This window comes from Genypterus blacodes, unplaced genomic scaffold, assembly GCF_046128005.1.
Source record: "Genypterus blacodes isolate CSIRO-AG114 ecotype Tasmania unplaced genomic scaffold, CSIRO-AGI_Gbla_v1 ptg000003l_1, whole genome shotgun sequence".
In the NCBI taxonomy this organism is placed as follows: Eukaryota; Metazoa; Chordata; class Actinopteri; order Ophidiiformes; family Ophidiidae; genus Genypterus; species Genypterus blacodes.
The window spans coordinates 9,765,001-9,895,000 of NW_027466817.1; the positions used below are offsets into that span (position 1 = coordinate 9,765,001).

The window sequence follows — 130,000 nt, forward strand, 5'->3', positions numbered from 1 at the left end:
GAGAATGAGTCAACAGTTTTTTCTGTTTCTTTTGTCCTGTGTCCTTTCCAGCAAGTGTGTGTGTGCTAGTGTGTGTGTAGGTGAGTTTGGTGTCATATTCGACTTATTACTTCACTTCTTTACTGCTTTGCTGTGACAAACAATCACACACTTGCGCGCGCGCACACACACACACACACACACACACACACACACACACACACACACACACACACACACACACACACACACACACACACACACACACACACACACACACACACACACACACACACACACACACACAGCAGTGCAGTCTGCCGACCCAGCAGCCTCCCCTCCCCTGCAGTGAGCTCACACTGACGCTGTGTTTATCCACTCAGCTGCCTCATTGATTGATTACTTGCTAACTGACTTCAACCACAGCTCAACACACACTTAAGTCACTATCTGAGTGTGTTGTGTTGTTGTGTGTGTGTGTGTTGGGTTGCACTCCAGGGCGACGTGTTTGGCTGAGGCGGCGGCTGTGGCGATGGCGGTGTCTTTTTCACCAGCGCTTATAAATGTTTCCATTTTTAGTGCTTAATTGCGGAAGCCATTACTGCCATAGACACAGACACAGCAGCTCTAACCACAACTCAACTACCCACTGTGACCCTGTGACCCCAGCCCCCAGCAAGCTTTGAAACCTGAGAAAGCACCCCTGACCTCTGACCTCCAGCCTCCCACCTCCCATGGTAAAAAGAGCCCCCCCCCCTTATTCTCTTTTGGACAGGATGTGACCTATAAGGAAAGCTGTGTAGGGGGGCCTTGACCCCAGACACTGTCCAGACTAACAGTCTGCACGGAGCTGATCTGAGACAGGCAAGGTGACGGTTTACATGTTAAAAGAATCATCAGTCACGCTGCTTAAGGCCGCGTTAAAACATCGATTATACTGCGATTAAGGCCATACATCGATTTTCTTTCAAGCCAATCAGTCAGTTTGTTTACATGCAAGTTAAAAGTTCAGATTCTACTCCAATTGAGGCAATAAGAGATATTTTCGATCTTTTTGTAAACACCATAATGCAATTCAAATGTGCATTAATCAGGATATGTTTAATTTGTGTTACAGAACAAGATATGCAATAGTAAATGCATTAATTCAGGCATGTAAACATTGTAATCACACTGCGGCACTTTTACATTTTCCATACAGGAAACGTCCTCCGACCACATGTTTCCTTTATAACTGCAGCATTCTACTCACATTTTTATGGTAAATACATACTCATGGTTATGTTTTAACAGATGATGATGTTTTAGATCATTGAATAGAAAAAAAGGCAGTTTCCCTTTTTAAATCTTTTTTATGAAACAATGTGAGATGAGACAATATGACAAACACAAAAACCTGTGCAAATAAATGCAAGCTTAGAAAGATTGTTAATAGTCTGAAAGACAGTGGCTTACTCAGGTAAACAAACCAGTGTGTGTTATCAGTCTGTCATGACGCAGCTGAAAATGATTGATCTGAAAACACCAGGCTGTACAATCAGGGAGCGATAACGTATCTGTGTATGTCAGATACGGCGTCTCGGTATCAGTGTCTCTGCTGAAGATGTGTGGAGGTGTCTCACTTTGATTCTCAGTTAATTGATTTATTATCGCGTCATCTCTGGCCTAATTGATTGGCTATCAGAGATATGGATCAATGTTATTACTTCTTCAAAAGCACAAACAGAAGTTATGCAATCCACTTTCAAAGATAAACGGAACATAAACAGAACTTCTTCTTCTACTACTATTTGTCCTTATGACTTTCTTTCAGCTACTCGAGGTTATGGGGCGACATCGTACCAGCTTCTGATTGATGTCAGAAGGCACCTGGAAGTTCCTATAAGATAGAGATCCATGAAAACAGACGGAGGGTTCAGGGTCAAAGGTCATAGGAGAACATATTAGTGAGTAGCAAAGTGTATGACTTCACGTAGAGAAGCAGTCTGTGACCTGGTTTGGACATGTATGATGTGGATGTTCAGTCTGCTGCATGGTGATGTTTCTCCTGGCGTTTGACCTTTGAGCCAATTTCTTCCCTTCCCCTGTCTTCGTGTGTTGTTGCCTTCACTCGCAGCCTCCCGTTCTTCCTTCCAGTGCGGCGCTCTGCTGGTCCGCCCGCTGCTCACCCTCCCTCCCTCCCTCCCGTCCTCCACTTCAAGTTATGAATGTATCCACTCACTGCCAGTAAAGCTCAAAGAAAACAAACCGGCAGAATCCACACAGTCCATTTGCTGTTCGCCTCTGTGTCTAAGCTTTTCTCTGACTGTGCGGATGAAAGGTCGTCAGGTCAGAGAGTGGCACCGATGCATTGGAAGAGGCGTAATTTCTTTCAGGAAGAGTTGAGTTGTTGTCTACGGGGAGAGAGGGTCAGACGTGTTGTTGAAGGGGTCATGACGACGGGTGAATGGTCAGCGGCAAAGCAGCTTTCAACGCCACAGGAAGGAGAACAAAGCCGCTTTGGGATTTCAGGAAAAAAATATTGGTTTAGAAGTTTGTTTTGGTCCGATCAGAGCCCCTTTAAAGTGGACTCTGTACAGTAAATCTCCTGGTTTCTGTCCTTTGCCGCTCCGTCACCTGTCGTGCACGCGCGCGGCCCGACAAGGAGGAATGGGAGTGAACCGCAGAGAGACGGGAAGGGAGGGAGAGGAGGAGAGACAGAGATGGAGAAGGCCTGGGAATGGAAAGTGGGAGGGAGAGACAGGAACGCCACACGGTTCTCCCCGGCTGTGGGAAAAAGAGTCGTGTGACTGGAGGAGAAGCTGTTTTCGTTGTCTTAAAGGGTTTCGCGGATCATTTCCGAGGACAAAGTGAGGCATTATGGGTGGTGGGATTTGACAGCGATGGAGGCAGAGCGAGATTGAATGCCTCCTCGCGGCAGCCTCCTAATTGCTCCCATTACTCTGTAACTTCCTGGTGAATGCAGGCCGCCCTGACCTTGGCCTTTGAAATACAGAACCGTGGCGTCTGAGGGCTGCCAGTCGAGGGAGGACCGGAGGAACAACCGCCCTCTCTGTCAACCAGGACATGTCTGAGTGTGTGTGTGAAAGAGAGAGTGCGTGTATGTGTGTGTATGTGAGAGTTAGTGGGTTGGTGCTGACCCGTCTGATGTAAATCTGATACACTGACACAGAGACGGCTGAATGGGATCACCGTGCTGAGCCTGCGGTCGGCATAAATCCCTGAGCATACTTCCAATAACTCCGACACGCTTCTCCACAAAATATGTTGTGGATTCGTCGCTTGCAGACACGGAATCAAAAAATGGCGGGAGCTCAGGCGCCGCAGGGTTAAAGCCAGAGCTCCTCCTTCTTTCTGCAGCAGTAACTCATCCTCTGACTAGCAATTAAAGCAGAAAATACAAACACACAAGTGAATTTAAAGGACTCAGCCATTCAGTCAGTATGTTTACATGCATGTTAAGACTTCAGTTTTACTAGGATTAAAGCACTAAATCTATTTTTTTGTAAACACCATAACTTCTATTTTACTCTAGGGTACAGAAATGTGTTATAAATTGATTTAATCAGCCCTGGGAATGTCGTGGTCAAAGTATGCCTGTGATTGGACCACAATGGTTTGTTTACTTGGTCGAGTGCATCAGTCACATGACCCGCGTCTGTTACTCGGATTAAACCAACATTGATTCCCGCTGATTTCAGTCTGATTATGCTTCTGTTTAGCGAGCGTGTAAACGTCCTGATTGTCTACTGTTTCTCCTCTTCGCTTCTCTTTCTTTACATTCTATTCATCCCGGCTCTGTTGTGGTCGACCAGCTCTCTGTCATTTGTGCCCACTCACATTTGCACGCTGCCTTTGTGTTTGTTTATTTATTCCCTTTGTTCCTTCTTCTACTCAGATTCCATAGTTAGTGATTTGCATGCAGGGGAAACTCGGGTACGGACTTCTCTGTTTGCCTTAACGGCTCAACGTTGGGTTTTACGTCTTTACATGTTCCCTTTCATTCAACGTCTTTCTCTTCTCTTTCATTTGGACCTCGTTTCACCTTCTCAGTTTAAATCGATTCAGCTTTATTTATTTGTTGCAATTGTTCAGTTGTTGTACAGCTGGAAGGTTCTGGCTTTGAATCTGCCTGCAGCCTTTCTATGTTCAGTTGTGTTCTGCGTGTTCAGTCTCCTCTAAGTTTTCCGTAACGTACTGTCCGGACTGTTCCCTGCCTCTTGCCAAACAAACTGGGCTGGGATAAGGTGCATTCCAAAGCTCTTAAATTGTTTCCGCGTTACCTCACTTCGATCTCTTCCATTGCGTCTTAGCCACACCCCCTCCCTTTAACATGCAGGTAAGAGGAGGAATCGAGGAATGAAAGCCTTGTCCGTCCTCCAGCCTCAGAGCAGTAGAAAGTGCTTTGGAGTGCATTGATGGATTATCAGGTCATGAGCTTCAGAATGCGGCAAAAGTCTTTAGAATGATAGAAGCCAGGAGCAAGCAGCTAGAGATCAAAGGTTTTGAAGGGATGAAGGTGGGATGAAGCTTTCTAATTACAGGGCGGACGGTTCCTGGATGGACATTTTGTCTTGTTCGATTCGGGGGGTTACAGGATGAGATGCAGGGAGTGAGCCGCCGGCTGTGGAGTGTCACGCAGTGTATCTACATCTGTCAAAGAGCCTTATTGATGAGCCGGAGAGCGAAGCCACAGATAAAAAACAAGGCCGCATTCTCTCATCCCGACATGTTACAGCACGGAGAGGCGGCGCGCTGTATGTCCGCCCTTATGCCTACATTACGCTGTCCTTCCACCACCCTTCGTTACATAACCCGCCCCAAAACACAGCAATGTACTATTCATTCACTCACACACACACACAGGCGAACAAAGGGCTGAGTGATAAGCAGGCATGCACGCATACACAGATTTATTGCCCACAGAAGCCAACCTACTGTACTCCTGCGCTCTGAACAGCGTTTGCATATAATTTACAGTGACTGCGTGCTCTGCGTTTTATGGTCCAACTTCCCCACGCCGCTAAACCACCGGCCACGCCCACTTCACGCAGCTACAAACTGTTCAAACTTTGCCGTTAGTTCGAGCTACGTTTATTTATTTGTCTTTGTCTGTTCCTATAGTGGCATAAATAGTATTTCCTGTGCGATTCACGATATCGTCATCCTCCCTTATGTCAGTGTAACAGTGTAACATTACAGATACGTCGTCCTAAGGCCAATGAAAGACCAGAACGTGAATGAGCTGCTGCATATGTAAGATATTTTGTGCTTTATGATTCCCCCCGCCTCGTCTGTGTCTACGCTCCACAACAACAAATGTTATCTTTACATACAGAGCATTTAAAGGAGCCCAACATTCCCCCATGAGCAAGGACTCTGCAACAGCAGCAAGGAAAAAATTCTCTTCAACGGGAAGAAACCTCAGGCAGAACCGGGCTCTTGGTGGGCGGCCATCTGCCTTGACAGGTTGTGTTTAGAGAGAAAGAGAGAGAAAGATGAGGAGAGAGAGAGAGACATCAAGCAGCTTTTGGAATTTATGTGCCATTTTACTCATTGATATGATTAATCACGTTGAGATTACCAAAACAACACACACACACACACACACACTCATACACACACACACACCGCCCTCTCCCACCTGACACCTCACCTTCCTGTGTGGGCATTGGGAATAGGTTCAAACCCGTTTACCTCCTCACTGGCTCTTGATCAGGCGTCCTGCTCCCGCCACACAGACTTGGCTCAGGTTTTGACCCAATAACACCGTCGGCCTCTGACCCCACGGGCTGAGCGCGGTGGATCAGAGACACTCAGCAACATAAACATCGTAAGATAAACAAACCCCACACGCTGGAGGACGAGGCGGGCGTTATATAAAACTCAGACACAGAGATTAATGCAAATGCTGTCTCATCTTTTCACCCACAATTAGAAACAAAGCCTCCACAACTCACTACCAGGGAAAATATAGAAACAGGGTTATCAAAACAAGAAAGCAAGCCGTGTGTGTGTGTATCTGTCTATCTGTAGCTGTGGGGTGATGGAAAATAGGCGGGGCTGGATGAGTGCAGTTTTATGACCCGCTGACTGATAAGACGCCCCAGGCTGTAGACAGAGGGTATGACATAACTACAGGATGTAGAGCAACTGAGTGATGGGCACGACTCCCAACGGTGCAGGAGATAGAGGAGGACACAGGGGGTTTGGGGAGGGGAGGGCAGGGGAGCAGATGAGATGGGGCAGGGGGGAGTGTAGGAGATAAAGAGGTGGGAGGTGAGGCAGAGAGAGAAAACAGTGCGGTGAGCTGAGGAAAAATGGAGCATTGTCGTAAATCTTTCAAGCGAAACGGCTCCGGGCCGTAAAAACAAACGTCCCCGGAATAAATCGCTCTGAGATACACACTTGTGTCCCAGAAACACTCGCTGGCTGACGTCAACGAAGAGAGAGAGTAAGAGAGAGAGAGAGAGAGAGAGAGAGAGAGAGACGGAGGAGAACAGTAAATGTCAGAGTGCTTTTTGAGGATTACGCCTAACAAAGTACACCTGCTTACCGTAGCTGCCAGGGGAGAAAACTGTCAGGCTGTTTAAACACACACACTCACACACACACACACACACACACACACACACACACACACACACACATAGGCACTTTGAGGGGGTGTTATGGTGAATGTGGTGGTCTTTGTTCTTCTGAGGCACAGAGGGAGTAAAGATAAGAACACAGAGGTCTGTGTCGTCACTCAGGACGTTTACATGCACTTTGAAGCTTTGATTTCCCTGCCACTAAGCAACCAAAGCTTTTTTGCGAACGTCATGTAAACACAATAATGTGGTTGAAATTGGCACAAATCGACATGTGTTTACTCAGAGAAGCAGGATGAGATTATGCGACTGTAAATCCATTTATTCCTGCTTGAAACTTGTGCAACCCGTCATGCACACGTGGAGAACAGCAGCTTTCTGTTACTTCCGTGCATTTATGCAGCCTCATTGAGTTTTTGTATTGACTGTGTGTCACAGTATTGTTCTTCTGTTCTTCCTCCGTAGGTTTTTTTTGGCACTCAACTAGTTCAGCTTACTTCAACCTACAGACACCGTTCAAACATCAAATTGTTCAGAATATTCAGCACATTATTGCTATGATGCTTTTGGAGATCTTTCATATGAAAATAATTCATTCAATACAAAGAATTCTTACTTTCATGCAGATAAACCATTCAAGCTTTTTTCTTTCAGTCACCAATTGTGCAGTGTAGTTTTTGCTCTTTCTGCCTGAAAGCGAAAACTGGTCCTTAACTTTTTTCAGTTAAGAAAAATCTGTTATATCTTTATCAACTCACATGTTCATTATATTCTGGCCTTTTTGGACCATAATACATTCCTACCTTCAAGTAGTTCTCCTGCTTCTCACAGTGCAACCTGTTTTTAGATAGCAGTTACAGTTTTTGTGTGACAGCCAGTTTTTTACTGCCTTCATACTGAATCTTCTGTTCTGTCTCTGCTTAATCGCGGCACCTGTTGTTTATAAACAATAAGCAGATTCAAAGTTAAAGCGCTTGAAACGTCTTCATTCTTTCTGGTACAGAAACTACGCACTAATTCAGGCACTACCATGAAACCATGTGTGTGTGTGTGTGTGTGTGTGTGTGTGTGTGTGTGTGTGTGTGTGTGTGTGTGTGTGTGTGTGTGTGTGTGCGCGCATGTGGCTTCCTCCACAGTAGTCTGGATACTTTTTAAAACTTATGGTGTGAAAACAATCTTTGTCCCAGCTCGCTTGAGATGCTAGACAACACTAGGTAAACAAACAATGGTCCGCCCTGGTTTAAATTTAAACCGTGCCTTTGCTAAATTTAACGGCAAACGTGATCAAAATAGGCAGTAAACATCCGGCCACTGTGCCGCTTTGTGACAGCCAGAGTGTGAATCACATGACGGCGTGACGGCAGCATGTACCAAACGCTGTGGCTTCCTTGTCCACACTGAAGCCATCAGCCGATGCCTGAGCATGTACGCATGTGTCACGGTGTCAAGAGTATCTGCCAGAGTGACACCTCCATGAAGGCGTGAGGTGACCTATAAAACACACACACACACACACACACACAAACATTTAAAGGACTTTGCTCTTTCACATTTGTCCCTTGGGGGCTGTGGGTGAGGGAGATTATTCCCCCCTGCTGTGGGCCAATGGGGGCAAATAAGTGCTGCGTCAGCCTCCCTCTCTGCCGGGAGCGGAGCCCCTTTAAGCCCGATCACACAGTTTGAACCACAGCTCGGGGATTCAAACACATATGAGACAGAAACTCTGAAAATCCCCGACGAGCAGCCAGACAACTTTAGATGTTTTGGCTGCGTGCTCTTATCGCTTTGTAGTCCAAGTTCTCTTATCATCTCCATGCAAAGTGATATGAGATACAAGTGGGAACAGGCAGGACTTTCCATGTTTCTATTTAACCCTAATACTATTACACACTGTACGTAGATTGTTGCAAAAATAAGTTAACAGAAAGATGTTTTTATTGAATTTTGAACAGTAATTTGTAACAGCCAGACAACAAAACCATTCCAATGACCAGAATAGTGTCAAATAAATTCAAACAAGACAATTATAATGAAATGTAACAAAATAAAATGAAACAAGGCAACAACGCGCATTTTCACTTAACCCACTGCACATTGACGCATTTAGGAATTACATTTTAATACAGTTTACACCGCTGTAGTTGTTCCATTTTGTGAGTGTTTACTTCACTGCACTGATGATATAAATGATCACAGCTGCAGTTTGGCTAATTTTAAAACACTAATCGGGATCAGCTGCTGCTCACTTTAAAGCCTGGAGAACGCCTGAAAGCAACCGAGCACACAAGTGTCTTCTTACAATGCCAACATCCATTTGATTGAAGAAATGTAATTTAAATATTAATCTGGACAGATCGATACAATACTTACTATACTAATACTATAAATACTGGAATTCTGAGAGACCTTCGACCTTCACCAGGAACGTGACCCACACACACACACACACACACACACACACACACACACACACACACACACACTCACTGACACACACACAGATGCACATGTTGATGCGTCATGCCCACACATACACACACACACACGCACACACACACACGCAAGCATTGTTTGATGTTTATTACCACAACATAGCATGAATCAGCATTGTTGTGGTTGTGGTTGGGTGAATCCAGACCACCTACCCTCGCTGTTATGTAAGATGTGTCAACTTTTCACGCCGCTCTCTACATCATCTGCATCATTGACCATAATCATCGTCAAATTCCTGACATTGTATGCATGCTAGCGAGGAGACAGATGCAGATTGCTTAATCATTTGTGAGATGCGATGAGTTACTCGCACGGAAATCTAACACAAAGGTCAGCAAACACTAAAGCCGCCGTCCATCATCCTCACAGATTTAGCGTGGGAATCCCCCGACAACTGGCTATCTCTGCGTCAGGCATCTGTCCCACTCACTATCGTATGTCATGCATGTATGTAACACACATAACACGCGCACATGTATGGAAACACACACAGAGGCACACACTCCTGTGGGTCACTTGTTTTTGTCACCCTGGCTCACGTCCTCTGTCGCTTTGGGAGGAAAGCTGCCTCGTCTCAGGTTACGCTCAAACATCTGCCATGTCCAACACACACACACGCAGCTCTCACTCGCTCACACACACACACACACACACACACAGTACTTTAACTACATGATACTTGTAGAGTATTTGTCTTTAATACAATTAAAAATAAAAATGTGATGAAGCCGTACACCAAGTTCAGGTGATGTAAGTTTACTTTGATGTCAGAATTCAGTTGCACAAAGGCTTTTACGTGACGTTTGATTGACCTTAATTATTGTCTGATCAAAGACATAAATCTGCCACATTCCTTGATTATGCAACTGTTAATGTACTCCGGCATGCAGCAGAGGTGAGTTCTCCTCCGCAGGTTCCTCAGGAGAGGGTGAGGAGCTTTGAGCAGAACCTAGAAACATCATGGGAGGTCCTGGAGAACGTGGCCGGGGACAGGAACATCTCTGGCTCAAGCAGTGGAAAACGTTCACCTGTAAGTAAAGTCACCTCCACATGCATGACCTCACCTGTCTGTCCTCATACTGTCTCACACAAGACATCATCTGTTTTAGAGAGGAATATATAGAGAAAATATATTAGAAACTCAATCACTTTCTGTTGTTGTTCTGTTCGCCGAAATCCCCTTCGTTTCGCCGAGAAATTCCCCATTTTGTTGATGCCCTCAGCCCCCCCTCTCCCTAATTTGCAGACACTGAACGTTTGGCTCGGGGGGGATTCTGTAGACTGGCGTGATGGGAGCCATGACACCTCCTGAGCATCATTACCTGCATGTCTGATGTTTTCGCTGGATGTTTGGGCCTTGTTTTGGCTGTAAAGGCCCCTCACAGCACATCCCTACACATACTTTTCTCTGTACACGTGCCAGAAAATGCGCTCATCTCGTCTTCCATGCGGTGTAATTAAAGCGTTTGGCGAGCTGCTCGTTTGAAAGAATTTCAGCGTGGAGGATATTCGATTTGCAGATTTTTTTCCCCCCCGGCGTGTAGTTTCTTTTAGATTTCCTCTTCCCCTTATCTTTGCATCGATTAATCAACAGCTCGCCTCTGTTGGGCACAAACGCACAAGCTTTCACACACTCACACACACACACACACATTCCACGGCTGCAGATATGAATAGCAGGCATTGATGCGTCTCTCTTTGAGGTCTGCTCACAGCCTGAATGTTGTGCTGAGCAGGTAAGTGGCGTTGGGTAAGCCGATCTGCCTCTGGCCCTGACACCACCCCCAAACACACACACACACACACCTACACACACACACACACACACACACCGTAACCATTGTTCCCCCCCTACAATGTTTTCCCATGTCTCTCTGCTTCCTTGGCCCCCATGCTACCTGCCGGCACATTCCTGCTCGGCCCTGTCAGATCTCTTTGTGTCGGCGCTCTTTGTCGCTCTGTTTCCACCGTTGCTCTGGCTTTATTGCTCTGTTTCGTCTCTTCCTGTCATCCTTCCTGTCCAGTCTGACCAAGGCCACAGTGCCATCAGTCACTACACTTAGCTGCAGGCTGTATCCTTGTCCTCACCGCTATCAAACGTGTTCATCTGAAAGGTGAGAGACTTCAGTTTCTTTGTTTCAGTGCCGCATTTGAAGCTTTATTGCCTGATGATGTGCCGGTGCGGCCTGGCAGCTTTATTGGTTTGCCTTCCTGCCTGGCAGAAGCCCTGGGATCATTATTTACTGGGTGAGAAAGAAAAGATTTAAAGCTTCACTCCATCAATCATACACACTCCAGCGCTCATGTTATCGCCTCATTCCCTGACTGCGATGGATACAATTGATTTCACGTTCTTCTGAGTGCACAAATCAATTCAGACATCAATGATCCAGTATCTAAACAACACTATTAGTCTGACAAAGATCTGATCTGAAGTTTAATTCATCTGAAAGAGGAGATCCAGGTCCATATGCGAGCATTCAGGCTGAAAATTGACACATAAACACAAAAATGTCTTCATCGCGCACAGTCTGTAGCATCATTATCCAACACTTTTTTGATAGCAGACGTCGTAGCCGCAGCTAAACTGGTCCCACACCAGAAAAGTCTAATTTTCCGCTGCTGTTCGACTCCGCCCACTTTTACTCCATGGGCTGTGCTTTTGCAGGAAACGGACGCTGGTAAATTTCCGTTGAGAAACCTGTGTGTGTGAATGAGGCTTAGGTGAAATCCCCCTGCACTCGGCAGGTTGAAGCTCGCTCCACCCCTCCACCCCTCCACCCCTCCTCCACTCCTCCTTCCCATCCTCAGCTCCACTCCAGATTAGCCCACCACCTCAACAAACATGTCTCTGATCGTCCCCCGTCGCCTTCCCTCGGCCATTAGAATTGTTGTTCCACTCCCATCCCCAGGGGTCCCCCTAAGAGCCCAACTGGGTGGTCCCCCTCCCCCAGCTAAATCCAACACCCCTCTTTAGGGTCAGAGGTCAGAGGTGAACCCCGACAGTGTGTGGGAAACGTGCAGCGCTGCACGTCGTACAGAGGCAGGCCAGGAAGTGAGGAAGGAATGGAGGCTGCCCCGTTTCCTCTCCGGACCCCACTCGTGCTGGTTAATGGGGCTTCTGGGGTCAGCGGGACAGAGGCGGGCAGGCGGGCGCGGGGCTGGTGTCACTTACAGTTTTGATTTATCGAAGTAATTTCTTCTCCAAACCTAAATTTGTTTGGGTTGAGAGGGAGGCAGAGCAGACTGAGGGGATCAACGAAGACGCCGCGCAGGACGATGGAGAGGCGCGCGCGCGTGTGTGTGTATGTGTGTGTGTGTGTCTGTGCACTTGTGACTGATGTGTGTGGTAAACTGGATGCCTTTGCTGAGTGCAAATGGGAGCTAACGTGAAGTATTTATGAGGGAGTTCTGAGTCAAAGGCAGCTTAACCTGATTTATGTGATTGGTGAGTAGAACGGGTTGTTTTGTAAATGATGGACTCGTTTCTGTCCAGCTGAGACTAACAAGCAGGTTGAGAAAGAAACTGGGAAGTCTGCTGTGATAAAGAGCCACGGAATGCCGACCGTGATGCTCGGTGAAAACAAATCTGAACTGCAGGGCCGCTTACAGGAGCTCATACCTCCACCAAGGCTGAGCAAAGATGCATTTTGTCTTTTCACAACGAATAAAGAGCAATAAACAGTAACAGTACAGTTTAATCTACAGGAAAAAAGTTCTATTCTTCAAAATATGTTTTCTTAGGGGATTTGTTGAGTTGATTAGCATATTTTGTTTGAAGTTACTCCTGTACGGTTTGTGTTTACATTCCCGTGCTGTGTCACAATAAGTACTCCAGCGGAAAGTATACACACGTCATCAGGTATGTTCAGGTTGTTTCAGTCAGATTGAATCTTTGTGACTTGATGGTTCACATTCGTGTTTGTCGTACCACTCATGAACCAAACTAACAACCATGGACGTCATGAAAGAAAATTAGTTTCTCTCAGTTTCTCGCTGAATTTGAAACTGTATCCTTTGTCTGTCAGTGCAGGTGCAAACACACACATGCACACACCTTACACACACGCACACACAACTAAGTATGCCTATAAACATGGCATTATCATTGCAAAACACATTCCTGTTACCTGAAATCCATACGTGTTGATAGATTTGTGTGAGACTCTCATATATGAGGGAGCGTTTACGGCCCACCTGGAGGCTCGGCTACACGCTGTGTTTACTGTACCTGACCTTTCAAATGTAAAGCACTCAGTATGTTTACCAGCAGGCTCAAACATTCTCCAAGTGAGGCAATCATTTGTATTTGTGAGTCGGTTGAAATCAGCATGAATGAATGTTCACTGTGTTCATTCTGTTCACGTATTCGTCTTCATGACTTCATTGCAGATAAGGAAATGTATGGATTTTCCAAGAAATATGCAGTTAATCTTCAATAAATTGTCGGTCAGATGGATGAAGATCACAGCCCTCATGTGTGTTTGTAGGTTCAAAGCAGGAGGAAGAACGTTTGAGCGGAGCTTTGATTTATGTGGGAATGAGGTGTGTGTGTGTGTCTCCGTGTGTAAATGTGTCCCTCTCCTCCTGTGTGTGAGTGTGTCTGTGTCTCAGTGTGTTAATGTGTACCCCTCCCTGTGTGTGTGTGTGTGTGTGTGTGTGTGTGTGTGTGTGTGTGTGTGTGTGTGTGTGTGTGTGTGTCACTGTGTTTGTGTCTGTCTCAGAGTGTGTATGTGTGTCTATGGGCTTGTGTCTCAGTCTGCGTGCGTGTGTGTGTATGTGTATGTGTGTTGTCAGGATTCTGAGAAGGGAAGTGACATCATGGAAAGTGTTTGCTGTGCAAACAGGGTGAGCAGCCCCCAGGTGGGCTCTATGATTAAGAGATTACTGAGGAAATGAACACACACATACACACACACACACACACACACACACACACACACACACACACATTGTAATACACACATAACTCAAGTGTGACTGTGTGTACATGTCTCGAAAGTTTTGTGTGTGTCTAGAAGGACGTTAGGTCACCCGGTTGCCTGTAGCTCTGTTTCATGAATGGAAGGAGCTGATTCAGCATAGCTACAGGCGATCAAAGGCAAACACACACACACACACACACACAAACACACACACACACACACACACACACACACACACACACATGCACACACACAACAGAACATGTCGCTCTTGACAGGTAAATTTCAGCAGACATTTTCCAGATGAAGAGTTTCTTCCATTGTACGATTGATTAATCACCTGTGTGTTCTTTTGTGTGTTGTTTACTCTGTTGCTATTGGTAACATCACGGGAGGAGTTTTCACTTCGGGGGGATATTTTTGTTGGCATCTAATCAATACCACATTTACACAAGAAAGTAATTGTGCATTCATTAAAAGGTTTACACATGAGGCGATGCAGGCATCTTGTGAGGTGCTCGCTCACACACATGTGGTCCATATGTTATCGCTGTGGTTACTGTAAGCAAAAGTCGCCCTTTGAGCCGACGCACACACACACACACACACACACACACACACACACACACACCAAAAAGTTGTTGTGAGTCTTTCACGTAGGCCATAAGCTGCTGGACACGGGAACCTGATGGGCCGCTCGACACCGCCGAAGCCTCCTGCAGAGAGCTGTTTGTTTGTGTCCGGAGGAGGGGGGGTGGGCGTGGCCCTGGTGACAGATCCCTGAGGAGAAACTGCCTGACCTTTAATACTGCTTTTGTCTCACAGGTTGAAGAGTTTGGGTCGGACATCTGAGGTATGAAAATGGGTAAAATCTGTGTGAGAATGGAGTGAGGAGTGTCAAAAAGAAAAATGGGCAGGATTAAGAAGTGATGCTTGTTTAGACCTGTGTTTGTGTGTGAGTGGTGGAAGGGTGTTACAGTGAGACATTGTTGTCATAGTAACGAGGGAAGGGTTTAGCTAAATTGCCACTTTCCCATACGAGCATGAAAGGAGTCCTGACCTCCGCCTCTAAACTTGTCACTTCCACAATAGCTAATCCTCCTTCTCCATTGTGTCCTGCAGGCCAGTCACTCTGAGCGGCCTGGTCAGCTAATCTAACCCCAGGCTTCTAAAGGGCCCACTGTTCACTTCATTAAACAAGAGTCCTTTAAGGCGACGCATCAGTCAAGCAGAGCCTCTCATCACGAGAACCCTAAGGAGGGTATTCAGCAGGGGGCGGAGCCAAGGCAGTGATTTACAGGTCATATGTGAGTTACAAGCCTGTCAGTCTTGACATGTGACCTGGCTGTCTTGATTTGGGACTTCTGACTTCCTTGTCTTAAATGGGACTTGACTTTAACTTGTCTGTCTTGAGAGGTGACTTAAGTGTCTTTCATCAGGACTTGACTTGCCTGTCGTGACTTGACAGTTGACTTGGGAATTGCTTGACTTAAATTGGAACTTGATTGGTATCTTGCTTGTTAAATTGGAACTCGATTTCTGTCTTGTCTGTCTTAAATTGTGACTTGACTTGTGACTTGCCTGTCTTGGCCTGGGACTCATTGAGACTTGCTGCTGAACTGAAAAACAATGACTCTGCTCCAGTCTCACACAGGGGGTGGGAAGCGTGGGCGTCGGGGGAAGTTGAGCCTTTTTAATGAAAGCAGGCTGACGATTCTGTGGCCTGAGTTTGCAGAGAGAGTTAATGAAACTGTGGTCACACTCCTCAGACGCACGCAGTCGTTTACACCGAACACAACAGTTTGTTTAAAGGGACAACAACTGCAAGTGAGAGGACAGAATGGAGTTTATCATTTCCAACACAGCAGAGTGAAGCATTTGATTCTTTACTGTCTTTCTACTTATTGGGCCAGGATTTTACAGCATTGTTCAGTCACATTATGTCGTAAGTCACATTATGTCTCTGTTGATGAGAAACATAAAGCCACAGTGAGGTGCGACCATATAACCTCTCATATATCCTCTCAAAGCTGCTTTATTTACATTTTTTAATTCAGTAATTAGTGATGGTTTGCACATTTTATTGACCACATTCAAGGGTTTGTCTCATTAAATGGTTTGCATAAGACTGTCGAGCATGCAAGATTTCCTTCCATACTAAAAGGGTGTGTGTGGATGGTGTGTGTGTGTGTGGGGGGGGCGAGGGGGGGGCTGGAGAGGTGACAGAATTCCTGTTTTGTTAGGAATTCTATATCTTCTGTATGCTTTTGTAAACAAGGATATGAACGGGAATGACAGCGAACACTTATTATATTTACACAGTAATGTTAGATTACGCAATAGTAAATGGATGTAGTAAAGTAAAGCATGCAGCCGTCTCAGTGGGAGTAAGACGCCTCTACGGGGTTTCCTCCATGTACACATCGCAGTACGGACGAAAACATACTGCATGCATGAGTGCAAGTACACTTAGTGGCAAATACAAAAACACATTCATCAGTGTGTGTAAAGAAAGGGCGAATTTAGAATTTGTGGGGGGTGTGGGTGGAGATTGTGTACTGAGCTTTAGAAGGGGGAATGTAGGATGACAACACAATAAGAGGAGCTTTAAGGAAGGAAAAGAGGGTCGACAGAGGTCGCTCACCTGCTGGAGCGGCTCTACTAAAGCACAGGTGTAACACACCTGGACCTTTGGGTGTCTCCATTAGCCTCATATTGACCTGCGTCTCTGAGGTCAATGACCCTCTCTCCTGTTACAAACACAGGGGGGGTTGAAGTGAGGAGGATTTAAGACACATTACCACGCTGAGCCTTTAGTCCACGCCTCTTTAAGTATACACACGCATGTTTATTACACGCTTAATGATGGCAACATTATAATGAATGTTTCATATTTGACACTGTGAAACTGCTACATGACGTGTGTGTGAGATCATAACATCAAAACCTCCCAGGTGGATAAGATGAAGCAGCCGAGTGTGCTGACCAATCACATTTTTTAATCACTAACACATGGGATCCAATTTGTTCCATGACGCTGCGGGTTATGAAAAGCTTAACCAAGATGCAAATAAGAACATCCAGTGCTGTTATTTATGAATCCGCCTCGTAGTTTGTTGTTGTTTTATCCATTCAAATGTGAAGATATAACGGTAGCCAGTAAGAGGAATTCACCAGCCAGAGTTTGAATATTGTTATTCGTAGTTTGAAGGAAGATAATTAATAGGGGAAGAAGTTGGGAAACGTAGGTAGAATTAGGCTATAATTATGTTGAGCCAGTTTAAGTGACACACAGTTCGATGTCTGCGTTCTTTGTCTCAACGCCGTTAAGATTGAACCGTACGCAAACACCAAAGTGTAATTAGTAAGTTGGAACGAGCCGACGCCGCCTGAGTAATGTTCACTGGCATCGTGCCACGTCTTTGAGCCAAGGCGGATATCTGCGGACGTCTCTTAGATTTGAGGACGTGTGGGTGTCTCAGTCAGTGATGTCATGCGTCAGGGCCTCTGACATCATTCCGAGTGCGACACTGACTATCCTCACTGACACGACCTACAGACCAAGAGGCAAGAGCCAACGTGCACCGACACCTCAACACCTTAACATGCAAAGCAGCTCCTGATTGCATAAACGCTTGAGGGTTTAATAACAGGCGAGTTCCACTGACCTAAATAGTGCCTAAAGTGCTTACGTTAAGCATTTTTCTATAAGCTTCTAGAAACTTTCTTTCATTTGCTGCTCAGTAATCATTAAAGAATTCAGATGATAATTATCCCTCCAGGCAGGGATTTAACTCGAACCTTCATACGTACTCCATACAGGGATGGAAATGAATAACAGGAGGGTAAAAAAGGTTAAACACGTCGTCTTTACATAAACGCGTCGAAAGAATGAAATAATGACGGGATTAGATTTAGATCTGTGTGGAGGAGGTGGATTCTCAAGCAGGTGTGAGAAGACAGAGGAGGAAGGAGGCTTTAGGTTTGAATCTGTGCCTGAGGGAGGCAATACGAGACGCTGAGAACGTGAGGGATAACCTATGAGATACGAGCGTCAGCCGCACACAGAGCGGCCCAGGGGAGGAAAAGATAACATCAAAGACAGATTTACTCACTAATAATTAAACTGCAGGTTTGTTTTAACTCTACAAACAGATTATGTACATGCGCGTACGCGGCAGAGACCGGACGGAGGGGTTGTTTTGCGTGTAAAGCTGGGCTCATACTTGTGAAAGGTACAAGTGAAGCTTCAAGTTCCATCTTCCAGCTCCACGCAGGACGTCAACCTATCGCAGTGGCTGCAGGGGACAGGCCGTCCTCTATAGTGGTTTCTGATGTTTGCTTTTGCCTCTCAATCAGTCTTTATCCTCTGTGGCTTTGCTCCTTGTGTGGAACCTTTGTGCGTCCACATCCCCATGCAGGAGTCGGAGGTAAAGAGGCTCTGTGGACAAACACACACACACACAGTAGATAAGAAAGGGCCTTTTCTCATGGTTCCTCCTGAGTGAAAACCACCTTTTGTGCGTGTGCAGCCTGCCGTGTTGGTCTGCTCAGTAAGTGTGCGCTGAAAGACGACCTGACAGTCACACTGGCAAAATGAAGATATATGACTTTGCCAGGTTTGCTGTGACGGAGTGGAGAGGAGAAGAAGCGATGCCTGAACACGAAGCGGTGGCCTTGAGGAGAGACGTGTGGGGCCCCTGGCTACCCTCCCTTTCACTCTCTACCCCGGGGATCCCACCAGACGATCATCACGGCGAATCCACCCCACCACGAATTCCACAAGTTGTGAATGACCTCATGCAGAGATTCCTTAACAAGTTGCGTCCAGCAGGCAGCAGCAGATAAGACGTTCCATGTGTCCATATGTGTCAGGAGATGTTTCATAAGAGGGTGATTGATGATTGTAATGGAACCAAGAGAAAACAGCAACACATCCAGACACGTTGCTAATGAAAATGTCCTGCTAATGCATTTCCAATTATGATTAAAGAAATACACTTAATTCTACCTGATGCAACATGTGGGAATTAGAGCTTAAGTGATTCAACACCTCGTAAAAAGCTCATTTCGTCAGTGTGTGTTTGCGTTGCCAGTGGTGTGTTAGGACAAAATGTACCGAGGTAATCATGTTTCATCACCGTCCTAATGTGTCATATTTAGTGATTTGTGCGGATCAAATCTTGCGTTATAAGATGGGGTTGTGTTCTAATGGAGCTTCCTGTTGCTCAGCACGTCATCAACTTCCTCTGCTTTCTTCTTGCTCCATCTTCCACTCCTCTTCTACCACTGTTTCTTTGTTTTGCTGTTCTAATTCTTAATTCTTCATTCAGTTGAGGAAAGAATTTAGAGAAGAATTACACAATATTGAGAAGATATTAACTAAATATTTGAATCCAGTTGCTATAACATGAAAAAAAAAACTTCTTTTGAAATTCATTTAAATTTTTTGTGATTAAGTTTGAGTTTCTCAATTCATTTCTTGTTAAATATTAGTTTTACTTACTTCTTAGAATATTGTATTATTTTATGCATAGTAATATTTTTGATTTTGTTTATTGTTGGTTGTCTTTTTAATTTATGATTGACCTCTTCTTCCTCCTTCTCCTCTTCCTCCTCCTGCTCCTCTTCCTCCTCTCTTCTCCAGGCTGTCACCAGGTGAAAAGCAGAGGGATAGCAGCACTGCAGGAGTGGAGGTGAAGAAAGGTGAGCTCGTGCACTGACAGCAGCAGATGTATGGACAATGCCGCTGGGCTTTAGATTGCGATCGGCCTCCGGAAAGGTCAGCAGGATTTTTCCACCAAAACAGCACGTCCTATCCACGCTCTTAACCTTTGACCTCTCCGTCAACCACATCTGTACGCCGGCCGCGCTCCCTCTCTCCCCTTTCCCTTTCTTGCTGTTTTGCCATGGAGGATGTGGGACAGGTAACTTATGTCTGGGCTGGTGGACAGGAATGGATGCAGCAACACCAACAGCTTGAAAAGTTGCATTGTCCTTGTGACATACGACAAAAGGCAGAAGGCTTCTCGGACTATGATGGACGGAGCATGATGTGGCCTTGAGGCACCAGGGTCACTGAGGGTCACTGAAGGTCACTGAAGGTCACTGAAGGTCTCACTAGAAGCCGTCAGAGTGTCTGCTGCTGACCGGTTTGACCACACGTCAACATCTTGTGTGCGTCATGTGTCATGTGACCTCTATTTTAGAACCAATATGACTGTGTGTGTGTGTGTCATGTGTGTGTGAGTGCACGTGCGCGTGCGTGTGTGTGTGAACAGATACATTATGGCCACTTGCACCTGCGTCATATTAAGTTAGGCGCTGTGATGAGGCCTTGGCTGTCTGAGTACAGTAATGTGGACTCCAAACAAACAGTTACACTGCTGTGTGACACACACACACACAAACACACACCCCCTCAGTGTGAATCAGAGCTCACTCTGTTCTCTCTGCACTCCTACACAGACACACACAGTTTCTGTCTGAGCGCCTCATTGAGCCTCCATCAGAGCTCTTGTGTTGCAGCGCCACTAAATGCATCTTGGTGATTTATTCAGTTTATGCTTTATGTTTACATTTTAACATTAATCGTTTTTTCCTAAGCATCTAAAGTGCATCATAGTGTTTAATATGATCTAGCAGCAGCTGTTTTCGCTCATAAATTGTTATTTTTGTGTGCCGTCCTAATCTGCTTTCATCTTCATCTTCATTAATGAAGTAACAGGTGGTTTGTTATCTGGAGAGCTTTTATGTGTTGATGGTATATAATGTGTAGATCGACTCCACAGCTCTTGATGCCACCCGTGAAGCAGAGACAGAGACCAGCGGTGAGTTAAACGCCTCCGGCTGCACTCTGACTTCATTCAGCCGCTTTGTTTCTGTACATAAAGCAGCAGGGATCCCTCTGCTTCACCGACTGGGCCGTGACTCAACGCCTTTAAGTCTGCCAACTGCAGCCGCTCACCTGTCTCCACCGGGTGATTCACCCTAATTATTCTGTGGAAAATGACTCATTGTTTGTTGTAAACATAGTGAATGCTGACAGGCCTTGATGTTTTCGGGATTCCCCCTGTAAGCCGCACGAACGCGTCGTCTCAGATCCCCATTTGAAGCTGAGGAACAGAGAACATGAAAGGGTCTCATCTCTGCGTCCGTGCCTCCCTCCCTGTACATTGATTCACTACTGGCATGTGTTTGATTAACGTTTCTTTACATTTGCTCACAGTTAACCAGTTCCCAACAGTTCATCTCGCCTCCAAAATGAACTGAAATCACCAAAACACTTCATATGTGTCTTAAAATGAATTCATTCCTTTCCATTCATTCTTAAAAACACTTTTTAAAAGATTTACACTGAGTCAACAGCAGGCACAGTCTGAAAAGCTCGATCACCACAAAGTTTCAGACTGGTGTGTTGGACACTTGATAGACCCTGATTAGTGCCTGACTCATGGTGTAGGGGTGAAAAAGGTTGAAGCAGTAAATGACCTCTCAGAGTTACTGGAAGCGACTTTAATCCTCCTTGACGCTGATGTTGCAACTGTGAGACGTCAGTTTGGTGAAATGCTTGTTGGCAATTGAAACTAAAACAACAGTAAATGTCTGAGCCGTTCACGAGGAGAAGCCAAGGTCAAAACCAAACAACCCTTAAGCACACACACACGCACGCACACGCAAGCACGCGCAAGCACGCGCAAAAACACACACACACACACACACACACACACACACACACACACATGCACACGACCAACTGGTACACGTCCGGTGGTCCAAACAAAAGGCTCTTCTGATGATGACACCTGCAATGAACAAAACAAGAAGAAACACAAGTGAAACAACAAGACACTCACAAAGGTAAACGGAAGTCAAACCCACCTTCCTTTCATTCAGCCTCCCGCACACCTTTCAGGCCGGCCTTTCTTGTCGCCCACCTTAGGAAAACATCCGTGCGCCCCCACACGACGCTGAGCCTCTGCGTTTCCTCTCGCCTTTAATCTTAGTGAAAAGAGCTTTTAACAGTGCTGGGGGAGGATGAGGGGGATCTGCCCCAGCAGAACAAAGACAGAGAGGAACCACGGGGAGATAGTAGGAGCGTGGAAGGATCTGTTATTTATCACCTGTTGCCCTTGGGCGGCCCTGGACTCTACGCCCCAGGCAATGTGTGTGTGGGGGTGGGTGGGTTTGTGTGTTTAATAACAATAACACCAAAGCTTGAAATAAACAATCAATGTAACATGAGAAAAACGGATCATTCAAAATTAAATGATACAACTACGAACGCTACTGTCCTTTGGTTTGCTCCGCCCAAGACCAAAGAGTTTGAGGATACTGGGTAGAGTGTGTGCTTCTGTTCCATGGTTCAATAAATAATAATAATGAATGATACACTGAACTAAACTAATATAATGCAAAACCAACTACAAGAAACATGATATTGTGTCATGCCAAAGATAACCATATTCATAAAAGGAAAGAATGTGGATACTGAACATGTATATACACATATTTATAGGTAGTGATACATAAAATAAAGAATAGATGAAATATTCAACCCATCAAAGAAATCAAAGGCGTTGTAAAAAAATTCACAGTATGTGGTAGCTAGTTATCGTCGCCTGACACCTTGTGGCTGATTGTTGCAACTACATACATGTCGAATGAAAGACATCGAATTGAAATTATTACAAATTTTCACTGATTATTAAGAGGAAGAAAAAATGAATGTAGATTATAAATTTATCAAAGAATGTAAGCTTGATTGTCGAGGTTGTTATTGGTGAAAATAGAAGTTGGATATAAATATCAGCATGGAGCTGCTGCCTGAGAGATTTAAATGACGTTCTTGCGCTGCATTCCAGTGCCCTCCGTGAGCTCGGATTTCTAAAAACTAAAATCTTTGTGGAGGTTAATTTATATAAAACTAAAGGCAAACTAGAACAACTTCAAGCATTTATTTCTTTATGTATAATTAAAATTGCACGTAAAAAGTCTTACTTACTTACCTTTACTAAGACATTATTTAATTTGTTCCTACAATAAAGCGTGTGTGAAACATCAGACAGGATGTTATCCTGCACCGAATAACAACTGAACTGAAAACGTCACTCAAGGTTATAGAGGACCAGCCTCGCAGAATACGAGACTATGGAATGTTAATCTAAACGCACCTTGGCGTAGTAGAAGTCTATAACCGTAACCCATATTTCAGACATCACGTGAAGGCTACACCGACAGCGGCAGTGACGCAGCTGCCGTCTGCGCTTGTGTCAGAGCGGAGGAAGCAAAGCTCGGCTGGTATCAAACCTCCAGCATCGCAGATAAACACCCAGAAGAGGTGTGAACCCGGCGAGACCTGCCCTCACGGCGCCCAAAGAAACCCCTGACCGACTCCACCACGCAGCGGTGGCCGACATGTCCGAGACATACGGTACGTTCGCCGGTTCTCCCGCCTGCTAGCTTATCCATAACACTTGTTTATGATGGGGCTGCCTCCTGCTAGCTAGCACCAGCTAGCCTAGTTAGCCGCTGGTTAACGACTCGCCACGTATCTCTGTTTTTAACGTTAATAATTAAATCAGTTGCTTATTTGATGAACCCGTAGCAGTGTTGCAGTGTGGTTTTGCGTAAGTGAAGTGACACCTCTGTCCTGTGAGGCACTGGGGTGTATCGCTTCCTCATTGATCAGTGATGGAGCAAACAGATGGTGACACATTTGCAGGTAAAGTTAGAGCAACTTTACCTCAAGAGTTGCGGTAACATGCGGGCTGTGTGTGTTAACCAGTGCGGGCTAAAGTGAAGCACACATATTCATTGACTTTGACCGAGTGTTTGTCGTCTCATTCCGGATAGTTAGTGAGTTCTGTTCACGGGTGTCGAGAGGCTGCTCGGCCCTGGAGGAGGAAGTCGTGGTTCCTGTGGTTGATCCGCTCTCAGATACCTGAAAGAAGCTGCAGCTGACCCGATGTTCAAGTCACAATAACACCACGTAGTCATGTAGTGCACCATCAGCACCTGACGTGTTGATCCCATAATATGTTTGGATTCCTGTTAGGTAACGATACACGCACCCACACACTCACACACTGAAGAATGTGATTGTTCTCCCCCTCATAACATGTCATTTAAAGATGATGTAACATGTGTATGCAGGTATAACAGGGCTTCATCCATTGTTAGATGCTGAACCAGAGCCAGAACTACAGTAATACCCCTGACCTCACAGTCCCACTCCACTTACCCTCCAATAACAATGACAAAGGTGACAGCGCTGGTCTAACACGCAGAGCCACCGTCCCCCCCATGTCTCCCCTCTGTCCAACATGGTGCTCACCTCAGCTTGGAAAGTTGTTGTACCACAAAAGGACAGAGAACACTCAGAAACTCTCTGACCAAATAAAACAGAAAGAAGAAAGAGAGTCCAGCAAGTGGCCATTAAAGGTGTGGACCACTGTTTATTTGTTCAAACTCAAATTTAGTGTATTTGTCTCTGGGAGCACAAATTAAAATCAAACCCAAGTCCTTCCTGAAATACAATTCAGTCTATAGTGTGTGAATTTTTAAAACACTTTGTAGAAGTTACAGAATCAGGATGTAAACATGCTGATCATCTGTGGGAGGAGATGTGTAATTTATACACAACAACAACAAAACAACTAAATATGGTTAATAAGGATTCATAAGACATTTGCCATTAATAGTTTGCACATGTCTACATTATAGCTACTGACACACCACTGATCTACTCATTTTATCTTCAGATCAGACTGTCATACTGAACAACGTGTAACTATCTAATCTTGTTCTAATCTAGTAATCTTGTTCGGTACAATTTGAATGCGCTTCGTACTCGCTATTACAAACGATTCTCTCTGCCACGCCCCCTACCGGCCCTCCAGGAAGAGAAGGCCGACAGGGGAAGACGTAAAGAAATCAATATAAGACGGTAACGGCAAACCATTAGTGCTGCCACTTCCCCGTAAATACCTACTGCTGGGGTCGAGTTTCATAGGAGGAAATAGTGAGCGAGTGCAACAGGAGAGGAGGACGGTGTGCAACTGCCACAGAGCTCGGAACATGGAAAACAGAATTCCGATAGATCAGGAAGTACTCTACGTCTTTTTAGGTTGAAGTAGACTTGGGTGGGTTCTGTCAACATCAGAACAGCTGCTAGCCTCGGTAATGTCGCTCACTCCATTTACGCACATATTTTGTTCACACTGCAATTAATGGGACGGAATTAATGGGATTCCACGGCTGGGCGAATATGCACAACATCTCACCAGGGTAGGAAATAACAGATAGAGATTTAATTTGCCAAATGGTAACAGTAACAGATTTTACGAATTAGTAGTTATGATCCGCGCCCCAGGTTCACACGGATAGACGAGGATGTAATGATTATTAATTCCTAGAGAGCAACAAGTCCAGCTTAAGTCTCCACGTTTGCCGCGTCTGTGTTTACCGCGGGTCGGAACAGCTTATTGTAGCGTTTTAGTTCAGTTTGAAGGCGTTTTCTTCACTGGGTCCGAGTTCATTGTGAGCCTCAAGTGTCCACTCTCTAGTGTCTACTGTTCCTCACTCCCTTGTCGCCCATTGCATTGTCGCCATAGAAGACACAGATGCAAATACGACTAGGTAAATGTGTGTGCAGTCGTGTGCGAAGGTCTGGTGCGTAGCCAGCAGGTTCTGTGGCCTCCATTGGATTTGGCCGAGCGTAAACCTTCCAGTGGATCCAGGCCTGAGATAAGTGTTGTCATAGTGTAAGTGAATGAAGATAACAGTGTCTCATCCCGCTGGGTTCTTTAATATCGATGCGTGAAGAGCACAATAGGCGGGATGTGCTGCGGCGCTGCGTTCCTCGCTCCCCCGTTGGTTTGACATATTGACAGCTTGATTGTTGTATGCAGATCTCAGCTGGGAATAGGTGATGTCTGGGAAGAAGCTGAAAGGCTGAGGGAAGCTTTGAAGACGCCACTGTTAGCCGTTTGATTCTGTCAGATCTGCTGTCCCGTTGGTTGACAGGCACTGCTCCAGCTGTAATGCTGGCTGCCGTTTCAAAAGGAAACTCCTAAGTGCTTGTTGGCAACCCCGGCTCGGCTTTAACGCTTCTGTTTGCACGGATTTGACCTCCAGGTTGTGTTGCTTGGCAAAAAACAGCAGCTCGGACAAACACACACTGCAAACAGAAGTGTTGAAGGTGGCTCCAAGAGCACGGGAATAATGTGGTTAAATGTCTCACGGGAATCAAATCTGAATTTCATTTCCCTTCCTGAAAGTGAAAGTGTCTACCTGACGTTTACCTGGCTGCTAATCTCAACTGCCATCACTAAATAATCATCTGGCAGCCTGAACCAGACTGCACAGCATTCCATCTTAGGCCCTCTACTCATCCAGCACTTCATTACTAATTTGTTGCTTTGGAGTACAATATTACCATTCTTGTGTAGAGCAAGCGATAGAGAGACAATTTAAATCTAAATTGTATAAGGCTTAAAGTGATCAAGCTGTGTAACTACCTACAGTCAAAACGTATGTTCTGCTTTCTAAAGCCACGTCAGAACAGAACACAGATACCATCGCCACATCATGACCTCACACGGTTTACAATCGTTTCCTGAAGAAAGTTTGGTTGCAGCTATTTGAATTGGGCAAACACACACACACACACACACACACACACACACACACACACACACACACACACACACACACACACACACACACACACACCAATACAGGCGCAGGGACGGAAAACAAGTCCGTACGTCACATGAGTGGGCGGGTTAGATGGTAACATTGATTTCCCTTCAGTGTTTGGGCCTGTGTGTGGTTTTGGTGAAAACCTACTTCCTTGTTTGAATGTTTTTAACAAGCGTCCAGATGAGTTAAGCTTCAGCTGAACCTTCTCACTGCTCATGTTTCTGCTTCATTGCTGTGACTCACAGGTATTGTTCTTCCATTTTCTTCCCTAGGTTTTTAGTTTTAGTTAACTACTTCTGCATACTTAAACTTACAGACTTACAGACAGAAGTCAAACTTGCAAACAAATGCTTCTTGTTGTTTGCGTCTTTCTGCCTTTAAGTGACGATTGGTCTTAAATTCCCCCCCAATGGCCTAATGTAACTTCTTCATTCATTCAGGTACAGAAACCATTCAGACATTTTCCAGGCATTCAGCCTTCAATCTTTCAGGCACTTGTTCAGCATTCGGCAAAAATCTTCAGGAAATGCATTTCTAGTTGCCTGTGTTGCCACTAGGCGCTGACACGCCACTTTCCTCCTGCTCGTTATGAAAAATGCAGTGACTATGACTTAGAGTTATGTCTTATGTAATGTAGCAGTTTTGGCAACCGAAATGCTGAAGTTCCTGTTTGCAAACAAAAACCCAGCAAATGGTCGAATCCCTCCAGCAACACTCTGCTCTCTCAGGAGGTTAGGTGTGGTCTGGACTCATCATTTGCTCTGACAGTTATGAACACATCATCTCACTGTTTTCCTCTTCCTGCTTTTGGTCTTTTCTCCTGCCATTAGCACTCACTCCCCTTATAATTATGTATTTCTCACACACACACACACACACACACACACACTCTCCCACATGTCCCTTTCCATCTGCTCAATCATCATATTGTTCCATATCTTGTGCTGCCAGTCGGAACCGCGGTGCCGCCCACGCATGCAAATGTCCCCTCCTGCACACAAAGCCCGGCTTCACCCTTCCAGTGGCCTTGCATGTCAGGGGCACCCCGGCGAGTCGTTTCGGCTGAGCATCAATCTGCGTGGGAAGGGTTGTACTCTCCAGAGCGGAGAGGGGGGGGGGCACTGTCAGAACACCACGACAACAACATCTGCACAACAAGCAGCCGGCCATGCTCAGTCTGTCAGGGGTTATCAACAAATGAAAGCATTTTCTTCTGTAAGAGCCTTTCCTTGATGTCTCTGCTGCTCTATTCCTCATCTTTCTGCCTTTTAGTTTAATGATGATGATTATTCTGATCAGCTAAGATGTTCATTTGGATGTTAAGCCCCCTTCAAATGGTTTAAACGCCCCAATTTTGGCCACCGTGAGGAAAAATTCCCTCTTTTAATTAAATGATGGATGATTTTCTTATTTCCTGATAATAATCCACTCTCCAGCAAGTCTTCGTGACTAATTTAATTAGAATGGTACTGTAAACAGCACGTCACGCCAGTCACACTCAAGACTCTGTGATTAGTCGGCTAATTTGGGGTCGTTGGACACTGAAAGTAAGAGCTCAAGTGGGATTAAAAGGAAAATCTTCGGATTGTCTGCAAGGATGGAAGTGCAAAGAGCGTCAGATTGAGGTTTTCCCCCAGGCGGCGTGGTGCCGCATACTGATCTCTACCCTCTTCTCCCTCTGCTTCCAGACTTCCTCTTTAAGTTCCTGGTGATTGGCAGTGCGGGAGCGGGGAAGTCATGCCTCCTGCACCAGTTCATTGAGAACAAATGTAAGTCTCTCCTCACATCACACAGACCTGCCTGTCCTCTCTGCATGTCTGACCTCATCCACCTCATGTGGAGCAGTTCCACTGTTTTAGCACGCATTAGTAAACGTTGAAACTTTCCCACGTTCTCCCCAAAGCAGAACACCTTGAAGCGCAACTTAAGCAACTTTAAGAGATACACGCTACACTCCTATGTGTTTAAAATAAGCTATAGCAAACATTTCCATTTCCCCAGAAATTCGTAGAGCTGTGCGTGGATAGAGCTCTCTGTCATAAAGCACTTAAAGCATAAACCTCTGACTTTACTGCAGTTTTCTCCGTGACTGTAGCTGCCCTGATTGCTCAGCCACGTCAGGCATCAGACTCCTGACTTATGTGACCAAAGTTCACACATGAGGCATCGGACGCAACATAAATCTGCACCGAATCAAATCTGCTTCGCTGTTTTTCAACCAACCAACGAGTCTGAGCCAGAGACAGTTTGGGTTTTTCATCTATAGACCTGTAAAGAGGCGTGGAAGTAGTAGAAGTAGACCCGGTAACATGCGGGAACCAAAATAGATGCCGGCAGCGGTGCCTTCACTGACTTGCGGGGGGGGGAGGGACTTCATGTAGCCCACAGTATAACAACATTTATGGAGGTTAATGGTGACGCTTCCAGAGGAGGATTTAATGTCATTTGTTTACAAATTTCATCTCACTTTGGTGGAAGATTCAAAAGGACCACATTTTCTGTAGAACAATCCTGACTCATGAAGGTTACCACAGTATTGCAGCAGAATAAGCAGAGTAACGGACTAACTGCTGAGCCACTGCAGTACCGAAGGAAAAGTTAACTTTTTGACTTCACTTTTAAGCTGTGCGAGTATCACATTAAAACACACAAAGGCTAACGCACACCTACACACCTATTTAATTTGATTAAAGACATTTTGGGTCCCAGTGCTGTCAGTGCAGTGTGAGTGCGAGGCAGTTTGGCAGCGTTAATCTCCCCAGGACTCCCTCCAGTCTCTCTGATGTGGATATGAGGCGTTTGAAGATAATCGCTCGCATCTTTTCAACAAGCCCGACGCACCGGCATGGTATAGATCAGATCTAAGACTCTGGGAATGGAGTTGAAAGCGGTGTCTTTGTCATGGCGCAGCACATCGGTAGTGGTAAATGGGAAAGATTTCACCTTTTTCGCCCCTAAAAACACAACCGAGCCGAGGTCAGTTCACAGGAAAGACACTGTAGGGTTTATACCGCGTCCCTGAGAGTCGGAACGTTCCAGAAATCAGCTTTCCAGAGGTCAATTCAGGGACGTCTGCCTCCAAACAACATTTATCACCATCTAATCTTCTGGGCAACGCTCACTAGTGAGGTGTGAGAGTTAGGTAGGGCTAAACTGCCAAACAATTAATTGCCTTCACCTGGTATTTCAAGTTGCTCTCGGCAGGCTGCGAAATTAATTACACACTGGATCGGGGCTCATGCAGGGCCGAGCTGGAGACTCGCACAAAACACACACAATCCCTGTGAAATCTGTGCCATCATCCCCCATTAACATGATGAATCGCTTTAAGATGCACACGCGCACAGAAACCCTCCAAACTCTCGTCTCGCTTCTCCGCTCTTTCCTCAGTCAAGCAGGACTCCAACCACACCATCGGCGTAGAGTTTGGCTCCAGGGTGGTGAACGTCGGCGGAAAGACGGTCAAGCTGCAGATCTGGGACACGGCCGGTCAGGAGCGATTCCGGTAAACATGAACGCTCTCATTTGGCCAATGTTGGTTTACATTGACGGGAGATCCCCAGAGTAACGACAGAGAGACAGACGGGCATGAAAAGGGCACCTTGATGAGGATTGTTGAGGGGAAATGAGATGCCCATTATCTCTCAGATGTTTATTTGGAGTCTTATTAACAAAGCTTTCTGTGTTCCCCTCTCAGTTCTGTGACGCGCAGCTACTACAGAGGAGCGGCCGGAGCGCTGCTCGTCTATGACATCACCAGGTAACGCAATCGCCGCAGTCAATCTCAACATCGAGCCGTTTGTGTTAAAGACGGTGAACATTTTCTAATCATCTCTGCGTCGTTGGGTGTGTACACCTTGAAGCCGGGAGACGTACAACGCACTCACCAACTGGCTGACGGACGCCCGGACCTTGGCGAGCCCCAACATCGTCATCATCCTGTGCGGCAACAAGAAGGACCTGGACGCTGACAGGGAGGTGACCTTCCTGGAGGCGTCACGCTTCGCTCAGGAGAACGGTAACTGACAGCTCGCCGTGCTTTACTATCGTCTACCAGCTTTAACATTTATAAGTTACAGATGGGAAAGCGTTTTAGATGTTGTACTACATCAAACCCACACAATCCGAATGGTCTTATACTTCAATCCTGCCTCTAGTCTTTCACGTCTCTTCATCTCATCTTTTTCTTCTCTGCCTTGTACCACCTGCAGAGCTGATGTTCCTGGAGACCAGCGCCCTGACAGGGGAGAACGTAGAGGAGGGCTTCCTGAAGTGCGCCAGGACCATCCTCAACAAGATAGAATCAGGTACACCGCCTCATTTGTTTGTCAAGAAGGTGTGTGTGTGTGTTTGTGTGACAAGCAGACCTGTCTGTGTCTTGACTATATGTTTACTGTGTGTGTGTGTGTGTGTGTGTGGGGTGTGAAGCTCAAACATGTCCCATTTCTGTTTGCTCTGAAGGTGAACTGGACCCAGAGAGGATGGGCTCAGGTATCCAGTACGGCGACGCTTCCCTGAGGCAGCTGAGGCAGCCGAGAAGCAACGCCACACAGAATAAACAGCAGTGTAACTGCTAGGGGTCGGGTCCCCCCCCTTCCTCACTCCACAGGCCAACGCAGACAGGACACCCCCTACTGGTCAGTGCAGTGTATGGCAGAATCACCCGGAACCTCGTAGAAGAGATCCAGGGATGAACTTAATGTTTTCAGTCCAGTGCTAAAATGAGATCCAGCTTAGCCCTGGGAAATGTGCAGTCAAGTTATTTTCTCAAATAAATCGCAGCCATCACTAACTCCTACCAAATTCTCTCTCTCTCTCTCTCTCTCTCTCTCTCTCTCGCTCTCTATGTCAGCTCCAGGTGTTTTTGGGTGTGTGAGACCGGTTCCTCCAGCATCGCACACACCTCGGATCACCTGGATTAGTAGTCACGGACACTGCAGCCCCTGACCTCTGGTAAGACTTTTACCACTTGCCGGAGGGGGGTCAGCTCTGCTCTGGACGGGCGTGTGAATGAAACGTTGGGAAGAGGAACGCTTTTCTCGGTCGCTCGCTGGACGCACACAGATGAGTGGAGGGTTGTGTGTACGGGCTGCCCCCCCCCCCCCCCCCTCCTTGCTGTTTTTATTCTCTGTCTTTCTGCCTCATACTCGCTTTTTACAATCACATGTCTTCTGTAACCGATTATCATTAAGGTATTTATCATTTATCAGATATTTCAGTTTTGTCTTTGCTTATTGGTCGCCAGCAACGACTCGCATTGAGCCATGGAGTCGTTGCTGTTGACAGAATGATGCACAGCCTGAAAGCATTCAGAAGCTGAACCTGTTTTTCTTTACAAATCACTCAGTACGTTTAGATGTAAAACAGCATAGCCACATTTTGGACTAACCAGAATTTCTGCCATTTAAATTTTTTTTTTCATTTCCTGGAATGTCCAAATCCAGAGGAAAGCGCCATTTTCATTTTGTTTTTGTTTTTTACATTTATTGGCATTTTGCTGTAATTGACTGCCAGCCTTTGTGTGGCTCATTCTTCAAAAAGTGCTGTATCTCTTGATTGAATCTCTGCTGTAACCAAACTCTGGAATTGAACATCAATTGACCTGAAGGTGGCGCTTTAACGACAAATTTTGGAGGATCCTTTGGTAAAGTAATTAACCGTAGTTTGTCAGCACAGCGCTTCATATATACTTAGCAAGTATACAGCTTCATCACATTTTTTCCTAATATTGCAGGGAGCACAAATACTCTTTAAGTATTGAGAGCATGTAAACGTACTGATTATAGATTATAGAATCAAAAGCTGCAGCTCAGATTGATCTGTTTGTCACTGCTTATTTCAGGTCTTTTCAGTCAGACAGACATTGTACTCCCTGCTCAGACGGTTGGATCTGTGTTGAAAATGCACTAAGAGGTGGAGGATCAGTCATCGATATTGAGACTGAATATATGATTCCCTGTCACACCACGTTTCCAAAGCACGTGTGGCGACTCTGAGGGAACACACTCCACATTTTACTTTTACACACACGATAAAAGCACAAAAACGAGAGAATTTATGCTCCTTATTTTAGCTGGGAAGCTCCAAAAGTCAAACGTTTTGCGTGAGATTCCTTGCAGCTCCAGCATGCGTTTCCTTCCCCGCCTCTCTGCTGCTATAGTGGAGTAATGCTGTTTCCACATGATGAGCAGTGAGCTGAGATTGGAGTTCCGGTATTGAGGGACTCCCAAACCTGTGATGACGGCGCCTTGTATGACACACACTCGCTGTACTCAAGAAGTCAACCATGTTGGACTTTGTCCTGTCTGCTGATGACCTTTCAAGCGTTCAACCAATGAGAGAATAGTTTTGTCTTTGTAAGCAGAAGCCGCTCCAATTTGGTATCATGTGCCACCAAAATCTAGTACTACAAATGTGGATATATAGCTATAGAATTCAGGCTACATAACTAAGTCTTCTTCACTCCCGGTATGTACTGTAGGTACGTACGTAGCTCTTCCATACGGCCTGCAACTTTTTGAACAGTTCGCAAAAAACCAAGACACGTCGTCGGGAGTAAAGGGAGTGAGGTGAACAATACGCGGAAATACTGCTTATCGTGTGAAAGCAGCTGTTATCAATCTCTGCCAAACTGAGTGTCTCGGCATGACCTCTGTTTGATCCACAATTTTATTCACGTACGTGGGAGGGACGCACTTTCACTCCGCCCACACACTTGACAGTCACAGGGGAGTTTGTGAAGATTCAGTTTTACCCTCCCGAATACTTGTTACTCCTCATGGAACGCAGAAGTTGTGGTCGGCTCTGCTGCGTCACTCACGGGCCCGTAAAGAAAGAAAGAAAGAAAGAAAGAAAAATGCTTTTAAAAACATCCCACAGTCCACCTAGTTGAGCTGTATGGGAAAAAGATGGGAAATACGTTTTGTTTTCAGAAAATATCGGCTTTGTGCGATTGTTTTGTCTCCTTCTGCAAGTGCACTTTTACTTTAGGAGTTTCATTTTTGTCTTGTTTATACGCTGTAACTATAGAAGTGTACATTTTATCTTACTTGAACTGTAATAAAGATTTTAATTGTAGATGTGATCATTTCTTACTAAATAACAACTGAGGTGTTTGTTTTGATGGTTTATTTGTCGTAGCTTTCAGACGGCAGCATTGCGAGGGCGTTGACCTCCAAACGCTCATATTCACTCAGTCCGGCCTCTTCGTTGAAATGGTACAACGTTGCATTTGTGTGTGTGTGTAATTAATATATTGTACAGTTAAGATTAAGCACTCGTCAGATTGATCATGATTGACTCAATGTTCTGATTTCATCCAGTCCTTCTCAGTTGTTGCTTAGTAATTAATGTTATATAACCGACCTAAATACTACTGAACATCTTTAAAGTGATGCTCCGGCCTGTCTGCAGAATATCACGATTTCCTGGTTGTATATGTCCAAACTGGGTCAGTGGCAGTTTTGTTTTGTAGGTTGTACCATTATGAGGATACTGTTCACTTACATGGTCCATAGGCCTTTGAATGGACCCTCGTGGATCCTTGTTACGGGGTCAAAGGTGATAGGAAAAACCTCTGTGAAGCAACATTCGTATGGGTCAGTTCAAAGGTCAACACATCTGCTAAGTGAACACCAGGTATCTCCAGAATGTTCCAACTTACTTCATCCGCAAGTGACCCGGAAATGGTGATATTTTGTAAAAATGCCCACAGTTTAAGTCATTTTAAGTAACCTATGCTGTAAATAAGATTTCTCTATTGTCTATTGAGGGTGAGTGAGTACTGCTCAGTGATTGTAATGATTATGCAATTCCCAGTAAACTGCTTGTTTTTTAAGTTAATGTGTTTCAGCTGTCTGTTGGACGTCCTCTCTGACAGCCCCGTCTGTCTCACACCCTGGGGGGAGTTACATCACTTCCTGAGCGTCGCTAAATGACGCTGCTCCCTCCCTGAGAGCGTGTGAGTAATCGCACAATGAAATGACAGTCCATTATGTAGCTCAAGAATATGATGAGAGAGCTTAAATCTCCACATCCATCTGCAGTCCATTCTTGTCAAAGGCATAAGCGATCGTTGGGGTTGTGATATCAGAGGATTGTAGCGATGCAGAGCGAGTGCCTCTGTGCCGTGGATTTATGTTCATGTAAGTGAGGGAGTATGAGTAACGGCTGTAAAGGGTTTAATGTTGCGGAAGGGGATATATATTGACTGACTTATTGATCCAAGACGAGCGTTAGGATGACCTCATAATGCTCGCTGTTAGAGCCGTTTGTATGTTTGGCCACTAGATGGTGATCAAAGACAGAAAACAAATCCAAGGTTGCCGTATTTAAGACTCTTTAGGTTATTTTCACATTTATTTACTGTCTTGTGATGCTTTTAGACGATCCAGGGCTATTAAGGAAGAACATCTCCTTAAACTGGTCATTTGTTTTATTATGTTGCTCTAATGTTTATCGCCGTGGGAATGTGTGGATTTGATGTCGTTACAGGAAATTAATGACTATTTTAAAACATCTTAGGCAATTAAGTATGTGGGGGTAAATGTCCCTTTTAATGATCAGTTTAAAGGAATCCCCCCCCCACTCCTCAATAGCAAAATAACCAGAGGCAGAGCATTGTTTCTATAGTACTTCATTTATTTATTATATACACAGAATGGAATATATTGACGTGGGTGGATGAATAGGAGACAGTGAAACATACAAACATCTTCCATCAACAAACACACGGGAGGGAACGAGAAGGGAAGCAGTACGCGTTTCTTCATTGGCTAATCATACAAAAATACAAAACAAAGAAAATCAACAGTAACATGAAACCACCTTCAGGTGTGGTTACAATGAGATTCACGGCGAGGAAAAGGGGCGGCCGTCGATTTGTTAATGCTTGTTAGAGGGATTTGAGTTCGTGGGAGAATTTTAGCGAAAGCCGTTTGAGATTAAAACAAATCCTGGAATGATAGTTTCATACTATTCAACACGTAAGATACACTGTATGTACACACACCATACAAAGCAAACTTCACATTACTGCTTTACGTAAAATAGACTTTTATATTCCCACTGAAAACATTTATTTTCCATTGTATATTTTTTTTATAGGTCTTCAGTCTCGAGTGCATTCGTGTTTCAAATGGGACCAATGAGCACCGTTTTATGTCCATCTGTAGATCGTTTTGAAATGCGGCTGAAGCTATGAGAGCGCGGCGCGGCACAGGTTAACATAACGCGCCGTCGGGTCGGCTCTCGCGCTGAGTGCACTCCATTCAATTACAGGTCGATTGCTTTGAAGGGCTTTCGAGGTGTAGTTTGCTTGGACTGCACAATCCAGATATGAAACGCTCTGCGGCCACAAGGTCTAAACTCTCCAACATGAGCCAGGTCTTTGAAAGGGATCTGAACCCCTGCTTTGTGCCAGCAGGCGTTCCCATCCTGTTGTGGGGTTAATTGGTATCACAGGTGTTTGCATCTCTAAGACGTTCCCAACCGACATTCAACAACGAAAACTTCCCCTAACCTTTACCTTAAAAATGGAAAATGCAGGTTGAGAATGTCCTTAGAGACTCTCCTGCTTGCTTTCACCTGAAGTACTTGGCAGGACACAAAACCTGCCGAATTGGGGCTCACACAGGACCGGACTAGAGGCCAGCGTGGGACCACCGCTGCATCAACATGTTCACGAGTGGTGGCTTCTCCAAATATACGGTGCTTGTTAAAGTAGTGCCATTAACTGATAGGAAAGGGGTGGGGGTCATTTGTCAACTCTCTACCTCAACTGTCAGTCGTGCCTCATCTTCTCAGTGGGAAGGATGAAGTTGACTGTGGCTGGACCTGTAGCTAAAGATGAAATGTCAGGGGCCGTAAAAATGTGCAGCGTGATGAAATGCCCAGCGTTTACAGTGACCAACGGTTACTGAATAATGCAACATTAACGTAATTCTAATTACTGTGACAAACCGATGACCTAGTAAACAAATCCAGATAAACTAAATTGTGTGTTCGTATCTCTGACGCGGGGTTCGGGTTCTGGGGCGGAGCGGGGTGGGATGGATGGACAGGTTGGTGTCTGGTCTCTACTCAAGGGACTGGAGCATGAGGAGCTGCTTGAGGACCTTCGTCTGACTGGTCTCCCTGATCTCTCCGGCGAGGAACATCTCGTCCACCACTGTGTAAACCTTGGAGGCAGAGACGGGCGGAGCGTTAAGACCACAGCAAAAACACTTAAGGTAAAAAACACAGATCGTTTTACATCGGCAGGAGAAATGAAATGATTCAATCTCAACCACTGGAGAAGCTGCAGGTTTGGAGCTTCATCGTCTAGCATCTTTAAGCAGTTCTAAGCGTTTTTAGGGGTCAGACATGTCACCCATATCTCATCAATTCTGTCATTAAAGACTCGAACTCGTTGGATCCAACTTGAACAGACAAGACGATGATCACACTTGCTGACGTGATCTTTGTTCATCAATGCGGGTAAGAGCAGAGTTAAGCTTGTGAAAGTGTGTAGGAGCTCTGCTTCAGAAAACGGAGGCGTGTACTTTTTCCCCGCGTCTCCTTAATCACAACACATCGTGGCACGGAGGTGATGAATGTGGGCGGCGTTTTCATTAAGTTAAGCGTGCAGGTGAAGATTCAAAAACACTAGCAGCAGTTTCCATGGAGTTCAGTGTTAATTGCTTTAATGTTTCTTCTTCATAAGTGATATCTCTGACGTGTCAAAATAACGTCAATGAATCTCGCTAAATCTGCGCTGCAACTGGTAATTACCCAAAGCACGTTGCCATGGCAGCAAGACATTTTTCTTGTTTTGGTCTGATATGGGCTTTTGTAATCTAAGTAACGCCATACATTTATTGTATTCTCGACAAAAGTAATCTCCATTCTGTTCTTACCTTGTAGAAGTTGAACACGAGGTCCAGCTCGCACACGTTGTGGAAATACTCATTCAGCACCTAACAGAAAAAAAGAGAGTAACTCCAGCTTTTAATTTGATCAGATAGCGGCCACACATTCTCCTTAGAGGGCTGATTAAGATCTGCTGTGACTGAACGGCTTCATGCAGGAATCCGGTCGAAACGTAGGAACGGAACCCATTTAACCAAATCAAAGGCTGCTTCACACCACAAGGACGTCCACAGAAAACAGACGAGCGTGAACCTCATGCTGGACTCGTTTGCTCAATAGATGATGACATTTCAGCCGCGTAACCAGAGTAAAAATGTTCAAATGAAACAAGACTCCATTTGAACGTTACCCTAGGCTGTAATGGTTTGCACAACACATCGTCATAGTGATCTGACCGGCCAGACCACATATTGATTATTAAATGACCTCTGGACGCACTCTGAGCCAGAAAGGAGGAGGAGCTTCTCTACTTTATTGACTCCATAGACTTTGCCTTATGATATTTAGAGCTTAGAGTCGTTTTGGAAAATTTTCAGGAAAAATCAATAATAATCGTAATTGTGCTGGAAGCTGAGAAGTGAAAACAAGGAAGATATTTATATTTCCTGCATATTTGCTCGTGTCCTCTTAGTAAACTTGATGGTGGCGGTTGCTTGGAGACGTCGTCTTGTGATTCCCTGTTCCTACACCAGCGCCAGTTTTGCCAACGTTTGTCAGATTCAAGCTGGTGGTAGCAAGTCGTGTTTTATCACAACGCAGACAAATGCAGTTTTATTAAATACTGATTATCTGCAGGAAAACATTGAAGACACAGGACGTGCTGGGCGTTTGTTGTAGTTTATGATACCATAACACTTGACATGGTTGCAGGGAATATTTGGGGGATTTAATTGTCGATTAAGTGCAGAAATCCCAACAATTTTCTGCCTAAATTCGATTTTCTTGGCCACCTGTTACCACAGCAGCGAGCATCCTGCAGTCACTGAGTCATTTCAGTGTTTGCCTCCATACAGCTGGTTACCATTACATCATCAGCTGACCTCATAGTGCCTGACTGACCATGATGTAGTCATAACCTCACCTTCAAAAGAACTAATTGACTTTAATCTTGCAGTATATTCCAGTGTGTGGGAGGGATTTATAAGGAAGTAAGATTCTGGTCAAGTCAGACTTTTTTTGTCTATGTTGTGATGTCATCACACTATTGTAGCTGGACGTTATGCCGACGTGGCTCTTGGTGTAAAGCAAAACGCACAACTGACTTCCTTCCCTAAATGTTATCAGACTTGCACAGATTTTTCCACTGGAGTTCAAGTTTGATAATAAAGAGTCTAGACACAATTAACAAGGAGGAAATCAATGCCAGAACTTCCGAAACATATACATAGTTCAGGTTACTGCCTTGGTGTGTGTGTGTTACCTCTACAAAGTTGTGGATTCCCTCCAGGTAAGCCAAGTTGTTGTCGGTCACATCCACACAGATGCAGAAGTAGAGACCAGCATAACGTCTGTAAATGATCTTGAAGTTCCTGAACTGTGAAAACATAACGGAAGCCGGACGGTAAATTTCTCCACAATCCTACAAACGGAAATAACTTCATTTATAATGCACACATAGTATATTAAGCTTACCTTTGTGAAGCTTGGAGTGTTTTTGTTTTGTCAGAAAGGTTTTTAGGCTTTATTTAGTGTTGTACTGGTCTGCATCAGATTTAGATGCATAATAACAAATCTACTAGTTCATAATTTATACATACAGAATATATAACAATAATATTACGGTTGCTGTAGGAAAATAAAGTTGTAATACTATAGAATAGAGTAATTACAAATAAAATTCGTTCGGTTCGGTTTGACAGCATAAAGGATCCGAGTTTACTCTACTTCATTTGTAATCATTCTGCAGTTCAGTTCAATGACATTCTGATGAGTGAAGATGTTAAATTCCCCATAATTTCGGTCAGCGAGGGCCACATTTGCCCCATAAGAACACATCATTACCCTGAAACCAAACCGCACCACCGTACCTCCACAAAGTTGGTGTGCTTGGCATCCCGGACAGTGACTACAGCGTGCACCTCCTCGATCAGCTTCTGCTTCTCGTCGTCATCGAACTGCATGTACCACTTGGCCAGGCGGGTCTTCCCTGCTCGGTTCTGGATCAGGATGAAGCGGATCTGAACGACAAAAAAAAAACGGGACAAGAGGAAACACCAGATGAAGATGAACCTGTCTTCAAGGTTAGCGGGGTGTTAGCTGAACCACACCCTTCTGTTCTCCCCCAAAGCACGATCACCACAGAAGAGAAGACTTAAACCCGACTGACTATGACTTTCTACACAAACATCACAGATTCAATTCTCTTTACTAAGCACTAGTTGACATTTGCTACCGATTGAATGAAGAGGGCACCTACGGCTACCCACTAATGCTAACGTGCTAGCCGCTCTACGCGACTACGAGAGGCAAATTAAGAGTTAGTTTGGTTTGTAACATATTTACCATTGTCGTCTCCTAAGCGCGGACTTTAGAGACTTCGGAATCAAACGTTCCCGGATCTTATGCTTCGCGTTTACACAAATACATAAGGGATTTGTTCCGACCGCTCTGCCACTATCTTCGCCAAGCTAACCGGAATAGCAAAGAGAAGCTCGGGAGCGTTGCACCATGGGAAACGACGTTTCATACGTCACGTTTACAACAAATCGGATTTATGTAGCAACTACAAAACCCAGAGTTCCCCCCTGATCGTTTCTGGTTGAGCTGTGACGCCAATCACATGATTCTTTTTGTTTATTCATGAATCTATCTTTTTCTTTTATACTACTTAGTATAAATAATCTCACATTTTACTTAGTTACGTTTCGTCTTATGACATGTTTATTTCCGTGTGTATTTAATCTTAGTTATTCAAATTCACAGTAGTAGTAACCTCAACATAACAACTAAGAGCTCAGATTTGCTGAATCGCTATTTTGCTGATCAAACCTTGGTGAGATTTGACTCGGATAGAATTAAATGATAGAAAAAACTATTTTACAATTTGTTTTTTATTTGAATTTTTTCCTAAATTGAATGCCTTGAAAGCATTTAACAGCCACGCCATCAATACTGCTACTGCTACTAATAATAATGATATGTCATCTTTAATACTGAAAGTCTTTTGTCTTAACACACAAATATAGAGTCTTTAAAACTCTATATTTGTGTGTGTGTGTGTGTGGTGTGCCACAAAAATATTTGTGGAATGGAAGCGAAGAAACCCAACTCAAATTTTACAACATGTCAGAGTGGATTTTCATGCACAGTAGGAAAAATGTACTCCCCTTTACCACTGCATAAAAGCTGCAAAATGTATTTATAAATATCAGTCTTTTTGAGGTTACATCACTTAGTGTGTTTCTGCCGAGTCAGGGCCCAGAGTTTGTTTACTGGTTTGGTTGGGCAGTCAGTTCACCGCAGAACATTGCCCAGACAGTTTGGACAGAGAGTTTCTCTGAACTGGGTGTTTAGGGAGTCTGAAGGGGGATGGGGGGAGCTGTGATTGTCAGGGATTGCACAACTGTGAGTGGGAGGAATGTGCTCACCCTTGGGACCCAGAAATATTTCAGCTGCAAAGACAAAGTTGAGGGTTGAGGTGGGATCGGAGGAAAAAAGAAGAAGAGGAAAATGAAAATTAAAGGGAAATCAACCAGTGAGTGAATGGGTGAAAAGTGGATGTTTTCTCCCCAGTTGGCAGCTCTGCTTTGATATGAGGGCTTCCAGAGTTAGAAAAACAGTAAATGTGACAACCTTAAGATAACAAACAGCATGAGTAGAAACATAAGTTAATTACTTTATTGAACTTTTAAATTGAATTGTAGGGAAAGGGAAAATGGATGCGAAACAGAAGCACAACCTTTGACCCCTGCTAATCTTGCTCTGTGTGATTGAGGTCATGCAAATATTGCTGAGAACGCAGTGACCAACCTGATTGGACCGAAGCTTGTAGACAAACAGAGGGCATCGCACCTTGAACCCTGCCTGACTGTGTGTGTACAGGGTCGCATTACAAGCTGCCAGGGCACACAAGTGTACTTTGTACTTAGTACATAGTTATGTACAAAAACAGAATGTGTACCATCACAAAATACAGAATTCCTTATGTTCCAGTTCTGCCATATGTTGTCCTACCTCCAGGAGACTTATGTCGCAACTAGGTCACTGACAATGTTTTTTTGTAAGTTGGAGCATTTTGGACATATTTAGCATTCACTTACCTGGTCTAGCCTTTGAACTGTGCTATTTCTTCAACAGCACTAAAAAAAGGGATTCACCCCACAATAAAAGCTAAATGTATCTCGTGGATTCCCAAATAGAAATGTGTTATACTATAATGATGCTAAAATCAACTTTCTTTGGCTGCTATTTTTCCTTTCAACATGCTGCATGTATTGTATCTCTACAACAGCAAATGTTATGAGAATGCACCTAGAAGTAATTATAGGATAGAGATGCATGAAAACACAGATTTCAGGGTCAAAGGTTATAGGAAAACCCTTTCTGAGGCAGCGGAGAACATATGTATCTAACTAAACTTATAACTTCATGTTGAGGAGCTTTTAGAGGCTTTAACACAAGTTAATGCCTCCACTAGGGCACGTCTATGTACTACTAACCTGGGAAGTGAATGACAAATATCTACAGAATGACACAACTTACAAAACAACCATCTCAGTAATGTAGCTCAGACAGAACTTTCCTGAAAAATAAAATAGAAATTCTATGACATTTTGTAAAATATCTTGGTGCAAATCACTTTGCGCAACATTCACTGTATGAAAGGTACAATACAAATAAAATTAATTATCTTCTGCAGATTTCTAGCCATGCCACACTCTTACAGACTGCTGCTTTAATGATAAATTGTACAATTAAGTTTTTTTTTATTCCCGCTGTAGCTTTATATTCAAAAAACAATAATTATTTTAATGTAATAATTTTCATCCTCCTTTAGTGTATCGCAGTTTACATATTAAAGTGCAGCAATCATATCCATAAACACTGCGAGTGTGTTGTAATTGTGTTCATGAACCACTGGGCGAGCCTCTCTCTCTCTCACTCAAACACACACTCTCTCTCTCTTTCTCTCTCTGAATAGGAGGGGAGATGCTGGATTCGGGAGAAGGTCCGCCATTATTGGGAAGCACGGGGGGAAAAACCACACAGGCTCTCCCGCACGGTCTCCCGCTTCTCCCGCACGGCTTTTAACGGGGAGCAAAGGGGAAACAAAAACCAGCCGCTGTGAAAAGGGTCGTGAACGCGTCACGGCGCAACGTTAACGGAGCCGGACGCGCGCGGACGTTCTCACCCGAGGACTATTTTAAAAAAGAAAAAAGAATTCTGACACAACAAAGGAAATAATAATTGGTCAAAACAACGTGGTGGTGAGGCAAGAAGGGCAAACACAGGCGAGCAGCGTCCCGGCGCCTCCCCTCCCTCTCCCTCCCTCCTTCTCTCTCTCCCTCCCTCCCGCTCCGCTTCCTGAGACGCTTCCAGGCGCGGAGAGCAGAAGCAGGAGAGTTCTCTCTACCCTCACCCCCCAAGCGAGGAGGAGAAAGCTGTTGTTTTTGTCTCCAGACCGGGAGAAACGGAGATAAATTGAGTCCGGTTTGCGAAAACTTCACACGGGCGAGAGAACGCGGGGAGAAGCCGCGGACAGATAGATACACACTCTCGCACACACAAAGCGAAAACAAGCGAGAATTAATCGATGCGAGTGCGAGCGGGGAGTGTTTTTTTTGTCTGTTTTTAAAGTGTTTGACCGGCTGTGAATCGCAGAGGAGGAAAGAAAGGAGTGGACGACACGCAGGGAGGAATGCTATGGTATGTACACACATAGCACACACACACTCACACACTGCACACACACACACTACTCCTCTAACGCAGGGGCAGACTTGTTTTATCCAACAGTAACAACAAAAAGGCTAATTCGACCGCTTTCTCCGGGTTCAGATTGAGTGCAAGAAACTGGGAGTGAACCCGCGTCCCCAAATGAGGACACACGGATCTTCCCGGTTTAAAGCGTGTTATAATAATAATAATCGTTAATCGTTATGTCGATGGATGCGTGCAGGAATTACGGGCATCCTGTTGTGACTCGCTGTATGTTTAATTGGGAAGTTTAGAGAGGAGAAAGGGGGTCGTAAACTGGGTCTTATCCAAACACCACAGTTGTGTTTGTACAGCGAGACATGTAATGCTCTCACTGGTATGATCAGGCCTGTGGAGGAGATCGAATATCTATTGATTTGGAATGAGAAATGGACCGATTTTGACAGTTACAGGCAATTGTACAACAGGAATGTGGGTTAACTTTGCTGTTTGTGTCTCAAGTTTGCTAGACAACACTACAAATATGAAACAATCTCTGGGTTTTATCTGTCAATCATGAACATCGTGGCTGTTTTATGGCCCAGTTTGGCGTTTTTGGTGGCTGAACCACTTGTTTTATGTCAGACGCAGGCCACATTTTAGTAGCTGCTAAATTTCCCAGATGAGTAATTATCCTCGCCCCCTTATTAATTTCCCTAAGTTTCCAAAATGACCTCATCAAAGCTGCATGCACAGGGTTTCCTGGTGGCACAGTATGTGTGTGTGTGGGTTTTTGTGTGTGTGTGTGTCCGCCTTGCTGGCACGGCAACTCAGCCCAGTTCCTTGTTTCATTTACCTGTCACACAAACAAACGCACATGAATCAGATCCTTTCAAATGTTACGTAAAGGTCTAGGCGTGTTTTGTCTTTTTTCCACCGGCGGTTTATGGGTTGAAGGTTGAATATTTCAGGTGTGTCCCCAAAATGTTAACGGAGTGTTGAGTTAACAGAATAACCTGATTTACCACTTGTGTCAGCGTGTTGTTGTGTTTGAGCAGTCGCCTCGCCGGTGTGTAAGAGCTTAGTCACACCACCACTGCAAACTGGTCATTGCCCTGCCAGCCACTCCCTTTCTGCCAGAGTCCGTCCACTGCACTCGTGCACTTTGGTGTTTTCCTTTCAAGTGAGATCCTTCCTCCTGCCCGTGGAGTATTGATTTTGGATTGGCTGTCAAAGATTTCGCAGTGTGAGATAACCGAGTGAACCTTGCCAGGCTTTTTGCGATCCGCTTTGGATCTCAGAGGTGAGAGAGTGAGCCGGCCGGGGCTCTGCTCTGCTCTGCTGTGTCACTGTCAGATAAAGCAAATGATGTTTTTTTTTAAAGCAAAGGGACATTTCTCCTTTTAAAAGGAAGTGAATCCCTTGAGAATGATGCTACATGTGACATTCTAGCGTCGATCACATCCTTGTAACCTTGATGCTCTGCCTCAGCTTTGATAGAACGCTTTTTGATGAGTTTCTGCCTCTTTGATCTTAATCAACCTTATTGGGAAGACCTTGCTTGGCAGGAAGTAAACACACACACATACACACAAACACACATCCTTGGCATGGCAGTGTCTTTGCTCTCAGGTAAATGCATTAGCAGCTGTCAGCACTTCTGTTCTTTGGCTGATTGGGCCCTTTGCAGTGCAGTCACACCTCTCCAGGAAGCCTCTTCTCCCCCTTAATTGCCGTGCCATTTGCCCAGGCAGCAGCGCAATAGTGACGCACCCCCTCACCCCTGCCCGTCCCCGGGCTGCGGATTGTGCCACGAGTCCCCGGACTAGAGCATGTTCCTGGGATTAGAGCAGGGCCGGCCTTTATAGTCGGGATGTAGGCCAGGGAGGTGGATAATTCCCATGACGTGTACACTGATTTCTCTCTGTCAGATGGCGGCGAGAGGCTGTCGGTCTCAATGGTTTCAAACAGGAACAGACTAGATGGGAAGGCTTCTGCCATGTCCAGTTCCAAAGTTGTTGACCAGAGTTAACTAATCCGGTCCATTGATGTTTCATTTGTTGCATAAGTGTTGAGGTCACATGTCCAACATGTCTGGTTACAGTAGACTGATTCATTCATGAGATACAGCAGAAGACTGAGCCACGCCCATTCAACTGTGGCAGCCCATTATAGCAAAGCTGAAAACATTCTGTAAGTCAGAAATTGTGACTGAAATTGTAGGAGGGGATTCAAAATAACAAAATGGTGGCGAATCAGCCAAGATCAACCAAGGAATCCAGCAAAGAAAAAATAAGTTTTGATTCTATGACCTACGTTTCAAAAGTCATAGGCCACAAGTGGTGATTAATGGGTTCTTTCCTGGATTGTGTCAAACCTGCCCACGGAATCTCATTGAAAACATCTTGCGATAGCCTGCTAACACACACACACACACACACACACACACACACACACACACACACACACACACACACACACACACACACACACACACACACACACACACACACACACACACACACACACACACACACACACACACACACACACACAGTACTCCTCATGTTGGGTCTAATAGTCCTGACTCCACTTCTCAGCTCTGGACTTGTAATCAAATGAGATCGGTAATTGAAAAGTCCTTGACCCTTTTTAGTGTCAAACGCGCCCTGATTTGGTAAACCCCGGCAGCGAGCTTGCTATTTTAATAAGGAAGGATGTGTTTGTGGCTTGTAACACCCCTTAATCTCAAAACTCGCCGGCACCGCATCATTTCCATGTCAATGCAGGCGTTTATTTCCACAAGGCGTAGATTCGCTGAATGAATTGACGGCCCTCTCGCCGGCTCACTTGCAGATTTGCACGGCGAGCTCACCTGCCGAGGCACCGCGATTCCATTAAGCCGAGGACGGAAATTCTCCAGCCTCGTCTGAAACTTGGCTTTGGCTCGCTGCTGGTTTGCTTCTGTGACAGTGTGAGCAGCGTGTTTGATGGAGAAAGGGGCTAATTATAGCGGGCAGCTTTGGAGTTTGGCGGACCAGATTACAGTCGCTCTCCTCTCAATGGCCGCCTTGTTCTAGAGGCCGATTATTAGGCAGAGAGAAGTGCATTCTGGGATGATTGTATCTGAATTTCCATTAGAAAGTGTGCCTGCCTCAGTTGAACTGGGGTTCTCTTCTCTCTGGACTGTTTTGAGCCGCCTCACTCAATGCAGATTTGCAGTTTGGGGGGATAGTTTGATGTAAAGGCCTGTGTTGTGCTGCAGCCACATTCTGGTTTGGAGCCAGAGTGACTCAGTGTCCTGAGTGATAGAATTATGTATGAGGGATCGGACCTCAAAGCAGAAATGTTGGCTGTGCCGTGGTTTGAAGGATCAAAATGATAACAGAGTGATCTGTGAATGTTTAAGTATTCCAATCTGTGTTTGGTTGTTTGTTATGCCGGTACTTGAGAACAAAGTGAGCGAGTGTTCATCTTACCTACGGTGGAGCTTAAAGTATGGAGTAAGTCATATTGTGTAACTTAGCCTGGGTTTCTGTCACACATCCATGATTTTGGAATTTTTTTTGGGACGTGGAACAGAATAACCTTGGTTAACGTCTTTGCTTTTGAATTTTTGACGTTACTATAAATAAATGATTGTCTAAACTCCTTAATGCTGCCCTCTTGGCCAGAAACTTACCTGGTTAGATCACAGAGAAACAGAATCCACTCTTTGTCCAATCAGTGCACAGCTCCTGGTGGGAGGAACCGTGTCTGTCTGCTGACATGTTGGAAACAGCTTGTGATCAGCTGCCGTCCCTGCGTGATCCATGGCTTTGTTAGCCCGTCACAGTGCGTCTCACTTCTAGGCTTCTTGTCGATTGGACATGGACCAGAAACTCAAAGTGACGATGGGCACTAATAAATCAGTGCACTTTCCAATTTCAACATTTAACAATTCACTGAGCACGAGAAACTATACCGCAAACAACCCTGAAGTTCGGCACTTCTGGATTCTTTGGCCGCTCCGGATTAATTGCTGTTGGGTCTGTATTTTAGAAGCCGTGCTTTACACTATACAGATGCATTACTAATGGATTCTAAGGCCTAAGATGTGATTAATGGCTTGAATCGTAGCCATAGGGTTTGTTGTGATGTTGTTGTAGCCTGCCTCCTTATTCTTTTGTGAAGAAAAAGTGTTTGGAAGCGCGGTGACCATGGAGCTGAAGCGCCAGGATGTAGGCCAATGTGGAACGGTGACCTCTGGACGCGAGCCGCTCCGCCTCGCTTTGCAACTCAGCAGAGGGACGGAGGTAATGGGCTGTGGAAATCCTGAACCGGGACAAACACAGAACAGAGAGCGAGAGAGAGAGAGAGACACACACACACACACACACACACACACACACACACACACACACACACACACACACACACACACACACACACACACACACACACACACACACACACAACAAAGCAGGTGATCAGGCGGAGGGAAAGAGCTAAAAGAAGAAGAGTGTGAAGGAAAGCGCGAGCGAAGCTCTGTGACTTTGTGCTTCGGGCTGCGTTCCTGGTATGCGCCCTTTCAGCTTTGTGCTCGGTAGATCAACCAATCAATGATGGCCATAAGTAACCTCGCCGTTTTGCCATTGGCCACAGCGGAATTCCATGACTCAGCAATTGTGCAGATAAGATGTTATGATGGAGTCGTTGCTGCCAGGGAAATGAGGACGGTGCCAGGAGTTCAGCAGGTTAGACGCTAAAGTGTCTGTGGCAAACAAAATGTCCACTGGCCTCAGGTGTGTGTGTGTGTGTGTGTGTGTGTGTGTGTGTGTGTGTGTGTGTGTGTGTGTGTGTGTGTGTGTGTGTGTGTGTGTGTGTGTGTGTGTGTGTGTGTGTGTGTGTGTGTGTGTGTGTGTGTGTGTGTGTGTGTGTGTGTGGTACATGTTAGTGATGGTTGTCTTTGATTGTTTTTGAGTGAGTCAGGGAGACACGCGCACTCATTGCCCTGAAATACACCCACAAGGGTATTAGTGAATAACTTTGGGCATTTTTCTATTATGTCAACACAGAGAGTGTCTCAATGCACACACTTGCTACACTCTATTGGTCATATACCTGTTGCAGCGTCCCCTGGAAGCGAGTAGAAGGTGTCACAGTACAGTTTGGCTCCTGATTGGCTCTAGGCCATCGTGGCTTGGTGGAAAACGTTGAACTTGTTTAATGCTTTGAAATGGGCGCGGTCTTGTCTCGACAGGCTTCTGAGCAGATGGAAGGAAGCAAAATCCACTTTAAGCAAACCTGCGGGGGAATCTGGCTTTAGAATCCTTTGCTACCGATTAGTGGAAGTGGGAATCGGCGCCAAAATCGACTTAATTAACTTGTAATCCGCACCCGACTCGAGCCAAATGATGAGGACTTTGTTTTGAGGAAGAGACATTTAGATTGTTTTAGCCCCAAAGTCTACTGTAAGTTCACTATACTTCATAGTGACGTGAATTAGGACGGACCCCCCTCGCCGTGCCCCCCTGTTTCCTGCAGGAAGTCCACCTGCACCGATCGGGTTGTGCAGGGGAAGAGAAGCTAGAGGCCAGGAGAAGAAGAGAGCAGAGCTGTAATTCAACTAATAATCAGAATATGACTTTACCCCACTAGTAGTTGGAGCATAATGACTTGTAAAGCTTTTATAGTCCCTTCAGTAGATAATCATTTGTTGTATAAACAAGCTCACCAGTTCGTCTCTTACCGTTTATTGTATGTACTGTATTGTTTGGATCTCTTGCTCCCTCGTCAAGCTGCAGATGTGGAGCAAAATGCCCTCGTTCAAAATGATCCCTCAGCAGTAAACAAATCCTGGTGCCGGGCAGGCGAAGTGGGTCGAGTTTGCCAGACGTCCGTCTTGCTCGCTCGGAAGTTCAGAGCGAGCGAAACGCATCAGAGCCCACCTGTTCACCTGGGAAATGCATTTATCACTGTAGCAACGCAAATCGCTAGCAGTTCTTCAGTTTTGCAGCATATTTAGTGATTTTACGCAAGTGAGCACAGTTTAAGACCCGAATGTGTGCAAATACTAATATGACTTAGTATTGATCCGGACAGATTGACAAAAAAAAGTCAGTACATTTAAGATTTCCTGGGCTTATGAACGATGAATGTAACTTTTTTTTTTAACTCTGACAAGATTGTTAAAAATCAATACGTTAAATTCAGGGTCGGCTTCTTCCACATAATGAACTGTGAAACACCTGCAGTAAGTAATTAATGAGTGGGAGTGGGGAGAGTTTAATTTAATTCAATACTGCAGCTGAGATCTATAACGGTAGCTCTCTCGTGCTCTCTCTCTCTCCCTCCCTCCCCCTCTCTCCCTCTCTCCCCTCTCTGAAGCAAGTTTACACCTGTGTCTCACAAAAACAGGCTCGGTTTTCACTCCTGCAGCTACGATAAATCAGTTCTTTGTGTGTTTGAACAAATCTTCCTCCCCTCTACCCATATTTTTTGTGTTCATTCATAAGGAACGCCCAAAAATACATCATGCATTAACAGCTGTTCTGTCGTTTTGCAGGCCCAAAGCTCCAATCACACTATTGCACTCGTTTCAGCCTATAACATGTCTTTGCAAACACAAGTCCTAAGTGTTAGCAGGCTAAGCTTACTTTGAATTTAGCTGACTTTGGTTACGTTATGGTGTTAAGCTGAGTTGTCTTGTGGCGTCTCCCACGATCTGCTCCTGCCCTGAATTCTGACAGCTTTATTGGATCCGTCTCTGTGCATCTGCAGTGTTAAGGCGATGAAGAGAGGGGAGGAGGAGTAGAAGGCACCGAGGTGTGTTCCACTTCTTCTATATTCTAATTAAAGTTGGCAGGTTTAATCACAAACTGATAAGCGGCGCAGAGAAGGAAAGAGTGGAACAGATGAGGAGAGAGGGAAAGGAAAACGTCCTGAGGCCTTTGAACGCACCTCCAGTTCCTCAAACTCCTCCTTAACTCTGTTGTGCTTCTTGCAAATCTTTATTGAATGGAAACACTGGAAATTTGCATTTGAACTTTGTAAACGTGTTAAATGTTTGCGTATGTTTTGTGTGAAACTGTCAGCGGGAGCACGGCCGTTGTTCGCTCTTTGGTTAAGGACACAGGAAAGGCACCTTGTCAGGAGGTGTTTGCGTCAGACGCCACTTCAGGGGGCTGTGGTTGACGCTGCGGTGGCATGCCACGTCTCCAGTGAGCATGCTTTGACACACACACACACACACGCATAGGACTTATCAAACCTTTGCTTACGTTTTCCAGCTAATGATTAGCTCGCTCCTCGAGATTGTTTCAGGCATTTGCAAATCATTACCTGGCTGTTATTATTTAGTGTTCATAGTTGATGCGACTCAAACACGGAAGTTTGGAAGTTTTCTGGCATTAGATATGAAATATTAACTGTTGATTGCGGTTACTGGTGTTCCCACGTCACATAGCACACAAATTCATCCTCATCAGTCCACCAGAAGAAGGACGTCTGGACTGGATCTTTAATTTGGAACACATTTAGTTTTGAAGATGTGGATTATGGGTTGGGCTTCCTATTTGATATTGGCATACATTTGTAAACCCTCCTTATCGTGTAATGTATGAAACGCATCATGTTTATATTCAGAGAGTGATGAAAACCTTAGTTTCGTCCACGTGTAGTTGCATTTTTACCTGAATTGAATTTGTACAAATTTAATTAGACCACATATAACTTACTGACACACACACACACACACACACACACACACACACACACACACACACACACTCACACACACACACCCACCCATGTGAGCACCCGTGGCTGACCCCTCGTCACCCTCGCACCATAACTGTCACAGTAATTCTGGCGGTTAGGCAGCCATGTGACAGTGGACATCATATCCTCTTAAAGTCGTGAAGATAAGGTGGCCGTTCATAGCCGTTTGTTATCGCAGGCGCCGAGCCCCTGACACCTCCACATCTCTTATCTGGTCCCGTCCCACTCGCTGGCCCGGGCCGGGAGCTCACGCAGGGCCCAGGGCTGATGAGTAAGCACTGGCCTGCGTATTGGCCCGAGCCCGACATTATCAATCGCAATGCCGCCGCCACCGCCGCCTGTCATCCAGCCACCACTTAGCTAATGATGTCCACGCCGGTGTCGCACGGCTGGGAAAGCAGCCATAAAACAGGGAGTGGCTCCGAGAGACGGCGACGGAGGGGAAAGATGGATTTTACCAAAGCTAGTGTGTACCGTGTTAGGCTGGACTCTCTCCCTCTCTCTCTCTCTCTATACACTTACATGCTCTCAATACTCTAATGTGTCCTTGCTGCGATTAAAGGCAAACATGTGATTCTGCAGCTCTCCCAGAGTACTCCATGGTGCTGGGTTGTCGCAGTATGAGACGAGGAAATACACATGGAGAAGTGTATTCTGGATAAGATATTTACGTGCCTGAATAAAACGATTAACAGTGGCTGTGCAGTCTGCTACTTGGAGTATGCATACTCTGCACTCTGTTGTCAATTTCAACCTCATTGTGGAAACGCGATTTATTAATTTAATCACAGTACAATTGAGGCATTGGTGGTCTACGTTTATTGTAGTGCTGTTGTAAGTGAGGCAATACTACTAAATAAACTTGTATTGTTTTATTGGTAATGGTATCGTCAGCTTGTACAGGTGTGTTCAGGTGTCCTCACACGGACTTGTCAGGAAATCAAACTACAGAATTATTTGTAGGACCAAAATGTAGCACTGTAATGCATTCAGATCATTTCACAAAAAGAAAGAAAAGAAACGATTGAGGAACTAATGTGTTGAATGTTCGGGCGTTCAGCATAAAACATGATTTGACCTAATTGAACTGGCCCGTCTTAAGTGTGCTGGCCTGTGTTTGACCTTGTCAGGCTGAAAGGCCCTGTTGTTGTTGGGGAAACGGCGAGCGTGTTGGTGTCTAAATAAATCCTCGTGGTGAAGAATCAACTTTAAGTGCTGCTGGAGGCGATTAAAGAGTCTGCAGATAAACGTATCACACCTGATTGTAAATAGATCTTGGCCCCTGAGTTGGGTTTTCACTGGGATGACGTGAGCCATTTCTCTTCTCAGCGCCATAATTTCCCAGGATGCAGCAGGGGCCCCCGAGGTCCACATCTCTTATGTCAGAGTTCATTTCCTGTCGCAGTGGTCCAGCAGCTCCTGAGGATCCACCATTTTGTAGTGTTCCTGATGAGGACTGGAGGAATGTGTCTTTCATTCCCCCCTGGTCATGACCCTCGAGTGTGTCCTTTCCCTCCCTACAAATACACTTCATAGTTGAAGAAAGTGTGTGTGTTATTGCGCCGCATTACACAACCACACAACCACTACTGCAACAAAAGGAAAAGTACTAGATAAGATCTGACAAATGTGCGTGAGCTTCACAGTCCTGCCACAATAGGCTGTAAGTCGAGACTCAGGGCTGCTTGACTTGGGACTCGACCTAATTGAGGAAGACTTGAACCTTGAATTCGACACCGCTGAGCCCCTGGACTTCCCCAAACCCAAGATAATGCATAGAAGAAGTGTTTTGGTTATTTTTGTTATGTCTCTTCGTATAGTCATCAGATTTCTATCGTTGTCTGGAAAGTGATAGATGTATCTGCAATTTGTGTACATCAAGCTTTGATTCATAGGCTAATATGTTTAGGACCTGAAATGTGTATCACTCGAGGACGTCCTGACTTGAGACTCGACATCATCCAAACACTTGCAATTTGCTCTGACCACCTTCCACCTCTGCTCATGCTACACTAAGATGATTCCAGCTACTTTACATTAGCTGCCAGTTGGAACATGAATGCAGCCTCACAACAGTTTTCACCTCTGATAAATCTTTAAGCGAGTCCGTGCTCGTCGTGGCTTTTCCTTGGCCGCCCCGCCGACTTCCAAGTGCGACGCTGTAAAGATAAAAGTAAGGGAAAACACGGGTGAAGAATGTAAACATCTCTGGGAGCTGTTTTGGTTAACGCGGCGTGCGGCTGGAACGGCGGCACGGCTCGCGTTAGTCACGGTTGCCCGTAGTGGAGAGAATGCAGGCCTTTTTAGCCCAACGAGGGGAAAGGTCGCGGGGAATGCAGTTTGTCTGGTCGGGGCGAGCCGGGCCTGTCGTGGTTACGAGTGTCGGAGAGAGAGAGAGCGCTCAGCCGGGTTCACGTTTGGTGAAAATGCACGTAGGCGGTGTACTTATTCACTTTATGAAATGGTTGCTCTGTTTTATGCAAATCTCAACTGAATCTGCCGTTTGAAGTGTCCGCGGCGTCTCACTTCTTCTCTGCCTCAGAGACAAGGAGACTAATTTGCAAAGAGACTGAGCCATATGTCCATGTTTACATTCAGATCAGCCTTAGAACTTTTTCAATTTGCATGTATTGATGTGATTTTGAAAATGCAATGTCAGACTCTTTCATTTACATCTTACATCAACCTATATGCAACGTCTATTCAAATTTAAATGTGGCTGTATATAATTCAGGATAAATTGGCCTTAAGATGCCTGCCTATGCATTTCCTCACCAGGTGGATTCACCACTTTCTCTTTCTGTTCATCCTAATCATGATTTTGCTTTATTGCGGTACAAAGTGGGGTTAAAGTCTGATGCCGTATGCTGTATCTGATCTTAGTGTTTTTATTTATCCATAAACCGAATTGCTGCTCATAAAGCCACGTGTTTGCTTGATTATCCTATAGTTCATTCTCACTCTGACTTCGCCTACAGTGTATAAGCGCCGTACATCTGCATCTGCTACTTTTGTGGCAGCTTCTCTGACACCATAATGAAGACGTATCATGCAAAACCAATTAATTAGCTGTGCGCTTTTGCATTTTAAAAGAATCCTCGCCTCCAGATTGTTCCAGTCGGTGTGTTAGAAGAGTTAATTCCACAAAGGCAAATGGAATCGCAAGCTTTAGTCTACATTTAACACATTTTGAGATCCAGTCGGTGATTACTGTTCACCTCGTCAAGACGTCTCCTTAAACAAGACACGTGTGATGAGGATAAAATCTGAAAACACTGCCATGGTAAACAAATGAAATACTTGGATACACTTAAAGTTGCAGTAGACATAGAAGTTGTAAAGACAGAAGTTTGTTGTTAAGGACATTGAGCAAAGAACACTGAAAGAGCTTGAGTCAGCGGGTTGTGAGCCTGGTGAGACGTTCTGAACGTTCTTCTTTACGGAATGTGTTGAATTTGGTCTTATCAAGAACTTCTGTCAGCTGTTTTCTTTTACAAGACAAAACAAAACAAACGATGCCTGCAATCCAGAGAACGTTCTCTTTGTTACAGCGAAAAACTACGATTTAGTGAAATACAAAATGGATCAAATTGTAGAAAAGAACACACTGTAAACTATCTTGGCGTAAACATGACCCTGGTTGACCTCCTACAGGTGGCTGATATGTTGTTTAGCCTTTATAATTCCAGATGAAGGATCAGAAACGCAGCCGCGGCGGTAATTGGCTGTTATCCCGCGCTTGCCTGTCAAACCTCTGCCAGATATGGCACAGACACCATCATTATAGGGATGTTGATGTTTCCATCTCCTGCTGTGCTCATATAGTATGTATATGTTGTGTGTGTGTGTGTGAGCATGTTTGTAAGACATCAAGAATAAGAAAAAAATTGTGTTGGAAATGCGAGAGGAATAGAAATAGATTGAGTGTGTCAGTCGTCAGGTCGGATGTTGATGTAAACATCTCAGCTGCAGTACGCTTTTCCTCTCAGACCGAGCCAACCTGTGCTTGAAACTGCGGCTCGCTACGATTACTTCACGCTTCATGCTTGGATAACTTCACGCTCTGACCTGGTAAATATATTGATTATTTGTTAACCCAAGCGGCTGTCATTAGCTTATATCATGTTATGGCTCAGACTGAACACACACATTGAGCAAAGTGAGCAGTACTGCAGTTAATCATGTTTATACATACATACAGAGGCAAGAAAAATATGGACACATGGACAGAATTAACAGGATTCCAACGTTCTCAGAGTGACGTTGTAGGTAATGGCAGCATGAAGAGGAACTCCTGAGGAAATGCATGGGTACTCTTGGGTACTTCATTATCATGTTTACCTGCCTGAATAACTCGATTCCCAATTGTGTAATCTTGTTTTGTTACTCAGAACAATCACACGTCAACACTACCCTGCATATGACTGTTTGTATGGTACTTGCCAGTGCGCTCATGCACAATATTTCACTTTTTTGCCTCGCGGTTACGTCACTTTGTCCTTTTGCTGTCGTGAGTCTCGCACTGTTTGTCCTCACTGGATCCAGGAAGCACGGAGGGATCCAGGGCCTTTTCCTCTCTTCCTCTCCCTCCGCCCGCTCCTCCAGAGGTCAGAGTTGACAGGAGACATGGTCGGATGATGTCATGCCCTTCTCCTCGCGGGTCCCGCGGGGTCAAGCGAGAGGAAGGAGGGGAAGCAGTTGGTGATGGCAGAGAGAGAAAGAGAGAGAGAGCCAGGGACTAAGGGAATGAGCAACTGCTGTTTTTTTACATTGTTTGTTTTTCACATGTCTGCGCTAAAGAGAGAGAGACACAGGATGTTGGTGGTTTGAGTGCCGTTGCCAAGAAGAGCTCAGTCATGACTCTGTGTGTGTGTGTAAGTGTGCGAGTGTGTGCGCACCATACTCATGAGTTCTTGTGCCGAAACACACCACAGCGAGCAGAGCAAAACAAATGGAAAAACAGCCTTTCCCTAAAGTAATACTACTACTAACTGCCAGGGAGTTAAAAAGAAATATTGCGTACTTGGATATAACAACAGGTATTTTAGGCATTTAAGTGTGAAGTGTGTGATTTGAAGAAAAGGTCCATAATAAATTTAAGTAAAATATAATGAAAAGATGCAGCATCAAGGGATTTGTTCCAATTGTAGGACAAAAGCAGGAATTCCCTGACAAAAAGAATAAACTCGCACAGGCCAAACCCAAAGAATCCTCGAGTAGCAATACGTTCTCATCTTTTGGCTCTATCAGCTGGAAACCTTTGACGGAGGGTAAATAAATGACGTCATTTAAGGAAGAAGATGACTCTCAGAAACCAATCTCAATTCCCACGCATCGTAAAATACGAAACACCGACTGGATGTGTAGATGAGGCAAAAACTCACTGTGACATAATACTTTCCCTGTGCAGAATGTTTTCCAATGTAGGTTTATGCACTTCTACTCTCACACCAATTGAAGTAATACTTTCATTCATTCAACATTAAGTCACTTATAGAGAGATGGGGACGGAGCAAGATGGAGGGACGGGCAGAGAGGAGGGAGTGATGCAGGCAGTTAGGCCGAGGAATTCTGTGGAGGTTACAAACTGTACAAGGACAAGTGAACGCAGCACAAACAAGAGAAGTGATTAGAAATGACAAATCCAAAGTTGTGGCGACCGGCAGTTTTACAGACGCATCCCGATGGAGTGAAAACGTAACGGTGATACCTCTGAAACCAGCCTAATCTGTCTCCCTCTCGCCTTTGTTTGTGTGGGTGTTTGTATGCCGCCATGTTTGTGTGTTCGGCCTCCCCGAATTCGACAAAGGTAGACAGGAAATTTAGCCCCTCCCCTCCTTCGCTGTCCTCTCTTCATCCTCTGCTCGCTGCCTCACTCTCCGATTGGCCGATGGGGTTGGGGGGGTGGATAAGGTTTTGTCGTCTAATCTGGCAGCAGATCACCACTGATGGACCCCTGTAGAATGGCTTTAGTAAATTACTGTTCCAGAGGAGCAAATCCCTTCTATCAGATAGCGTCTCTCTCTCTCTCTCTCTCTCTCTCTCTCTCTCTCTCTCTCTCTCTCTCTCTCTTTCTCCCTCCCCCTTCCTCTCCCTCTCTTTCTCTCGCTCTCTCTCTTTCTGTTTCATCCACATCAGTCAGGCTTTGACTTTATCTTTATATTGCCACCCTGCTCTCCTTTTCTCTGTACTTGTTACCTCCACCCAGGAGGTATTGTCCGTCCTTCAGTCGGCACGATATCTTAAAACCTTATTGACGGGTTTTGATGAAACCTGTGGGCTCATTGGATGTCATTCAATGTTCAACGACATATTTACCTTTGAACCGTAAGTCATTGAATCAAAATTCCTTTCCCAGCCATGTTCTTTTTCTCTTCCTCTTTCCTTTCCTCTTAATACCTTGTGCCTGAGTGTTTGTGTGTTGTAGTTGTCTGAATATGGGCCTCACACCTGGAGGGTGAGAAAAAAGGTGCTGTGGATTGTGATCCACTCAACATCACCACATGCAGCCTGTGTGTGTGCGCACAGTTCCCCTATCCCCAGGAAGTGTTTGTGCATGTGCACTTGTGTGGCGGTTAACAAGACGGACCAGTTCTGCACTCATTTGTCACAAAAGTTTTGGTGATACATGGCTTGTGAGGAAGAAGGAGGTGGAGAAGTACGGAGGCCTGGGCCCAAGCTCTGCATTCAGAGTTTGAGTATTGAGCTGTTCCCAGTAGGCCTGGATGAACTGTACCTATTTAAGTTTCTTGTAGTATATTGGTGGGGTAGCCCATGTTGCAGTAAAACGTTTCTTCCAACTGATTGTAATGCGAAAAATAATCGGGTCACCTGTGAGAAGGACTGCACTTTCACCACGGACCCTCACTGTGAAAGATGGATTATCAAGATGTACACAACCGCATATTTTTGTGCTTCCATGACTCAGCATGTCAACGATCCCTTCAGGCAAAACATGCCGCATTTTGGGTCAACTGACTTCTTCAGAAAAGTGTTTGATAATCAGTGAAAAGCTGCAGTTGGTTTTCCACAGAGGGAGGAAACAGGGTTTGCTGACTTGTTCCTCCCACCATGAGCTGCTCTCTGATTGGACAGAACCTGGATGTGTGACAGTAACTCGTGAATTTAATTCATTTATTAACTAACTCAGAGTTGGATGATACTACTTCCTTCTACGTATTTCCAGCTCCAGTATTAGTCGAGCTTCTTCATCCACAAACAAAACAGCAACAATCTGAAATTTAGTACCAACACAACAACAGTGTTTGAGTAATGGAGCAGTGGGGGCCAGAGATGCAGAAAGTAGGGTATGTGCTTACGCCTCTGAAGCTGACTGTTGGAGCGCCTGAGGTGGGGAATGTTGCCTGGCATGGAAAACTTGAGTGCAGCTCCCACTGACCTCCTCCTCCTTCATGTTAACAGCTCCCTTTAACCCCTCCTCTGTCACGTAAAACTGCCAACGCCGTCGCTCCACGCTGAGATACGACAGCCGGGTGCGTCTGACGTCACACTGTCCTATTGGCTGTGCCCATTAACAGGTTGCATGCAAAATGAGGTGGAGAAGCCAAGCACACACACATGCACGGTCTGTTTAAAGTGTGTTTTATTGCCGTGCTGTTTCACCCAAATAAGATTTACAGTACAGCTCATTCCCACAGGAATATACGTATATTTGACACATATAGTCAAGGTTTTATGACATGTTTTGCCACGTAGGGAGTACTGCGTCATTTTTTATGGACGCCTTGGCTCGTACAGCTGTTTGCCAACAAATTATCATTAATTTTACGATGCTCTAGGCGACGCTGGTCTTGCTTCTCGGATGTTGATACAGGCTCTGATAATGAGCAGACTGTAAAGGCGAGGGCACGACAGTCCACTTTGCCCAAGTTTGAACCCAATCATGAGTCACTGGACTGAATCTAGTGGGGTCCATTGGACATTGCCTTGTGTGAACCGATCTCATCTAGCATCACTTTGTTCACACTATTGCTGATATGCTTTGCGAGCTAGACAGCGACTTAAACCTGAGCTAGACACTGCAAACAGCCTGTTGGTGCTTTACAATGAGGCTTGTGATGTCAATTTGGGTCTTAGTTTGGCTCTCTGTATGGTTTTTGTGTAAGTTCTCTTTTTATCAGGGGATTTAATTTCATCCCAACCTTTTCACCCCAGTTTTAGCATTGCCTTAGGGTCGGTTCCCCTCCTTGGTGACTACCCACCTCTGTTTATCTGTGGCGGTCAGCCTTCAGGCTTACCAAGATCCTGCCATCCTCTCTGCGCCCAAACCAACCTATAGGAGTCACTTCTGCACATACAGCAGAAGGAATTCACGATCAAGCACATATTGGTCCCAAATTGAATTGGGACCAAATTGGTTTGGGTCCCACCCCTGCACCCAAAATTTAATCTTGGCAGGTTTTATTGCGTATATAGTGTTGTTGACGCAAAGTTTGCAAGACGCACAAAAGGGTAATTACCACAGTTGTCATTGAGTATAAATGCCTGCAGAGTAACACGTTGCCAAGGAGCGATCAGGTTATTCAGACTGAATCTTAAAAGACTCTTGAAGGCGTAATTCTGTCAGAGTTACCTCGACTGATTGAAATGACACCATGCACTTGTGTTTGAGTCCCACCCTCCGTCAACCAACTCACCCCCCCTGCAGTATGAAAGGAAGAATCTGCCTTCTCTCCCGCTCCCTTTCCACAGCCTCCACCAACCATCGCTTCAGCTCCTGGCGAGCCGGCTCAGGCCGACGTCGGAGCCTCTAATCTTTCCGGCGTAAAGGCCATGCAGGGGGAATTTGTGTCGAGCTGCCACGGGAAGAAAAGGAGAAGCGTAGAATCTTTTGAGCGGGTTGACAGATAAGACGCTGGTGCTTTCGGTATGGTGCTTTTAAAGCCACGTTAAGCTGCTTAATTAGTCATAATCTACAGACCTCAGACTGAGGCGGAACTAATGAAGTTAAAAGACACAAATCCCATCCTACCATCACACTCCACTCCACGCCGACACTTGCGACTCCTCGCCTCATCTCTGCACGCTCCTCACTACTCCTTAGCATCACTCTGCTCTCTCTCTGTCCCTCTCACCACCATTCCGCTCTCCCCATTTCTATCCGCGGTGAAGCTGTGCTGTTCCTCCTTTCTTCTTCACAAGCCACAAATCTGTGCTGCTATACTCAAAAATCGGGATCCAGTAATTTGTGTAATTTCTTTGGATCCTCATGGTCATCCTGGTTTGATCCTGAATATCCAACCTGCTGAATTTTATTCATCTGTTCAGCTGTAGGAGTGTTCTGTTTCTTGAACCCCACCCACAATTTACACTCTATGCACATTTACCATGTTAAAAACAAATTAAATGTTTGATTAAAGTAGCAAATCAGCAACCATTGGAATACCCTTAATATAAGGCTAAACCCGATTTGCGGACTATGTGGGATCAAGGATCGTAGATTTAGGTTTAAGGATTGAGGAGGAAGAAATAAAAGCTTTCAAATGCTCCTAAAACTCATGATGGGGATGTTTGACGATTCAATCAAGCTAGAGTTTGGGAGGCTGGGAAGTCTTAACTCCAAAGAGATTACACAAGATTTTATAGCAATGAGTACAGTAATACAATATTCATGGGAACCATAATTCAGTGGCTTCTGCTAAAACCTTTGCATAGAGGTCGATATGTGGTCATCTCACAAAGAAATTGTTTTATTAGAAAAAGAACAAACGGATCGGGGGCCATAAAGTCATTATTTTAGTCGAGGACGAGTGTCCAATGACAGGTAAGGGATCTGAGCTTTCCTCTGATGAAGTTGCAAAGTTATGCTCAAAAGTAAAACACATGAAACGATATTTGGCAGAGCCTAGTGGCTTTTGTTGTTGTTTCCATCTCTTCCCTTGTGCTCTTCCCTGCCTTTGTTCTGATTTCTTAGCTCTCATGCCACGAACATATTTTCTGCCCCTGTTCTCACGACAAAGGCAGGGAAAGTGTATGTGCGAGTCCAACTTTTTGTCGATGAAAGCCTGGATCTGTGGCTCAGGGGTGTGCCCAGATCCTATTACAAACCTTGTGATGCAGCCTGGACACATCATGGAACCTGAGGTCATCGAATGTTGCGTGGCATTTAATCACCAGAAACCCTCATCCAGAGGACACAGTTGGAGGTCTTCAGGCTCCAGCTTGTGCTCAAGCCCATGGTTCATATCTCTCCAGCCGCCAAATTGGGACCTTTTCTATGCCTTCTTGGTGGCCCTCATGCAGCTCTCTGATGCTAAGCGTCTTGAGAGACTGCAGGATCGTCTATCAGCCCACCTTGTTGAGCTCGCATTGAGACTTCTGTATTCTGATGCATTGTTGCATACCACCTACTCATATTTGGCCTTCCTCTGCTCCTAAGCCTCTTCCATGTGGTCTTCCCATTGGACCACCATCTCCAACGGGACCCCTCAGGGATACATTTGGCCCAAGTATGGTCACTGTGACGATGTTTGGGATTTTGTCTCCCTAGATCCTATATCCTACTTGCCTGGGATGACTCGCCTCGCGGGACGTTGTTGCTTGCTGTATGTGATCCTAATGCTAATATCCGCTGGTCCCCTCAGCACCTGGGGTGAAATATCTTTCCCGTAGCTGAATGGTGCGGTAGCAGCATCTTTTGTGTTTTAAGTTTTCGCTGAAGCTGAACAGCGGTGTGTTTCCACACAGAGGAGTGCATAGCATGGTGGGTGTAAACACTCTGTCCAGGGTGAGATTGTGGCCGTTCATTGTCGAATTTTGCCATTATCTGGAGCTCGATGTTGATAGCGTGACTCGAAACCCCCATTATCTGTCTCTGTGTCCTTTATCTCCTCTTCCTGCTCGGAATCAAAATTGCCTTTAGCTCCCCACAACTGCAAAATATCTCCAGGTAATATTGACCTGTGCGTATCTGTCTGTCTTCAATCTTCTCCCCCTGGCAGCTTCTCCTTTTCACGTGACGAACTTCTCACCTCCTTCACCCCTGCTTTGGGTCGCAGAGCTGCCTGACATCATGCCGCAATTTTGCGGGTCGGCGCTGCTGCAATCTGGTCTCGCTTGATCAGGCAGCGTGCGATGCTCTAGGCAGCTTTGTTTGGCTGTCGCTCTGTTGAGAGCACGGGGGATGAGGAGGAGAAGGCGAGGAAGAAAGGGAAGGGGGGGTCAGAAAGGGAAGGAGAAAAAAGCTAATGGGTGGCAAGTGGGACACATAAATGAGAAATGACTGAAGCAGAAAAAGAAGGGGAGGATGGCGAAAAATAGAAAAGTAAAAAGAAATGACCTCTGCTCCTGCGGCGAGGAAAGATAACGGCGTGTTTAGAAATGCTGAGGTGGACAGAAGTCGTATCTTCCTCTAACACAGCACCTGCTCGTCTGCCGGCCCCCTCCCATTCATTGACCGACTTAATACTCTGTGCATGTGTGCGTATGTTATTCCTGTGTGTGCACCTCTTTGTGTGTATACATCTGTACATTATTATGCAGACGGTATACAATTTCTGTTTTAGCCCCTAACATAACAGCCTGAGATTTTGTGCTCAGAACACGTTAATACTTGCAGACAAATCCCTGAATCCCCAAACTGCAGCACTCAAACGCTCGCTCCCTGGGCTTTAGTGGTTCTTCTCGTACAATATGGATGGTAGCTTCTCCGTCTGAAGAGTAATTTCCCCCTCGGCGTCTGTAGAAACACAATGGTTGCCGCAGCGTGCGCATCTCTCTTTTCCGGAGTCCCGTGGGACAAGAAGCCCCACAGGAGAAAATTGGGGTTGGAGTGAATACTAGTAGTAGTAGTAACTGAGCGTTCGTACTATGGGAAAGCTTTAAGGACCTGTTTTTGTCCCAGAACTGCAGGTCCTGAAACACTTTAAGCAGCTACTCCCTGGTTTTCCACAGTGTTGTTGTCACAAACTAGACGAGAGATGCTGCACCCGAGCCAACACTGATGCTTCTTGTAGAATGAGCCTCGCTAACTTTGGCGGCAAATTGCAGGAAAGCTTTAATGAAAATCAAAAAAAATCACAAAATGAAGATGGCATTTTTCCTACATGTAGATCTACATCTACTTTGTTATCGTGAGGTCTCAGGCAATTCCCAGCCCTGATGAATATTAGCAATAGATATTGTATATAGCCACACATGCAGGGACCAGGCCTGTGCCGCCGTTTACCCTATACACTCCATATTCTCTGGGTATTGGAAACACAAATCCCTCGCTCTCTCTCTCATCCAAACGTCCGCCTGCTCTCTGTCTGGCGGTCCAGCCTCTGCAGTTATCTGGGCCCACACACAGATGGACAACGATGAGACGGGTTGTGTTTTCATCTCAGTATGTGGAATTGTTGTAGTGTTTGCTGTCTCTCTCGCTCTGTGTGCGAGTGTGTGGCCGCGTCCACCTTTCTACGTGTGGTGTCTGTGGAAGTAGAGTGCTGAAAATATGAGCGTGATAAGCTCACTGCTGCTCCTTTTGCCGTCACGTAGACTCAACACTTCCTCTTTCTCTGCCTCTCTCCATCCCCATCTGATAAGTAATTCCTCTTTTGCGTCCGCCTTCCTCATCCTAAAAACACTCTCTCTGTATCTCTATACGTTTCCGCTCCCTCTTCCCTTTTGGAAATGGTCCGTTTAATCGAGAATTGAAAGAACACACACACACACACACACACACACGTTGACACACAAGTGAAAGGCTGAAATAAAGAAGCCCCTTATCTCCCCTGCCAGAGACACTGCGCTCATGTGCTTGCATGCAGATGAATAATATATGTGGATACACACACACACAACACACTACACACAACACAAAAACCCTTTGCGATTGGTGGTGATGCTGACATGGGCCCGTTGTATGCTTTGCGTTTGCGGTCTTTGTAACACAAGTGTGTGTGTCTGTGTGTGTGTGTGAGAGTGCTGTCAGTGTGAGGGGATGTAGCGTCTCCAGGGACAGGCGCGGGGATGAATGGGAGAGTTGTTGCACAAGTCAGGTCCAGCTGCCTTTGTGCTTTCTTCATGCTGCACGTTCTCCTATTATACCGCTAGCTTGGCGTGTCTGGCTCACGCAAGGAGAGAGAGAGAGAGAGAGTGTGTGTCTGTGGGGGTGTGTGTGTGTTAATGTAGCATGAACAAAACAATTCTTCTTGTGTTAAGATGTTAACACGTCGCGCTGTATGGGTGCAGGCGAGCTGTTAACTCGTGTGACATGTGTGATATTTATAAGCAATGCGTGCTGAATGTATGAACTCTGCTACACACAGGTGCACCTGTGTGGAAGCCTGACTGTATCTGCAGCTCATAGGCTCTACACTCCTTTCTTTTGCATCAGATGCATGCTTCATTTACATGGAGAACCATGTTAGCATGTGTGTGTGGAAAAATGCTGTCAAGGCAAAAGCCAAATGATTTGCATACAGATGCTTTAATGGTAGTCATGTGAGTGTGTGTGTGTGTGTGTGTGTGTGTGTGTTTCAGTGGATGGGATGTATGGCATGTGGGATGTATGGCATGTGGTGAAAACCCATGTAGTTCTTGAGTTTGTACTACAGTTTTGCCTATCATCAAAAACGTAAGCGTTGGGTGAATGGTGCTGCCATTGCCCTTGACCCAGGGCATTAATCTGTAGATTTGGAGTTGGGCGCTGCACTGTGGCTGCCCAGCGATCTTAAAGCGCTTTAAGAATCAATAATCATTATGTCCTCAAACCTCTCAGCGTCTCCTGCGAACTTCATCCATTCACTGAAGGTTGCTGTGTGTTAGAGAGTTTGGGAGGTGAATCGTCTGACCTCGCAAATAAAACACTACACTGACCACAAATTAGTGACATTTGTTTTCATTACCCCTTTGCAAATTAAATCTTTATCGACTCGCCACATAAAGCACCTGCAGCGAGTTAAGATCAGTCAAATATTTTCTGTACCATTGGAACCAAACATGTTGGAGGCGAAGGTTTATTGTGTTGAGCGACAGGGTCATGATTACAGCTCTGTTTGGCCTTGGCGGAGGTATGTTCCCTCTGATTGCTTTATTAATTTTTATTTAACTTTGTCTCAGTTGTGATAATCTGACACCAGACTAAACTAACGTAAACCTTTGTTTGATAGGGAAAGCATTTAACCACACAGATGATGGCCAATGGCAAGAAACACACAAGCTCACACACACACAATCACTCGTCTCCTCATCTGCAGGGATCCAAATTGGAATCTGACGGGAGGTAAACATGTCATTGTATGGAGCGGTCTGGCAAACAGGCCGGCTGACAGGCTGGTTAATTGGGAGATGAGGGAGGCGGATCAAACGGGCAAACAGAGACGGAATCGTTGATTTATTCGATAGTTAATATTTGCCGGCCTGGACACTTTCACATTGTGTTTAAACAGTCGCAGCTGTCGTCTATCATCCTGTTTAATCCTGATGATTATATTATGATCATATTGTGACGATTGTGCCAAGAGTTTGATTTAGCGTCTGTCGGCGGTGGTTGTTTCTGCTGCGTTGGAGAGCCTCACTTGAAGAACCTAAACATCAGAGTGGCTGGTGGGATTGGAGCCAGGAGCCATCTGTGACCACACAACACACACACACACATATTGTGCTGTCAAAGCAGCATGACGGTACAAACTGGTATCGGCATATGTTGTTTTAAGGCTCTGACATTATAGACTAGAGGAGCTCATACCCCCACCAAGGCAGAGCAAGCAGAGCCTCGTTCTCTGTGTGCATTCTGGTCTGTTTATATTGTATGGAAATGGGTTTAAAACAATTGAGGTCATGGAACCATGCAAACAGACGAATGTGAAAGCATGTATTTAGAAATCCCTCTTATAGACTACTTGAAATGAATTATATTGTTTTGTATAGTTACATTGTGACTCTTTCACTTCACTGGTCCTCTAAAGCTTCCCTCGCCATGGCAGCAAGTCTCCAGAGTGCAATAGGAGCAAAGCTTTATCCGGATAATACGTTTATTCCTTTCTTTCCGGACTTCCCCCCCTCCTCTCAGTAGATTTTTATCAACATTTTGATGTTTGTTTGTTTTTCGGCCTTCCTCTTAGCCCTCATGAATGAATGAGCCCTCAGTCAAGGTCGTTTGGTCGCCGCGCCTGTCGAGGATTTCCGCATGCAGCTCTCCCGTATCTCCTTCATCTCTGATAAAAAAAAAAAAAACTCAAACTTGTTGACTGGCTCGCACCTCCTCCCCTGCCGGTGCCCTCATCCCCATGGCGACGACAGAGGAGGAATACGAAACAAGAGGAGATGGAGGGATAAAAGCACGCTGTGTGTGTGTGGAGTGGACAGTTGGCAGAGTAATCCCTCCTTACCTCTTCATGACAATCACAGTAACGACCTCAAGCCAGAAAGCCTTAAAGATCTTACAGCTAGACAGGTGTGTGTGTGTGTGTGAGGTGTGCTTTATCTGAAGTGACGTCAGCACTAAAATAGAAAGGTCTCGCATTCCAAACACTCAAGTGCAGAAGCTCAAGTGCTATTGGCCCTGTCCTCTGCTTATATCTTAATCGACTCTGTACTGAGTAAGATGGATACGTCCTGATGAATTCTCGTAAGGTGTGTCTGTATATATTTTATTCTCCTTTTTCTTTTCTCCTTGTGTGTGTATGTGCGCTTCCCATGGTGTGTGTCCTCAAGCTGACTAACAGTTGCCCTTGAATACGATGAATGATGAACAAAATCGCAATGAATTGGGCTTCGGCGTAAGCTTGAGAGGCGGCGTCGACCTCTGCGGCTTCGTTTTGTGCGTAACCTCAGAGCACGACGGCTGCGGGCAGAACACAGAAGATCTTGATGGCAGTACTCAGATATATGAACGTGAAGACAGAAAGATGTAGGTTCAAGTAAAGAATTTCCCATGTTGCCGGGAAGCAGCATAATGATTGAAGTAATGGCAAATTGATTGAATTTGCCTAGTCAGGTAAACACCTTAATCTGAGTAATGCCGTATTCCGATTATTGGCAATAATCAGACTTTGTGTTTGCATGTAAACACAAGAAATTCACTTTGCTTCCTGCCTTTGAGTTATTGGTCTTGGAAAACAGAGAGCGTAGTGTGTGCTGTTCATTTTTAGGCAGGGATCCTTGTTTTGGCTTCCTCAGGCCTGTGATGTCAGCGCGAATTTGGAAGCTTTATGAGCCTACGTGATTGGCCCACGGACTCATATGAGAACCCTGGGAAATGAGGTAGTGGGGGATAGCAACGGTGCCAATCGGAGGGGATGGGCGGAGAGAGGAAGAGAACGGTGGGAAGGAGGCTTGGCATCATTGCTAAATACAGGAACTTAGTGTGTGTGTGTGTGTGTGTGTGTGTGTTCATAGGGTGTGTGTGTGGGGTTAAGAGTTGGATTAAGGCCAAGAGAGCTGCTGTAAAAATCAACCTGGTTCTTTTTCCTGTTTCGGCAGAGAGAACGGTCGAATTCTCACGCCGCTGCTTTTTCTCCCGAGACTCGATTCAGCCAGGCTGCAGAAACGAGTCTGAGGAGTCCAGAAATGAGTAGGAGGATGAGGTCAGGATATGTCGAGATCGGTGTTACTTTCTACACGGCTGCGTTTGTTCTCGTGGTCTGCCAATGTTCTGTAAAATGTTCTCGGCATGGACGGCCTTCAGGCGCTAATCTGCCCCACGGCCTGTGTCAACACGTCCTGCTGGAGTCCAACTGCAGCTCTTCACATTGGCGGTGTTGAAAATGTGTTGCTGCTGTGCCAGTTAAATAGTAGAAGAAGAAGACGCTGGACATAATGTGCCACACGTGTTACATTTGTCCATCTATCAGTCTGTTTATCAGCAGTAGAATTACATAATCTTGTTGCGGTCCTCAGAGTGAGCGTACTTTTATTTATGCTAGTTTCAATCACATTATGGTGTTTACATCAAGATTGAAAAAAATGATTGCTCTCAATATAATTTAAATTTGGAATGCACTGATTGAAATCGTTTCCCTTTTAAATAAATCTGGAAAGAAAAGAATAAATTGTCCTTACACATACTTTATGATTAGATTAATTACTTGTGTTAGATAAAACTATTATTTTAAACTAATGTCATTTCGGTCTGTACACAAAAAAATCCCTGGCAAAACGACCGTGTGCCATGTAAGCGCAAGGATGTTAAACAGAGCAAGACTGAGATCAAAGAGGCCTATTTGTGTTGTACAGGCACAAGGACGCGCACACACCCCGCATAGCGCCGACTTATCTCAGCGTGGCTAAAGTCCGACCCTCACCCCGCCAGGCCGCATTCCTCCGACTGAGCTGTGGATGGGGAAAAAGCCGAACACGACCGAGTGAGGCGGCGCTCGGCCTCTGTAGTGCCAGGCAGAGCGGAGCAGCCTGAGCTGTAAATGGCGCTCCAGTGTCTGTCTGGAGACTGAATTAAAATGGATGACAGAGTGTTTGGACTGCTGTTGCTGGACAAAAGCCACGTTGCAGGAATTAAAATGTTTTGCAATGATATTACAATATTTATAAACCAAAAAAAGGGTAGAAACTTCGACTTAACATCATCTTAACAGAATCCCAACTATTCAATGGAAGATGATACAGATTTTATGACCATGTGAGTAGCTTGAACTATTATTCTTTCGATACACAAACTAAGGATAAAGTCAGGAAATACCCCGTTCCAAACCGGCGAGTGGCAGGACAAAAGACGGCCTTATTCCCCTGCTCTGCTCCTGGAGGCTGCGGTGTAAACAAACACCCACTGCACAAAGCTAAGTAGCAGAAAGCTAACAATAAACCCCTTTATAACCTCATCTGCTGTATTTGAGTGTTTCCGTACCTGATGTTTTAGCCGGAAAGGAGAATGTCACCAGAATGAATGTTGGGGTTTTAATAGCGACGTGTGTGTGTTAGTGTGTGTGTGTGTGTTAGTGTGTGTGTGTGTGTGTGTGTGTGTGTGTGTGTGTGTGTGTGTGTGTGTGTGTGTGTGTGTGTGTGTGTGTGTGTGTGTGTGTGTGTGTGTGTGTGTGTGTGTGTGTGTGTGTGTGTGTGTGTGTGTGTGTGTGAGAGCGCACCCATGGAGCTTAGTTGTAAACGGAGGCGAAATGTGTGTTGTTGATGTAGCGCAGTGCAGTTAGAGATCCCTGGGCTTTCTGTCACAAGGAACAATTGTGAAAATTGCAAACCTTTTTGTTGTAGAAAGTAGAAATGTTTTGGTGCGACTACATGAATGGTCTTGATGCTCCACCAACTTTGTGAGTGATCGATGTGATGACGTTCCTCAGAAAACTCTAAATTCAGTGGAACATTTATTTTGCCTCGTCCACTTTTGTTTGTTTAGTTCTGTTGTTCGGCTTCCTCCGACTTAAATTGAATTTCCTGGCTATCCTTTGCAAACTCCAACTTATCTTGAAACTCTCACCGCATTGCTAGGCCTCAGTTGAGATCCCCTGGAAACACTCTGAGCGGTTCTTGAAAAAGGTGGCGAAGGGTATCAGGAGACTCTCTCACTCTCTCACTCTCTCTCACACACACACTGCTGTGAGTGCACTAAGGTGACGCATTTACATATGCAAATCATACATGAGCTGCCAGGAGCCAGGCTTCGGCTTACTCAGCACCTCTCCTCTCTATCTCGTTCCTGGCTCTGGTTATTTCCCTCAGAAGAGACAAAGCCGAGCCCATTTTGGTGAAAGGTTATTAAAGGATGGAATTGGTTTATTTGTTGGCCTTTTTTTCCATCCTTGCCGCTGCATAAATTGCACTTAGTTAGGGCTGACAGGAGGGCGGAAAGAGAGAGAGAGAGAGGGAGTGAAGCTCCTGGGAAAAACAAAAGAAAGAGATGAAGAGGGGGGGTGTCAGGGGAAGGGGAGGGGGGGTCTGCAGCCATCTGCCTTTGTGCCAACAGTTGGTTACTGTGGCAACCAGTAGAAAGTCATTATCTTTAATTGACACTGTGGCAGGTTCAGGTGTTTTCAATTGTATCATTAGTTTTTCTCTCTAAGCAGTGACTCACCCGGCTTTGGCAGCGACCCTCCGCTTCGTTTTGGGTCTCTTCATTTTTCCGCTCTTGTCCTTTCCTTTTGGCACGCTTTGTACCTGCCTTTTAACCGCCTCGCTGAGCGATTTAGCGCGTGTGTGTGTATGTGTGTCTGTTTGTGCATCCCAACCGCTCGTCCACCTCTGTAAGGTTATCTCGAACTCGGGGCTTTTTTGGAGAATGACGAATCAGCAATAGGCGACGCTGTGGTGTAGAAGAGGCAGACATAAACATGAAAGGATGACAGGAGTGAAAAGTATGAAGTAGTTAGAGGGTGAGGAAGAGGAGAAAGTGCTTGTCTCTGTGTTTTACCAGGGGCTTGTGTCTTTCATGTTGAGGCTTGTCAGGGCAGCAGCATCATAAAGTAGCCTTGTCTGCCTACCATTAGCCAACCGCAACTGCTGAGCACTTACCAGAAGCTGCCTGTGTTAACCTCCTCCCCCTCTCCTCCCACAGTGCTACACCACATTATCATGCTAACCCGCTCTCTCCCCTCCGAAGGCCACAGTATGCTGCGACGGAGGCAGCCCTTCTGACTCTGTCGGAGAGACCGCATCGGAAATGCACTTTTTATTCTTTACATACCTTTTAAGAATGCCCAAACATTTCTCTCTACGTTGCCAAAGCGTTGCTATGATGTTGCTTAGCCCACAACCCAAAGCTCCTCACAAGTTTATCAATAACCTGTTGAGCTATCTTCTTGCTTATAATCCTGCCAACACTCACACTTACAAATCAAAGCAAAACCACAACTTCCTTCGTGGCGGTAAAACATATTAATATATAAATACCAACATTGAAAATAAAGATATTTTCTGACAAAACAATCCAGTTGTTTACAGTGCACAGTCAGCCCCGCAGAAGCCACATCCCCACCAAGAGCGTTACCATGACACCCCCTTCCGACACTCTATCTTTGCCCACCCATGTCAAACAGACAGTATAAGTGAAGGCTGGGTTAAAACCAATTCCACCCCAATTCTTGAAAGGTTTCATTTGCTGATGGAAAACAATGTCTCCTCCTCACCGCTTTGACTGCAATATTTCTCCAATTCCTCCAAATCCATATTGTGGCTCCACTTTCCTAACAATCCACCCGTCAATCAGTTTGCGAGAACAAAATGTGTGTGTGTGCAATTTAATCAGAAAATAATGGCACAAACAGAGCTTTTGTCTGAGTCTGGGTTGTGCTGTGAACTATCGGCAGACCTGTCAAATCCGGTTGGCAGCGCGGCGACCAGGCGCAGCTTTATTACTGCCGCTGGCTTTATTAGCCTTCCACAGAGCAGGGGAGGATTGAGAGGATTGACTGCAGGGAGGAGTGGAAGTGGTGCCTGGTGACTACCTTGTCTTCTCGTCCTATTGGCAGAGAAGGTTGAAGCCATAAGGACGTCGCTGCCAGGACCAGCCGATTGGCTCCACACATACAAATTCCAAAGCTGGCCGTGTTTTCACAACCAACTTCTTCTGTTTCGTTTAGTCAAACCAGAGAAGGAATAATCTGTTAATTGAAGGTGGTAATCCTAGTTTAGCATTTCTTCTTGCGTCAAATGGTGGTACGGGTTAATAACTGTAGGTTGGCAAACAACAACTCCAATGTGAAACGCAATTGCCACAGTGACTCGTTGACATGCCCAAACATGGTCTTCTTCATCTTCTATAGCAGTTTTTGTTGTTTGCAGAGTGGAAAAAAATTGGATTTGTGATTTTATTTTTAGGGACCTAAAGTTTAATATAGGGGGAATTTTGCCCCTTTGCTTATTTCCCACTATGCAGAAATCAGTTTGTTGTTTTCAATTTCCCTCCCGGCCCTTTCTTATTTCTTCATTCCCATCATGTTCACTTTTAATTGGACGCCAGACTTAGCGGTGCGTGACCATTTATTCTGGTGGAGAAGAGAAAAACAGAGCCACAACACAATTTATTTTTAAGTGTTCTGTTAATTTAAAAAGTGTAAAGAGAGGAGCAGTTTGAGGAAGTGTGTGTGTGTGTGTGTTGATGCGTGTGTGGCGGACACATAAACGTACTGTATCAATATCGGAACATATGGCGTGGGTATAGGGTGGTCATTTGTGTGTGTCTGTGCGTGGAGACCATCTGTCAAGTAGTAACAGTGTGTGTGATCTCATGTTGATGTAAGATCTCCCTATAGCTATGCTCACACCTGATTAGCGTAAACAAAGGCTGCAGGTTACGAGCCCAGATGGAAAAACGTTGGCAGCATCGTAGGTGATCAGACGGCAGATTATTGTGTTGCGAGTAGAAAATATTCAGATATTGTTTTCCCTACAGGAGCGTCTTTCGTTTCATCGTTAAACCGCTCTGCATACACACACACACACACACAATTTATCGCCAATTGTGTGTAGCCATATTGGGGGTACGAGATGAAAGCCAATGAAAAGCAGCATGTTAATGAGCTGCCACATAGGTAAGAACCAGACTTCATACAGCTTTCTCTGTTGTAAAAGGCCCAACAACAAATGTCAAATCAGCCTGGATTCTCTGCTGTGGAGCTCAGCGCCTAACGTGAGGAGGTCTGTGTCTCTGTCTGTTCTGCCACAGGGGTGTCAGAATGTGCCTCGCATTCGTTGACAGACTTCAGTTTGTCGCGCTCTTCGCAATTTTGTCAGCTGATTCACAGACAATTACAAGAAGATTCTTCTACCGATCCGAAAATCCCTTTGTCTCACAAATTCATATAGGAAACTCACAAAGGAATGGCTCACTGTTGTCTGTGCGCACAAACACTCACACAAACATTCACAGACGCACAGTTTGATAGCTGCTGGCACTTTGGCATTCGTTATTGTTTTGGCAACCGTTTCCCTGCCTCATCTCTCTCTTTTGCTCCGTCTTGTCATTCATTGGACGTTTCACATCGCTGCTCCATTGCCCGTTGAGGCGGGCAACACACAAGAAGAACGAGTCTTCCAGATTTCAGCCGGGTTTGATATTTATTGGACCGCCTTGGACTAGTCCAGTCTGAGTTTGGACGTCTTACAAGTGAGGCACAGGTGAGAGCTGATGGCTTGAACGTGCAGCGAGTTGACAATGTTTGCTGGGGATTTCGTCTCGGACATCAGAGTAAGGAAGGTGGTGTTTTGTGTAGTAGCATGCTCGGCATTAATGACGCGAATACTTGTGACAGATGTGATCCAAGTGCTGAAACTCGTCCGTAGTCAGATCATAACATTTTGGCTTTTTTTCTGGTAACGTTTTCAGAAGAGACAGAAGTGAAAACCGCTGATTTGTTCTATAGAAAAGCAAGTAAATGAGAGCTCTGTTGTGGTGGCACTAACACAATTGTCGCAATCAGCTGTGTTTTTATAATCGTAGCAGTGATGGAAATGAAGCCAGGCAGCCTCGGCCTGTAAGTGCGGACAGCTTTCTCCTTTCATTCACCATCTGGAAAACGCACCGAGCTCATCTATTAGACGCTTACTTCAGATAAGGATGAGCGCTCCAGTGAAAATGGGTTAATGACCACAATTAACTCAAAGGTAATGTCAGCAGGTGATCTGTCGCTCATCAATCAGTATTAAATGTGGACACTTTTTCTTCCTGGCCTGGCGGAAAATTGACGTTTTAGATGAATGGGATGGATGTAAAAATGTAATTTTGTAGGTTGTCTCTCTCCTGGCTTCCGTTAAGGGTGGGAGTCCAGAAACCTCCTGATCCGTTTATACGTGGGTTGAAACCAATTCCACCCTGATTCTTCTCCTTGTTGGAAAATGCACGACCTCCCCTGTTCTGCAGTGACAACACACACAGCTGTCGAGCCAATGTCTGTAGCAGTTAGCATAGGGGGCTCTTAAACTCTCAGGTGGGTTGGGTTAGCAGCTGGGTTGGAAGCCCCGCCTCCCCATCACGCTGTCGTATTTAACCATAAAAGTGTAACGCGTTTGTGTGTGGAAAAGGGGGCATGTAAGGATGTCTGTGTGTGTGTGTGTCGCTTTGTTGTGCCTATACTATATCTGTACATTGTATCTGTCTGCGTTGCTGTTTGTTTACGTCGCTGTATTGAGTTTGGCTGGTAGGACAGCTGTATTGGATGTCTCGTTGTGCTGATGCTGACAAGCCCTCGAGCGGCAAGTCGGGATCAGATGTATGCTAATATCGCGGGCAGACTGTCTGCTCGTCTGACGGGGAGGGGGGGCTGAGCGGGGAGGCGAGGCGAGGCAGCCCTGCAGGAGAGGACGGAACAGAGAGAGGGAGGAAAGACGTGCAGACAGACAGAGAGAGAGAGAGGGAGAGAGGGAATTAGACGAGGGCCGAGGGGATTAAAGGAAATTGGGAGGAAGGCGATCTTAGCCTGGAGGAGGGGGGGGGGGGGAGGTTGGGTGAGCGAAAAACACAAGCTGGTCTGTTTTTGTGACCTTGCATGTAAAGCAACTTGTTGTTGTTGTGTTCTCGGTAGAGCAGGGGAATATCAGCAGCAAGTGTTTACATGCACCTCTCACAAAGACCACAGTACACCGGTGCATCTCAATACTGAGTAAAGCACTCTGTCCTCAGCTGAGAACGCCCACGCAGAGAAACTCTCTCTCTCTCTCCATCTCTCTCTCTCTCGCTGTCTCTCTCTCTCACTGTCTCTATTAGTATGCATTACTTATGTTAGAGACAATTTGGCAAATGTACGACCTTGTTGGTGGATTGACAAAGCCTGTGTATCTGACCTTGGATTCATATCATCCTCAAAGTTTAATGCGTCCCAATCTTTGGAAATGTAAACCACTTAGCTGCAGGTTATGAAGTTGGCGGCTACAATTAAAGAAGACCCGGATTATGCAAAGGTGCGTGTGAAGGTAGCGGAGCTGTTGGTTAAGTTGGATCACTCAGGAAGTCGCAGCACCTCGAGCGCTTTGTTCTTGCGAAATTTGTGTGCTGGTGGTTTCAATTTATAGCTGTCATTGTCTACGTTTCCAGCACATTATATTTAGCCGCACTATCGGCGAGGCCTCCTTCCAGAGTTGGGAGAGGTTAAACCGTGGTGACACACTCCTCCTCTGCCCTCCTCTCTCACTCTCTCTTTCCACTCTCTAAATAGAATGTCGATTCTTTAAAGAGCCTCTCTTTATCGGGCTTAAACCTCGCTCTTTCCTCCTCATCTTCACCCCTTGAACTGTTCGAACGCTCTTATAGTTATATTTCAGTCGAGGCCTGGACTTCTGGGCCCTCTTCCTGCTATTTCACTCCTGGTATCCTGCGTTCTCATCTCTTGAATGCGTGTTTGCTCGCGGCCGGTGCCCCTCTCATCCTCCTTTTTTTGTGTTCCCATCCTGCATCCTTCCTCCCTCTGTCTGTCTGCCTGCCTCTCTCCTCGGGGGGTCTGTGAGTAAGCGGCCCTCTATCGCTACTGTGCCAGGAGGAAAAAGGAAGAGGAAGCCAATGTATAGCTAAGAGCCTGATACAACAGGACCAGAGCTCAACCACGTGGGCTGAGGTTTATCGGTTTCAATAACGCACATTTAACAAACAACACAAGCAGCAGGTGTGGAAGAAACGACGGAGCAGGAGCATTGTTTCTGTTTTGAGTGGAGTTGATATAACGTCGCTGAGGGAAAATTGCGTGACGCCGCAGCTACGATGTTTCCTCATTTACGTGTTGGGGAAGTGATTCATACTACACTACACACACAACACCACAAATAAGACCTGTTTCATTCAGAAATTCCTTTGGTGTGAAATCGCGGTGATGTGTTTGGCCCACATGCGCTGATGATCAAGTTGATTAGTCAGTTAATTAAATAAAAAGTCTTGATCTAATGGCGGATGAGCGGGTGGGGTTGTTGTTGCTGTTGTACTCTCTACTTTGATGGCTTTGCCCCGTCACCTGCACACAAGCAGTAGGGAATTTATGTGTTTTCATGCTTTGTCGTGGAGATGGCCGTCTTCTGTGAAAGCGTGGTGTGGATGTAGATGGTTTCCTTAAGCATACAGACTAGTGTGGATGTAGCCTAAGTGTTTATCCCTCTGCATAAACCCTCGTCCAGAGGGAGAGCACAACCCGAGCAGGAAGTGGTATGAGTGCAAAGTGGTCCGCCCCTTCACCTCCCCCGCACATGAGCCCAACTTCTACTAATGGACAGCAGATCTCCAGAGAGGGAGTGAGTGTGAGAGAGAGAGAGGAGGGCAGGGAGTGACGGAGACAGGGAAGAGTTAGAGTGGTGAGCACCTCGACAGATGTGAAGTCTTAATGTCGAGGAGGATGGAGAGACAACTGGGGAGAGGAGAGTAGAGGTTGGATGGACGCCTGGAGTTGTGCAGAGGGAGTGAGAGAGAGAGAGAGAGCGAGAGATGGGTAGGGATGTTTTAGAGCTGGGTGAGTGAGGCAGCTTGTATTTATGTGAAAAGGAGAGAGAGAGAGAGACAGAGGGAGCAAGAAGGAGAGAGTTTTCCCTACTGCCTCTCTGTCATCATCATCACCATCGCGCTGCTTCATGACTATTTCATGACCCGTGTTTCTGACAACTCCCAGCCTTCCTCAACGTACCATATTATACAAACAGAGAGCTTGCTGGGAAACCGTACACGCATCTCTCCCACAGTCCTATGAATGAATACCTGATGGCTTTGGGCTCGTGTTAAGCAATATACAATACTTTGAATATACTTACATTTTTGCTGTGTGTGTGTGTGTGTGTGTGTGTGTGAGAAATCCAAATAGTGATTGCTTGTATATGTTAAATTGAAATTATATCCAGGCTGAATCTGCTAAAAATGAAACCATGTCACGGTTAGATAAACTATACTATAGTAGTTAGTTTAGTTGGTGAAGTTACTTTTAACTCCTCGCTCTGCTGGTTGTAAGATTACTTCACAAACATGAGGTTAGCATTCACCACAGCGTACTGGACTGGAGCTCTGGGTCGTATTTACCAGTGCGTTATCATATATACATTCACATTCACACCCTCCTCCTGACTTGTGTTTCCTCGTGGCCCTTTGCGATCTAGCTTAGATGCATGGTTGGCTCTAATATCCTCACAGTGCCATCACCATTACTTGCCTCAAACTGCTGGCCGATGCTCCCTGACGAACTCTTCGGATGTCTGTAATGAATGGAATGCAGCCCCCCCATGGAGGCTACATGCTAGTGAGCACAGCCTCTTCCCTGCTGCCCCCTGCAGCACGTGTTAGTGTGAACTTCACGCCCCGCCGCCTCAGGGTTTCCGTCTAAGCTGCACTTGCAGATGCACCGAATCATCCCTGTCTTCTCTTGTCCTTGAGAAAGTCCACCATTGAGGAAGGACTAGATTAATGGGGGGTTTACCGCCTCTGCTCATTTGATGACAGGTAGATCGTTGAATGTTTATGAGAGACATGTAGTAAAGAAGCAGAGGAGAGATGTTAGACGTTAGGGCAGAGTCTGCTCGTGATGCACTGTGTGATTAGTTAGGGAGAGAGTGATGTGACCTTTTACTCAGCCGGGCCTCGCCACGCCCTGCCCCTCTTCCCTGAGGGGAGAACAAAGTGCAGCTCACATGACCCAGGCCACTGACCTCTCTCCTCTTCCTCCCTTTCCCATTCTTCTCCACACTCCCCCCCTCTCGTGCGCACTGATATCCCACCCCCTGTCTCCTCCCCCTGTGCCTTCCACCCCTTCCTGCATCTCCTCCACCACGACCTCCTCTCTCTCGCTCTCTCTCTCTCCTTTCCTGCTCGCCCTCGTGTCCCGGGGGGGTCAGAGGCAGATGCAACACAGGCCCGGGCCTATCTGTGCCTCGGCCCTAAACAGCCCCGGGCCTGGAGACGGTGGTATGTGGCCGGACATGCGGAGCAGACGCCAGGCCTGGGGGTGAACTGGGAGACTCGATCCGCGACCCTACTACAGCTGAACAGAAGCTAGCTGAGGCAGTGGTGACTTGAAAGATGAGATATTTCCCTAAATGATGATGTCTATTGTGCGCAAGCTGCTGCACTTAAAAACACCAGTAGATGCGGTGTTGATTCCTGCTGAATTGCACAATGGTAGTGCGTCTGTGCTGCGGTTCTATTACCTTGGCCTGAGCAGGGCAGGCTGTCTCCTGAGGTATTGTAATTTCTCCCATTATCTGATGCTGCTGTATTCTAAACCGTTGCAGCCTAACATCGCTGACGACTGAATTCGTAGTTAGATTTCTCTCGGTGACATTGCACTCAGGCTGTGGTGTTTTTGTTTCGATCGCCTTTCCTTTCAAGGTTGTTACTAAAACGCTGCTGCTCTTAACTGTTGTCTCATTCTCACGGTCAACCTGTACTCTCAAAGCGTTCCTCACAAAATGAGTGCAAACTTGTAAATTCTTCTACATTCACTCTTACACTCTCTCACCAGTCAATTGGCATTCCAGTTTTGCAAAGAACATTGGTGATTTTTTTTTTTTACCGTTGACAAATGTGTACTGGCTGTGTTCAGATCTGTAGGCCTTTGAATGGACCCCATATGGAATCCTGTGCTAAAGACATCGAATGGCCTTTCAAAGCTTCTCTACGTGCAGTTATAAGTTCAGTATGATATGTTCACCATTGATTCAAAGCCCTGAAATTTCGATAGATGCAGAGATATGCAGGATGCTTTAAGAATTCCCTCATTGCAGCTTAATGTAGGCCAAATATCTCCAGAATGCCGCACCTTACAAAAGTACACTGACCTAGTTTGGATGTAAATGACCTGAAATCCACAAAGCTTTGTAAGACGGGCCTTTTTAAGCATGTTTTGCAAAATAGCTGTGCTTTCTAATGGAGCAGCTTTCTGCAATCTAGTAGCTCTACAGCACTTCATAATCAGTATAACGATTTTTATATATATATATATGTATGATGAGTTGTATGATGAACAGTGTGGGGTCAGTGTTGGTCTGGTCGTGTCTGGATCTATGGCACCGGTTCCCCCAGAGTCACATCAGGTAACCGCTAATTCACAAGGCCTGTTTCCAGTACGGTTTTGAGAATGACCTCTTTATTGACATGCCACAAAATCCACCCCAAGCAAGCATAACAACTTCATATTGAGAGGGTTTTTTTTCCCTCACGTTATTCAATTTGTAACTTAAAATTGCGCAAAACACAGGACAATAGAAACCCCACTGCTGTCATTCTCTGAAAACTAAAGCAGATGTTCACAGTGCATCAGTGAGAGCAGCGAGCCCACTGAGCCTCCGTGTCCATTGGGGCTGTATGAGGTTGTCATTTCACTGGACACTCACCAGCATAATGCACAGGGTGATAGCTGAGTCTATATGTGCACATACATGCTCGTGTTTATGTGTAAGCCCTTATATGGGTCATTTGCGCCTGCATTAGTGCTTTCATATTCATCTCTTAATGCCGCTGGTATCGGCTCAGGAGGCCCGCTGCCTTCAGACATGTCCTGACATCTCGCTCTCTCTTCGCGATACTAACACATGGAGCTCACAAACCTGCCTCAAGTAAATTTCACTTCTTTGCTCAAGGGTATATCCATAATTTACAAAAGTGACACCTGCCCTGACAGAATGATCGATGGAATGAGATAAAAAGAAATGTTGCATACAAATAAGAGCTTATAAAGAACAGCAGATGAAGTTGTTAATTCTTGACTGTTGGAGAAGGACGCTTTTATGGAGTGAGTACTACAGACCTAAGAAATAGTTATTGTTGGACAGATGTAATGACCATTTTCAAGTGTTAGTACCAGCCAGGAAGTTTTTGCACTAAATTTGTCTATGTTCAGGCTTGTTTAAGGTGAATTATAGAGGTAAATATAGATCAGAATGTGAGCTGTGTTTCCTTTAAATGCCACTTCAAAATATCGTCAGAAAAAATCACACTAGGACTTCAATAAATGAAGACATTTGTGGTAAAACTAGACAACAGAAAAACAAGTACCACATGCTTCCTCCAAACTTCCTTTTTTGTATTCTGACCCAGAGCACCTGAATGCATCACGTGCAGCAATTAGGACTTAAACTGTGAATGAGAGTTTACAACAAACCCACGAATGAAGCATGTGAACATTTCTGCCAAAATCCTTCTTTCATTTCAGCCTCCCACAGTCTGGAAACTCACACACACCACAGACTGAGGTGTTTGTGTGTTAGATTACTCGACAGCCAACCCATGAAGTCTCACTGACCTCTCCCCACTGAATAGTTGAACAAATATTACGTGCACGGGCAGAGACCGTGATAGAATTGAGCATACAATCACAGCTGTCATATTTCTGTAATTAAGGCCCGGCACATTCTTCCTCCTCGGTTAACTGGTTAACTTCAACCAAAGGCAGCCTGCCCTGGTTTAATGTGACTCTATACGGTGAGCATGACTAGGTCAGGCCAGAGGTGCACTTTTCACCAGGTGTGCTAACTCGAGCTGCATAGATGCCTCACCTGCTGTTTCTTTCCTTCTATTTTTCCAACCCGATGCCTCCAGTGATCACACACGCAACTGATTTAGATGGCAGTGATTTAACATGGATAAGGAGAAAGAAGGCAGCGATACACACACGCACGCAAAGACACACACACACACATATACAAGCTGTCACAGCATGCATGATCCTGAAGCTCTTCCAGACTTCATGGAAATCCTGGAAACTTGTGGAATTTAGAAAAATGGTTCTCCAGGCATGGAAAAACTCAAGTTGTGCAATTTTTAAAGATATTCCACTGAAAGAGCGTATTCATATGTTAATGAGTTGTAATTCCATAAGCTGGATAAGACATGGTGACATGGATCGACACCAATCCCTGGTGTCGATCCATGTCACTATAGTAACATAGTCTCAGGTCAGCTGTAGGCCACACATTTAAGCAAACTCGCATATGGTTTGAGGAAGACAAAGCTCTCTGCACAAATAGCATGTCAACAAGGGCTATGAGCCGACAAAAGAAAACGTAATATACAAATTTCATATTAATGATAATGATTACAAAGCAATCTATGATGTGAAGGTCATTTGAGGGTTATATTTCGTCAGCTTTATCCAAACATGGTCTCAGTGCCATATTTCCTTATTTAATTTTTTGAATGGCTTAGATTTAAAGCTTTGGAAATTCATTGGGTCTTAATATAAAAGAACCCTGACTATTGTTAATCTATAAAAAAAATATAAACTGGCTGGCAAAACTAAACTAACACCTGAAGCACAATATGTTATGTAACCACTTCTCTGAGCCCTTATGTGTTATTCCATAGATATCAAAACACACAGCATTCGTTTTTATTCTGATTCCTTTTTCTGATATACCTGCACCAGCCGCTGTAATGTTACGTCTGATCAGCAGTTGCTTTCTAAAGAGCAGAATCACGAATGTAGTAGATAATACAGTACGCGTTAGGTTTGAGATTGAATCTCAACAAGATTGCGACCCCATAACGGTAGCAGACAAAGCAGAGTGTTTGACTGTAGGGAGATTCTTACTCCTCCTCTGCCTCCCGGTGTAGCTTTCTCCGCTTTGAAGCTTGGGTTTGAACATCTACAGTCCTCTGTTGTCTGACAAGCTTAATTCAGCAGCAGTTAAGTCTTTGTTTGCCTTTGTGCTCTCTGTCAAAAGAGCTATTCATGATTAAGTAGTGGTTTTAATGTCTGTTTTGTTAAATTAACTGTTCAGTTACCGTGACGTGGCGGGAGTGGCCTTCATACTGCGCGCGCGTGTGTGCGCGTGCGCGTGCGCTGGCTGTCTTGGAGCTTTGGCAGTTTGTTTTTCCTCACACACTCTTCTGTCATCTATAAAGGGCGGTTTCCCCACCCTTTATTCACTCGCTCACTCAGTCACTTATTTTTATTTGTATAGCTAAGGGATCTGCCTTACGTAAGCTGCTGAACCCAGATAAGATCATTTGATTGTGCAAGTTATTTACTCCTCAGTAGAAAACTGTTCCATCTAGGTAAACATATTGGTACATGAGGGATACAACATGAGCCCACTCAAATGTGTTTGCACTGAGCTGTTTGGTTTTGAAATATAGGAAAACATGATAATGATGGGAAAAAGTCAGCTAACAGGCATTGCAAGCTTTTAAAATGCAGATGCTTTCCCCAGTTGGCCAATTAGTAACTTTGGCTCTCAAACACTTGTCAGCTTTCATCTTCTTGTGTGTGTCTTTTAGTTGGGGTTCAGGGAGCTTAGCCTGTCTGTTCTCACAAGTGTGTGATCTGTCTACACGCATGTCTTTCTGCACACTAAAGCGTCTAAGTGAAAACCTCCTTTAACTGACAATATCGTGGCTGACAGCAAGACAACCAGCTGCCTTGTTAGAGCTGAGGTAGTAAGCAAAAATGCACCATGTAAGGCAGAATGACCATGACATCCACGAAGACAAGCAGCAAATCTGGAAGGAACAACTGCTAGAGGTGTTGTTATGGCCTGTAAACCAGCTTAATGTCGGCCATTGTCTGTAAACTGTGCTACACTTGTGTTAATGTTACTGTGATGTTTTGCATCCCAGCAGCTTTGCTATTGACCTCAATCTATCCAAGAAACATTTAGCAGGGAAATTAGATAAAACATTATTAACAGCACTCAGGCACTCAGAGGTACAGCACCTGCCTTTTTGATTTGTTTGTATTTCGTATTTTAAATTACAAATCCCTTTCTCTGTCTGTCTTTCAGGGCCAGACTCCAGCCCAGTGAGCTCCTGTTGCATGGAAACCCTCCCTCCTCAGCAGCCTCCTCCTCTCCTTAGAGCTTCAGGCCAGCATGGCAGGATGAGCTTCTGCCAGCGATGATGATGGCCAAAAAGCAAGATGTCCGGGCACCCATCTACAACCTGATCGTGGTTGGGCTGTCCGGCACGGAGAAGGAGAAAGGCCAATGTGGGGTGGGCAAGTCCTGCCTGTGCAACCGATTTGTCCGGCCAAGTGCAGATGACTTCTACCTAGATCACACCTCCGTTCTCAGCACCAGTGACTTTGGAGGCCGTGTGGTGAACAATGACCACTTTCTTTTTTGGGGGGAGGCTGGTCGGACTGTGGAGGAGGGGCCAGAGTGTCGAATGAATGTGGTGGAGCAGACGGAGTTCATTGATGATCAAACGTTCCAGCCTCATCGGAGCACTGCACTCCAGCCTTACATAAAGAGGGCCGCCTCCACCAAGCTGGCCTCGGCTGAGAAGTTGATGTACTTTTGCACAGATCAGTTGGGACTGGAGCAGGACTTCGAGCAGAAGCAAATGCCTGAAGGCAAGCTGATAGTGGATGGATTCTTACTATGTGTTGACGTTAGCAGGGGTATGAACCGTAGCTTTGAGGACCAGATGAAATTTGTCACTAACCTGTACAACCAGCTAGCCAAAACAAAGAAACCTGTGGTACTGGTTCTCACTAAATGTGATGAAGGAGTAGAGCGATATATAAAAGACTCGCACACCTTTGCCCTTGCAAAGAAGAACCTACAGGTGGTAGAAACATCTGCACGCTCTAATGTCAATGTTGACCTAGCCTTTCTTACACTGGTTCAGCTAATAGACAAGGGTAGGGGAAAACCCAAAATCATCCCCTACTTTGAGGCACTAAAACAGCAAAGTCAACAGATTGCCTCAGCCAAAGACCGCTATGAGTGGCTGGTCACCCGAATTGTCAAAAACCACAATGAGACGTGGCCAAATGTCAGTCGCCGCATGCAGTCCTCCCCTGAGTACAAGGACTATGTTTTCCTTGAAGGGACAGCTAAAGCCAAGAAGCTCTTCCAACAGCATGTGCACAGACTTAAACAAGACCATATAGAGAAACGCCGGAAGGCCTATCTAAGCACTCTACCCCAAGCCCTGTCTTTACTGTTACCAGAGTTGGATGAGATCGATCACCTGAGCTGGTCTGGGGTTCAGAAAGTCCTGGAGACAAAGAGAGATTTCTCCCAGTGGTTTGTGGTGCTAGATGACACCCCCTGGGAGACCACACCCCACATTGATAACATGGAGGATGATCGAATCCCCCAGGACCTCCTGGAGACCCCTGCAGCTGAGGCTATCTATGAGACCCACCTAGTGCAGTTGAGAAATGAGCGCAAACGGGCAGAGATGAGATGGGAGTTCAAGGAGAAGCTAAGCGTTTCTCCTTTCATCACACCAGGGAAACCATGGGAGGAGGCAAGAAGCTTCATCATGAATGAAGACTTCTATCAGTGGTTGGATGAGGCTGAATATCTGGATATCTACAACAAACACCAGAAGGAAATCATTGACAGAGCCAAAGAGGACTTTCAGGAACTGCTTCTAGAATATTCAGAGTTATTCTATGAGCTGGAAGTGGATGCAAAGCCAAGTAAAGAGAAAATGGGTGCCATTCAGGAGGTTTTAGGTGAGGAGCAAAGATTTAAAGCCCTGCAGAAACTGCAGGCAGAAAGAGATGCTCTGGTATTGAAACATATACACTTTGTCTACCACCCCACCAAGGAGACCTGTCCTAACAGTCCTCATTGTGTGGACAGTAAGATAGAGCAGATCCTGGCCTCTAGATTCCCCACCCGCTACCCCTCATCGGACAGTTCAAGACTTGAGGTGGGGAGGGCTGAACGGATAAATCTTGTTATCCTAGGGAAAGATGGACTGGCCAGAGAGATGGCTAACGAGATACGGGCCATGTGCACCAGTGATGACCGGTATGTGCTAGACGGCAGGATGTACGAATTAGCCCTTCGACCCATCGAGGGCAACGTACGTTTGCCAGTCAACTCCTTCCACACACCTACCTTCACACCCCATGGCTGCCTCTGTTTGTACAACTCAAAGGAGTCCCTCTCCTATGTTGTAGAAAGTTTAGAGAAGCTTAGGGAGTCAACAATAAGCAGAAGGGAAAGGGAAAACAGCTTAGCCCAACTTCCTCTGTCCCTCCTCTTAGTTACCAAAAGGGGCGTGGGTTCCATAGGAGATATAGGAGGTGAGACAGCCCAGACTCTTATCCATCAAGGACAGCAAGTTGCAGGGAAGCTACAGTGTGCCTACCTTGACCCTGCCTCACCGGGTATGGGTTATGGGCGCCATGTCAATGAGAAGCAGATCAACCAGATGTTGAAGGGCCTCTTAGAATCCCGAAGAAGTCTGGGGAGCAGCTCCCCTCCTTTACCCCCTCCTTCCTTTGCCTTCAGAGACTCTCAGTCCCAGCCCTTTCCAGAGGCAGACCTGAGGATAGTCATGTGCCTGATGTGTGGCGACACATATGACTTAGAGCAGCTCCTCGCTCCCTTCTTGTTGCCCCAACATTGTCGCCCTGCCGCCAATCTCAGCAGTGGGACCTCTGTCCTGCTGGAGCTCAATGTTGGAACTCAGAGGCAAAATATAGAATTGTCCCTGCTCTCTTTTCATTCCTCATTCTCCCTTCGTAAGACCAAGCTGGTCCACGGCTTCATTGTGGTCTACTCTGCTCGACGCAAGGCTTCTTTGGAAACATTGTGTGCTTTCCTATGTGAAGTTCAAGACATCATCCCAGTGCAGCTACTAGCAGTAGGAGAGAGCCAGATGGAGCTTTCTGACTCTGAGTCAGCCAAGGGGCAGGTCATTCAGGGAGATGAACTGGCCCATGAACTAGAGGCCAGATTCAACACAGTAATCTGTGGACATGGTGGGGTAGTAGGGGGGCTTCATAAGATAGACCTTTTCCAACCCTTCCTCAAAGAGGTGGTGGAAAAGCGAACAATTGTAGAGGCCACACACATGTATGACAATGTGGCTGAGGCTTGCACCAATGAGAGCATCAGCCCTCGCTGTGGCTCTCCCAGTCCAGTTAACACTCTGCTGGACTCAGAGGATGATATTGACCCATCACCTCCCTACCCCACTTTAAGGGACGATAGCCTCAGCTCCCAGATGGGAAGCTTCAAGCTCCCAGATCTGGATTCAAGTGATGCCTTCTCTGTTATCTCTGAGATCAGCACCTTTGAGAGTAAGCTCAACAACAAGGTGCCTCCGCAAGTGAGACCCAAACCTGTGCGGAAGGTCAACCTTGGCCCCTACATGGATCAACAGCAGGGTGGCACTAACCGCCGTTCCTTGCCCCAAGCTGTCACCTGGGCTCCAGGTAGTGATGGTGGCTATGACCCTTCAGACTATGCGGAACCCATGGATGCTGTGAGCAAACCTCGACCCACAGAGGAGGAGAACATTTACTCTGTCCCTCATGACAGCACACAGGGCAAGATCATCACCATCCGCAATGCTAACAAGGGTCACTCGAACGGGAGTGGTGGGGGGAATGGTTCAGATAGCGAGGCTGATAGCAGCTCCCTGGAGCGCAGAAGAAAGTTGTCAGCCATTGGGGTGAAGCCTAAGCTATACAGAGATCGGTCCAAACGGCTTGGCAAGTTCAGCAGCTTCAGGACCAGCTTCTCAATAGGCAGTGATGATGAGATGGGTGGTCCACCCAAGGCTAGCCATGATGAGCTTGGGGGAGCCCAAAAGGAAAACTCCATTGAGGAGAGCGAGGACCCCAAAAGAAGAAACATCCTGAAGAGCCTACGCAGGAATACAAAGGTGAGTGTTTGAGTATTAGTCTGTATGAAATTGCAGATATGCTAAATATATGAGATGACTCTGTTCTGAAAAAGGTCGATTGGCTGTTTTTCATTATTCACCAAGGAAATATTGAGCAATTATGTAGCCAAGGACAAATATATATAATATCTCACTATATAAAATGTATCATAATGAATTTAATTCAATTCAACTTCACTATGGCAGCTTTCACAGACAAAGGTCACAAAGTGCTTCACATTCAAATATATTACAACCAAGTATTGAACAGATAAAATGAGCACAGTAAATAATAAATCTGCTAACCAAACAAAGTGCCTGAACAGATGGGTTTGAGCTGCTTCTTAAAGATTCCACAGAATCTATCGCTGGCAGAGCTGATGAGAGAATGTTCCACAATCTAGGTTGACAGCGCGACAAGCTCTATCACCATGAGTCTTCAGACAAGTGTGTGGGACAATAGAAGAATAGTAGATTAGTGGACCCACACATCTGAAACGCACTGTAGGGGTAGAAAATGTTTTGGACAGTCCATAGATGATTTGTTCAGACAAGTGAGCGGATTGTTAGTAGTCATCAAAAGTTAAGTGCATTTCAGCCTTAGACACAACGGTTCATATTGTCGGGATATTTCTTTAGTGGAAGATTTCGGAAAATAGTACATAAAATATGCAATGTACATTTCACAGTTTATATGTGACAGTATGTGGAATTATTTAGTCTGAGTATGTTAATTTCTGGTATTTATTAGTGTAGCAACACACAATGTTTTTCACTCATACCACTTTGCCTTCAATATAAATGTTTGTGTTTGCTGGTGAGAACTGAGAATATGTGTTTCTCCTTCATGATGAGCTTGGATTCGGTGCCCTCATTTTTAGTGGATAACTGCATTTGTCGGGGAAGTCTAAGCATATCCAATGATTTCAATTTCAGTGTTATCTCCCCGCTTACCATAAACTAGCTCAATGAGGACACGCCGTTCTGTTGGCCTTTCTCTGAAATCATGCATGCGATGTTTTCCCCTGACCGCTCTGTGTGAAACCCAATCATCAGAGGAGGAAGAGACAAACTGCAGCCACTGAACTTTTACACAAGCTAGCAGAAACTCTTAATGAAGAGAAACGGAGCTCTGTGTGTGCTTTGGCCTGCTGTTTGATCTGTTTGTGCCTCGGTTGCTCCACTCTATCAGAACTGACACAGTACTGTTGGGTATTACCTTTCCTCAGATTCTAAAGGTTTCACATCTATCTGAATAATTCTTCTGTCTCAGTTAAAAAACGTTGTCCTTTTTGGCAAATAGTAATGTTGACATAAGTAAACAAGGGGAATTCTTCACATTGGCCATTTATCAACGTCACATTAATCGTGTTTGCCACTACTATTGACACCTTGGATGCAAAAGTCGGATAGGCAGTGAAAAGTGCTGGCCCTTGGTAATGTTAGATGAAGAATAAATAACTCCAGAACTAGAACTTTTTGGATGGAAAAATGGCTTTTGTAAGCAACGAACCACCATTTCCTAGTATGTTGTTTATCACTGGCACCCTGAGTGACCCAAGGATCATAATCACACAATCGGTTCTCAGAGGGAGCTAGCACCTTGTCGGCAATATAAAGGCATCGGTGTCATCTAGTGAAGGCCACATATATTTAGGTGATGTCATGGTGGATTGTTGTAACGTGTCCCCTAGATGTTGGACATATACTCCCTGTCAGCTTTGCTTATTTTTTTTATTCATTTGCTGTCTTTACCTCAGTGTTTCTCATCTTTTCACCTCTCCCTTTGTCACCTCTCGTTTTCTGCTGGCATTGCAGTACACACAGGTATCTCTGGTTCTTCTGTGCTCGTCTCTCACGTTTTGTCATGTTGCTGTTGACCTGCCACTGCTGAGCTTATCGGCACTTGTCCATGCACAAGAGCCGACACAGAAGTGTCAGCTGAATAGGAGTTAGAGTATGTTGCTGGCGTATATCTCTCTGTGGGTGTGTACGTTTGATAATTACAATGGCTGTCAGTAGTGAAGCAGGAGGGAGGTGATTTATGTTTTCACATATTTAGCAGTGATGTCCAAATACCTGTTTGAAGCCTTATCATCCAACTCCCTAAAATGCTGTAACTTTGGTCACCTGAGGCCTCTGTTTAAATCAGGTTTTTTGAGACAGGCCATTATTTCTAATTCCCCCTTAGGAGATGTTTGATCACATTTTAAGAAGCATCCCTGTTTGCTAATTAGTGTAAATTCCCTGCTGCCGCTCCTGTTTGTAGTTACTGAAAAGTCGACATGCAGTAGTTTTACACCGCACAGTTATGTCTGTCATGGTAAATTTAGCATATGTTCATAGCCACAGCGTGAATTCCAGTGCAGCCACTTACATCTCCACCACTGTCGTTTTGAGTTGCGACACAACTGCCGAAGGAATAATTCCACTTGAAGATTGCAGCAAGTAAAACCGCCTTTGTGAAACTCAACGTGTACGTGGAGTTAAAAAGGATGTCATGTGTCTCTGTGAGCTTATCCACAGACCTTCTATGATGAGCATCAACATCATTATCACCGCCTCTGTTTACTTGCAAAATTGGGAAATTATCAGGGAAGATTTGCCTGCGCCTGTTGGCCAGGTGATTCAGCTCTGATCTCTTCTCTAGCAGATACACTTTTTGATTGTTACTTTCTGTGGAGTGAAATTAAAGTATGAGGAGGCAACCGAACAATCCAGGTTCAAGCATTGTGTTTGCAAGCAATATACCCTGTTGAGATGCCTTGGAGCAAGACACAGAGCTGCAGCAGTACTGATTTGTAGCACAGCCTGGCCTTACAGAGAGGAAATGGATCAATAAAGTATCACATGACACGCTACACACCTACACATTTCAAAACCGAATCAAGAAGGTAACTAAAGCTATCAGTTAAGATCTATGTACTCATCATTACTTTAATTCGCTCTGCTGATTCGTGCCCTGAAGCAGCTCTTGTGCTGCTCTAGGGCTTAATTAGGGTTGTAACATAGTGATCTGGTTCCATCACCTGTTCCTTAAGCGGCTGTGTGTAGATAAGGATCCATTTCGCAACGGCCACAGCCTGAAAACCCCCCCTGGATAGCCGACGTGCTCCTGAGTTATCGGGTCATTTTAGGGAGAGGAGAGGCTGTGCAGCAATGACCTGAGGTTGGTATAGAACGAACCAGCCGTTCCCATTAAATGTCTGGTCAGGGTGAACGTGATTTCAGTTGGCTTTGCTAATGGTTTAATGGTTTCAGGGTTTATGTAGTGTAAACATCTCCCCACTTTGGGCCTTAGGGTGTTCAACTCTGAGTCATGGCGGAGAGGAAGAAATGAGTGAGCCTCGACTGTAAGTTTGTCTTAAAACCCACTTTACCTCAGGCGATGGCCAACTGTGCTGATTCTGCCTCTTCTCCCTCTCTCCTCTGTCTCGCCCTCCCACCCTCCCTTAGAGAGAGGCCGGAAACATTTCCTTTCTCGCTCTCTCGCTCTCTCACTCTCTCTCTCTCTCTCTCCTGCAGCATTTTAAAGAGAAATATTTCACATTCCTCGCTCACCTAGTTCTCTTCTAAAGCCCTCCGCACAAGGAAAGGTAGAGAGAGAGAGATACTGAGAAAACCAAGCAGAAAGGAAAAGACCTCAGCCAGGGTTACGATATATCTGACTCCTGTTTAGTCAATGCACAAGAACACGTTTATGTCAATTTGCCTCTGCGTGTTATTGTTAAGGATGTGTGTCTTTTGTGGTAGAGGTCTGTTTTGTCTTCTCAGCGCTGGCAACACATCCTGTCTCAGTCAGCAAGTAAAAGGAGTGGCCAGAAGGCAGAACTGCAGGGGGAAAGAAAGAGGGAAGGGCAAGTGAGCGAATGAGAGGACAGCCAGCGAGAACAGGGAGAGGCGGGCATGGATGCGGTGGTCTGCTAAGCCGAGATAGGACACAGATACACAACGCAGTCACTGTCACAGGACACAAATAAACGATGAGTCGCTATTTGGAGATCAAAACTAGCTGTCAGTGAGTTATAACAGCACTGCTCTAGGCCTCTACGGGGGGATGGGTGTTTCGTCTTGTAGTGTCACTGCTATTATTGCCGCGCTCATAATTTAATTAATGCCTGATTTGCGTGTGTGTGGGTTTTCTTTACATGTCGTTTCAAGGGTTCAACTATGTATCGAATAGTGAGCTGCCAAAACTGTAACAATCATAACTGTGCTTGCGGTGTACTGGGGTAATCCTGTCACCGGATTTCTTCTACAATGACATTACATTGTGTTGACACTGCCCCAAGTGGACACAAAGATATCCACAAAAGAAAGGAGAAAACCACAGCGCCGAAAGGATTCCCGTATGTCGCAGAGCAGTGGGTGAGGCAGCCAGTGTTATAAGCAAATGAATTGGAGTTAGGTCCATCGGTTTAAGGCTTTAAGAGGATATATATGTGTACATGCAGGATGGTGCTCTGGGGAGAACCTTAATGAAAGATTTTAGCTGATGCGTCTCAAAGCGAAGACAGATAAACAACAACATTTCAGTAAAAGTTTGGCAAGGCGAAGAAAACTCATCAGCGAGGCTTCGTTGATCTGCTCTGCCTTAATGAGCGTCTCCCTGCTTGTTTTTGTGTACATTCACACTATCGGGATGTTCTGTGGAGTGCGATGAGGCCAGTATGTGGAGCAGAGGGCACGCCGGGCTCCTTCTCTAATGAGCGTTCCTCTGCTCCTTTCTGCTGTCTGTCTGTCAGGCCCACACAGCTTCTGCGGCCCTTATGCCCAGCCAAGCATGCACCCCCAGCCTCAGCACCCAGCCTGCCAGGGCAGACCCACAGGGGGCTCGACAGACTTATCAGAGATGCAGACCTCCGGGGGCCTTCAGAATGTCCCCCGCTCAATGCTAAACAAGGCGTAATTACTATCCAGAGACGGGCATCAAGTATATCAGATGTTTTTAACAGACTACCAAGAGTTGGAGAGTAATTAAACAATGGAAACAGTTTGATTATCTCATGCCTGCAGGCAACTAGAGAGGATGAGAGAGAGTATAGCAAAGAGAAGTGGAATGAAGAGCCGAACAGATTTGTATCACACTGACGCACACCACAGGGCTCAAGACAGGAATGTATGAATGCTTATCAGTTGTGTGTGTGTGTGTGTGTGTGTGTGTGTGTGTGTGTGTGTGTGTGTGTGTGTGTGTGTGTGTGTGTGTGTGTGTGTGTGTGTGTGTGTGTGTGTGTGTGTGTGTGTGTGTGTGTGTGTGTGTGTGTGTGTGTGTGTGTGTGTGTGTGTGTGTGATGTAAGTATATACTAATGTAACATTATTTAAGGTCAGGGTCTCTTAGCTCAAATGTCAGAAATGCTTGCCTATGTCAGCCTTGTCGGAAATAATATGAGAATGTTAAAATGCTCTTTTCTTCCCCGCCAATCATCTCTTCCATCCCTTCTTTTCCCCAGAAACCGCGGGCCAAACCCAGGCATTCCATCTCGAAGCCCATCGAAAGCAACTACTTCGGAATGCCGCTAGCCACCGTGGTCAGTCTGGAGAGGCCAATACCAGTCTTCATCGAGAAGTGCATCCGCTTCATCGAAACGACGGGTAAGGATCTATGTAAATGTACGTTTTAAATGATACTGATCTTGCCCACGTCCAGAAGTTTGGCAGGAATGCCTAAGACCACCTGACTCTTACATGGCTGCCATTATTCCAGAATTCTGGGCGAATAAATGGCTGTCACAGTGGAACAGCTTGAAGGTTTGGATGTTCTCATGGTGTCGGCGTTGCGTTTCCTCTGTGTTGCCCTTGACCAAGGCACTGGGCTGTTGTCGGTTCGTTCACTCAAAAGTCGCATTTGATGAGGTTTGATCTCAAGAGATTTCTGTTTTTTGATAGACCGGTAGAGTCTGACCTATTGTGAGCAGAACCTGTGGGCGTCGCACACAGATGCACAAAACACACATTTTCAATCTAGTGAAGATGTGAACCATTCACAGGTCAGTATTGACGTCCAATAGTTAAGTGTTAACTGTTTCATTGGTTGTACGCTTTATATCTATACATTCCCTTTGTTCTTGCCCTTTTTTTTATTATTTGATTCACATCTTTGCACGATTTTTCAGTCTATAGTTCCAGTTCGAGGCTGGTGTAAATCCCCCTTCATTTCTCACCATTCCACCACATGCTGTGTGTACATGTTAGTGTGTAATGCACCTCAGAATAGCTGGGTGGGTCACATTGAGTCACTCAGCCTCAACCTTTGCTTGAATGCTTTCACAGATACATTTTGGCGTTGTGAAAATATGAACCCTAGAGCCTAGAATCAGTTAGTAAGTCGAGTATGAATGGTGCTGCAAATAGGCACACCCCCCTTCTAGTGTGAGCGTATGAAAAAAGGTGTAGACACAGTTACCGGGTGCGCTTGAGGAAGAGTACAGGGGGCTTTCACAGACTTGGGTCTTCAATAAATCACATACACGTTTGTGTACCTGCACACTCTTATTCTTTGTGTGGATTTCATAAATGCTCGTGCTTGGCTGAGCTCGCAGCTTAACATTCGCGGGTGCTCTGGGGACCGGGAAGGTGTTTTAAATTACTTTCTGCGTAACCCAAATAGTACTCTCGTAAAAGATAAAGCTAAATTAAATGTGATAAGATTCATGGACCAGCAGGTTTTCTCATCTGCGTTGGTAATTATTTACCCGTCCTATGGGTTTTGTCATCGGCTCAATGCGGCAAAGTCACGTCTGAGAACTCCCAAATTGGTCCAAGCGAGGCCTCAGGCAGATCATTAACAGCCTCTTTTTCTGATGCTAACGGTTGCTGCGAGCTCTACGCAGTCATCAAATCAGTGCAATTATGAGAAAGACCAAGTGTCACTTAAAGCAACAAGTAGTACATGCAAGATGTTACAGTGGTTGTGTCTTTAAAACCCTGATATTGTTTAATTAATCCTGCTGTTGTTGTGGATCAGCGGCAGGCTACAGGGCTTAGTAGATACAGTATAGGTTTTCACTTTATCTACACAAAACATCCAAACCCTCTCTTCTCCTCCACACACTTCAGAATGACTTGTATCTTCCACCTTTGAGCTGTCGAGCCGGTTGAAGCATTGCCATGGCGTTTTGACACGTTACACTCATGCATTCCACTGTAATCTCTCCGTCCCGATTAAAGACGTAGTGTTTGTGCCTGCGTACTCTGTGGTGAAGTATAGGGGCGAGGCTAAACGCAAGCTCACCCTGGAGCTTTCATATCTGCTCACCCAGCAGTCAGTGTGAGGTTCTTGAACCTGTGCGCGTATCTACACGTACGTACACACTCGCTGGCCTTGTTCTTTTATCTGCATACACACTTTCTCCCACCTCTTGCTCTCCCTCACTCCCTGAGCATTTCTCCTAATCCTCTGCTTCTCCGCTCCTCTCTTCAAAGCGCTAGAGCGGCAATTTAACAGAATGTAAAGATTTTGGTGACCGAATGATGTCCGAATGAAGTCACTGACATGGATTACTTAAGTGAACTCGGTTTTTACAAAAAACAATGTCAGTGACCACCTTGGGTGTAGTTTTTCGTAAAAACTACTCATTTTAGTATCCATTATGCCTCTTCGCTTGTACATTTAGCTCATGAGCTCGGGTGTCTCTCAGAAGTATAAATCCATCTCTCTCTCCCTCCCTCCTTTTCTGTCTCTCTCTCTCTCTCTGTCTCTCTCTCTTTCTGTCTCTCCCTTTCTCTCCCTGCTTTCATACCCTCAGCCGTCACATTTTACATCTTTCATCTCTATTTTTTTTCGTCATCCAATTGTTCCCTCTCAAGCCTTTTTATTTTTTCTGCTGCTTTCTCCTCCATCTCACTCCCTACCCTCACTGCTGTGGCTGCTTCCTCCTTTCAGCGTGCTGTCTGTCTGTGTGTGTTGGTGTGTGTTTTAGCCAGTGGGAGGCCAGGCTGTTGTTGGTAATGTTCTGCCCCACAGCTTTTGTCTCTCTTCAGATCAATATCACATTGTAGGAAATTGGCAGAATGTTTGGGCTCGGCTCTTTTCTGCACTATGTGTGTGTGTGCGTGCGCCGAAATATTTACTTTACATCCCAACATATACAGATATTGAATGACACACCCATACTGAGAACCACTGGCGCTGGAACGGGAAATGACTTCAGATGTATTATTTAGTTTTGATCAGAGTCGTCAGGTTTACTTATCCTCCCTCTCTGTCTGTCTCCGGCTATAATGGAACTTGCAGGAAATGACTGTAGAGCGCTGACACTACATCGGCCTGTAATGGCAGGGGCGCACATAAGCGGAATGAATGCACGCACGCCCTCGGAAGGAAACTACACGAGACCACTAAGCAATAAAGGCTCATTTCAATGCAGAGAGAGAGATGGAGAGACAAGACAGTTTCTCAGTTATTACTTGTACTTACTTATCATGGTCTATAAAATACAAATGTCTTACAGTTGCCGTCAAATTTAACATCACGTATTCATAAAAGTTCGATCTGTCTTTTTACTGGCTTCTCCTTCTCTGTGAAATGTTTCTCTCCCGCATTTCCCTCCTCTTTACGTCCTGTGAGTGATCCATAAAAGCATACGTTCACCTTGAAAATCTGAGCTGCTTAAGTCTGATGCTAAATGTTCCCCTCGTTCTTCTCTGCCCCCCCCCCCCCCCCCCCCCCCCCCCCCCCCCGGTGTGCTCTCACTCCCTGTAGTGTCTCCGTGCTGTTTTCTTTAAACTTTCCCTCTCGTCTCACCACTGCTTTTGTTCATTTTCACGCACGCAACCACATTGAGTCAGTCCGCGATCGTTTCCCCAAATCATTTTCCTTTGTTTTACCGCTGCTGCATGTTGCAAAAGTGCATTGTCATTCCCCACCAACTCCTGTCTGAAAGCTAAGAGCTCCTCTGATCTCAATTGAGGCTTTCTCTGTCTGTGTCCGTCCAAGCATGCGCTCAAATATGCACAACCTTGTGAACATCTTCATTGCAATGAAGATTCTGACCTCTGACTACGTTTAATACTTGAATTCAATCTGTGCACTTTTTATTTTCTTAGCATAATAAGTTGTTTGCAATATTTGAGTTTCCTACATCAAATTGTGCAAGAGATTCGAGTGAAGGCAAATGATAACATGATTTACAGATTCAAATTCCTATTTACCCCAAATTCTGTTTCTCATCTCTTATTTGGTCTCCATTGATAAAGCCATGAGTGTTCTGTGGTATTTGGTACAGAAAGCGGCTACATTAAACCCATCTGCAGTGCCAGCTGTTATGTGTGGTCGGCTCCAGCTTTCTCCTCAGCATTGTGGCTGCAGTGTGTTAGGCTCTTCGGGTGGCGAGGTGATGGATGTGTGTTAGCGTGTGTGGGCATATCTACTTGCTGTAACGGCCTCCATAGCGACGTAAAGGGCAGCACCCGGCAACTGCCCGTCCCCATGGTGAACCATGAAATCAGCCTCTGGTTGGCACACTGAAGGTGCTAACTGCAGGAGCAATTATCACTCAGTGAGTGTGTGTGATAGCATGTTTTCAGGCCTGTAGTTTTGAGTATGATGAGTAATGAGTATAATTGACGCTCTAATGTGCATGTAAACGTACTGACGAACATTTTTCTGTCACTCCTTTTCACTTCCTTTGTTGTTGACCTCCACCATCTTTTAGACGTTGTGTTGTTTCCATATTTCCTTCGCTATCTTTACCTTTGATCCTTGCCCCCAAGTGTCCCCGCACTGACTCCCCGCCCCTCTTTTTCATCCGTGGGTGCTTGTCCTATATTGCCCCTCCACCCACCCACCTATCGCTCTGTATCTGTGCTCCCATCCCTGTTTTGCTGGTGTCTGGCTAGAAAAGCTTTTGTGGATAATTGATTGGTAGAAGGAGGAGATCGATGCTCTCTGCCTGGACTGAGAGCTCTCTCATTTCCTCACTGGCTCCTTTCTCTATCTGGCCCTCTCTCTCTGCCACTCCCTGCCTCCCTCACTCCCTCTGGATTGGTCTTTGTCTCCCCAGAGCCACCACGTAAGTATGAAGATGGAGAGGAGGAGGAGGATGAGGGAGGCAGAATGCTTGAAATTGATCTCTGTTCAATCAGGGGAGAAATGTTAATAAATGATGTATGTTTGTAATCTGATACATTGCTCGTTCACAATATGAAGGCCTTGGTTGATCTTACAAAAGGATTCAGATGTGCTTATGCAGATGCTTAAGTTATTGACAAAATGTAACTTATAGCGCCACCCTCAGGTTGATTGGTGTTGAATTCTTTTACATAAATAGTGAGGCCACATGTCCACCAACCTTAGTTCCAGTCAACGGATTCATTCATGAGCTACAGCACTTAAAGGATTGAGCCACGCCCACTCAACTTTTACCAAAAATTCTTGTCCCATTCCATGAGTAATGCTTGAAAAGTTTATCGGCCAAAATATAAACGTGGGAGTTACAGCGCCACCATCTGGCCGATCGGAACCAAACGTATTTAAAAATAATTAACTTTTCAAGACTTCCTGGTAAACTCAGAGGTTCACACGGTCACAGAGATCTTGTAGCTTTACGCAAATATGTGTACGAAAGCAGGTGATGAATTGTGGTGTACAGCCCAGTGCGTTGGTCAAAGGTGATATCAGGAGCTTTAAGCTCACGTGTAATATTTGGGAATTTCTAAAGATAAGCACGAGGTTCAAACGCGGGACCGTCTTCCTGTGATGCAGCTGTGCTCAGACCTGTATTCTACTGTGCCACAGTATGCTCAGTTTGCTCAGATGGCCCAACCTTGAGCACCAGCAAGCTCTAAGGAGGCCTGCAGGAGCTCTTTATGGGGTTAATAAATAGTGGTAATAGTGTGTTTAGATGGTTGGGGACGATGGGAGACGACTTTAAAGCAGCTGTAGCCCTGTTTTTGCAACTGTGCGGGGCTTATCGATATGCTAGATAATGATGTTCATCAGTGAGATCTGGCAGCTGTAGCACTTTCTGTGGCCAGGAGGTGATTGACAAGCTGCTGTCGATACCTGATACTACTGCAAAGTAAATGAATGTTTGTAACATTTACCTCATGACATCTCTGTCTCACTCTCTCTCTCCCTTTCTCTGTCCCTTTTTCTCTCCCTCCCCCTTTCTCTCTCCCTCTGCATCCATCAGGCCTGACCACAGAGGGCATCTACAGGGTCAGTGGGAATAAAGCAGAGATGGAGAGCATGCAGCGCCAATTCGATCAAGGTTCGTCACTCAACTTGTCCTCATCACTCGCATACACACACACAGGTGGACCATGAGACTGAAGGTGTGTTTTTATACACCTGTTTATAATCGTGTTGATGACAGACGTTCCAGGTCAGAGAGCTTTTCGCTTCACCTTCTCAGAGTCGAGACACAGTATAAATTTAGTGATGGTTCTATCAGGCTCTGGATCGTCGGGGCTCCCAGGTTGGTTGGGCCCCTGTGCCTACATTCTGACCGTAGCTGTGCGATCCAGTATGAAATAAAGGCCGTGACAATGTGTGCGTGTGTCTGTAACACGCCTCAATCGCTTTAATTACCCGGGGAGCATCGGGAAACATCAATCCTACCAAGGGAATTGGCCTTCACTGACTCTTCAATCTTCTACCTGCTCCCGAGCATCTGTATGTGTGTGTGTGTGTAGTTGTACTTGTGTATGTGTGTTTGTGTGACTGGTCTGGACAGTTAATTACCTACAGATTGGTTTGGTAAATGAAGCATGCTGGCTGGCTACATGGATAGCAGAGCAAGATGCCGTAGGGGTGAGTGTGCGTAGGCGTCTACGCTTGGTTGAAGATGAATCCAGCCCAGCTAATCGCAGTTGAAGTCCTGTGTCGGATAATTCTGACCCTGGGACCAATCGGACAAGACAATTACAGGTGAAACTACAGCACAGGTCTCTCTTGGTCGCAGTGAAGACTCAGATGAGCGTTACAGGAGACACCGGTGTCCCGAGTGCTGCACTTTACAGACTCTAAATACTCAAACTTTATCTGCATCACACGTAGACTTCCTTCCCTCCGCTCGTCCTTCCACTTTCGCTACCTGTGAAAAGTTATCAGAAAATGGCTTTTATAAATTAAATGTCACTCTCTCACTGCATACCAGCATGAAGAAGAAGAAGAAGAGTGGCGCTCGAGTATTTTGGCTGTCTATGAAAGTGACATGCCGGCTATTTTACAAAATTGGGGAAATGATGTCCTTACTCGCTCACTGACATTGTTTTATTGTAAGATGTAGTATTTTTGAGATGTTTGTTGTTCTCTTACAAGTCTGTAGGTCTTTGAATGGACCTTTATAGAGCCATAGAACTCGTTTTAAAGCCTCTTAAAGCTCCTCTACATAAACCTATAAGTTCAGTTGGATACAAATGTTCGACGTTGCCTTGAAGTGTTTTCCTGCAAGCTTTGACCTTGAAGCCTCTGTATGTTTTTACGGATCTCTATCCTATAGTAATTAAGTATTCTGAGTTCACTAAAAGGAATAGATAAATAAGATGATATGATAAATTCTGCGTAAGGAGGCAGCTTATGCTGATTGTAAGCTGACATCCCTGTCAAACTTATTGTGGTTTTTACACAAGATTCAAAACTTCTTTATTTATTGCTTTATTTAGAGTATGTTGGAAGTTTTAAAAAGCATGTAAACATCCTCTATAATCTGAACCCGACAAACAAAGGTTTTAATCGTTAGTAGCAATTTTGCGTTGTACATTGTCTGTATGTATGTTTTTGTGACGCTGGTGTCGATCTCCTCTTTCTTTGTCAGATCATAACCTGGACCTGGTGGAGAAGGACTTCACCATCAACACGGTGGCAGGAGCCATGAAGGCCTTCTTCTCCGAGCTGCCTGAGCCTCTGGTGCCCTACAGCATGCAGGGGGAGCTGGTGGAGGCCTTCAGTAAGTCCTCGAGCTCGTGTGACGGCACTGTTTGTTTACCCCCCAACCCCTATTCTGACAAGAGGGCCGGCAGTCCTGAACTCTGTAGCCAACTGAGAGAGAACTCAGACGTTTCTCTGTCTAGTGATGCCAATTTATCATCAGCATCCCTCCCTGTCGGAATATGAGTGGGAAAATGATCCTTCCTGCTTACCGAGGGGACAGTGGCAAGAGGGGTGAAGTTCTTCGGTTAGACCTGAGGCATTTTGGTTTTGGGCCAAAATCCTTCCCCCTCTTCCTCAACTTTTCTTTAACGTAACAAGCAAAAGTCTTGCAGTCCAAATCCGCCCACGGGGGCAAAGGGATTAGTTTGGAGCCATGGGAGGAAAGAGAGTGAGCTAGAGGGATGGACGGGAAGAAGTGCAGGTTTCGGGAGGACGATCGCGCTTAATGGAGAGAATGCGGTTGTGTGTCGGCAAAATCAGGTGCTATCTTTCCCTTCCTGTGCCGTGATCTCTCACCATGGAGATTTAAGGTGGAGCTAAGTGCAAACACCATCAGAGTGTGGAGGTGGACTTCAAGTCTGGAATATTCTAACCCTAATTTGTTACGTTGGGACTCTAGTAGTCTTGAGTAGTAGTCTAGTACTAGTCTTGACCTACAATGTTTCTAGGCGAGATGAAGCTGGGAGACCATTCCCAAGATTCCCACTCAAAATCCTGACTTGAAAGATATTTTCACAACATGAAACGTATTTTCTGCTCTGATAATTGTTATTTGTAATCAATGTGAGGTTTATCTTGGCGGCTGATCGTGTGAATACAAGCTGTGATTCTGTTTGTTTCACTGTTTGCGGAGAAAGTTCCGGGGTGGATTTTGATGTTTGCTGTCTCGATGACGTTACTTGAAGTGAGCTGATGGGATTGGAGCTGAGGTTTGGCGATGATAGATGCTGATAGATTTTTGGTTTTGATCCGAGCTGACCTCACTGTGGGAATACAAACCAAAACATCTCTGACTGTAAATCGTGGCCGTTTGCCGGTCTCTCCCTCTCACGCTGCGCCCGGCGGTGACATCAGCTGTCCTGACTCAGCCATCAGGCTTAACACACCCTGTGTTGTGTGTGTGTGTGTTTGTCTTCTTCCTCATGGAATGTGTGTGGTCTTTTACAAGCGGGTCTTGTTTTGGTTTCCTTTTTGAATCTGAACGTGTTGGTCAGCTGTGTTTTCAGACAGTTTTGGAATATCATTCTGCTGACTATTTCAAATGTTGCGAGATGCTGAGAGTTTACATTTCGTGTTTGCTGTTTTCTCGTCGCAGCTACGTCCTGAACGGAAACAGCTGAGATTACATGACATCACTCTTGTTATTCAGCAAATCGTGACCTTATTTAGTGACTGCAGTAGTTTCTATGTGCCCCTACACACACACACACAAAAAAAAGCTTCAAGATTTTCACTGCATTTCATTTCATCGAACACAAATGTGTCCACGTCAAGCGAGCGAACAAAAGTAGTTCTGTATTTGCCGTTTTCATTGAGCGTTTTTGATTTGATTTGTCAAAGTTTGCATAAGAATCAGTGGATGCGAATGCAGGGAGTGATGAAGGATTGTCCTCGGATCAGTCCCTCATCTTCTCCTCTTCCTCCTCTCTCTTTACTCTGGTCGTCTCTTTTTCACTTCCCTTAATCTTTCATCTCTTCTCTCCCTGCTGCCGCTGTAGAGCTCAACGACAGGGAGCAGCGCTTCCAGACGATGAAGGACATCCTCCGCCGTTTCCCCAAGGAGAATTACGAGGTCTTCAAATATGTCACCAGCCACTTGAACAAGTGAGTGAGGGCCACGGTGGGAGGCGACCTGGTCAGGTGACGGAGGGGGGTGGGGGGACGTCAGCTCAACCATCACGCTGGCGGTCGATGTTTACTCACGTTGAGTTATGAGCTCACTAAATATGCCAATTAGTAATCTACTGAGTCAGCTGCAGAATCAGCTTAAATTTAAACTGATTATGAACACAAAAAAACGATCGTGTAGCAATAAGCAATAGGAGGGCGATAGGAAGGTGACTGAGTGTGATGTTGCAGCTCTCCTGATAAAAATGTTTGCATTATGCATTATATGAGATGCTGCATGCCAGAATGGGCTCAGTAGAACAAGAAGTGGTAGATAATTGATCTCATTTAATGGCTGCAGCTTGAGGGCAGCATTGGGCTCTGATCTTCTCTCCTTCCTGCGTTCTGTTCAGTAATTATGTCTTCTCCTCATCCAGGGTGAGCCAGAACAACCGGGCCAACCTGATGACCAGTGAGAACTTGTCCATCTGCTTCTGGCCCACGCTGATGCGGCCGGACTTCACCACGATGGACGCCCTGACGGCCACCAGAACCTACCAGACAATCATCGAGAGCTTCATCCACCAGTGCTCCTACTTCTTCTACAATCAGCTGCTGGCCGAAGGCCTCCCCGGCTCCCCCACCGCCACCCTCATGTCCGGGAGAGGAACCTCTGCCTACTCCTGCATGGCCGGGGGCGACTCGCCCTCGCCCGCTCCGTCCCCAGCCCCCTACGTCCTCCCCGCCACCCCGCCCGTCATCCCGCACTACGGCCCTCCCATCCACCACCACCACCACCACCACCACTCCCACTCCCACCACCATCATCAGTCCCCGCCCCGCTCCCCACCCCCGACCCCCCAATCCCCGATCCCGGCCCTGCTGCACCCCCACCTCCCCCCCACGGAACAACACACGCTGTGAACCAGGGATCAAGGGAACGAGAACAACAAAAGGAACAGGACAGATGAGAATGAGAACCGGGGAGATTTAAAGGTTTGGGATAAAAGTTTGTGAAATTTGGGAACAGGAAGTAGAAAGTTAGGAGCCTGAGCGAGATGCAGTATGATTTGGGAGAATCCCTCGTGTTTGGGGAAAAAAGAAGGCGTTTGAGCCGCCGTCACTTTTAGAAACGTGGACACGCGAGGTGAAAGAGTGGACAGACTGAAGAGCCTTTGAGCTGCAGGTGTGGTTGTGCTCCCTCCTCGCCACTTTACACTATGTCGCCCATTCTCACATGTGGACCCGGCCCTCCTTACAGGGAAGCTACACACACACACACTCACACTTTGCCAGTAGCTCTTTAAGGGACTGGAGGAGGGACGGTAGTGCAGGGAGGGAGAATGTGTAATCCCGGATGAGGAGTTCTTAATCGTACACTAATGACTCAAACACCCAGTGACCGCTCTGTCTCCTGCAAGCCACGCCCCCTCAATCGCTCCGCCTCAAACCACACCAGGAACTCCATATTAGGGCTGCTGTCAGACAAAAATGCAAAACAGAGATTTTTTGAATTATGTCGTAAGAGAGGAAAAAAGTCTAAATATTACCAAAATAAAGTTTTAGGAAAAAAATTGATTTATTAATCAACTTTTTCTCAAAATATGACTTTATTCTTGTAATATTCATACTATTCTCGTAAAGTTGCACAGGGATTCTTTTTGGCTGAAATTATTACGATTTCATTCTCGTGACATTTTGAATTTTTGCCAAAACTTTCACACCTTTTTGTTAAAGTTTGTTTTACCGCCGCATTGATTACAAACGTTTATCAGGACTCACCCGACAGGATTTTCTGTCCTTCGCTAGTCACACATTCCTGTCAGTACAACCGCTCTGACACACACACACACACACACACAGACACACACACAGGTGAATTCAGTTTCAGTTGAGGCGTTATTCCGAGCACAGAATAAAAATCTCAACTAACTGGATCTGCAAGGGAGCAGAGTTGGAGCAAAGCATTCTGGGACGCTTGGCTCCGCCCCCTCTCTGTCAACCTGCCACGCAGCTCTGCTCTGTTTTGGGTTAAGAGTTAAGTTTTTAATCAGTATTTTCCAAAAACTTCCATTGCTCTTGATTTTTTTATCCTCACATTCAAAGTGAAACTTTTACAAAATTTACGATTTTTTTGCAAATTCCGCCTTCAGTGAGGTTGCTGATATTTCAATCTTTAAATTCTGTAAAATCCCAGCAGTATCACTTTCAGGAATCTTTTAAAACAGGAAATTCTGTTCGCTGGTAGTCGGTGTGTGCCCGTGTGTGTGTGTGTGTGTGTGTCTGTGGTTACCTCAGTATCATTAGATTCCCTCTGGCATTTTGGTGGAAAATGAGTTGAGCACATAAACAGTCACTGGAGGAGGCTTTATGTTCTTGTGGGGTTATTTGAGTATTTTAAAAATTTATGGGTTCACCGTTTTAACAAGTCAAAGGTCATAAGAGTTCACTCAGACGGGGCTGTGAATCTTTAAAGCCCCGAATCTCAAAACAGGTGTGGGGTCAGACGGAACCTTGATCATACTGAGGTCACGATTAGCTTGTGTGTGTGTTTCACCTTTCAGTTTAATCTAACGTTCTTGACCTTTGGCCTCTTGTGGCTTCTGTCAGACTGCGGCGACGTTCACGCTTCCCAAGCACTTTCCCCCCCCTCCCAGCACTTTTTGAAGGCACATCGGCATGGAAACGAGAGCCACTGTTCACTTTACTGTCAGTCCACCCTGCTCAACCACACACACACACACACACATGCACACACACACACACACAGTCACTAGGAGCGCACCACTGACATCTAGAGAAGGAAATGGGCATCGCAGCCATGACCTCACTTCCACTGCTGCATGGGCGTAGCAGCGCCTCACTACTGTGGATTCTGTGGCATCAGAGGATCGAGATTCATCCTCTCTGTACGCCAAGGACATTTAACTTGAGTGTCCGGGAACGAGAAATGGTTATAGATGAGGTGAGAATCACTTGAGATGGCTGCGTAGATCAGCGCTTTGTAGCCTTCCTGTCTTCTTTATCTCTCACTTTCCCATGGAAAACGCTGAGCGGCCGCTCTGCAGAATGAGGAAGGAGACTTAGATTGAAGCGCAGCGTCACTTTACGGGTCCAGGCGGGAGATCTGTCACCATCACGTAAACCCAGAACCTGCTCCTGCTGGGCTCAGGGCTGAATGATTCCGAGGTTAACCACTATACTGATGTCACTGTCACGCCACCGCATCCCAGTCATTCCCAGTCCCGATCCGGGAGAGACGGCAGCCAGGAACAGACGGGCCCATTCATCCCCCCTTTGCGCCACCGGAACGGGAGCGTCACGGAATTCCTCGGCCCGGGGCCTGCCGTTACCGTAGAAACCAGAGAGTGCAGCCGAGTCTCTGTGCTCGAGCGTTTGAGTTGCCGCGCGAGGTCACAGAATGAAAAACGTTTTAACACATCACAGAAGTCTTAGCCTGGACTCTCACGGGCCTTTAATCAGTCTACACTACCTATTTACCTTGTGTGTGTACGTGTCTCTGTGTGTGTGTGTGTGTGTGTGTGTGTGTGTGGAAGGGGGGTTGGATGGGGAGGGAAGAGGGACAAAAAGATGAATGAATGGGGGTTATTATGAGGGAGGTGGGGAGCGGCGAGCACTGGTCCTCCCTGTCTGTATGTGTGTGTGTGTGGACGCGTAGATACTGTGAGGCAGCCAAAGACTGAGGGGGGGAGACGAGACGCAGAGAGACGAGACGGGAGAACAAATCTATCAAAATGTGACTTTGGCTCAACGATGACACGCGGCTGCATCGCTATTTCTTTTTCTTCTTCTGCTTTTATTTTTTTGTTTATTTGCAACAATGGTGACAGATGTCTGTTAAGTTAAGATGAGAAAGGAGCAGAAGTTTATTCAGATGGTTGTTTATTTGTACGTTAGGGGCGGGGGGGGGGGGGGGGGAGGTCTAACACTTTGCCCTTTAGTCATCGGTGATAGAGGAAAAAAAACGGTTTTGTTTTTATGTTTTTATTTTAATAATGATTAAAAGAAATACAAACTCTTTTTTGTTTTTTGTTTTTTTAACCGTTTGGTTGTGAGATGAGCCCAGTATAATGCATGATTTCTTCCCGAGCGAGGAAGAGGGCGCAGACACTCTCGCTATTTAAGAGATGATGATGATGATGATGATTTAAAAAAAAAAAAAATATTAAGAAGTAATGTCTGGGAGGGAAAAAAAGAAAATAGATAAAAAAAACAAATGAAGTACTGTAAACTGAAAAGATACAGCGAGCAAGAAAACAACAAAAACATCCTGTCATTATTTGCTGAGTATGGTAATTTGTCTCAATGGGAATGGTGTATACAGCAAGGCCTTATGTGATCTGTATCATAGTTAATAAAGCGAATCTTGTTAAACTTCTGGCTCCTTGTCTCTTTGTTACACGCCAAAGAAATCTGACTGACAAAGTGTGGAATTCTGCTCTGAATCTCAACGAAGAATCTCTAAAATCCAAGGTTGTGCAACATTATTAACAGATTGACACGTTTATTTACACATCAGAGTAACGACGGAGCCTTCAGGTGTGACGCTGTGTGTGTCAAAGCCACAACCTCGCCCATTAAAGCTCATTAAACTCCTTAGATTGATTTTAAAAAACTGTGGAAAGCAACTTAATGACTTATAAAAATGACTAAAAGATAAACAAGATCATTTGTTGTTAGTGAGGAACAGAGGTGATGACAGCTTCTCTTCTCTTGATCCAGTTAGTGAGTCAGATTGATTGAAGGGAATCATCTCATGTTCTATCTAACTGTGGAGTAAAGATTCATAAACAGTCATAAACACTCACGTCTGTGTAGCTGAAGAGGCTGTTTTTAAGGCCTTGTTGACTGTGTCAGGTCAGATCTTGCTGCGTCGGGGTTAAATTGTGTTTGTCAGGCCTTCGAGGTTTCACACACCCGTCTCAGCTGAATATTGGGCCCACAGGGCTAGATGAGGTAAATCCTGGAGCAGTTGTCGCATAAAGACAGAAAGAGCAAAAACAGCACAGTTACGAAAGAATACATGACTTATTCTGAAAGAGAACAAAAATCCCTACGTATGTGTATGTCTGTATTTTGTGTGAAGTGTCAAATTTGTGGAAGTTATAAGGAGTTGAACACGCTTTTATCGTTATCACTCATGAGCTACGACATTATTTTTCACCACCTGTACAGCCCACCTGCACTCGTGTCACGACTGTCACCAGCTCAAGTCCGTCTCCTTCTGCTTCTAGTCCACATAGCTGGAAACAATCACAGCAATGACTGTCTGTTTCCAACTCTAACACACACACACACATTACCACTGCATCACTACTGCCCTCCAGTGTTCTTTAGGTGACACTGAAATGTTTTGACTAAATACACAGAGTGATTTTATCCAGAGCCTGAGGACCTAGAGGGCAGAACAATAGAACAGAAGAGAATCAAATACAACAGGAAAACTCCCAGCAAACAGAATTAAAAGGTCCAGCCCATCGCAATAAATATTTATAAGTATCTAAAATTCACCTTATTTAATGAAGAACTGAAAAACACTTAATGTAGTGAGTGAATAAGAGAAAATAGCGTGGAAAAATGACACTAGTTTATAAATAAATGTTAGAAAGCTACAGTAATGCCGTGAGTGAGCTGTGATTGTCAGATCCCTCCATGATTCACACTCTGGGTTTGCACACGCGACAAGTGGACGCAGGCTGACGAGATTTTAAATATAAAAAACTGAATATCTTAGTAGTAGTAAAATGAACTCAGGTATCCAAAGTAAAAATACTAATTCCACTCTGTAAAACCGGGACCATTAAACATCCTACATTCACAGTTCTGTATTAAAAAGAAGTTTGCATCTACACAAACATTTTTGCAGTAAAATCTTAAGTACTTGATGTGTGTGATATCAGGCTGATAATGTTTTTCCATGTTAAAATGTGCATTTTTTTTAGGATCTGTGGGAGGTTTAAATTCTCCAATCCAACTTTTGGTCCTTAACATTAAGTAGCAAATGCTCTGTTTTTATCTGACAAAAATATTGAACGTCCTTGTCTCGCACTCGGTTTAAAGTTCATTTAAATCTGTGAAAGGACAAATAAGATTCATGGCAAACTGATATGAGAATCAGCTTTCTGTCTTTGTGCCACCGTGTCTCTGCTCGCTGCTGAGGGGCAGCGACGGCGTGGGTAGAGGGAGGGGGGCCGGGAGGTCACGGGGGCCCGCGGGGTCCCTGGCGGTCCCTGTGAGGGCGGCCTGAGAAGGTGATGTAAGGGCTCCGGTCCCTATGAAGGCCTCGCTGCCATTTCGTGGTGCCCTCATCTGACCTTTTCATTGAGTCAAACCAAAGGAAATCCATGTCCATGACCTTTGTGGAGCTTCTCTCCATCCTGGCGTCGGAAAAAAGCGGCGCTGATTGGGGCTGAAAAGGGCAGGCTGGCGAGCACACAGGACGCACGACCCTTGAACTCTGGCCTTTAGTAAGTGTCGTCAGGGATTTGATTGGAAGTCAAGTATGGGCAGTGTCAACATCGCTCCAGTGACGGGACCAAGAAGCCAAATGACTCACAGGAAGTTCACTGAGCTGTAATTGGTTATCAGTTATTTGATTGGATTCATTTGAAATGCCGATTTTGGTTTTCCAGATGATGATGTATCTATACATAACAGATAAACAGAGTTAATGCATCTCATTAGGCGGTAAAAGGGTTCACTCTGGTGTGATGCAGATTGAGAAGAGAGTCTAAGCATGAGAGTGTTTGGGATGTGACCAAGTAACATACCGGTGTTTCTGAGAAGCTGAGAAAATGGAGTTTAGTGTTGACTGGAAGCTGTAATATCACCTGGAATGCACGTTGTCAGCGTTTGAATGCTTTCACCGTAGATCAAAACATTCAGACTTCACATCCTTTCATTTTTCCTATTAAGTTTTCATTGATTTTCTAGAGAGGATGGCAAAACGATTTTGCCACAGACATGGCAGGCCTTTGCGTGTGGCATTCAAACTCAGAGCTGAATCTGAGTGAGCATGTCTGGAATCCTGATATGAGTCAGAAACAGATTCCCATCATTCTGATCACCTTTAAATCTATACAACAGAAACTCGTGGGACGCTGCAACCATCCTCTCACCTCCTGATTCAAGAGATGTGATTTGCACTGGAATTCTTGCTCGGTTACATCAGTCAAACAAAACGAAAAGAAAAAAGAAAGAAAGGAAGAAAGAAAGAAAGGAAGAACTTTGTACTTCATTCATCACTTTCATTCTACATCATCTAAAGTTAAGACTGAACTGTCACATGCATTCTTTAACATCTTCAACTTCGAGGTAGAAGCATAAAGGAAATGTGACGTGATTTGAGCAAAGACAGAATGTAATATTAAGTAGAACAGACTGGAATACAATTTTAATTCACATTATGGATATGGATTGCTGGGTGTGATGCAGCAAATGCATAAATTGATCACACTGCAGGGACTGATGAATATAAACAAGTGAGTCCAGTGATATAATGACGTAAATGAGTACAGAGATTAATCAAAATAACAACACAATATAGAACAGTGCAAGATAGAATCTGTGTATTTTATTGTTTTTCATTCTTTTCTATTTGTCATTGAATTCATACCCTCTATTATACCTTATCAAATTCAATTTTTTATATTAATTTCGTTTTTATTACTATTAAGGTTTTATCATTCGTTTATTTATTATTCATGTTTTCCCCACATAATTTCATTCACTTGTATTTATGTCTGTTTTGGCCTCCTGCAGCCGGGTTCTGCACGTACACAGTTGCGCCACTAGGGGGCTCACTCGCCTCACGCTCCCCGTAACAGCAGCGTTGCTGTGCGGCGCGTGGAGGCGATCACACATCCCGGGGCCTGATAATCGATCGGGTCAAGACGCGGATGTCAAGCAGCGAAACGATGCGTAATCCCGCCGGGTTGCATCTGCGGGAGGTTCCAACCGGAGCCGAGCCGCGGAGAAGGTTCGAGAAGGTTCGGGCTTCACTCGTAAGATCACACGCAGGAGAGAAGACAGAAGTAGAAGAAGAAGAAGAAGAAGTTCATTTGGAGTCATTGTTGCGCGCTGCTTTTGGTTGTGAAGACGTGACGCGCCTGTTTAGAGCAGAAAGTTGTGAGGATGAGAGGAGGAAGAGGACAGAGGAGGAAACAGGCGCTCTTATGATGAGTCCAGGCACGTAGCTCCGCTCAACCGTGGCTCTCTGGCTCCGAGCGCACAGCTGCGGCGGCTATTGAATTCAGATTCTCTCTCTCTCTCTCTCTCTCTCTCTCTCTCTCTCTCTCTCTCTCTCTCTCTCTCTCTCTCTCTCTCTCTCTCTCTCTCTCTCTCTCTCTCTCTCTCTCTCCCTCCTTCCCTCCCCCCTCTCTCTACAGGTGGAAACGCTCCTATCGATACGGACTGTCCGAGCCTGACTGCGGCCCGATCCGTCTCATTGATGATTTTCGGGGCCCCCTGCCCTCCTCTCCTCCCCTAGGAGCCCATTGATTGTCTGGGTCACTGTGGTATTTCCATATTGATACCTCGATTGATGACGCCGCTGCAGGAACAACAAGTATCGAGCAGCTGAACTGATACGTTTCAAAGCGTTCGCTGGATTTATTTATGCATAATGGAGATAATGAGGCTCAGTAGCTCATTTCATCTGCAAACATGTTCTGTAAAAGACCATAAAGCAGTGAGAAAGCAAAATAATATAAACAAATACTACTTCTGCTACACTACAAGTACTACTAATAGGTGTGTAGATGTTTAAAACGATTAGTCTAGGCCGGTTTGTCTTTCTTTTCTTCAGTTACTGCATTCAAAGTCCTTCAAAGTAAAAGTTCAGGCAGTGTTCAGCAGCCTTAGAAACGCGTAAATGTAAAATGTACCCAGGGATCAAAGTAAAAGTACTCACACTACATAGAGGCCTTGATCCAAATCCCTCAAGTATTTAACTCTTAGCAGCACAATGTACTAATGGATCCAAAGTAAAAGTACTAATACCACAAAGGTCAAATCCTCTATTAAAATTCTTGAGTTGGCCCTCGTTCTACCTTAAGTGTGAGAATATCAGTAGTGAAATGTACTTGTAAGTCCAAAGTCAAAGTACTAATTCCACTGTTGGAAAATTCTCAGTTAGAACTAAAACTCCAATAGTCAGTAAACATGTAAAGGATCAACACCGTGCGTATTTGAAAGTAAAGTACTTTGCTACTCAATGGAGAAGTACAAGTGAAAATGTCTTCCATTCAAGATCCCACAAAGTAAATCACAACAGTAAAATACGCTGTGTTGTGTATGTAGACAGGGATCCAAAGTAAAAGTACTTTATGGAACAAATAAATTCCAGCATGAAAATCCCAAAAGTTTTCAAGTATTGGCAGCGGATATACAACCAAAGTCAAATCAAATCAAGTTAATAATGATGAAGATGATGAATGTGTCGATTTGAGTTTGTTATCAGCACAGAACATCCCGATTGACCCTGTCAATCATCTGGAAACATTTTTTACTTCCAGGCAAAGTTTGAACCATTTTCGTGTGGTGTGTGTTTGCAAGATAACTCAAAACATTATCGACACATTTTGATTAAATTTTGCAGAGAGGTGGATTGTGGGCCAATGAACATAGTAGTAGATTTTGAGGCAGTAGATTAAAGTTATTACATTTTTTAACATTGTTTTTAAGGTAGTAGACAACCATTAAGACTGTTTGTCCTGTTGTAACGGAGAGACTAAGGAGGGCACAGCCAGGATTCAAACCAAAACACTAACTACCTTGTGAAAGAAAGAGGTCGTTTAAGTTAATACGGAAAGGTTTTCAAGGTCAAGGATTCGGATTATAAAAGTCAAATGTACAAGGAAATACAGGTTTGTGGTTTTATGGCAACTTGGAGAGAAATGTTTGGCCTCGGTGGAGGTTTCTTTCTTCTACATGTTTCCTTGGCGTGTCTCTAAAAGCTTTCCCTGCTTTTCTTTGTTGGGTCAAATGCACACAATGCATAATGCAAAACAGCTCCACAGAGGAGTCGGAGTTGTGAACCCAATTTTGCGCACAGCCTAATTTAAAGGACGCGGAGACGGGAGCAGGATTCCGTGGGACCTGATCTGCTTGTTGCGGAGATTACATCCAAGGCAGAGGGCATTGTGGGAATGATGGTCGGCAAGAGAAAAAATAAAGTGCTGAGCAGACGTGATCCCACTTTACGCTTTTAAGGTCAGCGGTTGAAATGGGTGATCGGCCTGCCGGTCCCTCTGACATGAATCTGGGGCCCAAATGTATATCTGCTGATTACATCTCCTGAAGTGGAAAAAATGCAAATAATAAATGTATGAGCAACGTGCTTGTTTTTTTGCTTGATTAATTATGCCGTTTAATTCCAGATCTACCACGCCGCTCCACCGTATAATTTCCCAGTGGTCTTGGCTGTTTCTTCTCTTGTATGCGCTCTCCTTTTTTTTCCTCGTTGCAAAATGAATCATGGATCCAACCATCTGCACCCAGGGGAGAGCGGCGAGCTGGCGAAGGGGCTGACCAATCATGAGCATCAGAAGCAGACACGCAGACGGAGGAGGGAGCCTTTTGTTGTGCACCGCACTCGTCCAGCTAGAGGACGATTGCGATTTGGCCCGAGGAAAATTGAACGATGGAGCGTAAGCAGACGACATGACTTCATCTGTTTTTGTTAATCTGCTTTCCTTCTCTTGTTTGTCACGCCCTCTCCCCCCTTCTTGTTCGTCTGATTCGTCATATGAAACTGGCCAGTTTGTGACATCAGCGTTGACAGTGCATTTTTTTATGCTATGCAACTACAAAGATTCCCTGAATACATCTAACAACAATAGAACACAACATGGTGGAGATTCCTAAATGTGTGCCCGTTACATGATGGAAATTTAAACATTATCGCAATATTATGTAAAGATTAAAATATTGCGTTGGGTCTCGTTTCCTTTCCCATTATCCTATATGTCTGAGTGGGTGGCAGCTGCAGCTTCAGTGTCATCCATGATGTCAGCTGGGACTCAAACCGCTGATCTATTCCCAGCCTAGCCGACCCTCCCTCAGCCTCCTGACAGTTCCGGGTTAGGCCCCCCCCCCCAGGCTTTCCTCTGCAGCGCTCCCAGGGGCCCCGCTGAGAATACCGCTCAGATCCAGGCCTCTGAGCCCCCCAAAGCCGGCCCTAATCCTCCACATCGATCGCCCTGAGAATTTCCTCCCCAGCACAGCAGGCTCCACTCACCGACCCCGCGCAGCCTCCACTGCTCGTGTAGGAAGGAAACGCGTCCAGGCTTATAACCTGTGTGTGTGTGTGTGTGTTCACCAGTTGGTTGTAGATTAAAGTGCACTTCTGGGCAATAACCTGTTAAATTTCATCACTTAGAGACAGACTGTTTGGCCTTGTTGTAGGTATGAACTTTAATGAGCGTCCCCTCCAGTTCCATTACGGAAAGCTCTATGTTTCATATTGCATGGTGTGGATAATCCGCATCACGTTGCTCGTTATTTATAATGCAAAAATGTGGCAATGTTACGCTTCACCGTCCGCAAGTCAAGCGAACAAGCACAGGCGTCATTCTGAGTAGTTCAGGTGGGCGTTCTTTTATACCTGTGGGGACGATTAGGTGTCCACTGGGAGGGAGGAACTTTGTCCTGCGTGGCAATTTCTTTTGTGGTTTTTAGATGGATTATATACAGTAAATGTTTGTATATACAGACTTTTGACGTTGGCAAAGGTTACTTGCATAATCTCGTCTGTTACTAGCCTTAATCAGAGTGTAGTTGAAGTTTCACCGTGTACGTGAGCATGTTTCAAACCGAGCTACAGCATCTATAGAAAGTTTTGTCGTATGTTCCGTATCTCAGTGCAGTATAATATTTTGGACTCATCTCATAGTAAGGATGGGTCACATTTCCATCTATCATGCTGACGAAGACAGAGTGGAGGAAGGTGGTGGATGCTGTGCGACTTCGCCGGAAGATGAGAAAGCATCATTACGCGATTCCTTCGGGGGAAAAGCTCCCAACCCACAGTCTATCCCACGTAACACACTCGTTCATAATTTATTTACACGGTGAGCTTCTCTGGACGCTGCTGTGTGTGTTTTACTGCGAGTGGTGAGGTTTCAGAGGTGTTTTCCGCTCTCTCTCACTGAGAACAAAACCAGCAGAGTAATGCATTTAGAGCAAAAATCTGAGTCTTGCAAAATCACTTTTAGTTTATCCTGGTTTTGAATGGAAGTATCAGGAACGTTGGTTGCTCTGTCGAGTGTCTCCGTGCAGATTGTGATGTATGGATACAGTTTCACTGTTTGGAAAAACGCAGCAGTATGGCTAACCAGGATAAGCAAGTAGATGGAGAGAGTGAAAGTGCCTTCTGGAAGTCTGGGCTGTTGACTTCTGAAGGCACGTAAACATGGATGCATTCAGTACATTCTTTCGAAAAATTAGTGCAAAGGGATTTCTGAGTTAGCAAGCCTCACCTGGGGGCGGAGCCTCAGCAGCCACGTGGGCATCAAACCTATATCGTACCAGCTGAGACATCTGTTCTGATGTTGTGATGCCATAAGAACTAATAACACCGTAACACCAGGCAACAATCAGGGAATTTAGTCAATAAAAACTGAACAAAAATGTTCAACCTGAGTCACAATATCATGATTTTTGCAAATTAAAAACATTGATTGTAAAAATCCTTATGTTTTGCATTGTGAATTTAGATTAGGAAGGAATGTATAGATTTCAAACACGAAAAAGTACACATCAGTTTTTTCTAAATCAAGCCTTTCTTCATAAAGTTAGAGCCATGGACCTTTCAACATTTCTTCCACCAGGGCGGTGAGGCTGAGCTCAGCCTGAAATGAAGCTAGCCATCGTGAAGCCTGAAGGCTGGAAAAGTGACAAAACTGGACCTATTAACCTGATAGACATCTGGCTGCGGAGGTAAAGTATTCAAATAACACTGTTAAATGCTGCCCCTTGTGGCGGTGCTGTTTTACTCAGTAGTTATACACTTCTAACAAACCAAAAACATGAATCACAAACATCTACAAAATGCTATGACTTACAAAATAATGGTGACGAGGTTTGTATGTAATTTTCTGTAAAGTCATTACATTGAGTCAACTTGCCAGCGCATCACTTTGTCTGCTGGCATTGCAGAGGGCCTGAAAGGTTTAAACTTTGATTTGTCACTCGATAATTTGTCAAGAGCAGATTCATTTTTTTTACCTGTCGCCCGAGTGCACCTTCACACACACACAGAGAAACACACACACACACACTCTCCTCTCCCTCCTTCAGTGTGATGCTCTCTCCTCTCTTACACTGCCCTTTCCTTGCGCCTGCTTCTTCCACTCGTTCTCCTCTCTCCATCTTCCTCCTCTCTCTCTCTCTCTCTCTCTCTCTTTCTCCCCCCCCCCGTTTTACCCTTGCTCTCTTTCTCCCTCCCTCCCTCCCTCCCTCTCTCCCTCTTTCTCTTTATTAATTTATTGGGTTGTTATTCTCCTTGCCTGGCTCTGCTAATGAAGGCAGGATGCAGATGAGGGCGAAGGTCGTCTCCGTAGCGATCGACCCCGCCGCCCCGCAGCATGGCACTCTGACTGGCACAGGTCAGTGGCAGCTGTCAATCAAATGTGCACGCTTACACACATGCCCATGCAAACACGCACGCACGCACACACACACACACACACGCATTATCACTGGAATACATTTATATACACAGCTGTGCCATACATATCAGTGTGCACACAAGTAAACACAGATATGTATGGCAACAACACAAACTGATCCACTGCACTGAACACTGAGTCCAACAGGGCAGATCCCCAACACACACACACACACACACACACACACACACTGTTCTCAACACACACCTTTTCACTCGGCACCATTGTATACAGTGTGCATTAGTGTGTGTGTGTGTGTGTGTGTGAGGTCAGCAAGCGTCTCACCCCTGCTCTGTTGTTGATTGGCCCCTACATGGTGAAGCCCCTCCCATCACCTCTGCACCTGTAGTGTTTCCAACCTCTGCTCTTCATCACAGCAAGATGAAGACGCGCGTGTGTGTGTTTGTAGGTGTACTCCACTTTCAAGCATGGCGTGTACATACTGGTAGGTTATCAAGCTACAAGCTACTGATGATTTCAAGTTTCTGATTTCTAGTTGGTGGTTGAGCTGTATGAAATATCTAAATAGAAAGGATCACAAGTGTGTGTGTGAAGCATCAGTCAATGGAATTTCTTATGTATTTAAAAGAAAATGTTAATGTTGATAAAGTAGTTAAATCCACCACAAGCTCCAGAGGAAAAGAAGGTTTTATGTGTTTCCATTACATGTTTCACTTCGTAACTTCGATGGAATTCCCTCTGCCACACCGTTCCTGGTATAACGCAACAGAAAGTTACCGCAAAAGCTACATCCACGAGGTAGTTCAGTTAGCAATTTAACAACTTGTAACACCAATGCAGCCTGTTCATGATTATTGTTTTGGGTTTATTTTTGTGTCAAGCATTTTCATAAGTATGTCAGCCTACATGCGAGCGTCTGTGAATGCACACGCGCGCACACACACACACGCACACGCGCACACACACACACACACACACACACACACACACACACACACACATCTCTATTAGCAGTATGGTAGTGTTAACAGTGTTATGCCATGCGTGAACCTCCCCACCTTTGCCTCATATCTATGCAAAGCTGAGGTCCTGTCAATCAGTCACCTTGGTGACACAGAGCCCCACCTCCCCAATTAGAGCTGACAGGGCAGGATTAGGAGGGGGGCGGGCCCCCGCCGACCTGCCTACGTGTCAATCACGCGCCGGGCATCCGCACGCCTGTTTACTGTCAGATCCCATCTCCGTCTGTCAGGCAGCGCGGCAACCGTCGCCGGGGGAGGAGAGGAGGAGGCCGGGGGAGGAGAGGGGGGAGGAGAAGATCTGATCGGAATTAACGATGCTTCTCCCCGCAGACCGGCCGCGCTTTTAATTCATGAAAGGGATGAGAGGAAAGTGGGAAGAGAGAGGGAGTGATGGAGGGAGGAGAGCATTTAAAACCCAGAGCAGCGCCTCCTTTAGAACTTTTCAGAGTGATGTTTCTTCTCTCACTGACAATCACTTTTCTCTTCCCGCTAACTCTCTGTCTCTCTCTCTCTCTCTCTCTCTCTCTCTCTCTCGCCCTCGCTCTTTAGCTTGCTCGCTCTCTGAGGTGCGTTTCTGCCGCTGTAGAGCTGCAGAGATTTATCAGCCGCCGCCCTCTCGCTCTGAAGTTGTTATTTGACCCTGGTTTGTTAAAGTCGTACAGATTCGTGTTGGTATTTCGGCGACTTCGAGAGTTAAGGCCAATTTATTTAGTTTGCACGTGCACGTGCAAATTTGTGTCTCCTGTTTAGCAACGCGTCTGGGGATGAAGGTCCTGCCTGCACACCTATGTGAATACATAATGCTGTTTCGCTTCGAGTTTGCTTGCTTGTGTTCAGGGTTCACATAATGCTAATGTGTGTGTGAGTGTGTGTGTTTCTGGCTCAGTGGTCCCTGGGGTGTGTGTGCGTTTGTGCTTTTTGGGGTCTCTGGTGAAGGCCTCGCTGTGACCCCGGTGCCCCCACTCTAATCCCTCAGCAAATGAGGGCTGTGTGGGGCTTTGGGGGGTCCGGGCAAGGCCACAGATTCAGGATTATAGGACGGCAGAGTGAAGGTCTCAGGGTGATGAAGAGGAGGGAAACACGAGGGCAATTGTTAGCGTGATGTCACTCTGTCTTACTTGTGCTGTTGTTGTTGGGTTTTGTCTGTATGATGTTGTCTGTTTGTGAGGACGGTGTGAGCCTCCTAGAGACGTTTGGCCTCCTAAAGACGTTTGGCCTCCTAAAGACGCCCCACATTGGTAACTTACAAGCGGCGCACGATCAAACTGAAAGCGAAGTGAAGCTTAGTTAATGAGTCCCCACATTTCACGTCGAAAACAACGAATATGCACAGAAAAAAAGGCCGCCTGGACATCGTTTGTCTCAATAATGGTCTGTCCTCGTGCAGCACTCTGTTTCACACCAGAGTCTTTCTATAATCACGAATCACAGACGCTGTTTCTTAACGTCACAACCATGCTGAAACTTTTGTTTTTATTTTCTACATTTATAGAATGACGGTGTGTAGCCAAAGACGCCCCGGAGAGATCGAGACGCATAAATAAAAGAATAAACGTCATTTTATTTTGAAAGGACGTTGCTGCTGACAGGTATGCGTGTTCAGTGTCATCTCGACTGATGGGTGTGTGTTCTCGGTATTTGTTGTTACCAGGCGTATGCAGGCTGAACATATTTGTGTGTGTGTGTGTGTGTCAGGTGTCTGTTGAACGACCTCGCTGCAGGGAACGAGCTATCAGGCTGAGAGGGTGGCTATCATGTTAATTACTTTACACACACCCTGCCAGCCAAGCGTGCAACTGAATGCTGAGCTCCCCCTCTCTCTCTCACACACACACACAAAAAACTCAAAGGCATCCACCTACAGTATGTACACACACACACACACACGCACACACCATAAGATCTGAATGATGTGATCACGCACGCTCACACGCTCTCGCTCACACACACACACACACACGTCCGCCTTTCATATTGTCTCTTCCCTTCTCTTGCTATTTGAAGGCCTTGGACATCAATTCCCCCTTTTGCTTTCAAGAAAGATTGTTTTATATTCTAATCAATTCAACTCCGTCCTGTGAAATTAATTGACATTCATCCGATGATTCTAAATTCCTGGGGGTCCGTCCTTTTGTTTCTGCCTGTCAGCGAGCTGCGAGCGAGATGGGGCTAACTGTTTTGTCATGTGGCACTTCGGGGTAAGCCCGCTCAGAGCGCCCGGCCCGGGGTCAGCGTAACCTCGCCGCCATCCACTCCTCGCCACTCGTGAAGGGAGACGGAACAATACAGATTGGCCATCGGTAACTCCGGGTGGCGGAGCTCATTCATTTGCGGCAGCCTTCGTGGGTCTCCTCGGGAGGGGCTCTTTTGTTTTCGCGGCCCGACGTGCTCGGGCCGGCGGGGGGAGAGCGAGGAGCGGAGCGGGGGATTGGCCACAGCAGCACGGCGCCGTTAGCTAAATGATCCTGGCACGCGGAGGGATTGCTTTGGGAAGTTGTCATCCATCATGATTTTTAGAATGACTCAAAGCAGCACTCTGCGATCGGGGTTATGGTCCTGGAGGCGTGATTGATGTGACGTGGATGTGTGTGGAGGAGGGAGAGAAAAAGAGGCTCTGTTTGAATGTGTGTGTGTGTGTGTGAACCAAAATTAAGTAAAGATGAGTAAGTCCCCCTGTTCATTATCTCCACTGCTATATTGACCTCGAATAGACCTGTAAGTATTGTTGACTTTGTCGCGCTAATGCAGATACCACATCCCACCAGTGCTGGAACCAAATTGCAAGCGTTTCCAACCAAAGATTGAAGATTGTTGTTATCGCTGTTTACATGAACCACCAGTAGGAGTCACTGGTGCAGCTGTAGATTTGTTTGCCTGCTGTACCGCTACTCAGCTCTCATCTGTGGTTAATTATGATCAATGCAAACCTGAGTGGCCTTATGATGAAGCTCTGGCAGAACTGGATCACCATAGTCTTGAATCCTATTAAACATTGTTGCACAAAATGGGTTTAGGAATACGACCCTAAATCATTTAATCAGTCGCAAGTCGTTTCTGCCTTTGATTCTCGCCCAAGTCTGACTGACGGATTTTCCATTGGCCCAATGCATTTCTATGTAATTCAACAGAGACCAAAAAGGTTTTTCTAAATTCATTTTGGGCCACCTTTGCCTCAAAAGAGATGATTCAGATGGTGTTGAAATGTATCGTAACAGTGAGGTCATGTAGGGAATTCCAGCCTGGAATTTTCCCCAAGGTCGTCGAAGAAGAGTCGGCGTCAATTTGAGCGACAGTAAAATCGCAAGCTACCTCCCGCCCCCATGTAAATTAATTTACTGTCCTCACTCTCTCTCTCTCTCTCTATCGCTTCCTCTCTACACGTTGGAGTTGCTCCTAAGTTAATACTTCAATTAGCGTGATCCCTATATGCACGAGGAGATCATGGAGAGGGCCCCGGACCAATCGATGTCCAATTAGCCGCGCTCCGTAGGGGTGAGTCCAGAGAGGCCGTGGCCATTTTAGAGAACAGGAGGTCAGGACGGGGTGGAGTCAGAGGAGCGGCAGGCTAAAGGAAGGACAAGAGGGGGAGGGCGTGAAGGAAGAAAGAAATGAAGGCAAAAGAGAGAGGGGGGGTTAGGGGGGGGGCAAGTGGGGAAAGGAGGAATGCAGATGGGCGGAGCTGAGGTGAGGGGGGAGCGGCGGGGGTCTGAGGAGGTGGGGCGGGGTTGTTAGATGCTCAATCAAGCCGTGTGAGGACAGTGTAATTAATCCATTGAAGATGTCTGATTGCAGATGACTTTGGGAATACCAGAGTGGTGGCCGGGCCTCAGGGAGGAGGAGGGGGGGGCAGCAACAAGATGGATGCAGGGATGCAAGGAGAGGGAAATCAGAAGGGCAAACACAGAGCGAGAGAGAGGGGGGGTGGGGGAGAGAGAGGGAGAGAGATTAATGGAGACAAGAGATACAGTAGCTTTTAAATGAGAAGGATGAGTTTTATTGACAATGGAGAGTGGGAAAAAGAAAAGGACAGAATGAAAGAGAGGAGCAAAGAAAGAAGGATAGAAAGGAAGAAAGGCAGAAGGAAAAGAAAAGAGAGAAAGAAGGACAGAAAGAAGATGAGAGGAAGGCTGTTGTCAAGCATGTATACAATCATTCACTAGTGTAGCAGCACGCCGTCGCCCTTTAGCATAGATGTGTCATCTCTTGGGTGAGCTCAGCAGACTGACAGGCTCAAGCTACATAAATAAATGATATTGACATTATTTAAATAACAACAATGATGTCATCCAATAAACAGTTACAACAATGATGTCATCAAAACACTCCCGCGCCCGTGTTGAAGCCTCGTGGCAATTCTCATTCCCAACGTGTCTGATAGCGATCACGCATCCTCTGGTTTCTGTACAGCAGTGTGGGAAATAACCGACAGAGTGTGATGTCATATCTGTGACGAATGAACTCACAAACTTGCAGATCAACGTGAATGAATCACAGATAAAACACAGCGGAAGAATTTTCTCGCTCAAATCATGAGCTGAGAATGTAAATTTGCCTCTTGCCTGAGAAACTTAGACCATTACATCATGGAAGATAACAACAAACAAATGAAAGTGCTTCACTAAAACAAAACCTGTGCCAACAAAAACTGCCACTGAAAAGTGAGCAGCGAGCAAGCGAACCAGGCGACCACAGGTTGAACCACACGGCAAAGATCTGCAGCAGCTTCTCTACTGGTCAAGATGTCAAGTTTATATTTGTATTTCGCAAACAAAGACAGAGAAGATGATTGGCTGTCTTCCACACACTCTGTGACTCCGACAATGGAGATGAAGAGAATCCAGAAACAGGAAATGCACGTCTGGAAACAAGTTCTGCTAAAACTCACGGCAGACATACAGTATGAGTGTGTGTGTGTGTGTGTGTGTGTGTCCTGCTCTAATGCTAATATGCTTTTAAGGCTCTATTAGCTGGCAGAGTTTGTCTTTCGTTTAATGGACTATTAATTTGTTTGAATGCTTTTTGTCTTAGTGCCTTTAGCGCAGAGTCAGTCCGGCTTCAGTTCGGCACACAAGTTACTTCCTCTGAGCTCAGCTTCTGTAATCTAATTAAATTTGATAAAGCAGAGTAATCGTCTGAGTATTATGGCAAGTACTCATCAAGACTGATAGTGATTTTGTTCTTTAGTGATTGAATGTTTCCATTAGTGGTTTTTGGATTCATTTGAATTCACTTTGTGGCAGAAAATAGCCCATCACACTCTTTGTCTGAGATAAAATAAGGTCATTAAACTCTGCTGGCATTTGCAGAAAACCTAAGGTAGAACGTTCATCCTTAATTTGATTTATTCACTTTCTCTGCCAAGTAGAGTATGTTTCCACCCACGTCTGTTGGTTTATTTGTTTGTTTGCAATATTACTCAAAAAGTTAAACTAAGAACTACTTAAACTAGATCCGTCTGCCAGCTTCCCACATACAGAGGCTGCCAATCCTGCCTGTAGGAATACTGGACCAAGCCAGAGGTGGTGCCAACGGGAACCTTTACCCCTTGTGGTGGTGTTGTGTTTTGGCAGAAAAAACACACTTTCCCTAAAAATGTCCGCCGGCAGTAAAATATAGACAGGCAAGATATTACTGGGAATCAACAATCAATAATGGCTAAACTGTCCTATATGGAGCTCTGTAGCTGTTGAAGATACATTCAAACGATGATGGTGGTAGTTGCATGTTTGTAGCCCTGCTCTGATCACTGGATACAGAGCCTGCTGATCCTGATCCAATGGTAGTGAGTGTTTTGGTTTGGAGCCTGGCTCTACCGTTCTTAGTCTCTACTATCTATTCAATTAATCTTTATTTATACAGTGCCAAATACCAGCAAACGTTATCACAAGGCCCCTTACATACAGAGCATTTAAAGACACCCTATGAGCAAGCACTTTGGTGACAGTGGCAAGAAAAAACTCCCCTTTAACCGGAAGAAACCTCAGGCCGAACTGGACTCTTGGTGGGCGGCTATCTAGTCTAGTGGTAACTTAGTGTTAACACAGGACAAGCAGTCTGAATGGTTGTCTGTGACCTTAAAATAATCTTTCGGAAAAATCAGTAACTTTAATATATCGAGAACCTTTCCACCTCTCCGTATCATGTAATAATAATCTGTCGATAACCTTTTGAGATGTTCTGCTAACACAAACTGACGTGAGAACACAACCTCTGCGGTGGTTACAGCTTAAAGTTTCGGCGTGATGCAGGCATGACATTTAATAATTCATGTAAAATATAACCTTTTATAGGTGCAGTTTACACCTGAAAATGAACATGATGCTATTTATTGATTGTTTTTAAAGTGACTGGACGCAGTGAATGGTCAGGCATTGTGTTTGCCGCCGCTCTTGATTGACACCGGACGATCCTGACCTGCACGAGCGTATTAACGCTCCTCTGACTCAGCTTTAGCGTTTGCATTTATCACGGTCGCTCTGTGCAAAAGTGTCAAACTCACATTAACGCTCACATTTTGCCCATAGCATAACATTTACCATTTTAATGGATTCACCTAATGAGGTGATTATAACAGGGAATCATCAGGTCCATATAACCTCTGAGGAAGTGTGTGTGAGCCGTGTGTGTGACGTGTATGAGGAGAAGGTGTATGAGGGTGTATTAGTTGGGTGTGTGTGTGTGTGTTTATCTTATATCTGCTCCATGAGAAAAATGTTTCTATGGTTGTTATCATTATCATGAAACGTGAGAATACAACATTATTCAAAAGCTTTCGGTGTAAAAAAAGCTAAAAACAAAAACTAACAAACTCCAAAAGTAACAAGATAAAAATGGGTGAAAATGAAAATCTGCTGTTCTTACTTTTTAATCTAAAGTCAATGTAGCAGCCGTTCTTGTCTGTAAACAGACTAATCCATCCATCTGTAGCGTCATTTTGCTACATTAAATAATCTGTATGGCTGCTTCCTAGCGAGCGCGCGGCGTCCTGAATGTAATGAAGCTATAGAGCAAAAGGCGGCGAAAGAGAAATTAGCAGTGCAGAGGATAAACGGAAAATGACAGTTTGAGATGGAGTGACGGGGACATGAGAGAGGACGGAGGAGGAGGAGGTGGTGGTTGGGGGGGTTGGAATGTCCGAAAGCGGAGGAAAAAACAAAACAATGACAGACGGTGGCGAAGTGGACGGAGGGACACAGCGGAGCGAGAGAGAGAGGGAGACAGGCAGAGACAGACAGGACGAGAGATAGACGGTGACAGACGGAGAGATAGACGAGCTGTGTGAGGATGCACAGAGTCCCCCCCCCCCCCCTCGCCCGCTGCCAGAGGCAAACAGACAGCCTCGCCGCCGCTGGAATGCTAATGCAACAAGCTGCTGCTCTCTTGTCTTCCCTCTCCCTTCTTTACCTTTCTTCTCTTTCTTCTTCTTCTTCCTTGTGTGTCCTCTGGACTGGAAGTTTACACACAAGCACACACACTTTGATATCGTACAAGCCAGCCCTTGTCACATGTAGGGTCGTGTTTTACTTGTTGTTTTCTGGTTTAGAAATTAGAGTCTTATTACGGCAGTTGTTAGCATGCTGTGAGCGAGCTAACCGACAGTGAAATCGCATCATTAAAGGACGTTAAAATCTTTTCCTTTACTTCAGCCTTTATCTCTACTGTTCCCATTACCTTCACAACAGTGTTTGTCCTCCATCCTAACCGTTCACCCTGTGTGTTTTCAAGCAAACTGGTTTCTCCTCTGAAGCTCCCAATCGAATGTGACTCAGTTCAGCTTTAAAACTCCCTCATATGCTCGATATAACGCTAATAAACATAAATAACGGAATGAAAACACACTTAATATAAACAAATGAATTAGTTAGTAAGTCAGTACAGAGAGTTCAAAGTGGTCTGGGTTTGTAGGAGTTTTAGAGCCTCGTGACTTTGCCTAATTGAGTCCCATTCAGTCTGACTGGGAGCTTCAGAAGAGGAACCAGGAACCAGCCGAACGAGGATGTAATGATTAGGAATTCTGTGAGAGCTACAAGATTGTGGAAAGTTGCTCCATGTTAACTTCTGATCTTAATATCGCGGAATGAGAAATGCAAAACTTATCGACTGATCTGAACGTGTTATGACACCATGGAAACCCAGTATCTCCATTTTATGGTCGATGACCTCGTATGTCAGATTTTGTGTCAATTTTTTCCAGAATTCTTCATTTTATCCACCAATCTGCAAAATCAGGAGTACAAAGTTTGTCTGCATTTATCAGTCTATTAAACTTAAGTACACTTCTTTACACTAAGTTATTCCTCTATGTGTGTGTGTGTGTGTGTGTGAGTGTGTGTAGGGTGTTGTGGGGGTGTATTCCAGCCATTATTTCATTATTTGTCCTCCATGTTGCACCTTCCTCACCCTTCACCCCTCATCATGTTTGTCTGCAGCTCTGTAGCTATGGTTACAGTCAGGGCGGGTTGCCGTGTCAGGGGGCCAATCATAGGTCAGTCTATTGACCTTTTGCTGTCTGTGTCGCAGTCGGCTGACCTCTGACCCCGGCTCTGAGCCCTGGCTTGACAGAGGGACACAAAGCGGCGTTGGGAGACGATAAATGTCTGGTGGCGTTGGCGGTCGGCGGGTTGTTAGCTTCCATCATTGAAGCCACGGAGCGAAATGCCCCCCAGCAGAGACCGCGCTTATTTTTCCTCTTGAACTCTGTCGCGTTTTCCTGCCATGGCAACAGTCATCAGTCCTCAACCGGAGGCGGGACGTAACCTTGAGTGGAGGAAGCGGCTGAGCCCGTCTCCGCCCGTCTGTCTGTCGGCACGGAGACAGCAGCCGCTGAGAAATGGTGGCACACTCTGAAGTGCGATCCATTTAGATAGTGGTGAGCACGTTGACGCACTAAACACAAACACACTCACACACACAGCACCACAACGGCACGCGGGACGCACAGACACAACTCAGGCATGAGGACGTGCGCACAAACACAAAGACACGCATCTCCGTCTCCCCCTACACACATGCGCACTCACACGCGTGCACGCGGCAGAGTCTCTTGACAAGTTGCTCGGTTGACAAGTCATCTCAGATAAGCGTGAGTGACAGGTGGGGAGTGTTGACTACCAGTGTGCAGAACACTTCACCAGATACGCCACGTTATGATTATTGTATCTGTGTTTTCATTAGAGGCCGCATGGCAGGCGTGTGTTTGATGAAGCTAGGTCACGTTTGCTTACATTGTGTAGGTTGTGAGAGTGAGTAAGTTAACCTATAGTCACTTTTTGTCATGACTGAACTCTGGTGACGCTTTACAAAGTACCTCGCAATAAGTTTGAAACAAGGGTGCAAAAAAATACAAGATAAAGAATACACACAGTTCACCCAGTAGTACAACCCATCAACTATAGACATCAACTATAAAAATTAGTCGTTGATGTCCAGTGCAAGTTTGTTCTTGAGTTTTGTCCCTTCAATACCTAGTTTGTGCGACCTAACAAAATAGACAGTATTAGCTAACTTTCATGAATGGACGCTTCGCCCTCTTACTAGCAGAACAATGTTAGCTACCTAGCAGCTTCCTGGCACTGCCTCAACAGGGCGGCCTCCTTGTTTATCATGGCTCTATCATGAATCCCTGCAAACACCTGGTGAAAGTTTAATTCTCTTTCAATCCTGTTGTGTGTTTGGCTGAACTGTGTGGCCCTCACGCAAACACGTGAGCTCACGTAAAAACGTCATCTTTAGGTAATTACGAGTTGTTTATTTGTGAAACAACAAGAGTGGTTGGCCATCAGATACGTGGTAGATGAATCCTCCTCCTGCTCTTTATCCCTCCTCTCCATCCGTCTCCTCCTTTTCATTTTCCCTTGTTAATTTCCCTGCCACCCTTTTTCTATCTCTCCGCTAACATATTGCGCCCGCCGCCCCGTCATCTAGAGTGAATCTCGTCCCTGTTTTTTCGGGTGGCAGATGTATGTTCACGCTGCATTTTGAGGATTCAGACCTTGCTTACACCCCCCCCCCCCTCTCTCTCTCGCTCTATCCCCAGGGCTCCCTGTGCTTCACCCCTCTATTTTCTTATCTACTTTCTTCTCCTAGTTGCTCCTCTCTGTCATTGCCAAATCTCTCCTGTCTTCTCCCCTCCTCTCTCTCGCTCTCTCTCTCTATCAGTCTCTCTATTCCGTGGCTGCTCTGGCTCGTCCCCCTGTGGCTCACCGTGTCGTGTCCCTAATTTATTTATAATTAGTGCTCTTTGTCGGGATGCGTGGGGAATGTTAAAGTACACGCCACCTCGCTCTGGGTACAAATGGGCCCCGGCGTTTCCTCCTCGCCGTCCTCTCCCTCCCCGCCTCCCGACCGCCGTGCCACGACACGACACGACTCGACACGGCCTCTGGGATGGACAGAGGCGACGTCCCCCCCCCCCAAACCCCTAAACCCTCTGAAAATCTTGAGGGGCTGAAGTCGACTGACGAGCGGGCCCGGGACGCGAACCGAATGCGCGCCTGCCTGAATGCAAAACGGCGAGACGTGTCGGGGATGAAGCCCACGCGCCATCTGAAAGTGTAATTTATTAAACATCCTGTTGAATTTTAATGTAAGCGTGTTGTTTTGTCGGTTGTGAGTTGTTTTTACCGCGACGCATCAATGTCAATCCTGTCGTTGCACTTAATGTACATGACCGGGAGTGACGGCGCTGACAGGACTCTCTCGCTCCCTCTGTGTGTGTGTGTGTGTGTGTGTGTGTGTGTGTGTGTGTGTGTGTGTGTGTGTGTGTGTGTGTGTGTGTGTGTGCGTGTGTGTGTGTGTGATCAGCCAGGAAGAGCTTTTGTCCTTGGGCTGGGAGGGCACCTGGCTCCTCTTTCCGTCCTTGTGATCTCCGCGTTCTCTCTCTCTTTTTCTCTCTCTCATTCTCTCGCGTGCGCTCTATCCCTTCTCTATCTGTCTCTTCCTCTTGCCTCGGATCCCTTCATCCCCCCGCATCTCTCTCTCTCTCTCTCCCTGTCTCTCTCTCTCTCTCTCTCGCTCTCTTTCTCTCTCCCCGCTGCCCAAGGCGATGCCGTCCTGCAGGCTTTGATCAGGGGGCCGGGGAGGAGAGAGGAAGTGGGTCAGAAAGTTGTGCTGGAGACTGCAGGAGAACAAGGCTGGAATATCGAGTAGGTGAGGCCGGGAGAGACGGAAAGAGAGAGAGAGGGAGGGAACGAGAGAGAGAAAAAGATTGAGAGAGAGAGATGGGGCAATCTAGTGAGGAAGTGATAGAGTGAGAGCGGGTGAGATAGTGGAGAAAGAATAAGCAGAAGAAGAAGAGGAGGGAGGGAGTGAAATGGGGCGATGGTAAGGGGTGGGGGCGCGAGGGGGGGGCTGTCTCAACTAAACGAGTGGAGGAGATAAAAAGAAAATGAAGAGAGCAACAGGAGGAGATAGAGGAGAAGGACGTGGGAAAGGAGAGGTGTCTTCATTTAGCGAGAGGGGAAGGAGAGAAGACAACGCATTTGTCTTCAAACGCCGCGCTCGGCATTTAAGCAGCGGCGTGCAGGATAAGGCCGTGTTTTAACTAATCTACACCGTGCAGGACGGAGGGTTCAGCACAGGCGCATGTGTGAGTGTGTGTGTGTGCACGTCCTGGCAGCGTGTAGGGCTTGACGATGGCTTTTTGTGTGTATAAGTGTGTGTGTGTGTGTTTTATCATTAAGATGCACGGTTTATTAATATTCAGATCAAACCATTAATATTCGGCAAGTGTTTCTGCTCGCCTTGTGTCGTCAGCTCACCTGGGACTGGGGGGTGGGAGGGGGCGTGGCAGAGGAGGGGGGGCATAGTGGGGTGAGGGGGTAGTTGGGCGGGGGGGGTTAAAGAGGGAGAGGAGGTGTTTGTAGACGAGGGACAAAGAGGAGCATGGGAAAGATGAGGTGGAGGTCCTGGGAGGGGTTCTGTTCGGTGTGTGAGTGTGTGTGTGTGTGTCTGTGAAGGGGGCGGGGGGTGGGGGGAATGATCTGGCCTGTGCAACGTGGCAGGGGGGGTGAGGTTGGGTTGTTTAGGGGGGGGGGGGATGCACCGCTGGGAATGTGGGGTGAGCGAGGTGAGGGGAGGCAGAGGGGCTGAGAGGGGGAGAATTCTGGAGTAATTGGGCCAATGGGAGGCTAATCACACACACACACACACACACAAAAGTGCGCGCACACGTCCATATGCAACTTTTAATGTACACGTTTATACACACACACACAGAAATGTTTCTCACTTTCACAGTGAGAAACATTTCTACAGCACAAACATTAAAACATGCATGTGTTACACCCACACAACCACTTGTAAAAGCAAATGTATGTATTTCTGTACACACACACACACACACACACACATTCACATTAAAACATGTATGCATGAGTAAACACATTTTACATTCATGCTCCACCCTCACATACACACATTTGTAAATAAACTTACAGAATTGCTTGCCTCATGTATACATGATGACACACACACATACACACCCATGGCTGCATGAAATGTAAGTTCACACACACACATACATGTTTAAACACACAGATACATATGCACACATATCACACAAAATCATGAACAAAAAAACAGAGACCGAAACAAACACACACAAACATAGACACTTTTCTACACACACACACACACACACACACACACACACACACACACACACGCACACACACACACACAACTGCACACCAAAACCAACACACACTTACATACACACTTTTCTGCAAACACTTTTTTCATTCAACCTTAAACACATATTCATATAAAACACACACTCTCGCTCTCACGCACACACATATTAAACACCTTCATGAACACTTTTTTTCACTCAACCTCAACCCTTGTGCGCACACACACACACACACACACACACACACACACACACACACACACACACACACACACACACACACACACACACTCAGTCAGAGATACACTCAGGCACAAAAGAGGACAGCAAATTAAAGTGGTAATTACTTTAAAGCTGAGGGAAGGTGAAGGAGTGTGTGTGTGTGTGCCACACGCGTGTGTGTGTGTGTGTCAGGGAGCAGCGGGTCATTGTTGCACAGAGAGGGAGAGCAGACAGATACGCATCTCAATGAAATATGGAGGAACGAACGCAACAAAAGGCAAAATGGTTCCTTAATGACCGCACACACACACACGTGCACGCACGCACGCACACACACACACACAGACACAGGCAGAATTACAGCCTGATAGATTTGGAGCATTATCTCCTCTGCACTTATCTCTAAACGCCCTGGTTTGCATTATCACACGTATAGACGGCGAACAAGGCGCCTCAGAGCCTCAGAGCCCTGACGGCGGCTGCAGGGTTTGAGGACGACGGAGGGAAAGATCCATACGTCAAACCATTTTGTTTACCTGAAACCTTCCATACGTGCAAATCACCCACGAGGGGGGCATCCCAATTAGTATTTGGCATCCCACCTACAGTACGTCTCCCTCTTTACCCATACAGAGGAGCAAACACACACCAAACTACAGAGGTGAAGTCAAATGAATGAAGGTTCAGAGTGTAAATATGAAGCTAAAGTGAGCAACAGCGCCTCCTACGCCCTCACACTTGTATTGAACGTAAACGTCTTTGATACCTTCTGATTCACATCTTTCACATTAAATACTTTTGTGTGCTTTTTACTTCATCACAGCTCTGAACCCAAAGTTGAGGATCTGTTACCTAATGTACGCTTTTCTTTATATTGAGGATTGATTTTTAACAAAGTAGTGAAGTCAATTTTGTGATTTTGTTTAAATATGCAGGCTCTCCTGAAACACACTCATGTTGCAGGGTGATGAAGCCTCTCTCCTTCGTTACTGTGGTGATGCCGTGTGTTCTCTGCGCGGCGGGGGTCTTCGAGCCGCGTCAGGTTGCCGCCGAAAATCCGGCGATCGGAAAACTTTCCTGGTCGTTCCCTGTCGTCGCTCTGTTCCGCTTCCCTCCGTGC

The 130,000-nt window shown here is 45.6% G+C and overlaps 3 protein-coding genes across 3 annotated transcripts; 2 read left to right on the forward strand and 1 right to left on the reverse strand.

The window, feature by feature from the left end:
- The first annotated feature begins 23,224 nt into the window (after positions 1-23,224).
- rab4b (RAB4B, member RAS oncogene family) lies at positions 23,225-34,534 on the forward strand. The gene is made up of 8 exons (XM_076141328.1): positions 23,225-23,420; positions 28,381-28,461; positions 30,083-30,197; positions 30,390-30,452; positions 30,556-30,710; positions 30,904-30,999; positions 31,154-31,329; positions 31,545-34,534. Exons 1-7 carry the CDS (start codon positions 23,405-23,407, stop codon positions 31,267-31,269), a joined length of 642 nt encoding a protein of 213 aa, XP_075997443.1. The 5' UTR covers positions 23,225-23,404; the 3' UTR covers positions 31,270-31,329; positions 31,545-34,534.
- A 1,073-nt stretch (positions 34,535-35,607) lies between these two features.
- Positions 35,608-40,260, reverse strand: ap2s1 (adaptor related protein complex 2 subunit sigma 1). The gene is made up of 5 exons (XM_076141350.1): positions 40,103-40,260; positions 39,628-39,777; positions 39,021-39,134; positions 37,588-37,647; positions 35,608-36,870 (listed from the first exon to the last, which is right to left on the reverse strand). The coding sequence occupies exons 1-5, from the start codon at positions 40,103-40,105 to the stop codon at positions 36,769-36,771; spliced, it is 429 nt and encodes a 142-aa protein (XP_075997465.1). The 5' UTR covers positions 40,106-40,260; the 3' UTR covers positions 35,608-36,768.
- A 2,450-nt stretch (positions 40,261-42,710) lies between these two features.
- On the forward strand, positions 42,711-105,748 carry arhgap35a (Rho GTPase activating protein 35a). The gene is made up of 7 exons (XM_076141339.1): positions 42,711-43,465; positions 82,799-86,651; positions 92,103-92,244; positions 97,785-97,862; positions 99,411-99,542; positions 101,245-101,350; positions 101,791-105,748. The coding sequence occupies exons 2-7, from the start codon at positions 82,911-82,913 to the stop codon at positions 102,275-102,277; spliced, it is 4,686 nt and encodes a 1,561-aa protein (XP_075997454.1). The 5' UTR covers positions 42,711-43,465; positions 82,799-82,910; the 3' UTR covers positions 102,278-105,748.
- Positions 105,749-130,000: the final 24,252 nt, after the last annotated feature.

What these genes read in the sequence shown, in the direction of transcription:
- arhgap35a (XM_076141339.1), top strand. Translation starts at nt 82,911, where the DNA reads ATGATGATGGCCAAAAAGCAAGATGTCCGGGCACCCATCTACAACCTG. An exon ending in GCAGCGCCAATTCGATCAAG is followed by an intron (nt 97,863 to 99,410) that starts GTTCGTCACTCA and finishes TTTCTTTGTCAG; the next exon opens with ATCATAACCTGGACCTGGTG. An exon ending in GTCACCAGCCACTTGAACAA is followed by an intron (nt 101,351 to 101,790) that starts GTGAGTGAGGGC and finishes CTCCTCATCCAG; the next exon opens with GGTGAGCCAGAACAACCGGG.
- rab4b (XM_076141328.1), top strand. An exon ending in GCCGGTCAGGAGCGATTCCG is followed by an intron (nt 30,198 to 30,389) that starts GTAAACATGAAC and finishes TTCCCCTCTCAG; the next exon opens with TTCTGTGACGCGCAGCTACT. An exon ending in ACGCTTCGCTCAGGAGAACG is followed by an intron (nt 30,711 to 30,903) that starts GTAACTGACAGC and finishes TACCACCTGCAG; the next exon opens with AGCTGATGTTCCTGGAGACC.
- ap2s1 (XM_076141350.1), bottom strand. An exon ending in GAATCCACAACTTTGTAGAG is followed by an intron (nt 37,648 to 39,020) that starts GTAACACACACA and finishes TTTTTCTGTTAG; the next exon opens with GTGCTGAATGAGTATTTCCA. An exon ending in TCGTGTTCAACTTCTACAAG is followed by an intron (nt 36,871 to 37,587) that starts GTAAGAACAGAA and finishes TCTGCCTCCAAG; the next exon opens with GTTTACACAGTGGTGGACGA.